The following is a 144,179-nucleotide window of genomic DNA, read 5'->3' as shown; positions in this document are numbered from 1 at the left end:
GGCATTGTGGTTGCGGCACAGTTTCTCGCACCGCGCTAGCACTACGGGAGGGGTGAAGAGGGGCGCGGGAAGGCGGTCTTGCCTTATGCTCACTTCGGCATGGCGCATATGAGCAGTGGAAGTATTGCCGGTCCGAAAAATACAGTCATACGGTATATTGAATTTTATTATCACCGAGTAGTGTTTCTCTTTTCTCCGTTTAAGCGCTCCATCTATTTTCGTTAGTAGACAATAGTTTTGAGTTACAAATATCTGTACAGTTCTTTTGTTTTGTTTCTTCTTTTGTCAAGAACAGTGCACAGTTCAGCAACTGGTGAGCCATTAGCCACTGGTATTATATCTTCTGCCTCTACAATGGTTTCAGATCGTAAGAAGGGGGCGACGATTCATCGTGAGGGTAGTGAATAAGGAACTAAGGAATATTAAAAAATCACGTTATTTAGAAGCTAGGCAGGAAGGTAAAACAAAGCTATCTACTTGCTGCCTGTTATGCTGACGTATCTCTACGATCTGTTGCAAAAAGTCGAAAAAAAAGTAACTTCCACAGATATGGCCCCTTTTTGCTTCTGGTAAAAAGCATCCAAGATGTGAAGTACATAAGTTTCACTATCGTTACTTGGATATGGATGTAAAAAGAGACATTATACTACGCTACTGGCCATTAAAATTGCTACACCACGAAGATGACGTGCTACAGACGCGAAATTTAACCGACAGGAAGAAAATGCTGTAATATGCAAATGATTAGCTTTTCAGAGCATTCGCACAAGGTTGGCGCCGGTGGCGACACCTACAACGTGCTGACATGAGGAAAGTTTCCAACTGATTTCTCATACACAAACAGCAGTTGACCGGCGCTGCCTGGTGAAACGTTGTTGTGGTGCCTCGTGTAAGGAGGAGAAATGCGTACCATCACGTTTCCGACTTTGATAAAGGTCAGATTGTAGCCATCGCGATTGCGGTTTATCGTATTGCGACATTGCTGCTCGCGTTGGTCGAGATCCAATGACTTTTAGCAGAATATGGAATCGGTGGATTCAGGAGGGTAATACGGAACACCATGCTGGATCCAAACGGTCTCATATCACTAGCAGTCGAGATGACAGGCATCTTATCCGCATGGCTCTAACGGATCGTGCAGCCACGTCTCGATCCCTGAGTCAACAGATGGGGTCGTTTGCAAGCCAACAACCATCTGCACGAACAGTTCGACGATGTTTGCAGCAGCATGGACTATCATCATGGAGACCATGGCTGCGGTTACCCTTGAAGCTGCATCACAGACACGAGTCCCTGCGATGGTGCACTCAATGACAAACCTGGGTGCACGAATGGCAAAACGTCATTATTTCGGATGAATCCAGGTTCTGTTTATAGCATCATGATGGTGGCATCCGTGTTTGGCAACATCGCGGTGAATGCACATTGGAAGCGTGTACTCGTCATCGCCAGACTGGGGTATCACCTGGCGTGGTGGTATGGGGTGCCATTGGTTACACGTCTCGGTCACCTCTTTTTCGCATTGACGGCACTTTGAATGGTGGACGCTACATTTCAGACGTGTTAAGACCCGTGGCACTACCCTTCATTCGATCATTGTGAAACCCTACATTTCAGCAGGATAATGCACGACCGCATGTTGCAGGTCCTGTACGGGCCTTTCTGGATACAGAAAATGTTCGACTGCTGCCCTGGCCAGCACATTCTCCAGATCTCTCACCAACTGAAAATGTCTAGTCCATGGTGGCCGAGCAACTGGCTCATCACAATACACCAAACACTACTCATGATGAATTGTGGTATTGTGTTGAAGCTGCATGGGCAGCTGTACCTGTACACACCATCCCAGCTCTGTTTGACTCAATGCCCAGGCATATCAAGGCTGTTATTATGGCCAGAGATGGTTGTTCTGGGTGGTGATTTCTCAGGATCTATGCACCCAAATTGCGTGAAAATGTAATCACATGTCAGTTCTAGTACAATATAATTGTCCAATGAATATCCGTTTATCAACCACATTTCTTCTTGGTGTCGCAATTTTAATGGCCAGTAGTGTATGTACATGTGGACATCACATTTCCACTTCAAGCTAGAAACAATCGAAAAGCAGTCACAAATAACAATGTTTTAATTGGATCGCATTGATGAGAATAAGCATTTCAATTGTTGCATTCACAAAAACAGCATTAACAAACTAATTAAACAACATGCTATGCAAATGAAGAAATGGTCGGCATTATTACGAAAGTAGGAATATCCTAAAAGTGTGTGCTGATTAGATATATTTAATTTGTTGAAATGTACTGCTGACAAAGGCAGATCTACCTTCATGACAATGTTTTTCGAACTCCAGGTCACAAGGCACACATGGCTAGCGTCTGCATTCTTGTCACGTGAATTATCCTCCGCTGCTGACAATACACTGACCATTGTGTTGCGTGACAGATCAATTGTTTATTTTTCTCAGTAACAACTATTTTATTCACGATCACACATTGTCAGTTTGGCAAGCCATAGGTGAGTAACCAGCATCTGGCATGTGCCTATCATACCAACTGAAGGAATGCTCGTCATTATTTTAACCCTTAACTATGCACTTCCAAAAATAAACTTGAAATGCTTTTATTTCATATCCAAGACAAGAGGTTAGTGATATAACATACTTTTTTTCTTTATTATCTAAGTGCATGGCGTCCTATGGGGTGGTAAGTATACTTACCAGAGAACATTTGTGATACTAGATTTCATACATTGTTCTCTGGTGAGTATTCCTACCACTTATTGTGTTTCAGAAATATTATGAAATAAATGAGAATTAATACCATATTTCTTATATTTTATTTCTTAAACACATCAATACATGTTACAATATTTGATTCACATATATATTTATGTGCAAAACTGTAAATACAGATATATCAAAATGAATGTAAGTAACTGAGAAATCTACATCATCTACATCATGAACAGCTATTATAAATAGCTGAAGGATGATATGGGAATAATTGATGTTGTTAAGAACAAAATCACAGACAAAACTAACTGAATGGAGTTTTACTCATAATTACGAATTGGGCATGTGGAAAGGTATGAAGCATGGCAAACATAGGGCTACATTGCATCGTATGCAAACTGTGATGGAGCGTTTTTGTTTCTTTGTAGTACTGCAATGGGCACATTTTCGAAAGGTAAAACCCTTTGCTGGTAGATGCTACCCTACATTTGTTACACGAATTGTGTCGGCTACAGTTGCTCGGCCATCAGGAGCATTTCCCTTCCTTCCTCTTCCAATCTTAATTACTGGGCCTTTTTTTATTCGTGCAGAGAAGGAACCAATCATTTCAGTTGCTAACTGTGACCTGTATTTCAAGTGACTCGAAGGTTTTATGTCAGACAGACATTTCCTGACTGTATCTTTGTAGAGGATGTAACTGTTTACAATGCTTGCATCAACATAATAATAAAATAATTTTAGCCACCATCATCAGGATTTCCATGATATGTTGTAGGTACAGAGAAGCTGATCAAAACGATCCACCACTCCCATATATAACCTGTAATCCCCGTTTGATTCTGGACAAGGTATGCTTTCCGTAACACCCTTGTTATTCATTCTCAGAACAAAACATTTGGATTCAGCATTATGCATCATGCTAATTACAGTAACACATTTCTTTCCCCTGTCTTTCTATTTTGATACTCCTATGCCTCCAGCCATCATATCAGATTCTCCCCTTTTTCAGTTTTGTCAGCAGCTAATGTACTTTTAGGAAAGAACTTTTGTGTTTGTCTGGTTGTGGCACAAGCAAACAAATTTTTTCTCAGCAGATTTTTCATCACAATATTTGAAAAAATTATCAAAGAACAAGCAGTATCCTAGATCTTCATAAGGAGCTGCAAGTTTTTCTATGACATGTTCACCTAAGGATTTGTTACTGTTGCCACCCTCTTCTTTGCCTTCATACACTAATAGTCCTAGACAGTACCCCACCAGCACATACAGTCACCCAGATTTTAAAACCTCTTTTAATTGGTTTGTTTGGCATATAGTGTTTCAAGGAACTTCTTCCTTTGAATCCTACCACAGATTCATTAACCGACAAATATCTGATAGGATGAAACAACTTCTTGAAACAACTGTTGAGGTGATCCAACATAGGTCTTATCTTGTATAATTGGTCAAAACCAATTTCACCCTTTTTGGCATTTTGGAATTATCATTTTGGTGCAAAAATCTCAGAATTTTCAAGAAACGTTTTACAGGCATCACTTGTGCAACTCTACTGTTATAAAAGTTTCTATCATTACTTCAGTACAGTCTAACACTAGGTAATGGATTGAATCCCATAAGAACAAGTATTCCTAAGAATGCTCTCAGTTCATCAACAGTTAAATTTAATTGGCTATTTTTCTGTGTAGCATACAAATTTAACTGAGCAGTGATCTGCTCCAAGAACTCGTCAGTCAGAATTAGGTTCAAAATTGTCACTGGGCTACTCACATTCACTTCAGCCATGTTCCATATGCCAAAAGGCATTGGGAAAACAGTGTTGCAGAACAGTTGGGGTACGTGCCCTGCTCTGCACCATGAGAAAGTTCCACTTACAGCATGGTCAGTTTTCATTTTCACTTTCTGTGTCGTCAACAACTGAAAAGTAAGTTTCATTGTTGTCAGATGACAACCGGGCATCATTGGTGGATGTTGTGGATGTGTGTGCTTGAACTAGTAGGCAATCATCTGCATCTTCATCCCCACCTTCTTCTGAATCGTCAGCCATGTCGTCCATCACTCTATTTAGCTCCTCTAAAATTTCCTCCTCTGTCACACATCTTCTGTTTAGAGCCATGATCAGGCCTACAACAAAATGGAACTGTTACCTAAGAAATAATCCCTTCAGTAAACACTAACACATTTTTGATGGTGTTCCAACTAGTAAATAAATAAAGGGAAACTTTCAAATTCGTTACTGAAATCGTGTGTAACCTATCTTTTGTCGACCCATATATGATTATAACACAGTAACATCTTAGCTGCTATTTTGAGAACGATATTGTACCCAACACCTAAGAAAATACTCTTCAATGAATTAACAAAACATAATTGTAATCGACAATTTCATTAGGACGAGAAATCTTAGTTTTCAAATGACCCATTTTCGGCTATTCTTTCCAGCTCGCGCAAAGCATAAGCTATGTGTCGTAATAATTATTTCAGCACATAACAAAAGTGAATAATTTATACTACAATATACGCAGAATTAAGCATAGAGTTGTTGCCTTACCTTGGAATGCACAAATCTGAAATGTTTCTGTCTTGCAGAACACGTAGGCCTACTTCCCTCGACAACATTACGACCAGAGACGCTCTTTGGCAAGAATGCGTACCACTTTAACTTCTTTTTACATGTTTAGAAGCTGGTGAGGCGGGAATTCAAAAAGTGGTGCATATTTCTACCAGAGATCGTTAAAGGAAGTGATTTGTTACAATAAAGGTCTATGTAAACAGATGCTTCTGTACAAAGAGGTGGGTGCGAGTATGCTTAACCAGTATCCTATAAAGGGTTAATACTGCTTAGATCAAGAGAAGAAATAAAATCCTTTGGTAAGTTTCCATTCCAGTCGCTCAGTGTTAAAAATATGACAGGTTATGGGGATTCAACCAAAATTCCAACAGAAATGGCAATTTATTTTTGTGTGGGTTGTTTACCTTTTCTCATTCGAAAAAGTATCACCGTTTATGAGTAACGGCCACATTTCTCTTGTTGACAGGTTTAATTGTACTTCCAGTTGGCAATCACAGAGCTCAATTGCTTACGGAAAACCTCATAGTGTCGGTTTGCAGTAACATAAGAGAAGAAATTTCATGTTTATTTTCATAATAGGAAACTCTTGTTTCGAAAGCTGTCGATAACTCTAAAAAATTACAGTCACTGGAGTGAAAAAAATAAAAAGGGAAGTACTGCTATATCGCCATAGATAAGAAATTTCCGTGTGTTTACGAAATGGCAAAATCCTCTCCTCCTTGTGTGCTATCATCTGCCAAACTTTCGTTTCGATGTCTTGAGCGGTTTAGGAGATATGAGAAATGTTCGAGTATTTCATTCTCGCGGACGTGAGATCGGAAGTAAGCACGCTACATAGAATCCATTTTCTCGCGATTGGAGGCAGATAGACCTCTCCTCCCAAGTCTAAACAAAAATTCAACATACGCAGCAACGTATGGTGTAATACGCACCAAACGCAAAATCATAGCGTCCCCTATTTGTCATTGCAAACTTCTCGAATGTTGCGTACTTACTAAAATGTGTATACCATAATAAGAATGGCCATTAGTGAGATGATGGGCACTTCGCCGCGAAGCTAACATACAACGCTACAAGCAAGGTAAAAATGAAATATTTTTTTTTGAGTACTTTCTGTAAAATCTTTTGAGAAAGATCACAGAGTGCGCGCTTCGTTTCTGTCAGTGCAGAGCGTCGTCAACCGGTGCGTGTATGCGTCTCAATATGCGTTGGACCCGCGCGACATGTGCGGAACGTGCGCGTCGCGCTGTAGTGTCGTGTCACGTCTCACGTGCTATACCCGTCTCAACTGGCGCCTAGCCTTAATGGCGCCAATCAGTGCAATACGTTCGGTTTGCTTTCAGAATAGAACCTGCATATAAAGTTTCACTTTTTACAAAACGAAATCGTATTGCTTTTAGGCTTAAATCATGTCCCAAAATTATACTCGCCAACAGACAATCCCGGTAGAGGATCCTAGCTCTATATTTATATATGATGGTGATATTTAAATTGCGATTTCAATATTTAAAAAATATTTTTACATGATTTTTCAAGTAAGTATTTTTTTATTTAATTGAAGATTCAATTTGCCAAATCCAGAATAATACAAAATTGAACAATAATTTCAAAACCCAATAAATAAAAATAAAAGAAAAAGCCACCATTAAAATCTGCCTCTATATCCTCTAGCCATCCCTCCTTAGCCATTTTTCAGACGTTTGTATTCCTTTTCGCCTGCTCTATTTTCATATTTTCCTCTTTCATCAATTAAATTCAATATCTCTTCTGTTACGCAAGGATTTCTACTAGCCCTCATCGTTTTACCTACTTGATCCTCTGCTGCTTTCAGTATTTCATCTCTCAAAGCTACCCATTCTTCTTCTACTATTTTTCCTTCCACTGTTCTTGTCAACCATTCCCTAATGCTCTCTCTGAAACTCTCTAAAACCTCTGGTTCTATCAGTTTATCTAGGTCCCATCTCCTTAAATTCCCATCTTTTTGCAGTTTCTCCAGTTTTTAATCTACAGTCCATAACCAAGAGATTGTGGTCAGAGTCCACATCTGCCTCTGGAGTTGTCTTACAATTTAAAATCTGGTTTCAAATCTCTGTCTTACCATTATATAATTTATCTGAAACCTTCCAGTGTATCTAGGCCTCTTCCACATATACAAGCTTCTTTCATGATTCTTCAACCAAATGTTTGCTATAATTAAGTTATGCTCTGTGCAAAACCCTACCAGGCAGCTTCCTCTTTCATTCCTTACCACCAGTTTTACAGTGTTGCAGAATAGTTGTGCCATTAAATTTGTATATATTGTTATTCATTATCAATGATGTAAAAATGTAATTAAATGGGTACAAAAATAAGTGATAATAAATGTTACTAATTTGACATGTCCTATATTACACGTACATTTGCTGTACACAATGTAATCTTACAGGATTAAATAAAATTCAATTCAATTCAATTCCACATTCATCTACTACTTTTCCTTCTCCTACTTTTCCTACTATTGAATTCCAGTCCCCCAGGACTGTAAAATTTTTGTCTCCCTTCACTATCTGAATAATTTCTTTTATCTCATCATACATTTCTTCAATCTCTTCATCATCTGCAGAGCTAGTTGGCATATAAACTTGTACTACTGTGATAGGCATGGGCTTCGTGTCTATCTTGGCTACAATAATGCGTTCACTATGCTGTTCATAGTAGTTTATCTTTGCTTTTGTTTTTTTATTCATTATTAAATCTACTCCTGCATTACCCCTATTTGATTTTGTATTTATAACCCTATATTCACCTAGTGGAAGTCTTGTTCCTTCCACCACCAAACTTCACTAATTCTCACTATATCTAACTTTAACCTATTCATTTCCCTTTTTAAATTTTCTAACCTGCCTGCCCAATTAAGGGATCGGGCACTCCTCCGAACCGTAGAACACCAGCTGAGTAGTCCCACTTGCTACTTTATATTCATGAAGATGAAAAGCTATTTCTTTTTGCTGATGATACAAGTACAGTAATCACACTCATCAACAAGAATTAACTGAGGCAATTGTAAACATTGTTTTTCAGAAAATTATTAATTGGTTCATTGCAAATGGACTCTCACTAAATATTGAGAAAACACAGCATACACAATTCTGTACAGTAATTGGCATAACACCATTTATAAATACAGGCTTTGAACAGAAGTCTGTTACTATGGAAGAACATTCAATATTTCTGGGTTGCGCATTGATGAGAAATCGAACTGGAGGAAACATACTGATGATCTGCTGAAACAGTTACGTTCAGTCATTTATGCTATTAGTGTTATTGCAAATTTTGGTGATAAACCTATCAGTAAATTGGCCTACTATGCCTATTTTCACTTATTGCTTTAACATGGCATCATATTTTGCAGAACTCATTGTTGAAAGAAGAAGTATTCGTTGCACAAAAACGTGTAATCATAATAACAGCTGGGGCCCACCCAAGATCACCATGCAGATATTTATTTAAGGAACTTGGGATATTCACAGTACCTTTGCAAAACATACATTCACTTACGAAATTTTTTATTTATAACCCATCTCAATTCAAAAATAATAGTGAAGTGCATTGCTACAACACTAGAAGAAAGAATGATCTCCACTACTTTGGGTTAAATATGAGTTTAGCAGAGAAGGGGGTGAATTCTGCTGCCACAAAAATCTTTGGTCATTTGCCAAATAGTATTAAAAGTCTGACAGATAGACAACCAACATTCAGAAATAAATCAAAAAAATTTCTGAATGACAACTCCTACTCAGTAGATGAATTTTTAGGTATGAAGTAGTAACTGGGGAAAAAATTATATTGTGTAATGAAAGCTTATGTTAAACTGACCCATTCCACATCATAACAAAATGTTATATTCATGGTCCATGGAAAAGTATTAATGTAATGTAATGAGTACTGCTGGTTGGTGGTATCTGAAGATGGGTGTTGCACTTATGTTTCAATGTTGCATTTTTATATGAGATGCTGACAAGGGAGAAAATTCTTTTCTAAATGTTAGGCTTCCCAACATTTAAGATGCAGGTGTGGTGCCGACTTATAATAAATATTGGGTCGAGGGGGGGGGGGGCATACTGGGAGTCCTCCCCCAGGAAATTTTCTAAATTTTAGATGAAAAATAGTGAGTTCTAAAGTTTTTTAAGCACCTTAGAGTCGTACGATCAACATTAGAACCCCAAAAACTGGACTCTCAATAACTCAACACTCTGGGAAACTCGTTGTTGAATCGCTTCTGTCCCTTTGTTGATCAGATATATGACTTCAGATGTCTAAGGGCGCTAAATGACCATTCTGCTGTTGTTGTCATGATTGGAACTACTTGGAGAAGCTTCACATAACATTTCTCCAACTGCAGGCTCTTGTGTAATGTACTTTCTGACATCACGCATGTTTTTTTAAGATCAGTTGTTTTTTATTAGCGATAGCAGCTAACATATTGAAGTGTAAGCGCAGTCTCTCAGTGTCTAGGTCAATTTGTTTCACCTCTGTTTACTAAAAGAAAGCACTCTTGTTCAACTCCAATTACCTGTGAGAGTCCAGTTGAAGCAAACCGCTCAGTAGGGCAAGATTGCACCATTTCACAAACTTCAATGTAAATAGCTTTGTAGTATCCCTTTGGGGTTTTGAAAGTGTGCAGTGAGCTGGCTTCTTTGTTTTCATACTTCTTTGGTATACTTCGATTCCGAGGAAGTGAAGGATCGTCAGCTTGTGAAGGTTTTTCTTTTAAACACAAATCCCAAAAGTGTTCAGAACTATCACACCTTCCATTCAATATATAAATCAAGTCATCATATATTTTTTCCAGATCAGCAACACTTAGATGAGGGTATTGAATTTTTTCATTTACATCCTCTACTGGGTTCATTGCATGGCAATAAAGATGTAAAAAGAAGTAAGTTTTGAATTGTAACATTGACTCATTGCACATTTGTAACCTGCCTCTATTTTGTCATCTGCAAAAAATGTTTCAAAAAACACTAGAAGTTCTTCAAAGTTTTTCAGTATTCTCAAGATATTAGAAGCTCACACAGTCCATCAAGTCGGGCAAAGGGGTCGTAGACCAGCTTGGTTGTTGGCGCTCTCACAGTGTATACTTCTGAAAAGTCCCATCCTTTTGTTGGATTCCCTTACAGTGTTTATAGTCCTTGGCTAAAGCCATAATATCCCTCATAGACATAAGATGATGGAGACTGTCTACAACTGCCAAGTCTAAAATGTGAGCAGTGCAGTGCACATAACACGCTTTTGGTTCTATATCCAGGACTAACATTTTTAGTCCTTTGAACTTACCTCTCATATTCGAGGCACCATAACAGCACAGTTCTCTTAAATTATCCAGTGACAAATCAAGAGGAGCAAAAACGTCTTTTAAAATACTAAACAGAGTTTGTGATTTAGTGTTGGGGGTCTCGTATAAGCCAACAAAGTCTTCATTGATGATTATGGAATCATTGACAGTACGAATACAATGATACTTGTTTGTGAATCGAAGAATCACTTGTTTCGTCAACCATAATAGAAAAATGTTCAGTCTTCTTGCTTGAAGCCAATACCTTTCTCAACACACTTTCCTAGTAGATCAATGATCTCATTTTGAATATTGTGGGATGTCCACTTACACCTTGAAAACTCAGGTATGTCATTCTTTCGGAGTTCCAACACTTGGAAAAAAATTGTTTACTTTTTCATGCCCTCTAATTGCTAGTCCTTATCGACATAGAAACTGCACGGTGGTAAAAATTGTCTCAAGAGCTAATGGCCTTTCTTCATACCACTATCTAACTGTTCATTCAATTGGGAGGCCATACTTCACTTAGTGGTAGAATCTAGTTTCAGAACACCCTCTTTATGTGTAAATGCATTTTCATGAAGACGGAATTTTTCCAAAGCTTTTTTTCAGTTAGAAAAACCTACAGAAGTAAATGCATCTTCTTTTTTTGAAGAAAATTGTATTAGATTTTTAGCATCTCCCTCTCAGGTTTTGCAAAAAACTTTTTCGGTAGATGCTTCATATTCTAGCCATGTATGAGGGCTGTCCAGAAAGCAAGTTATGATCGGTCGCAAAATGGGAACGACTATGAAAATCTGATAAAGCTTCGCAAATATGTGTTGGGCAGTGTCTCTAGTATGACTCTAGGTAGAATTATGTCGCTCTTTTCATTCCTGAGCTCTTAGTGAGCGCATAAAGATGTTATAGAAAATAGTGTCTCCCGCCAAGTACGAGAGCCTGGTGAGAATTTTCTCCTGAAGCTATGCAACCAAGATTACATAACTGTCGTGCGGTTTCTTCTTCAAGACAATTCTCAGCCCCATTCTGCAGGGGCAATGAAGATGTTCCTGCATCGTTTCAATTGGAAATGTTTGGTTACCCACAATACAGCCCGTAATTGTCTCCCACTGAGTTTCATCTCTGCTCAAACGAACCGCTGGCTATGAAGACAACATTTTGGCACAGACAATGAGCTTTAGGCCAGCGTAGAGAATTGGCGGAAAGCACTGGCGGCTGCCTTCTATGATGAGGGTTTTGGAAAGTTGGTACAACGCTACGACGATTGTCTGAGTCAGAACGGTGACTACATAGAGAGGTAGCTGAAAGGTGTAGCTAACTGTTACAAATGAAACATTTCTGATTTTCACTGTGATTTTCATTTCACGATCAATCGTAACTTACTTTCTGGACAGCCCTCGTATATTTGATCAACCAAGGCTTCTGAAATGATCTTTCATTACCGGATCGTCCAGGTTTCAGCTGTGAATGGTTCTCACCTGAAGACAACAAAGCAATTGACGACACATTAATTGTTGGAGGTTGACTTGCGGCACCATCAATTTCCAAGCGTACCTTTTTGGTAACAAATTTACCCATTGCAAACTTAATTCACAATACACAAAGAGACTAAAGTAAATGAATAAAATATAGTCATATAAAATAGTCCACTAGACACTAAAGTTGGAACACTAAACACGTCTGCAGCATGCACTGAACACAACTATCCACACTGAATGGCTGCGACAGCAGGGTGGGCTTTATATAGCCGCGGTGTCATAATGTCTCAAAGTGTCAAGGCGACGTGAGGCAGAGGGTACTTTTGATGTTGCCACAGCAGCAGTGCTGGCCCGCCAGTGCCAGACTTTACCCGAAGGTTGGTGCACCAGGACAAATTCTAAGTGTGCCCACGGCACCGTAACATTATCATGATTCACACCACTCGTTTTCAGTTAACCTGCTTACTACCATAGTAATGATTTGTTTTAACTTATTACTGAATGTATTTTAAAGGTAACTATCATCAAACAAGGAAAGTAAAAAATTCCAATATAATTTTGTGATTTTACAAAACATAACTAATAATTTTCTTAAATTATTGGGGGGCTTGGGCCCCCTCAGGCCCCATGGAGTCGGCGCCTGTGTTAAGATGTGAACATCAATAGCATTCTTGGTGTATGAAGCTCACAGAATTCAGTTTTTTAAATCCAATTTATGATCCTGTGAAGAGCTATAAATATGTCTAGGACAGAAAAATCTCTGTAGCAAATAGCATTGTTGACTGTTTCATACCTGTAATGAGATACATTCCCAGTAGAACTGAAATACATTCATCATTTAAGGATTGTAAATAAGAAACAAATTATATATTATAAATACACTTATTCTTACCTCACCTGTATTGAAAATTTGCCCTCCTGTTTCTCTATGATGCAAATTTGTCAGTTACCTCCTGACTGAAGTCTGTGATCAACATCACAAGATCTCTTTCAATGAAAAGCACTGTCAAGATAGCCAGTCTTTCTTGCCTCTTAAAGTTGCGAAAGAATGATTTTATTCTTTTCAGAGTTGAAAAGCACCTTTCTTATTAGACTATCATCAGGGGATTGCAAAAATTAGCTTTGACTGTTAGAGCACTCAATGAACATCTTCTCTAGGTTGCTGGTTATTATAACCTCTGCTAGACTAATAGCACCAGACAATGGTCTAAATTCTTGTGCTAGGTAGATAGAAGATAATTCCTGATGTAGTTTTGTCTTATAAAAAATGTATACACTGAACATACATCCTTTAAGATATTTTCAGGAAACTTAGAACAGTACAAGAGGAACTTTTCTCGAAGAAACAATGAAGAAGTTGTAAGTTGACTTGAGAAACTATAATGATCTTCAGCCTCAAGAATTATAACATTGCGCACTTCCTTTGCTTCTTTTTTCCATTCATTCTTGTCTAACGTCCTTTCTTTCATTGGGCAATCAGTAGATTCATTATCACTGGTGAAGTCAATTTCTTCTCACATCTTTATAATATTTTTTTTGAAATGCTGAAATGGCCTTTTAAGTAAAGCACACATTAGTGTCTCCATGCTGTAGCCAAGAAGAGAATTTTGACTAATGGCTTAATTTCACTGAAGAATTCCAAACAATAATTAAAATTGCTTTTTTATGACCAGGAGCTTGGCAAATCAACATTTCACTCATTATACAGTCACTTTCCAACATGAGATTCATACCCTCAGTAACGTTTTTCTTGCAATCATGCCAGATTGGCATCAAAAATTCTACCTAGTGGAACAAGATCAGAACAAATGCATTGTCACCACGTTGTCACCACCATGCCCACTGTGGACGTTTAGAAAAGAATCAACAAATTTCCCGCAAACTTAAAAAGATATTTTCACATTGCAGCTGATTGATGCCACCTTGTTCATTATACCATTAACTTGATGGGCATTGTAATCTCATATTCTGTTTTAGGACAGAGTTTATGCACTATAGCTTATACTCCACCACAGAAGCCAGCCATAATGGATGCCCCATCTTAGATTTCTGCAATCAAGTTTTGGGGAATGTTACTTACTTTTTGCTTGTCTAATTCTTCTAGAAAACTCGCTGATAGCATCTGAATGCCATGTTTGGAAGTAAACAGGAAACTACATAATCTTTCATTTGGTTTACCTCTTAAAATGTAATGATATATAACAGTTCATCTGAAATACATTTTCTATATCACTAGCTTAATTTGCTGCAACAACTAAAAATTCTGATTCCCCTGTTTGCTTTGAAATTTCTGCCTGGCATACTCCCAATGTAATTTGCAAAAGTTCATTTTGAATAGTTTGGGACAATCCTTTGAAAACAATTGCCTTATCCAAATGAACTTTTAGTGCTGCAGCCAGTTCAGTGCTCCTTTGAAAACACCAGGTTTGATTACTCAGTTTCTCATGGCTCCTTAAGGTCAATTCAAAGAAACCACAGAAACCAATATAAATTATTAAAATAGTTAATACATAGCCAGTACCCATTTGCCTAACTTCTTCGTTATACTCTGCAATTTTCTCCAATACACACTATACCATTGTTCAGCTAGGTTGACAGTTCGAAAATGTGCCAGTTTTAAACAATTTTGTATGCAACAAGCTGAAGATTCATGTTTCTTCACTTTGGTATTCAGATTATTTATGTCCGTAACTCTCACTTTCTTCCAATGGTTTCCACCAAAACGACATGCATAGGAAACAGAATAAGGCATTTTTAGCTTTACAATCCTATAACCAATCATTTTTTTTTATAAATATCTGTTTTAAAAGCTCTCTTAATCTGTTGATTTCCAGGATTAGTATTTTAGCAATATATAAAACTGATAACGGTCCTCTTAGGCTCCTTACAGAATGCTTCTCCTCAAGAGAATTGTGGGAAAAAATCTGTACCTTGTAAAGTATTTACGCTATTTATTTCCACTCACACTCCATAACCTACAAACTATGTGGTGACCTAGTTCTCACAGTCCAGAAAGTATCATGTACAGCAACACACAGAAAACTGCAGTATCAACAACTAAAACACTCAATCACCCTGAAACACAACAGAGCTTTAATCACAGTTCTTAGAAATAATATTCGTAAACGTGATACACATAAACAATACAGTTGCAGTAACGATAACAATCACAGTATTCTAGCCACTTCCCCAAATGAGCAAACATTCCGTCTAAACTGTATTTATGACTGACAGGAATATAAAATTTATTTATTTATTATTTGCCCCATGGATCAAATCAGTTCAGAAGTTTGTACAACTGATATGAAAGAAAAATACATATTATACAGGATAAATAAACACATAAATGTCCTGTCGCAGCACAGCCTGGTGCAAGTCTTTCAATCAGATGCCAGTTCGGCTATTTAGTCCTTAACCCTCACAATACCAGGGGGAAGGTTACTTTATGCCCACCTTTTGAAAATATTAAAATCTACTCAGGTAGTATAGTTTCTAAAATTTTGTGGAAAATATTTATTTTCCTTGTTGATTCTATGATTGTTTTACATCTTTCCTTTAAGCTTAGTCGGAAAATTTAAATTTAAGGGGGGTAGTAGAAGTGACTTCCCACAAAGGTCACCTTACTCCACAAATTACATGACCTTAGAACACATGGACATTATATTTCTCTGGATTGACAGCAACAATGGTCTCAACAATGGGTCATTTGCCTTTGGTTCTTTATTGTTTCCTGTTTAGTGACACTTAGTCCAGTGTTAGATACAACTGTAATTGAAAATGTATCAACAGTGACTTATGGACACAGAAATATCACAGATTTTGGAAAAATCTACAGATTCTCAAATTGAATTTGATGAAACTGACAACATAGTGAGTGAAAATGAAGAGGGATGTGTTGTTTGCAAGGATGTGTACAGTGATAAAGTACCTACAGATGCTGAAGGTGAACTCTGTGCAGCTGAAACTGATGATGACACAGCCTGCGAGATTTGTGACAAGTATATTACAAGCAGTGGAAAAATTTGTAGCTCCATACCACCTCACATCAGAAGACCAGTAGCACAAAACATAGGGACGTAAAGAGAAGGCATACGAGATGAAGGTAACATAGGAACAATAAGAGAATCATTTGAAAAGTTTTTGTCTCCAGAAATTGTCAACATCATAATAAAGCATACCACTGAAGGGGCATTGGGGCAGAAAATATCCAAGACAGACAGACCTGAATTCATGGCATATATAGGGCTACTTATTATTGGAAAACGACAGTAAGTCATCTGTTACACACTTATGGTCCTACACTTCAGGAAGGTTTGTTTATACTGCTACTATGAGCCAAACCAGATTCCAGCATCTTACTAAAATAGTAAGGTTTGATGAGAGAGAGTCACGAAATGATAGCAGGAAGCGTAACAAGGTTGCTGCAATATGAGAAGTTTTTGATAAAATGAATGAATTACTGCCAAAATATTATTCTGTTGGGATGCACACTGTTATTGATGAAATGTTGTCATTGTTCCATGGCATGTGTCCCTTCAAGTGCTTCATGAAGGGAAAACCTGGTAAATATGGTATAGTTATGCGCATGCTCACAAATGCTAAAACCAGATGTGTTATAAGCGTGGAGCCTTATGCTGGGAAAAAAAATGATGGTACACAACAATCAAATGCTGCTGCAGTCCTGGTCAAACACCTGGTGGTTCCTATACATAATTCAGGGGAAATGTCACCACAGACAGATATCACACTTCAACTGATTTGGCCAAAGATCTATGGATGAATCAAAAGCTAACTATCATGGGAACATTACAAACTAATAGAAAACATATACCTCAAGAAGTGAAACATATCTCAAGACGAGAATTATATTCTAGTAAATTTGCTTTCCGTGTTACTAGTACTGGAAATTTTACAATCACAATTGTTTCTTGTACCCCTCATGAAAAACTCAAAAGTAATCTGTTGCTTCTATCATCTCAACATTATGATGCTACAGTTGGTTCACCTACTAACACTAAGAAGAAAACAGTTATAAATTTATATTATAAAGACACTAAAGGTGGCATTGACACAATAGATCGAAGGGTAGGAAATACTGAACTGTTTTCTATACTCTTGTGGACATAGCAGTGGTAAATAATTATACACTCTTCTTGTTGAACTTCCCAGAGTGGAATAAGAAAAACCCTAATACATGATGACTTTTTCTTCAAGAACTGGGACTACAGCTCACGAAACCACACATTGAAGAAAGAGCTACAAATATTTCAGGACTGCCAAAGCCTGTAGTTTCAAGTATAGTGGGTATTCTCAGACAGAAAATCAAGCAGAACTTAGGTGCAAAGGAAGCTCATAGAGATAAAGGTAGATGTCATTTGTGTGTTGGTAAAAGCTGTTCAAAAGCAGAAAAATACAACAAAGTGAAGAAAACAACAATAATCTGCAACTATTGTAAGAGATACACATGTGGTACAGTATAAAAACTGTTGTATGCTCAAAGTGTGAAGTAGATTCCAAAGAAAGTTGTGAATAATTCTTCTCGCAAATCTATGTTTTGTACCTAAGCTATTCGTATATTACCTCAAATTTTTGTAATATTTTTTAATTATAGTAAAGTGTACTTCAATAGTACTATAACGATTTTTACTACTAATTTTTCTCCAGATAATTAGACTTAGTAAACTTAAATGATGAAATAACTGAAAGGTATAAAACGCATTTTTGAAAACAGTTTTAAAAGAAATATTCAGGCTCTGGATCCTGATTATGCTCAATAGATCTTTCAAAAGTATGTTGTTAATATAATTCAAGAACAATTAATGAATTTTATTTGTTTTTTAAATTTTTTATGGTGGGCACAAAGTACCCCCCTTGGGAAGACACATTACTGAAAATGGCTTGATATTGCGAGAGTTAATACCAATGGCACCCAGTGTTCCCCGGATGGTCACCCATCCAAGTACTAGGTGGGCCAAACATTGCTTAACTTTGGTGATCATATGAGAACTGGTGTTACCAACATGGCAATGCCACTGGCATTGCATAGGACAAGACAACACAAAAATAATGCATTCATGCTGATGAGAAAATGATTCCTCCAAATTCTACCTTCAAAACAAATGTTTGAATAAAAAAAAATTGTTATGGTTCCTAATGAAAAATTAATATTGTAATATTGTGGGTGGCAGAATGGCATAACCTAATGGCTTGGGTAACAAATAAACATTGCGGAAGAAGAGAAAGCTCAGGAAGACATCCATTGTACAGTGATGCTATCTAATGGGGCATTTGGAACTGTATGTAGTCAGAGAATATGCACACCAGCTACAGCACCCTGTGATATAACATGCGAGTATTCTATCTGTTGGTACAGACAAACCTCCACTCGTCCCTGCTCGAAGCACAATGAGCCATGCTGTCTGCTAGGTGAGTCGCCATAGGAGTGCAAATCCCCTGTGTTTGCTTCAAGCCCAGCAGCGTTTTTGTGTCCATTATGAGGCAATATGATATTGGATGCTTGAAGGTAGTTGGCTGTAGCACATTTCGTGATGTATAGGGTGTTTCAAAAAGAACGATCTGATTTCAAAACTCCATATTTATTGATAAAAATATACTACAAACATGGGATGAAATCCAAAATACTCACAAAATCTTAAAGTTTTAGCTATGGTATTACAAATGCTCTACATGTCCACTGGTAACAGCATGAAAAACATCTAGACAATAGCTAAATTTATTATAGGCTTTCCACAATGTATCTGCTTTTACAGACGTTATCATAGCTATTATTCTGTGCTTCACTACTTCTATTCACTCTCCTTCACATATCCTCATGAGAAAAAATTGCATACAGTAATGTTTGGCAGTCTTAGAGGACAATAATGCAGGACAGTGTCTCGGGGTCCCGTGCATCCTGTTCAACGTTGATACAGTGTGTCATTGAGAAACTGATATATGTTGTTGTGCCTTTGTGACGGAGTTGCCAATTCTCTGCTTGCATGTTGAGCAAACTTTTGTGGACTCTGCTTAAAAGCTTGCTGTATTCTTTCCACTATGTTATCAGAAGTGTGAGTTCGACTTGGACTTTTACTTTTGCACAAGCATCTTTTCTCTTCACATTGCTGATACCAATGATGAATGCTTTGGGTGCAGTCATATTGATACCAAAATGCTGACAAAAAGCATGCTCAATCGAAATCACTCTCTTTGCAAACTGCAGCATTACAAACGCCTTCTGTTGAGTGGACACCATCTTACTTCTGACTGATTGCGAACTGAGAAGAAGCATTGGCTGACATCTAAAAGGTGATATCCTGAAACCCTAGACCACGTCCATTCAAACAACACAAATTTTCTTGCCGGCACATCCCATGTTTTGTAATTATTACAATACAAAATCAGGTCATTCTTTTTGAAACACCCTGTACATTAGGCTTCCTGAACCAAAGGAAAAAGGGGATATATGAAGTGTAAAATTATTGGAAGTTGTACAACACTGCAACTATGCCATGCACTACCAGAGATACTGTTAATAAGGAAAACAGTAATTTCTCAATAAAAAGTTCCATAAATTTAAGAAAGAATTGCAATGTATACTACACATCTCCTCAGTGGCCTATGTATATAAAATGACTTCTTGTTTTTCCTGTGTACATGAGCGAGAAATGTGCGTCAAATAAAAATTCACGCCATAATTCTAAATCATAACGTTTACTTACAAACTAAATGTACTGTTCTTGCTGTTTCCCCATTATCTTCCACTTGTGTATCTATACTTATGTATATGTTGCAAAATCTATCTTTTTCTGTCTTTTGTCTGTCTCTACACATATAAACTGAAGTCCCTCACAGCAGCTTCTGTTTGTATGTTCTGGCTGTTCTCAGGAACTACTGTAGGGATTCTGATATAGTTATAGACTTATTCACAAAGAAGGTTTTTATGTATATTTCTAAACACCAGGTGCTTATTATAAAAATGCAGCTACATATGGAGGTCCATTGTGGACTGTTATTATTGTATGGCAGTGAAACTTGATAGATATGCAAATGCATTAATGTGGAAAATATATTAGTTCCAATTGTGGACACCAAGTGCAAATCCAGTGCTGAACTGTTTGGATGATGGTATGACGTCCATGATGTCATTTGATAAACTTAACGTGAGTGAACAGTATGGATATCGAGAAGAAAGGCCACGTGCTGTCAACAAACTGTTTATATGAACATCAGTAATTACAGTGCTCCATTAAGTGACACCAACTGAAATATCTGAGGACAAGCTTGATGTCATTAAACAGTTGAAAGATGATGACAATGAAAATCAAAAACACTGATGAGCTTGGTTGGCACCTGGATGAGGAAAGCGCCGTATCCCAGTGGAGGTTATTGACAAGGTTGCCGTTGCTGCAACTGACCATGCAGCACATGCTCCCCACAAAACTTTCCATGCTGTTGACCATGCTCCCAAGGAGTACTAGTGCTCATGCAGTGTCACTTGAACTGTCCATCCCGTGGTCAACAGCATGGAAAGTTTTGTGGTCTATTTGACATTGGTATCTGTACAAGATACAGTCAGTGCAGCAACTGAAACCTCATGATCTGCAGCAACATTCTGAATTTGCTCTTCAGTTTCTGGCATGGATCGACATTGATGGCTTGTGGCAGGGTAGCATTCTATGGAGTGATATGGTACATTTTACCCTACAGGATGTAGTGAACACACAGAACTCCCATATGTGCAATACTGTTAAACTGTATGTTGTGCATGAAGAGCCATTGCACTCAATTTATGTGGCTGTGTCATGTGGATTCACAAGAACATTTATTCTAGGTCCATTCTTTCTTGAAGAGAATACACCTAGAGGGCCAGTCACATGTACTGTAACTTCTGCACATTATTGAGACCTCGTTGTGCAGCATATGCTACCTGCCTTGGAAGAGTGCAACTGTGTAGAAACCACTGTTTTCATGCAAGATGGGGCTACACCTCATGTTGCTCAACCAGTGAAAGATCTGCTTAACATAATCTTCCATGAACATGTTATCTCCAGAGGTTTTCCAGATGCATGGCCTGCAAGATCACCTGATCTGAATCCAAGAAACTTCTGGCTCTGGGAATATCTAAAAGGACTCGTTTACCAAGGATACGTTCAGTCTCTACCTGAACTGAAGGCTAGTATACAGGAAAATGGTGCTCAGATTCCACTGGACCTACTGCAAGCAACTGTTGATCACGTCATTTTATGGATTCAGTATCTCTTCAATGTCTCCAGTGCTTGTATTGCACAAATTTTGTAAGTGACAGTGAATAAAATCGACATTATGACTTTCCCATTTGTCTGACCTTTTCTGCCCATGTCCCTTTTCTAATCCATTACATTTGGAAACATTTCTCTTCTTCTTTCTTGCATTCACAGCACAGGTTCGTACCTGGTGGCCAAAACGGGAATCAATTCTTTCCAGTGTGAACCTGTCCTGCATTAACACATTAGAACAGCTACCAAGTTTTGCTGCCATATGTTAATTATAGCCTACATTGGACCTTTCTGAGTAGCTGCACTTTAATTAGACCACCCGGTTTTTCATGCAAATTGTCCAATGCTGCTCTGAAAATGATGAATATTGTGTCTAGTTATGAATGGCACAACTCCTCGAAATCATTCACACACATTATTGTTGCATGTCACTGGGTGCATATACCAATGCTACATGCAAATGGGTGCTTCATACCAATGTTGTGTGACACTGGCTGCACTGTACCAGTGTTGTGTGGCACAAGCTGCACTGTCGCAACATTGTATGACATGTTGTTGTTGTTGTTGTTGTGGTCTTCAGCCCTGAGACTGGTTTGATGCAGCTCTTCATGCTACTCTATCCTGTGCAAGCTTCTTCATCTCCCAGTACCTACTGCAACCTACATCCTCCTGAATCTGTTTAGTGTATTCATCTCTCGGTCTCCCTCTACGATTTTTACCCTCCACGCTGCCCTCCAATACTAAATTGGTGATCCCTTGATGCCTCAGAACATGTCCTACCAACCGATCCCTTCTTCTAGTCAAGTTGTGCCACAAACTTCTCTTCTCCCCAATCCTATTCAATACCTCCTCATTAGTTACGTGATCTACCCACCTTATCTTCAGCATTCTTCTGTAGCACCACATATCGAAAGCTTCTATTCTCTTCTTGTCCAAACTAGTTATCGTCCATGTTACACTTCCATACATGGCTACACGCCATACAAATACTTTCAGAAACGACTTCCTGACACTTAAATCTATACTCGATGTTAACAAATTTCTCTTCTTCAGAAACGATTTCCTTTCCATTGTCAGTCTGCATTTTATATCCTCTCTACTTCGACCGTCATCAGTTATTTTACTCCCTAAATAGCAAAACTCCTTTACTACTTTAAGTGTCTCATTTCCTACTCTAATTCCCTCAGCATCACCCGATTTAATTTGACTACATTCCATTATCCTCGTTTTGCTTTTGTTGATGTTTATCTTATATCCTCCTTTCAAGACACTGTCCATTCCGTTCAACTGCTCTTCCAAGTCCTCTGCTGTCTCTGACAGAATTACAATGTCATCGGCGAACCTCAAAGTTTTTACTTCTTCTCCATGAATTTTAATACCTACTCCAAATTTTTCTTTTGCTTCCTTTACTGCTTGCTCAATATACAGATTGAATAACATCGGGGAGAGGCTACAACCCTGTCTCACTCCTTTCCCAACCACTGCTTCCCTTTCATGCCTCTCGACTCTTATAACTGCCATCTGATTTCTGTACAAATTGTAAATAGCCTTTCGCTCCCTGTATTTTATACCTGCCATCTTCAGAATTTGAAAGAGAGTATTCCAGTTAACATTGTCAAAAGCTTTCTCTAAGTCTACAAATGCTAGAAACGTAGGTTTGCCTTTTCTTAATCTTTCTTCTAAGATAAGTCGTAAGGTTAGTATTGCCTCAAGTGTTCCAACATTTATACGGAATCCAAACTGATCTTCCCCGAGGTCTGCTTCTACCAGTTTTTCCATTTGTCTGTAAAGAATTCGCGTTAGTATTTTGCAGCTGTGACTTATTAAACTGATAGTTTGGTAATTTTCACATCTGTCAACACCTGCTTTCTTTGGGATTGGAATTATTATATTCTTCTTGAAGTCTGAGGGTATTTCGCCTGTCTCATACATCTTGCTCACCAGATGGTATAGTTCTGTCATGACTGGCTCTCCCAAGGCCATCAGTAGTTCTAATGGAATGTTGTCTACTCCCAGTGCCTTGTTTCGACTCAGGTCTTTCAGTGCTCTGTCAAACTCTTCACGCAGTATCTTATCTCCCATTTCGTCTTCATCTACATCCTCTTCCATTTCCATAATATTGTCCTCAAGTACATCGCCCTTGTATAAACCCTCTATATACTCCTTCCACCTTTCTGCCTTCCCTTCTTCGCTTAGAACTGGGTTGCCATCTGAGCTCTTGATATTCATACAAGTGGTTCTCTTCTCTCCAAAGGTCTCTTTAATTTTCCTGTAGGCAGTATCTATCTTATCCCTAGTGAGACAAGCCTCTATATCCTTACATTTGTCCTCTAGCCATCCCTGCTTAGCCATTTTGCACTTCCTGTCGATCTCATTTTTGAGACGTTTGTATTCCTTTTTGCCTGCTTCATTTACTGCATTTTTATATTTTCTCCTTTCATCAATTAAATTCAATATTTCTTCTGTTACCCAAGGATTTCTATTAGCCCTCGCCTTTTTACCTACTTGATCGTCTGCTGCCTTCACTACTTCATCTCTCAGAGCTACCCATTCTTCTTCTACTGTATTTCTTTCCCCCATTCCTGTCAATTGTTCCCTTATGCTCTCCCTGAAACTCTCTACAACCTCTGGTTCTTTCAGTTTATCCAGGTCCCATCTCCTTAGATTCCCACCTTTTTGCAGTTTCTTCAGTTTCAATCTGCATTTCATAACCAATAGATTGTGGTCAGAATCCACATCTGCCCCTGGAAATGTCTTACAATTTAAAACCTGGTTCCTAAATCTCTGTCTTACCATTATATAATCTATCTGATACCTTTTAGTATCTCCAGGATTCTTCCAGGTATACAACCTTCTTTTATGATTCTTGAACCAACTGTTAGCTATGATTAAGTTATGCTCTGTGCAAAATTCTACAAGGCGGCTTCCTCTTTCATTTCTTCCCCCCAACCCATATTCACCTACTATGTTTCCTTCTCTCCCTTTTCCTACTGACGAATTCCAGTCACCCATGACTATTAAATTTTCGTCTCCCTTCACTACCTGAATAATTTCTTTTATCTCGTCATACATTTCATCTATTTCTTCATCATCTGCAGAGCTAGTTGGCATATAAACTTGTACTACTGTAGCAGGCATGGGCTTTGTGTCTATCTTGGCCACAATAATGTGTTCACTATGCTGTTTGTAGTAGCTAACCCGCACTCCTATTTTTTTATTCATTATTAAACCTACTCCTGCATTGCCCCTATTTGATTTTGTATTTATAACCCTGTAATCACCTGACCAAAAGTCTTGTTCCTCCTGCCACCGAACTTCACTAATTCCCACTATATCTAACTTTAACTTATCCATTTCCTTTTTTAAATTTTCTAACCTACCTGCCCGATTAAGGGATCTGACATTCCACGCTCCGATCCGTAGAACGCCAGTTTTCTTTCTCCTGATAACGACGTCCTCTTGAGTAGTCCCCGCCCGGAGATCCGAATGGGGGACTATTTTACCTCCGGAATATTTTACCCAAGAGGACGCCATCATCATTTAATCATACAGTAAAGCTGCATGTCCTCGGGAAAAATTACGGCTGTAGTTTCCCCTTGCTTTCAGCCGTTCGCAGTACCAGCACAGCAAGGCCGTTTTGGTTAATGTTACAAGGCCAGATCAGTCAATCATCCAGACTGTTGCCCCTGCGACTACTGAAAAGGCTGCTGCCCCTCTTCAGGAACCACATGTTTGTCTGGCCTCTCAACAGATACCCCTCCGTTGTGGTTGCACCTACGGTACGGCCATCTGTATCGCTGAGGCACGCAAGCCTCCCCACCAACGGCAAGGTCCATGGTTCATGGGGGGTGTATGACATAGGCGCCTTTTACCAATTTTACGTGGTCCAGGGTGCTTCATACTGATGGTAGGTGGCAGATGGTGTTTCGTATCAAAGTTGCATGGCAGAGGATGCGTTGTACAAATGTCACATGGCAGAGTGCATTTTGTACCAATATTGCATGTCAAGTGCATTTCATATTAATGTTTTGATCGAAGATGGTGCATACTATCGATGTTGTGTGGCACAAAGTGCTTCTTAGGGATGTTATGTTGGGAAATGTGGAAAAAGGTCTCATAGAAAATGTAGTTCTTGCCAGACTGGTGATAGGAGTCAGGTGACTGGGAAGTGGCTGTAGTTTATGCTATAAATTTAATCATAAATCTAAGCAGTGGCCCATAAACAAAATTACTGCTCTGCTGTACTATTTGTCGAGCCATAGATACTTATTGCTACGCACATGAAGCTGGAGCAGATCGTTCGAACTGTACATTTTTTGAACGTATGCTATGAAAACAAATGGTATGAAAATGTAATTCGTACTATACCATCAGCAGCAATACTCTCATTCATACACTTGTTCCATCTAATTTCAGGGTATATCAGTATAATTAAAAGCATATTTTTTAGAATTTTAGAAAGCTTAAGTGTGTCACACGTAAATCAAAGATTGCAAGCTGCAAATTGTGGCAATAATATCTGGTTTGGAAAATCATTTCTCCCCAATATCAGTGTAGATCTTTATGTAAATAGTGCAATATTTTCACCCTTTTCCACTCACTGACCATTATAAATGTAGCTCTTATAAAGTCGACTGCTGTGGAGTAATACTGTGTTCTCCACATAACTGTCGCATCATGTTCTATTTACTTCCCTTTCAACAACTGTGCATACTGTATTTTTTGCACCAGCATTGATTGCTGCTACTTTCATGTTTGTTGGTGGATGCAAACTAGGTGAAACAAAAGTTCACGAGAAAAAATTTCTAGTGTCTTGAGTGAAATAGCAAACTTCCTCCGGGATATTCTTCTGGTTATAGAGATAAGTTTTCATTTTGAGTGTTGGTACTCCAGTTGCTATGGGTTTACTTATTGATTGACACTGAAGTTAAAGTTGTGAAGTTTCAAGACTGCTTCTCCATTAAGTGTGGTGTTGTATGAAAAATAATCAGTTTATTGGGCCAGTTGTGTAAGCGCATCATCTTACAGGGCCCTGTTTCTAGACTTTCTTGAAAACTAGCTTCCAACATTATTTGAAGTAGTTCCATGATGGGGCTGCTGCACATTCTAGTAGTTAGGTGACTAATCACCTAAACCTTACACTCTGCAGATTTTTCCCTGTGAGGGTGGTTGAAAGTCGAAAACTACAAAGAAAGCCCACTCATGCTTGAGATAAATTACATCTAATGGCAACAGGCAACAAATAGACCCAACTTCTTTAAAGATTCCCACACTAAAACTAGTATCAGTGACTATGAAGCAGTTGTAGCAACAATGATTACGGGATTACAAAGGACAACTAAAACAAGTGGAAGGGTTTATATGCTGAGCAAATTAAATAAAGTGTCAGTAGTGTTGTATCTCAACAACAAGGTTGAAACATTTAGCTCTAGAGAGAAACATGTAGAAGAACTGTGGCTCAGGTTTAAAAGAATAAGGTGATCATGCAATTGATAGGTACGTGCCTAGTAGAATAGTTCATGATGGGAAGGATCCTTGATGGTATATAGTCAGAGTAAAGAAATTTTTAAAGAAACAGCAGGTGAAAAACAAAGTGTAGAGCTATAGATAGAGGGATGATGGCTGAAAGACATTTAGCCATCAACATATGAAGCCTTCAACAACTTCTGTAGCAGAATATTATCAAAAGATTTCTCACAAAACCTAAAGCAACTCGTTGTGAAGGACGTTTTTGGTGTCATAGTTCGTGTAAAGACACTCATGGGAGAGACAGGAACTGAAATTGAAGGCAGCAAAGCAAAAGCAGAAATGCTGAACCCTATTACAAACGTTCTTTTACAAAGGAAAATACCAATTTAATTCTTGCATCACTGCAAAGATGGGTGTTACAGATATTAGTGTCAGCAATGCTGAGAAAGATTTGTAATCATTAAAATTGAACAAGGTTCCAAGACCTGATGGAAAGCCTATCAGATTTTATACCAAATTTGCAGCTGAGTTAATACCTCTTTTAAACCTCCCATAAACAAAAACAGTGCCCTATAGTTAGAAAGAAGCACAGGTCACACCCATCTACATAAATGGTAGTAAGTGTGATCTGCAAAACTACAGCCCAGTTACTGTAGACAGCCATTTGTTGTAAAATCGTAGAACATATCCTGAGCTCAAAAGTAATGAGGTTTTTTTGAACAGAATAACATCCAATCTGAACAACCTATCAGCAGATTTTGGGCAATTTTTAAACCCATCTTACAAAACATAGTACCGATTGCTGATATCTGTCATAATCAAACATTTTGCAAACAAAGTAATTTGTTAATACGCTGCTTCATAAAATTTTGTATAACTTTGTGACATGAGAGGTTGCGGTCCACTGCACATTATTATTAGACATATAAGCACACCAAGAACCACACATCTACAGGTCATCATAGCAACCTCCACTGCTTACAAGCAATGCTGTATCACCAATGGTTACAAATATGCAAATTGTGGGGACTGTCCTAACAATATGAGTAAATGACTCCACTGCTCAGTGGTCAGTGTGTCTGGCTGCCATGCAGAGGACCAGGTTTGATACCCAGTACTGCCAGAGATGTTTATATGGTGGGATGACTAGAACGGGGTGCACTCATCCCCGTGATCCCAGTGGAGGAGCTACTTGAGTGAGAAGCAGCGTCTCTAAATTCAAGAAAGCTGACAATGACCCACTTTTTGATGTTCAGTATGTTTCTTCAGAGGGTTCCAGTGGTTTGTAATGGGCTTCAAATCTGAGAATTTTGCATTGTATCCAGATGTGAGAGTAGTGTTTCTGATTGTTCCTCACTTCATGTGGTATAACAGTTGGGCTGTTGGATGCAAGAATTGCCGTCTTTTAAGACAAGGTCCAGTCCTAAGCTAAGGCACCCACTCACTGCAATTAAGGCCATTCATGTCATAAAACTACTTCACTTTGCACCACTTATTAAATATAGTCATCCCAGAAGGCATCCTGAACTCTACAATGAAGACACCTAATCACATTACGTGCCTAATAAGTGGGTTAAGGACGGACAAAAACCACCGTGATTTGATCATGAAATCTGGGAAATGCCGAGGAAGCAAAGGCTGTTGCACTCTCAGTTCAAAAGAGGATGCACAAATTATGACAGGAGATAAGTACAGATTCGTGCATCTGTAAAAAGATCTAAGTGTGAAGCAATGGCTACCGCTGTCATACCTTGGCTAAAGATCTGGTGGAGAATCTGAAAAAATTCTGGTCCTACGTAACATCTCTAAGTGGGTCTAAGGCTTCCATCCAGTTACTCATTGACTAGTCTGGTTTGGCAGTAGAAGATAGCAAAAGGAAGGCTGAAATTTTAAATTCCACATTTAAGAAATCATCCACACAGGAAAATCATACATCACATTTGACTATCACACAGAGTCCCATATGGATGACATAGCAAAAAGCATCGCTGACACAGAAAAACAACTAAAATAGTTGAAGACAAATAAGTTGCCAGGTCCAGAAGGAATCCCAGTCCAGTTTTACAAAGGCTACTCTACATCATTGGCCCCTAACTTAGATTTAATTTATCATGAATCTCTTGACCAGTGCAAAGTGTGTCAAGTGACTGGAAAAAACTGCAGGTGACTCCTGTATACAAGAAGTGTAAAAGAACGAAAGTTATAGACCAATATGCTTAACATCAGTTTGTTGCAGAATTCTGGAGCATATTCTGAATCCGAATATAATAAATTTCCAAGACTATATTAAATTTCCTAGAGATCAGTAAAGCTCGTGTCCACGAATCAGCTTGGTTTTAGAAAGCATCACTCGTGCGAAACCCAATTTGCTCTTGTCTCACATGATATACTGTGAACTAAAAATGAAGGGCAACAGGCAGATTCCATATTTCTAGGTTGCTGAAAAGCATTTGACAAGGTACTCCACTGCAGACTGTTAACAAAGGTACATGCATACAGAATAGGCTCCCAGATATGTTACTGGATCGAAGACTTCTTAAGTAGTAGAACCCTGTATGATGTCCTTGATGGCAATTGTTAATCAGACAGGGGTAACATCAGGAGTGTCCCAAGCAAGTGTGTATTTCCTATACACATAAATGATCAGACAGACAGGGTGGGCAGCAATCTGTGGTTTTTTGCTCTTGATGCTGTGGTGTACAGGAAGATGTCAGAGATAAGTGACTGTACATTGATACAAGATAACATAGACAAAATATCTAGTTGGTGTGATGAGTGGTAGCTGGCTCTTTATGTAAAAAATGTAATTTAATGCAGATGAGTAGTGAAAACAAACCCCTAATGTTCGTCTACAGTGTTAGTAGTGTCCTACTTGACACAGTCAATATCTGGGCATAACGTTGGAAAGCGATATGAAATGTAACAAGCATGTGAGAATTGTGGTAAGGAAGGCAAATTGTTGACTTCAGTTTATGGTGAGAATTTTAGGAAAGCATGGTTCATCTATAAAGGTGGCTACACAGAGGATACTAGTGTGACCTATTCTTGAGTACTGATTAAGTGTTTGGGATCCGCACCAGGTCAGGTTGAAACAAGACTTCGAAGCAATCCAGAGGCAAGCTGATAGATTTGTTACTGGTAGGTCTGATCAGCAAGCAATTGTTGTGGATTTGTTTCAGGAATTCAAGTGGGAATCCCTGGAGGGAAGACGACACTCATTTTGAAGAACGCTTCTGGGAAAGTTCAGACAACTGGCTTTGAAGCTGACTGCAGAACGATCCTGTTGCTGCCAACGTACATTTCCCATAGGCACCACAAAGATAAGATATGAGAAATTAGGGCCCGTACAGAGATATATACACAGTCATTTTACCCTCGCTCTGTCTGTGAGTGGAACAGGTAAGGAAATGACTAGATGCAGTAAAGCGTGCCCTCCATCAGGCACCGTACTGTGGCTTGAGGAGTATGTTTGTAGATATACAAGTAAATTATTTGCAAGCAAACTGAATTATGGTGTTTCTGCACAAAGAGCAACTTTCCAATTCTCCACAGCTACTGATGGTGTCCTTTTCCCAGTGTGATTGGAGTCACTTTGTTAGTATGACTCACCTACAGTATTTTGCATGAAACATGCTCCAAACATCCATTTGATACAATTATCTCCTGAATTTTCATGTGAAAATGTGTCACAAAAGAGCAACACTGATGTCCTTCAGAAATTCTTGTTTCACAGAAAGATAACTTTTTAATTGAAATAATCAATCAAAGACAATTTTTTGACACCTGTAGAGACAACTGTTATATTTCCCAGTGTATCATGATCATCTTTCGGCTGCAATTCTCATGCAAACTCCTCGCAGAATGAACTATTTGTCTCTCCCAATAAACCCACCATAGCACTGTATGTGATGATACCCATGAGATATCTGTGTCAATATCATGGACATTTTGAGCATTATTCTACATTACTTAAGCTAGTCTCCCACTGCTCAACCACATTTCATATTATCTCCAGGTGCCCAAAGTTACTACCAGCTTTAACACATGAGACAATTGAACTCAAGTGGACTTGGATGAAAGTGCTCAGTCAGCTGATGGTACTGCTTCTCATTTCTGCAGACTGTTTGTTGGCTTCATGAAATCTGTTTCAAATAAAAATGTCTGTAAATAAAGGCTGTTGTCATGTTTTCATTGTGACAAATGGATGATCGATATACTACATTATACACACACTGCTCAGTTAGGAATTGTTTTATGCCAGGAATCCGGTACATATTGTGAAAGTCACTGACAGAGCAGCACAAATTAATATTTCACTGTTGATAACATGTTGGACAGGGAGCGAGTCAATAGCACATGCATTGTCCTCCTATAAAACAGGCTATAGAGTGCCATCCAAATATGACTTGCAGTTTGTGTGACAAGTACCAGGGACATAAAATAATCTTAGTTTCACTACTGGAAGGCTGTCAGCTGGAGATGCTTCAGTCGTGAGATGGATGGTGCAATAATGCAGGATTGAAAAACTGTCCTCCACTTTGAGGAACACAAATTTTTCAGCTTCAAGACAAGTGATGGTTGATTATTTTAGGACTGCATATACATTTTTTTAAAACACATTTTCCTCGCAACCATGAGCTGCATCAAAAAATATTTAGTTTCCAGACCATTATCGGGTACATAGCCCAACAGTTGCATATATTGCGTACATCTATATCAACTGACATGTGCGTCAAGTATAACATCTTTATTATGTTAAAAATGATGTGGATATCTGTGGGACACAGGCTGTCAGGTGTACATGTTATTTTTGTAAAACACTAATACGCCACACCTCTTGGTCATGCCTGATCACCAGTTCCATGTTTTCATCACTAAGACAGTAGTGTCTACTAAGACCAAGAAGTGTTGCCACTTGTCATTTGACAGCTATAATACATATGCAGCACAACTTTTGTACCACAAAGATCCACATCAATTTTAACATCACAAGGATTTCATACTTGACAAGTATGTTATTTGACATGAACATACCTAATATACCACTGGTAATGGGCTACATGTCCGGTAAACTGTCTGACAACTAATTATTTTTACATCCAGCTCACTGTGTACAGCATGATGTCTTTTAACAAATACTCATTAAGCTGTGGAGCACCAAGTACACAGTATTTATAACGTTATCTGTTATCTATTATATGAGGGTATTTGGTGCTATGCTTGAACACTATAAAGTGAACATATCCATTTAATACATGTAATATACATTCAGGTAAATGTTCTACAAAAATATTTTATAATGTATATGTGAGTTGTAGGATGACAATAAGAAATTATAGCTCTATGTCTGGTGGTAGAGCACCTTCCTGACGTGCTTTTTCAACATTTTTATAAAAATCAGAGAAGTCAACATATGGCTTTATACGTCGTCTCCTGTCTGGTGGATTTCGAGTTGGAGGAAATACATCAGATGATTCGGTGGTGGAGGTATCATTCTGCTGGTCATCTGTTGTCTCTGTTGCATCAGTTAGTGAATTTTCATTTGTTGTTGTTTCCTCACACACGCCAAATGAGGGCATCGGTACTGTAGTAACAACTGGATTGAAACGAACAACAGCATTTGTTGGTGAACTTAATGCATTTGGAAGAGGAAAATTAAAGTTTCTGACAAGTAGTGTGATATCATCTCTCTTGCCACCAACTCTTGACTGTCCATTTGAAGCTGTAGAGCCACTCATATAAACATCATGGTGAATTCTGACAATCTTGTCCACAACTGCCTGTGCTACACCAGTCAGTGTTGACTGAATACGGAACTGTGAAAAAAAAAAAATCATAAATGTTTTAGAAAACGATAACTAATTATTTACAATTAATATAAGGGGATAGCAATAAGCATTTTTCTCCAGTATGGTATTAGACTATCCTGAACAATGTTGACAGATGCAATTACATATTGTATTTACAATGAGTGGGAACATATGATATTGATACGGCTATATACAGCTTAAGTGACATGTTTCCTTAATGACAAAGCTTTTCCAAAAATGTACATAAAATGCTGAAAACCCCTCACTTTAATTAACATTAACATTTGTTTCTTTCATTCCCTTGAAGTATTTCCTGGAATTAAGTGCATGTGCATATGGGAATCTATGCAAACACACATGATATATCAGAGTAGTCTACATTTACATCTGGCAGTGGGTGGCAGAGTATATTTGTAGATGTAGATATTCAGTTAAATCAATACTGTTGGCACCGCTCTTTGTGCCTTCTCAGTTTTATTTAACATTAACTTTATTACACACATGATTTAATAATTTAAAGACTAACAAAAATAAGCAAAAAATAACTGAATTTGAATATGTACAAGATCACAGTAAATGTTGATAATATACCTGTTCAACAGCCATTTGAGCAATTTCTTTATTAACTTGATCCGTTCCTGTTGCTTCTTCAAGGGATTTATATAACCCATCTGACATCAACAGAAGAAACCTTGAACAGATAACACAATTATTTCAATTAAATGTAGAGCAAATAAAAATCTTTACACAAAGCCTCACAACTAAGAATAAACAAAAATAAAAGTGACATCTACTCTTATGTATTACTGAAAAGTATTACTCGAATTGCAATTAAGTGGTACTCTAATTGTAGGAAACAGAGAATCACAAAGGAAAAAATAAAGTCAAAATGATTAAAATAATAAAAATGCACAAAATTTAAATCCAATTAAGATATCAACCAAACCCTCCCAGTCATATTAAAAGTAAAATTGTTAATTTTATTCATACTAAAATGTGCTGATGAAAGTACAATAAATAACAGAGGCACTGTGTCATCAAAAACCACATAAACAAGACTGAAAACTTTGCTAGCTTCCCAAAGCATATGCATCGGTGGCTAGGTTACATCATGTCAGCACTGCAGCTCAACTCAGGGGACAGGTTATGTCGATTGGAGGGTTTGGGAAGAGTGGCTGACAACTGGGAAGGAGAGGCAAGAGTTGCAAGGACAGGACTGGCACCAGTGAGCTTGTGTTGGTAACAGGCAGGGGAAAGATGTATACAAACAGCGAAAAATGCATTCAAACACACTATGATGTTGAGAAGTGGATTTGGAGAGGGAGGTAGAACAGAGGAAGGGGAGATGGGGGAACAGGGTGTGGGTGTAGGATGAGTGAGGTTAGAGCCATGGAGCACAGGTGAAGGTGAGTGTGGGGCAGGGGCTAGCAGAGATCAAGACTAGAAGGATTACAGGACCGAAGGATGTGTTGCAACATAATGTTAACCTCATAACTACTACTACTCATTATTTTTATCTTTCTCTGGTTTCATCTTATTCAATATTCTATGTTCTTTAGAATGTTCATCCCAATTAACAGGTGCTGTAATTCTTCCTCATTTTTATGGAGGATAGCAATTTCACATGCAAGTGTTGTCACTGATACCCTTTCACCTTGAATTCTAACCCCACTCCTCAACCTTTAGTTTATTTCTGTCATTAATTCTTCAATGTATAGGTTGCACAGAAGGGGAGAAAGGCTACATTGCCACCTTCTGCCCTTTTTAATTCACACAATTCTCTCTTGGTCTTCCATTCTTATTGTTCCCTCTTGATTTCTATATATACTGTACATTACCCATCTTTCTCCACAGCTAATATCAAATTTTCTGAAAATTTCAAGCATCTTCCACAATTCTCCAATATCAAACACTAATACATTAATAAATCCTATGAAGACATCTTGATTTTTCTTAAGTCCTGTCTCCACTATTACCAAGTGCAATGTCTTTAAAGCTAAACCAATCATCATATAACAGATCCTTAATTTCTTTTTCATTCTTCTATATGTTATTTTTGTCAGCAAGTTGGGTTCATAAGGTGTTGACTGAGTGACAGTTTTTGTATTTATCTTCCTAGCTTTGTGACTCTTTGGATGAAGTTTTTTCTCAAAGTTTATAACACCAAAAGCAGTCAATATTTGCAATACAATGTAATTGGATGGATAAAAAATCCACTCACCATGTGGCAGCAGACACACACATAAAAGGAGATTATAATTATGCAAGCTTTCGCAGCCAGTGGCTCCTTCTTCTGGCAGAAAGGTTGAAGGGGAAGGAAGAGGTGTGAAGAGAAAGAAAGAGAAGTTCCCCCTTTTCCTTCCCCTTCAACCCTTCTGCTGGAAGAAGGAGCCACTGGCTCCAAACACTTGCGTAATTATAACCTTCTTTTATGAGTGTGTTCTCCCACCACTTGATGAGTATATTTTTTATCTATCCAATTACATTATATTTTCTCAAGTTTGGTGCTTTGTCCCTAGCATAATACATTCTTCACTCTAACTTGTGTAATCATTTGGCTGCCACTTCCCCCAATGATTTTAGAAATTCAGAAAGAGTATTATCTATACCTTCTGCCTTGTTTCATTGCAAGTCCTCCAACACTCAGTGAAACTCCACCTACACTACTGGGTCAAATATGTTCTCCGAACAAACTGATACCCATTTCTTCTTATATCACATCAGTAATAAAATATAAAACTCCTCCCCCCCCCCCCTCCCTTTTCCACCTATTTGCTCTCACCGCTGCTTTTGCATTCTTGAAGTTGACCTTTCCTTTAAATTTCACACTATTTAGACTTTTCTGTATGTTGAATCTGTCCTGTTGATGACCATTTCCTTTTCAACTTCCTCACATTTTTCCTACAGCCATTTTACATAAGCTCCTTAGAACTTCCCAATGGTTTAGTCCCTTGTTTTTGTAGTCTTCAGTCCAAAGACTTGTTTGATGCAGTTGTCCTTACTAGTCTATCCTGTGCAAGCCCCCTCTTTTCCATTGGTTCTGCACTTTCATGCCTTTAGCTTGCTGAGTCTTCTGCCTTAAGGGGCAACATTATCAGAAAAAACTGATATAAGTGAATCAAATTAAACCTACCTGCATGATTCATCCAGAACTATTCCTCCATGGATTTCTGGCACAGCTATCACTGGTTCTGCCACTGCACAGGCCAACTCTTCGAATTCCTTGTAGCCACCTTTCACTAGATAATTACCCAGGCATCGTGTATTTTCTTGGTTACCCAAACGGGATCCTAAATACAGTTTCACACTGCAGTAACTCTAATGTGTAACAAAATACCAGTAATAAACACACATTTTTGAAAATAGAAATTGACCGAAGGTTTATGACACACCGTCATAACACAGCAAACATTGAAGATATATTTAGGAAGAAGTCCCCAATTTAATTGTCCTTCTTGTCTACTAAAAGAGTCAACTACAAGGCAAAAATGTAGTGCTCTATGATGATATGACCCCATCACAGAAGAAATGTAATTTCCACCATTTTCACAAATGAGCAGAAAAACTGTAAGCTACCTTCTTAATAAAATACATTAAAAATGAAAACAGATGCTATACTAACAAAACCTTGTGTTATGCTAGCGGCATCTGTTCGCCAACTGCCAGACAAGGAGAAACTGCAAAAAACACACACACACACACACACACACACACACACACAGAGAGAGAGAGAGAGAGAGAGAGAGAGAGAGAGAGAGAGAGAGAGAGAGAGAGATGGACGGGGGGGGGGGGGGGGGGGGGAGATCAGAAAATACATACAGTACAGAAAACAACACCTGACATTTGAATTCCACATCACCACCGATAATGAGAGCTTGATAAGCAAGAAGATTAAGATAGGAGATAAATTAGTGGAAAAAAAGATGCAAATAGAAACAAAAGTTAAATAATGAAATCTGAGACTCCCGTCATCAAGAAAAACGAAAATTTTAAAGTAATTCTGAAGCATGATAGTGAAGTTGTCAGCCAGGTCAGTCTACGGAGTTCAGAAAAATCTGAGTAATCTTACATGAGGAATCTGTGAAACATCAATGAAATGCTTGTGAATAGATTAAAAGGGCCCTGTTGAGATATACTGTAAAATGGTTATATTCTTTTCATACATGTTTCAAATATGAAACAAGCTCTAGAGAAGAGGTGATACGCCATGTATGGGCTATATAAACAGTCATTATTTCCTCATTCAACAGTACAGAAGAACTCTCCTAAGCACAGTGCTGGAGATGGCATATTTTTATTTTGTCCGAGGTATCACTTTTATGTATTATGGCAGTATAAGAAGAAGGTTCAGTTTAAATTCAAACAAACCTTGTCTTATGCGGTCAACATCAAGTCCCAGCCTTTTAAGTCGCAACAATTCATCTTCATTCCGCAAATCGTGGTCAGCACTCAGTTGTACAACACGCAGCACACCATTGCCATCTGTTCGGCATAACAGAGCACGGCTATCTCCTACATTCGCCACATAAAGTTTGCCAGCGTGCACAAGTGCAATAAGTGCTGTTGTCCCAGATGATATTTCACAGTTGAGGGCATTTAACTTGTCTACCTATAAGATACAGTGAAGACAACAAAAATTACATTTATTTTGAGTCCAATAGGAATTAAGAATAAAGTTATATTACCCATCAAAATAATAATATTTATGCATTTACATCCATGTTGGATCCGTCACTCAAAGTCAATGTTATCTTTTTGCTAATTCTTGTGCATAATTATGGTCATCATCCTGAAAGTTCCTGCGGTCCAGCTATTCTGTACTACAGCCATATGTGAAAATGATTTCATTGGTCTTCATCTTCCTGCAGGATGGTGCTGAAAGAAATCTCTTCACTATTTAGCACTGCTGAAATAATCAGTTTACTTCTTTCTTCAATGATTCTTCTACATCTGAACAACTCAAGTCAAACAAACATCAGACCCATTTTTTAATAACATACTGACAATTACGAAACTCAATACATTTTGACACATTTCAGGCAAAGTCTACCATCAAAATAAGTCAGTTCAAAGACAGTCTTAATTTGTTCTGGCCCTTGACAATGTCAGTGACCCTCTTGCTCTGAGGAGTTCACCCCACTTTCACAGATACCAACAAAGCACCACTCATCATCCACAGCCAATGACAATTTTCATATTTTGTTGCAGATTTTGGCCACCATGTGTCCATATATTGTCTGCAGCATCTCCCTCCCCCCCCCCCCTCTTCCCCCACTCACTTATGTTACACCAAGTTAATACAGAACATGACCACCTTTGACCATCAGGTTACACTACAATGCTTGGATATGCAAATGATTAGCATTTCATCACAACCTTACAAAGTAGAGAGGAGTAATGCTATCTACATTCTTTATACAATGAAAGAATCTCATTGTCATTCTCATTCAGAAATCACATCTGAATGCTGGTTGTTTGGGACAAGATTGTGTTATATCTCACATAAGGAGGAAAAGTGCATACCAGCACAAATTAGAATTGGAGAGTAGCAGGATTGTGCTCTATTGAGATTGTGATTTATCATTCCATGATACTGTTGCTCACATTGGTCAGGACTCCATGACTGTCATAAGAATATGGAATCAGTGGGTTTAGGAGGGTCATACTCGACATTGTGCAGGATTTCAGTGGCCCTGCACAACTAGCACCAAGAACACAGCCATACTGTTTGCTCAGCCACAACACGTACCTTGACTTAGGAAATGGGCTGTTTTGCAGCTCGGCATGTATCCATATGGACAGTGCAACAATTTCTGAAGCACCACAGACTGTCAACACAGTGACCAGTCCTGCGGCTTTCCTTACATGGCAGCAGAGACAAGCACACTGACAGTAGTGAGCTCAATGAAACACTGCAAGCAGGAAGAGCCCCACATTGTCTTTTCAGACAAGTTCCAGTTCTGTGTACAACATCACAGTGACCAAATGCATCCATGTGTGGAGGCTACAAGAAGAACAAATGTTGTCAGATGGCATTTGTCATCATCATACAGGCCCAGCACTTGGCAGAATGGTATGGTGTGCCACTGGGTACACAACACAATCAATTCAGGTTTCTAAAGCAGGTAACTTGGATAGCAGATATTACCACAGCCACGTTTGGAAGCTGTAGACCCCTACTGTTACATCCATGAGTCAAGCCAAGTCTGAACTGCATTGCTAATAACAAAATGGGCAACTGTTAATAACAAAACAGGCAACAGTAATGTCTTTAGGCATGGCAAGAGGAGCCACAGACCTGGAAGCAGGCTGGCTGACCACAGTGACATGCTTGACAACAAGCTAAAACCTATACACTATAAATTCACAAATAGGGCTGTGTGTACTTCTGGCAACGCGGTCCTTGATTAGGATTGGAATTAAAGCTGATAGGCAAACAGCAATTCTGGTTAGAGAGAGAGAGAGTGAGGGACAAGAGGGAGGAAGAAAGATGGCCTTCTAGTGGTGACAGCACCACATCATGAGAAGCCAATCAACATTCCAGCATGGCAATAAGTGGTGGGGTCAAAGGGGAAAATTGAACAAAAATTGGCAGCAGGATGCTTCGAGGGAGAAGAGATCAGTAGGAGAGTGCTAGAGAGAAGTTGAGGGTGTATGACGTGAGGTGCTGCAGGCAGGCAGCTGGGTGAACCAGAATTCATTTTAGAGTTAGCATCAGGAGCTCATGGGCAAATAGGCAGTAGCCATGAGATTCTGAGTTGAGTCATGTGGGTCACATTTCTTAGAACATACAGAACAGTGTTTGTCATCCACCATCTCTATACCAGACTTGACCGCTTAGTGGAAGCATCTCGTCCAGAGGATTTACTCATTGTATTTCTGAATAAATCTCAGATTGTTAAACATTTCTGGAGAGTTACTTCAGTTACCTCCCAGCCTTTTACCTTTGACGCCAGAGACTGTAACATCTTAGCTAGGCCAAAAGTGTCCCTCTCAGCGCTAAGGCATTGTTACAAGCCATGTCACTCTGTGACATAAACAAATTTTGGCACAATGTGTGGGGTACCACACAGGCACTTAGGCATTTAGGAGGTAGGATCCACTGATGGAAAACAGTAGGCATTGCTACAGTGACTGTGGAAACCTGCACAAAGTTGTGGCAACTCGCAATTTTCAACAACAGCAGAGTCCAAGAAGAAGTCCGAGCATTGCAGGGCTACGACAGCATAGTGCAGATCCATAAGGCACAGGGGGCCTGAGCAGCCAGAGGTTTGTGGGTTTGAAACCAAGGGTCCAGGCTCTGTAGTGGCAGATGCAAGAGAAGCGGGCATAGTAGCAATGGCAGCCAAGACAAGCTATGGGATCGGTGCAACCATGCAGGACACCAGCCAACACATCGTAACATCGCAGGCACACGGACAACACATGAGCACCGAGCGACACAGCACTGTACAACACTATGCACTACAAAAAAAGCAGTACCTATCAAAACTTTTTATAATTATATTGTATCTTTAAAGTATTAGGACTGTTAAATTTGATAAACTGCCCCAAAGTAATGAAATTTCTTCATCCAGCAATAGTGGTAGAATGTCAGTTAAGGCGGCTTTGTGTATCATTTCAAAAATGTTCGAAGGAAACAAGAGAGACCTTAGGGAGTTTATCGAGAATGTGGATGTGGCATTCAATCTAGTTAAGACAGAGGATCATGAAACATTACTGAAATTTTTTAAAGCTAAAATAATCAGTGAGGCCAGGTCAAGACTGCAAGTGTGCGAAAGAACTGGTACATGCGAAGAAGTAAAGTGTGTCCTGGAAGAAAATTATGCAAGTAAACAAACTATAGACTACTATGTGTGTAAAATATTTCAAGCAAGGCAAAGATGAGGTGAACCAATCTCATTGTGGGTAAGCAGAATTGATGAAATGCAAAAAGATTTCCAGGAAGCCGAAAGTCGGGTCACAAGTCGGGATAATGTGAAAGGTGCCACAGAGTTGGTAGATTCATTGGGAGAGCTTGATTCATTCAGGGTCTAAGTAATAACAGAATTCAAACAATATTTTGAAGCCAAGGAGATGAAATCGGTTTGGCAGTGGCATTGGACTTAGCACTGTAAGAGGAAAGTTGATATTATCAATGAAAGAGAGTGGCCTGACACGAAGGCTAATGTTTAACTGTAGAAGGAGAATGGTAAAGGGCTCAAAAGAAATTAAGAACTTGGAATGTTTTACATGCAGTTGGAGAGGTCATATTGCAAGTAAATGTAGAAAGAATATGCCGGAGGGGAGAGTACAAATAATGACCAGTAAAGAGTTTACCAATTTTTGTTACAGGTGTGACCAGCAAGGTCACACTGACACTGAATGTCAGGCAAGACTGAGGAAAGTAACTCCTATAGATATCAGAGAATTTTGGGGAAATTGCAGAGAAACCAATGGAGGTTTACAGGAATGGAGGTGTCCACAATGCAACCTACCGCGTAATTGTGGCAACCTGTGCATGCGAGTACAAGATGTAGCATGTTTCAAGTGTAAGCAGCAAGGTCATTATGCTAAGGACTGTCACATAGTGCCCTGCCTGAAGAAAAGACAGGGTGCAAGTATCAAATAAAAGAGGCTTAGTGGTACAGGGAAATTAAAGGGCAGCAAGGTCGCACATTTGGGCACTATCGCAGTAAGCAAGCCCACAGTTAGGGTAATAGACTGTGCAACAGAGGATGATGGTCTCGTATTATATTGTGTACAGTTATTGAGAGATACAGAAGCACAGTTGTGTTTGTTAAAGAGAACAAGTATGCCAGTTAAGAGAGAAATTAGAGTCAATGAAGCAGAAAGGCTTTGGTTGAAAGGCGTAACAAGTGAAGCAGTAAGTACAATAGGTACAGTGAAAATACATTTAAGTCTTGAAAGTGCTTGAAAAGTTGGTCAGAAGTTTCATGTGTGTAGGTCAGGATTAGACATTCCATATGATGCATTGATATGCAGAGACTTCCTAACAGGGCATAAGGTCAAGTTAGACTATGCGGAACTAAACTATAGCACTACTGAAAAGGAATTGTTGGCTATAGCATATACAGTGAAATAGTTCTGCCTGTGATATATGTACAAAGGTTCACAGTGGTAACCGACCTTAAGACATTAACTTGGATATTCACTGTAATGGATCCGAGTTCGAGACTCCTGAAGTGGACACTGAAACTCGAAGAATACAACTGAAATCAAGAAGGTTAAACAGTAATGCAGATGCTCTGAGCAGAATAAGGCCAGAGGGGAAGGAAGATAAATACGAAACAGCATGTGGAGACAGAGGAGATGTCTGTAGTAAGAATGAGTGGGGAAGGTAATCCCGTGAATGTGAGACAAGCACAACTGTCGCCAGAAATAGAAAAGGAAACAGATAGCAAAGAGGAAATTAGTTTTGAGGAGAATGAACATATTGAAAGAAATCCCTTGGGAGTGCACCACAGAATGCATAGGACATTAGAAAGAATAAACACTTACAAGCAGTGGTGCGGGATGAAGCACGATATTTAAGATTATATTCGAAAGTGCCATCCTGCCAGAAAAATAGGCACACACAAGCAAAAACAAGAATGCCTTTAGAAATTACTGACACAGCTGAGACTGTGTTTGGGAAATGTACTATGGACATTGTAGGTACTCAGATAAGAGGTACATGTTACCATTTCAGGAAAAATTAAGCAAATTTACTCTAGCAGGGTCTACTCTAGAAATTGAAAGGTGAGATACCGAAACATTAGCTGAAGCATTTGTAGAACACATAATATTAAGATTTGGAATTCCATCAGTTCATTTAACAAACCAAGGGTCAAATATCTTAAGTGATGTTTTTAAAAGATTGTGTAAAGTGTTAAATATTAAGCTTACCACCCAGAATCTAAAAGTGCTTTAGAAAGAAGACATGGAACACACGCTGAATATCTAAGACACATTGTCACATACCTGTGACAAAGTTCATGGAACAAGTGGGTACCGTATGCAATTTTCATATTTAACAGTACACCACAAAGCAGCACAGGGCACACCCCATTTGAATTACTGTATGGGAGGAAAGTAAATATGCCAGGAGTATTGCAACAAAATCAACGCAGGTAAGTTATGATTATGAATCATATGTCACTAGTTTAAAGGTGAAAATTCAACAGCAACACAGAATAGCAAGAGAATCAATAGTAAAATGTAAGAAAACTAGCAAAAAACAGTATGATATGGAACAAAATATAAAAGAATTCAAGGTAGGAGACATACCTCACGATGAATCGGTAAGACAAGGTAATCTAGAAAGCTATATTCACAATGACAAGGGCCATGTGAAGTAATAAAGGTTGATACTCTGAATTTATCCATACAAATTAAAAGAAACAATGGTATGTGCAAACAGACTGAAACAGTTCTTTTAAATTTCAGGTACGGCACTCAGGTGGAGAATTGTCCAGCTCCTCATAGTGACAGCAACATACACCATATATGCATCAGAATATGTACTGAATGGCTTTCAAGTGACACAGTTTCCAACTTCTTCAGGGCTACACTATGATAAAGTAGGACAAGCAGAGATGTACAGCACTACTTGGAGAACTGTGACGTATGTAAATTTGGATTCCATAAAATAAAGGTTTCAGAAAGGAGAACAATATGGTAAGACAGCAGGCAAAGAAGCAGACACACATTACATCAATTAAATGTAGGTTTAATACAGTGTAGTTTATTAGATCAACACATAATACATCACGTAGAGAGAATCGCAGGTCTGCAACAACTAGTACAGCAACTGACAACGCATGAGACAAGAAGAAAAAGTGGAGTCTTTAACTTCATAGGCCAGCTAAGTAAAATGGTTTTTGGCATGTTAGATGAAGCAGATGCAACTATTACAAGAAAAGAATAGATGTTGTTGAAAGAAACTCAGGAGGGCTACTGAGGTTGACAAAAGAGAAAGTGGCAGTGGTAAAGGCTGCATTGGTAGGAGTGAACAGGACTGTTTATATGTTAGACTCAAATGAACGTGCCTTAAAGATCACTAGGGAAAGACTAGAGCGTTTCATGAAAGCATATGTGAAAGAAACCAACATGGGATTTAAAACGATAGCTTCCTTTGTGACAATAACAGAACAGATTTCCAGCAGTATTTGGCCAGATCAAGGAAGAATATAGGCAGATGATAAATGCCACTCTGAACGCACAAAAGAGCATACTACAGCCTCACGTAATCAATCCTGTCCAGATTGTAAAGTATTTAAGTTTAATATGCGATGAACTAAAAGATGTAAAGTTTCCTGTTCCTCTAGCTAAATCATCAGGTTATTTACTATTAAGGACAATTAACTTAGATGTTTTCATTTCCAGAAGTACATTAGGATATGTATTCAACATTCCACTTATAGATAACAATAATTTTAATTTGTATAAAATACTTGCACTACCGAGAGATTTCTGAAATGAAAGGAAAGTATGTGTACATACAGCCAGAAAACGAGTTCTTGCTGATAGATGAGTCCAAAAGGCAATACACAAAACTTTCATTGGAGTAGCTGAACTGCAAAGAATTAAGTAAGAAAACATGACTGTGCAGAAAGTCCTTTGCATTGTTATCCATTCTGCTCATGAGGAGTGCGAAGCAAGTTATTGTAACCAATGAGAGAAATTCCAGAAGATTGCATGCGAAGAATAGTTTCACTGAATCAAAGCATTTTGATACATCTAAACAGTAATGAAAGTTTATACGTAGCTCCAAAAGAAGAAGGATTACCAGTAACATAACAAAAAGGACATAATACCATAAACAAATTTAGAATTTGATTACTATATTGTAAATGAGCAAAAGAAAAACGTTTCAGCGTTGAACTTAGTTTTACCTTTAGAACATGTAGTAACACAACTGGACGATTTAAAAATCACAGGCAAATGACTAGACAATGTCCAGAGAATGGTCGAGATACAGGAGGAAGGTTTGAAATAATCCACATATCTTACACATTATTTAGGCAGTACATATGTCACCATGACATTAATCATACTAGTTATAGTAATATGTTGTTGTAGAGTTCAAATGTTATAAAGAATGTTTTTAGAGTATATGGAAATATTTTGAGGACACTGATTGTTGTGGAAAGATATGCATATGAAACACTATTGTGAATCAGTATCTCAAAATCAGTTTGGCTCAGAGATAGCTCAGTAGAGAGGCTGAAGATGTAGTTATGCAAAGGACCAAGATCAGTCAATATCATTTATAAACAGATGTTAAGATGAAAAGAAATTGTAAAACATGGAAGTAAAATGTAATTGTTAAAATAACAGTAACAGTACAAGTTGACGAAATAATTGAAGTAAATGTACCCATGCATTAATAAATGTAAATTATGAAATGAAATGAAATGTCGGTGTCAGTGTTAATGTTTAATATCAAGATGTTAGTGTCAAATATCAATGTTTTAATGTAAATTTGTTAATGTCAATGTGTCGATGTAAATGCATTTCAACCAAGATACGTAAAAGAAGCAAAACTAATGTAAAGTCTGTAGCCTTATTTATCAAAGGTAAATAAAAAAGACTCACAATTGACACTACTCTGAATATTAGCACCAATTCTGCTGGTGGCGAAGGTGTTATATCCATGAGTACAGCCAAATCTAAATCACATTGTTAATTACAAGATGGGCAACTATTAATAACAAAAGAGGCAACATTAATGTCTTTAGGTGTGGCAAGAGGAGCCACAGACTTGGAAGCAGGCTGGCCGATGCCAGGCTGATAGGCAGTTGTGCTTGATACTTAGCCAAAAGCTGTAAGCTATAAATGCAAAGAGAACTACAAGTACTTCTGACAACAGGTTCCTTGATAAGGACTGGAATTAAAGTTAATAAGCAAACAGCACTTCCAGCACTTCTGGTTAGAGAGAGAGCATAGGATGAGAAGGAGAAAGAAAAAGGGCCTTCTGGTGGGGACAGCACTACATCATGAGAAGCCAATGCAGGGCTTAGGATGCAGTGTGTGACCATATTAAAAGAGGCGTCTCTACCTCTTCACCCAGGCTCTGAAGAAGCACTGAAGAATAGTGCACATTTACAGCTAATAAGAAGGCAAGTGGCCCTCAGCATAATGTCATGGCAATAGATGGTGGGGTCAAAGGGGTAAAATGAACAAAACTCGGCAGTAGGATGTTCCGACGCAGATCAGTAAGATAGTGCTAGAGAGAAGTTGGGGTAGTCTGATGTGACGTGCTGCAGGCATGCAGCTGGGACAAAACAGAGTTCATTGCAGAGTTAGCAAGGGGAGCTGATGGGCAGACATGCAGTAGCCATGGGACTCTGAGTTTAGTCATGTGGGTCACATTTCTTAGAACAGATGGAACGGTGTTTGTCATTCATCGTCTCTCTATAAGACTTGGCCACTTAGTGGAAGCATATCCAGAGCAGTTGGGTTTTACTCATTTTATTTCTGACTAAATCTCAGATTGTTAAATGTTTCTGGAGAGCTACTTCGGTTACCTTCCAGCCTTTTACCTCTCACACCAGAGATTGTAACATCTTAGCTAGGTCAAAAGTCTCCCTCTCATTACAGCCAGCCATCGAAGCCATTGTTACGAACCATGTCATTCCACCTCAAACAAAACCCATGTTTGGGACGCAACACTATGTTGAATCTCCAGTTCCCTATGAGGGGAAACATAGCACCAAACAGAGCACCAAATGTTTATTATTTAACTAGCTTAGCACCCACTGCTTCACTTGCATAGCCTGTATAGTCTGCTGGTCTGCATGATTTTTTATTTTTTATTTAATCAAATTTTTACTTTCACAAATTGCAACACCTTCCAAACTTAATGTGATAATTAAGGCCATAGAAGCAGGTCTTTTCTGAAAGTGCTTCTGACCAAATACCGATTTTGGTAACTGGAGTCCAAGGCTTTTGTTAATTGTGCCCTTTGCATTCTTGTGGTGATATTTCCATAGAAACTTTCATCCTCTATTACATATTTCTTTATATCAAATTGAGAAGTGGAATATCAATTTTCGTAGATTTAGCTTTAAAAATTTTAATATTACAAAATACTTTCTTAAAAATTTTCATCCCCTTTTCGATTGAATTTCCAAAAGCAGCGAATCCTTTTTTTTTTTTTTTTTTTTTCCTAACAGAGAAGCCAAATACAATTTGTTATAAATTTAGCTTTGAAAGTTCTTTCATAATGAAATAATTTCATACAAATTTTCATCCCCAATTTCACTCCCTTACACTTCATCTAGATCTACACCTAATGGTGTGTGGCAGAGTGTACTTTTCATACCGCTAACTGAGCTCTCCAACCCTGTTCCACTCACAAATAGCGAGTGGGAAGAATGGTTGTCGGTAAGCCTCTGTATTGGCTCTAATTTCTCAAATTTTCCCCTCATGATCATTATACAAGACTTTCATGGGGAGGGGGGTGGGGGGGGGGGGGGGTGGGGGGGGGGGAAGTAATATGTTGCCCGACTCTTCCCAGATAGTTCTCTCTCAAAATTCCAATAGTATATCTCTATGTGATGTACATTGCCTCTCTTATAATGTCTGCCAATGGAGTTTGCTGAACATCTCCGTAACGCTCTTGTGCTGGCTAAATGATTCTATGATGAAACGCGCTGCTCTTAGTTGGATTTTTTCTATCTCTTCTATCAGTCCTATGTGGTAGGGATCCCAGATAGATGGACAATACTCAAGAATCGGTTGAACAAGTGCCTTATAAGACACTTCCTTCATTGATGAATTATGGGACTTAACATCTGAGGTCATCAGTCCCCTAGAACTTAGAACTACTTAAACCTAACTAACCTAAGGACATCACACACCTCCATGCCCAAAGCAGTATTCAAACTTGCGACCAGGACTGAAGCGCCTAGAACCGCTAGGCCACACTGGGTGGCTGTTCATTCCACTTAACATCACTCTGGATAGTTACTCCTAGATATTTTATGGTAGATACTGTTTCCGAGGTTTGTCATTAATAGTGTGGCTGTAGAATAATAATTTCTTTCCCTATGTATGTACGATTGTTATATTTATTTACATTCAGTGTCAACTGCCAAGCTTACACCATTCATCAATTCACTGGAGTTCATTCTGCGAATTGCTAGTATCTTCTGGCATTGCTACTTCGTTACAGACAACCGCGTCATCTGCAAAAAGCCTTAAAGAGCATCCAGTGCTTTTCACTAGATCATATATATATTGTAAACAGTAATAGGCCTATCACATTTCCTTGGGATAATCCAGAAATTACCTTTACATCTGTCAATTTTGTTCCATTAAGAGCGATGCACGGAGTTCTGTCTGCAAGGAAGTCTTGAATCCAGTCGCAAATCTGCTCTGATACTCGATAAACTCTTCTTCTTCTTCTTCTTCTTCTTCTTCTTCTTTTTTTTTACTGAGTGGCAGTGGGGAAAGTGCCAAATGCCTTCCTAAAGTCAAGAAACATGGCATCAACCCGAGTGCCATTGTCTGTGGTGCTGTGGATCTCATGGAGCAACACAGCAAGCTGAGTTTTGCAGCATCTCTGTTCGTGGAATCCATGCTGATTTTTATAGAGGAGATTTTCATTCTCCAAAAACGTCATAATTGCTAGAAGGGGTGCAAGGTCTTTCACATAACCTTTGTAAAATCTTATAGGTATCTCATCTGGCCCTGATGACTTTCCACTACTGACTGACTGTGGTTGTTTTTCTATTTCATGATCATTTATCTCAATTTCTGCCATTTCAAAGTTCATACAACGATTGAAAGAAGAGACTGTGTTACTATTCTCCATGGTGAAACAATTTCATAAGACTGAATTCAGTACATTGACATTCTCTGTGTTATCTTCCGTTTCGGTGCCAGTATGGTCACTGAGTGAATGAACAGATGATTTTGACCCACTTACTGATTTTACATATGACAAAAATCTCTTGGGAATTTTACTCTGGTCGGTTGACAAAGTTTTACTTTCAAAGTCACTCAATGCTTCTCTCATTGCCCTCCTTACACCTATTTCCACTTTGTTCAATTTTTGTTTGCATGGCTATTAAATCATGGTGGGTCTTTCCCATCCCTTACGACCTTACTTGGAGCATACCTGTCTTGGACTTATTGCATGATGACTTTGAATTTTTTCCATTTGTTCTCCACATCTTTGTCCCCATCACTGAATATCTGATGCAGACTGCTCAGATACTCTGAAATTTGTATCCTATCACTCTTGCTACCTTTCTTAACATTCTTTGTAAGACCCTGTGTCAGAGTTACTATCACAGCCTTATGATCACTGATACCTTCATCTACTTAACTGATTCAATGAGTTCAGGTCTGTTTGTTGCCAGGAGGTCTAAGACGTTACCCTTAGGAGTTGGTTCTCTAACTCCAGACAAACATCCTCTGAGGACACTGTGGCTAATTTATCAGGCAAATCATCTTTGATCCCAAGGAAGGGTTCTTCTAACCTATAAACACCTCAGATGCACGCCACACATTCTCCGCTACCCTAGTAGCTGCTTCCTGTGTGCAGTGCAGTGCACACCTGACCTATTAAGGTGATCGTAGAATTCTGCACCCGATAGTGGATTCACATTCAATACATCACAGAGTCATCTGAGCCACTGGTTTAGACATTCCACTCTGCTACAAACCAGAGGACTGTGATCAACACTGTGTACAATGCTACAAATAGACGGCTTAGCATGCACCCCACATGTGATGTTAGTTGACTTCACCAAATCAGCTATCTGCCAAAAGGAGCCAAGGATGCCCTGTGAACCCAAGCAGCAGGCACTATTTGTGCTAACATGTGCCACTATATGCAGCCAATTGCATCCAGTGCGTTCAACAGCCACTGGTAGGGCCTCCTCCATCTCACGGATGAGACCCCCCCGACAAACAAACCGAGTACCCAAGGGCATTCTTTCCTGCCATGTCTGCTAGTTCCGTGGGGGAGGGAGCTCCATCATCCATCTAACATTGGAGCTCCCAATGACAAGAATACCAACCCTCTGTACTTGTTCAGACTGGGCAGGAAAATCAGCCACTAGCCGAATAGGAGAGGCATCCCATACTGGCTCAGAGTTATCATCAACACTGGGCAGCACCTCATATATGTTAAAAGGTGTAGGGAGCCAGCCACATGACCTGCTCCCTCTTTCATCTTCCGCCCAGTGACACGCGGGCCCACCATTGTCTGCACCCATTCTCGAATGAGGACAGACCAATCAGAAGTTGCATATCAGAAGATGCAGTGACACTTGGGTCACTGGGGGATTTGAATGGCACCAAAGGTATCACAGGTCGCATCACCAGTGCCCCAATGTCACTGCAACTTTGAGCGTTAGCTAGAAGCATAACGATGGTAGCCAACACAGCTTCCAGCTGTATATGGACAGCAGACAATTCTCCTTGTGTCTCCTCACAACAAGCATAGACCCCAGCCGTATGGTAGAATGCACAAAATAGATATAAGCTCTCAAATGGTGCTACTGAGTTTGGAATGTACGCAAAATATAATGGAAAGCATGCCCTATGACATTTTCTTTCAACGAGATAACACAGAACTGCATGTTACCTGTACTTTCCTGTCCTACTTTGATACAGAGAGTATTCGACTGCTGTCCCGGCCAGTACACTCTCCATATCTCATCCACTGAGAACACCGGGTCGTGGGTCACTGAGAGACTGGCATACCACCACTTGCCAGCCCTGTGATTGATGAATTCTGCCGAGGGGAGCCATTGTTGCTGCCAGAGGTGTCACATTCATGTACTGAATTCTGAACCCCATACACCACAAATAAGTACAATTTCATTATTTTCCGTCCTTTCTAGAGTTGCAATTTTGTTGGTCAGTCTATATGCACATAAACAAGATTTAATGAAGTTCCTTCTCCCGTCCCTGAATTTGTAGGCATTATTATTATTATTATTATTATTTAGTAGTAGTAGTAGTAGTAGTAGTAGTAGTTGCAGTGGTGGTGGTGGTGGTGGTGGTAGTTAATGACGTTTTTTATGTGTTAGTTCTTATTTTCGAGTTGATTTTTTGGATATAACAGGTGTAAAAAAACAAAGGACTATAGGTAGAGAAATGCTGAATAAAACGAGTTGTCAATGATCTTTCACAAAACCCAAAGAAATTTTGGTAATATGTAAAGGCTGTTAGTGGCAAGAAAGTTAGTGTCCAGACCCTAGAAAATAAGACAGAAAATGAAATTGAGGATAACAACACAAAAACTGAAATGCTTAACTCCGACTTCAAACATTTTTTTGTATAGAAAAAAGCAGGAGAACTACCCTGATTTAATCCTCGCACCTCTGAAATGATGAATGAAATAAGTCATGTTGAGACAATGCTGAAATTATTAAAACTGAACGGAACTCCAGGGACCATTGGAATCCCTATCAGATTCTATAATGAATTTGCAGCAGAGTTAGCCCCTCTTCTAACTATAATCTATTGCAGATACCTCAAACAAAATACTGTGCCCAGTTGTGGGACGAAACTACAGGTCACACCCACCTAAAAGAACGGTAGTAAAAGTGATCCGTAAAACTACCATCCAATATCCTCGACATCAACTTGGAACATATTCTGATCTCAAACATAACGAGGTATCTCAAACAGAATGACCTCCTCCCTGCCAACCAGATCGAAAACACTGACTATGTGAAACTCAACTCATACTTTTCTCATGTGACATACGGAAAGCTTTGGATCAAGGCAGTCAAGTAGATGCAGTATTTCTTGGTTTCCAAAAAACATTTGAGTCACTACCACACCTATGCTTATTGTGACTGGACTGAGGACTTCTTGGTAGGGAGGACATGGCATGTTATCTTGTATGGACAGTCATCAGATGTCGATAACACTGGTTATGCCCCAGGGAAATGTGTTGAGACCCTTGCTGTTCATGTTGTATGTCAGTCATCTTGTGGACAAGGAGTTGTCTATAATGAAGTACTGTCTGAAAGAAGCTGCATAAATATTCACTAAGATCTTGATAAGATTTAAAACTGGTGCAAAGATTGGCAACTTGATTTAAATTCTTTGGAAATGTAAAACTGTGCACTTCACAAAATGAAAACATGTAGTATTCTATGACTATAATATAAATGAGTTACAGCTAGAATTGGCCAACTCATACAAATATCTGGGTATAACACTTTAATGGGGATATGAAATGGAATGGTCACGTAGGCTCTGTCGTCAATAAAGCAGATGGTGGACTTTGGTTTAGTGGTAGAGTACTGGGAAAGTGCAATCAGTCCACAAAGGAGACTGCTTACAAATCACTCACAGGACCTAGTCGAGAATACTGCTCAAGCGTGTGGGGCCTGTGCCAAACAGGACTAATAGGGGATATTGAACATATATAGTGAAGGATGCATGAATGGTTGCAGTTTTGTTTTGCCCATGGGAAAGTATCTCAGAGATGCTGAAGGCACTGAACTGGAAGACTCTTGAAGATAAACTATCCTGAGAAAGTCTACTAACAAAGTTTCAAGAACTGGCTTTAAATGATGACTCTAGGAATATACGACAACTCCCTACGTATCAATCACATAGGGATATTGAGTACAAGATTAGAATAATTGTAGCATGCTCAGAGGAATTCAAGTAATCATTCTTCCAGTGCTCCAAACAAGAATGCAATGGGAAGAAACCCCAATAACTGTTACAATGGGCCACAACCTCTGCCATGCACTTCACAGTGGTTTGGAGAGTATAGATGTTGATGTAGATATTCTGCATTAAATCCATAAAAATTATGCTCAATTATGACATTCTGGATCAATTCTGTGAATCAATTTTATTCTAATGTTATTCAGAAGAGGCAGTTAGCATATTATTCTTGAGCCTCCCTTCTAAGTGATTTATTGTTTCAGTTCCTATAATCACTGTCTTTTTCAATGCCCTTCTTGATAACTAACTTAATGGAGCAGTATCAAAAGATCAGCATTCTATCAGCCTTATCATCATATGCATAGATTAATGAGAATGAAGTAGGGCTCACAATGTACTCAAAAGCTAACGAAAATTTCAGGCAGTCATGAAACAAACAGCTCAAAGAAAACTGAAAACAAAACTTCAAAATAATCAGGATACTATGCAGCTTGCTCATAGTCGTTAGAAATATGACAAGTAATGGTATGGATATGGTACAACTAGGCCCAGATCTAGGGGGTGCAAACCGGGGTATCTGCCCCAGGTGGCAATTTCAGGGGGGTGCCAAATTCGTTTTCTTGAAGGAAATAACCTTGTTCCACAAAGCACCTAGCATCCAGGTCCATTGGTCTATTGATTATTCATATGATTTTGTAACACATTCCTGTTGGATTTTGAACATTTTTGAACACATTCTAAGTTGATTTCTGAACGAATCATAAGTTGATTTTTGAATGCATGCATAGCGTATGAGATGTCTTTGCTAAGTGAACCCCGCCACATCTAAGGGCCTGCAGACAAAAGGGGAAGGGCTATATGAGATGAGCCAAATAAACCCAAATGGGTGAATGCCAATCACTCTTTGTTTATGTAGTTGACTGGGTGTGAGAATTATCAGCATTGTTATAATTATTAGTGAAATCCATAGATTCAGACTACCAGACTGGAAATAAAAGACTTAACAGGAATAACAGGTAAGAAAGATTACATATCATCTTCTCGGTGTATTCAAGAAAATGAAATTTTGCCAGAAAATTTTTGCCAGAAGGCTACACTACTAAGTGCCAGTTGTCTAGTCAGACTGACTGGTTGACTGGGAGCGGGAAAGGCACCACAGGGCATTTTAATTTCCACTGTCCTGGATATAGCTTTTATGCCTTCCATTACAAAATATACTCATTTCAATTCTACAGAGCGAAATACATTGACATGCAGTAAAAGAATGCTGTGTGAAGAGGTGTGGCACTGTACTTTTTTTTTTTTTTTTAACTGATCTCAAAGACTCGAGGGGAGGAGAGGTGCCACTATCAAGTTTTTGCTCTCGTTCGGAAATATTGTAGATCTGGGACTGAGTACAACCTGCAAATATTAACAGTTCAGAAAAAGCTGGTTTGTGTAAACACAACAAACACTGGGGATAGAACCTTTTCAGTAAATTCCCAGCAACCATAACAGGTGTGTCTGCCAACAAAACACAATCTAAAAGGACCTATTAGTGGTCAATTCTTTCTGCTGCAGTGATAATCAACTGATGTCCAAATTATTAGTTGTTTCATACCGTGAAGGATGAAGCCATGCATCAAAGCTCTAGCTCTCACATGCTGCAACGGACAATGTCATTTTTAGAAATTGATTCTAACTCTTCAGCATCACCGTCGCCCTATGGTAACAGCAAGTTGACTGGCTTATAGCTGTTGAGAACACATCCAGCCTAAACTACATTTTCTGGAGTCTTTTCTTTAATTTTGAAAGTTTTCTTGAATACTAAAAAGTGATATGTCATCAATAAAAACATATTCAACCAGTTACCATGCTTGTGACAATCCCTAATTGAAGACTATGATACCTTACTCATGATCCAGGAATGGTAGAAACGTCACATTTGCTTCCAAGTAACAGAAATGCCTCATCCTCACTTGACTGTATGGCCTTATTACCCTTTGACCATTTATTTTATCTGGTAGCTAAGATATCACATTCCTTATTTTTGTCCCTTGAAAATTATTTGCAAATGTATCAACTCTAGTAAAACTATAGTTCACAATTACTATTGCCATACATACAATAGAAAAATTACTTTTTACAGTTATAGAACCGAGGATGCAGACTTTCAGTTCAATAATGGTTATATATTTGCCATTTATTGAATATCAGTGATGTGATAGTTCTGTTAAGTCTAGAAGCCTAACATTTTTTCTGAATATTTCTTCAGTCACACCAATGGGCTTTTGGCAGAATACCATCCACTCAGTCTTGAACACAGCAAGTGTAGATAAATGCAGGATCTATTGCACAGTCAGCTTGACAACTTCTCAGTTGCCTACCAAATTAATACAGAGACAATCAGGAGATGAGGTACATGCTCTGAGAAGTGACAGTACTAGTGATTCTGAACAAACAATTTCATATGAACATACAACAGTTTCCAAGGAAACAAATAAAAACAATGGGGAGCAGGACAAACATAGGTGATAGTAAATGAAACTGCATGTCTAACGTTTTGTTTAATTGGTTATAATAGAGGGAAACATTCCAAGTAGGAAAAATATATCTAAAAACAAAGATGACGTGACTTACCAAATGAAAGTGCTGGCAGGTCGACAGACACACAAACATACACACAAAATTCAAGCTTTCGCAACAAACTGTTGCCTCATCAGGAAAGAAGGAAGGAGAGAGAAAGACGAAAGGATGTGGGTTTTAAGGGAGAGAGTAAGGAGTCATTCCAATCCCGGGAGCGGAAAGACTTACCTTAGGGGGAAAAAAGGACGGGTATACACTCGCACACACACACATATCCATCCACACATATACAGACACAAGCAGACATATTTACAATATTTACAATATGTCTGCTTGTGTCTGTATATGTGTGGATGGATATGTGTGTGTGTGTGCGCGAGTGTATACCCGTCCTTTTTTCCCCCTAAGGTAAGTCTTTCCGCTCCCGGGATTGGAATGACTCCTTACTCTCTCCCTTAAAACCCACATCCTTTCGTCTTTCCCTCTCCTTCCTTCTTTCCTGATGAGGCAACAGTTTGTTGCGAAAGCTTGAATTTTGTGTGTATGTTTGTGTGTCTGTCGACCTGCCAGCACTTTCATTTGGTAAGTCACATCATCTTTGTTTTTAGATATGTTTCGTTTAATTGTGTATATTTCCTTGAAAAATATGTTTAAAAAGGCCACTGTCAACTGCAGAGCATTTTGCAGCTCTTGTAGACAGCTGCTGTATTGCTGATCTGAGCTCATTCATACAGTCCTGTATTGAAGCACACATATATAAAATACAAGCGAGAAGAATGCTGTGAAAAATTCAGTCTGCAAACATGAAATGGTCAGCAAAGACACAACTTGCAGCCTATGTCACTCTGGTTGTATTCACATGTGAGTTCTGGTGAAGAAGGACATGCAACTGGCACTCGGATACAGTTAAAAAAAAGGACTTATAATCCTTTCAGTTTTTTGTTAAGAATCACCAATACTACCACCCATCAAAGCACATACCTCTTTGAAGGAAAATTGAGGAGCTGTTGAATAACAATCAGTTTGGCTTTCTGAATGGTAAAGGCACCAAGACAGGTAGTTTTGCTAACATGACTGATAATGGAAGCAAGACTTAAGAAAAATCAAGACAATGTCATATGATTTTTGACACAGAGAAGTGTTTTACACTGCACAGCATAGCAATATGTTTGTAGTCCTTACCAAATTGGTATAAACTATATGGGAAAATAGGTAATGTATGACATGTACAAAAATGAACAGGGAATAATAAAAATGTTAGACCAAGAAATATATGCTCAAATTATAGAGAGCACAAGGCAGGAAGGCAATCTTTCTCCTCTGCTACTTCACCTGCATACAGTGTGAGGCATGTGAGAGAGGCTACCACAAATAAATCCAGGATAAGATAAGAATAAGAAGATAACAGTTCTGCAGCCCACTGCCCCATTGTCAGGAGAATAGGATCCACAAACATCTGCTTTACTGTGTCAAATGTAAGCTACCACACAGCTCAGGTACAGTTCATGTATTTATTTAGCTGTGCCCATCAGCTTGTCCTCTCCTGTCATGGTGATCACACAAAATGCCCCTGAAGCTAGTCAGTCTTTCAAAATATATGATATAGTCAGAAAAGTGGATATGTGTTCTGTTTATGGAAGAATGTCACATAACTGTTAGAACATTCATGAGGTTGTATAGTGAAAGGCATACTGAAAACACGAAGTCCTCATGATCTGTCTTTGCAAACTTTTTCTTTTATTCTTTTTAAAAAAAAAAAAAAAAAAAAGGGGGGGGGGAGGGGGGGGGGGAAGGAAAAGAGCAAGGGACTGGAAGCACAAAGAATAAAATAACACCAATGAAAAAGAACAGTAACTGATGAAAGAAATGCACTAACATTTTAGAAGTGATAACACACAATCCACATAACTATGAGGCAGCTTCAATGTGCAAGTAGAATTAGCCAGGAGAGTGTTCTGTGCATTCCATGACATTTCGTCCTTTCCATAATTCACTCCATCAGCTTGATGGAAATTACTTTAAAAACTGAGCACAGCTCCCTGAATGATATCAATAAATAGTGCAAAGTGATGCAGTGCTTTCGCGCAACAGTTTATTGCATGAAGCACTGTTTACAAACCCCAGGACACAAAAGGGCAACTGAAACACCATGCTATATGTGAGATGTGAATAAACAATCATCTTGACCAGTCAGCATGTTGTGCAGGCTTTTCAAGAATCACATAATTTGTTCCCGTTTTATCGATGGAACTTAAGTACCTACAGTTCCTAAGATGGATGTTGCTGTAGTTGTTGGAAGATTCCTCATTGGACGTAAGGCAATCCATGTGGTGCCAACATCATGGATGTCTCACCCTTTCTGCACAGATATTTAGACTTTCTTAACAAAACATTTAGAGATCACTGGAACAGTCTTTTGGGAAACACAAAATCTGCACCTTCATCAGGCTTCACACATCAGGACTTTTATGTGAGAGTAGAATTAAAACAAGGAAATGCCAATGACTCACAAAGATGCAAAATTCCAATACAATGGGCTTACACTACAGTCTAGATGAAATTAGTGTGCAGGTGCCAGAGTCTTTTTATAGCATGTATCACTACTACAGGTAAACATGTTGAGCATTTGATATAATAACCATAATAATAAATAGACAAATAATAACTGACGTAAGTGTTTTCTTACTTTTTATGCAGTAGGAGAGACATCTGTGTAACTACTTCTCCTGGCAGCAAGACAGTGGTTTATGGTACTGTTATTTTGTTACTACCTAATCACGTTCCACACGTTTTATGTCAATGAAGGCTCTGTTCAGGGCCACAGAAAAATTCACACAGTTTCATTTTTTAAAAAGTTGGTGGCATAATTTAACATCTATAAACATTAAAAATTACTTGTGAACATCAGATCTGTCACAATGCCCATGAAAACTTAGCAAAGATAGCACATCGATTTATTTATGTGTTCTGAATATACGTAGGTTAGAACTTAAATACATGCAACACTGCTGTGGAGACACTATGCAATGGAATCTACTATTGTTACTGACAGCACACATTGTTTACATACCTACCTTACCTCCGAGAAAATGGACTCACCCATCCCATGTCACTGGCATGCGCACAATCGAGGGAAACACAGTCACTTGTGAGCAAGAGGTCTAACATAATGGTGTCACTATGTTTTCGGAACAGGAACAATGCAGTTGGATGAAGATTGAATGCCGGTCGGGGTGGCTGAGCAGTTCTAGGCGCTTCAGTCCGGAACCGTGAGACCGCTACAGTCGCAGGTTCGAATCCTGCCTCGGGCATGGATGTGCGTGATGTCCTTAGGCTAGTTAGGTTTAAGTAGTTCTAAGTTCTAGGGGACAGATGACCTCAGATGTTAAGTCCCATAGTGCTCAGAGCCATTTGGACCATTTTGAAGACTGAATGTGTAAAGAGGTCATACAGCATGACAGTGTCATCAAGGTCTTCAAGAGGCATGCAGAGAATCGGCATTGCTGTACAGAAGAGTGGCACATTGGGTAAAAGGCTTCAATGAAGGTCAGCAAACTGTGGCAGACATGCATCGGACAGGTTGTCTGAGCATCTCTGAAGAAGTGCGTGCTGTTGCCACATTAGATGACAATGATTGACGCCATATGATTCGCTCGCCCACGAGACCAGATTAGCATATATGGCTGTGCTTCGCATCCTGAAGAAACACCTGGGCATGCGAAAAATTGCATCATGATGGGTTCTGCATGAGTTGATGGAAATGCAGAAATGGATGCATTACAATGCTACTCAGATGCACTTGGAGCACTATGAGTGCGAAGAAGAGGCTTTCTTACGCCATATCGTAACACTGGATGAGACATGGGCCACATCGTACAAGCCAAAACTGAGATGCCAATCCAATGAATGGCGTCATTATGGGTTGCGTCAGAGCCCCAGAATGGTGATTCTGGTGTACGACTGTGATGGTGTTATCCTAATGCATTGCATTCCTCCACAGCAGACCATCAATGCACAGTATTACTGTTCATTTTTATAGCATCACCTGCGACCAGCTTTGCGAAAGAAGCGGCGACACTTTCTGTGCAACCCACCCATCATTTTGCAATGACAATGCGCGGGCACATATGGCACAAGCTATGGCTGCTCTGTTTGGTCGGTGGGACTGGGAAGTACTGTACCATCCACCATACTCCCCGGACTTAAGTCCTTGTGACTTTGATTTGATTCCATTTGCTTCAGAACTGTTCCAGAAATTTGACAGGCAGTAGACTGCTCCATTCGCATCATCCACAGAACAGGCTCTGCTAATGGTATACTACACCTTCCACATCACTGGCAATGGGTTCTACACAATTCTGGTGACTACTTTGAAGGACAGTAACAGTTGCAAACATGTAACTCTTTTGTATCGATTGTGAATAAATAGTTGCCACTATTTAAGTTCCAACCCTCATATTTAAGGTGAGCTGTCCTAGTTGCCTCACTGTGTATACATAGAAGAAGCAATGAAGGAATTAAAACCAAGTTCTAGAAGTGGCATTAACATTCAGGGTGAAAAGATATCAATGATAAGATTCGTTGATGACATTATTATTCTCAGTTAGAGTTAAGAAAATTTACAGAACACGTTGAATGGAAAGGACAGTCTAGTGAGTACAAAATATAGATAGTACACAAAAGACAGATTAAAATATTGAGGACAGGTAGAAATGGAATTAGTGATAAATTTACCATCACGGGTTGGGGACCACTTAGCAGAAACAGTGAAGGAGTGCTGCTACCTTGGAAGCAAACTAATGCATGGTGGACAAAGTGGGGAGGACATATGAAGCAGATTAGTGCAGGCAAAGAGAGCATTCTTCATCAAAAGCAATATGCTAGTGTCAAAATTAAAGAATAATTCAAGAAATAAATTTACGAAGTTGTACTTCTGGTGCTCAGCATAGTTTCAAAGTAACTCATGGGCATAGTTTCAAAGTAGCTCACAGGCTGTGGAAAAACCCTAACAGAAGGCAACTAATATGTTTGAGTTGCAGTTTTGCAGTGGGGTGCTGAAAATTACATGGACTAATAACTAATAGAAAAGAAAAGGTTCTCCGCAGAACTGTCAAGGAAAGTAATATGTGGAAAATACTACCTAGAAAAAGGGACAGGACACAACATGTGTTATGACATCAGAAAGTAGCTTCCATGTACCAGAGAGAGCAACAGGGGGCAAACACTCTAGTGGAAGACAGAGACTGAAATTTACTGGGCGGGCCAAAAGTGATTATTCACTGTAACCCATTGAAGACATTAAGATAATAGATAATATTGTTTGTTTGTGATAATTATAGATATAAACACCGGAGCTGGACAGCTACATTTTCTTTCAGATAATTATTGACACAAAGACCAAAGTGCACAGCTATTAAATCAAACATAAGTGACATTGTTAACTGTCGATTCTGACCTGTTGTGAAGGTGTTTTCTAATGAAGACAGAGTTTTGCTTTAAAACTGTGGTACAATGCTACAAACGAGTGGAACAATAATTTCAACATGTTCCATCTACAAGGAAGGCTGCCTACAATTTACAGAAATGTTCTGAGAAAAGTGGATGTGTAGCAGATTGCTACAGGTCAGGTAGACCATCATCAATAAGTGATGAAACTAAGATTAAAGTTTTACAAGTGGTTATTCAGAGTCCTAAGGAATCTACCTGTGGGATATCTCTCAGATAGGATATTTCCAGAACTTCTGAGCGGAGAATTTTACTTAACAGCAAATTCAAACATTATATATTTTCGTCTCATACAAGGACTACTGGAAGACAATCCTGATTGGAGGCTTCAATTTAGGGAGTCAATGTTAAACAAATTAAGAGAAAAATTGTTATAAATAATCCTGTAGCTTCAGTATAGTGTTTAGTTATATCTGAATTCGAACTGATCTCTTGTATTCAGTTAGGTTACGATGAGCAGTGACTTTTGGCCCACCCTGTATACAGCAGATAAATAAGGATATTAAGTGTAAGTAATATCATGAGATGAAGACAAAGGTATAGGAGAAAATTATGGGCATGCTGCAACCAACCAGTCAGAAGACTGATGATCCAAGTATGCTATCATTCACAATTCTCTGAACAGTTTGGTCATTCATTCCGTAACTGTAACCAATACTTTTGTATGAATAACTGGATGCTGTGCGCCCTTAAAAACATTCATATCTAACATGTGCATTAGAAAAAGTTGGATGAAACTGTGAAGTTGTCTCAGAAATGAACACAGAAGTAAAAATAGAAAAACTGTTCTGCAATTTGTGGAGATATGAAAACCACATGTGATTTTTCTTTAGCTTCATTATGAACAGGTTAATGGTCACAACGGTCACTCAAATTTCTCCAAGCTCACCAAAAGGGTTGGGTTAAAATTGGAGATGGTAGAATAACCTATATTAAAATGGAGTGAAAGTTCAAATCTGCAATAGCTGTTTATTGTGTTTTCACTGTATGATGAGCTGTTTCATGCCCTGGAGATATATCTTCAGGTCATACAAAACTAATACTTCATGTGCTATGAATTACAAGGTACAGGTGTGTGTGTGAAAACATGTCACTCCTTGGTAAAACCTTGGATGAAACTGCAGATGGCCATCCCATCTGAACAATGCACGATCATTAATACATCTCCAGAACACAGTCAACAGGTGAGCCCAGACACCACATGACAGTCCACGTATGACAAAATAAAACCATCACTGTGTTTTGGAGATGTACTGGTGATCATGCATGGTTCAGATCAGATCTCCAGCTGCTGTTTCATCCAAGGTTTTACCGAGGAATGCATTTGGACTTGGAATTCATGGCACATGAAGTATTAGTTTTATATGACCTGAAAATATACCTCCATGGTATGAAACCAGACGTCATACACTGAAAACACAATAAACAGCTATTGCAGATTTGGACTTTCACTTAATTTTATTATAGACTATTTTACCATCTCTGATTTTAAATTGTTTGGTTGTCCTTCACATTATGCTATCTGAAATTTTAAATGTTCAGAAATGTTAACAAACTTCAAAATGGAATAAAAAACTGTTAATTGCGGAATAATGCAAGTTTATCTTCAGTTCTAATAGCTTCCCTGTAGTTATACTTTACTTCATAATCACTTCACACTATGAACTTGCTCATAATGTTTACTGGAGTTGTTTTTAAATTGGACATCAAAACATTCACATGTTAACACAAACGGAGGATGAGAACTGTGGTGTGTTTTTTTTTTTTTTTTTTTTTTTCCAAGATACCCACTTTTTCCAGATACTGTCCTCTTGCAGAGTGATGTGAAATGGAACATGCACGTAAGTTCTGTTGCAGGGAAAGGTCAACTTCGGTTTATTGGAAAAATTCCAGAAAAGTGTAGCTCATCTATAAAGGAGTTCTCCAGTGAGAAAATCAAACCATATTCTGAACAAAAAGACATTTTACTTCAACTAGAGTCTTAAATGTTTCTGATTGTCCATTACCAAGAAGCACAATCCTACAATGTGAAGGGATTAGATTTCCCAAGTTCTAGCATATACTTTTTACCTGTGATGGCTAATATGCTTGTCCTTTGCTGAGCTACCCTACATTACAAGTTGCACCCAGCCTTGCAGTTTCTGGCACACTGTACGTATTGCCAAAACTTTCATAGAGCTGACGAAGTCTTCAGCCGAGACCTCCCACTCGGTTCCAAACCAAAGGACCCCCAATCAACTCTGGGAACAATGCTGCAAATTTCAAGCTCATTTGCACCCTGCACACGACGCCAGCAGGCTTCAGCAATTCTGTCAGTTGAACACATGAACTGAAGATGGTCTCAGAACCCAAGCAACAGGTATTATTAGTGTTGACATGAACCACAACTTGCAGACAATTGCACCCCGCCAGCTTGACACCCATAGGCAAGGCCTGCTCCACATCTCTGACAAGGCCCCCAAGCAGACGTACTGAGTGCACACTGACTTTCTTTCCAGCCTTGAATGCTATTTCCCTAAGAGGCCCCATAAAGCACCTAGCACTGGATCTCCCAATAACTACCCAACCCCTTCCCCAGTGTGCCTGCTCAGACTCTGCTGGAGGAGTGGCAACCTGTCTACTCACTGTGTGAATGGGTGAGGCCAGACAGCTGGCCTCCACACTGACCCTCCACCTCTAGGGATGCAAATGCATTACCACCCACCACTCAGCCTGTGGTGAGGGCGGACCATCCACATCAAGCCTGCTGGGAGGTGCCTCAGCAGCAGAGCCCATGGGCAAAACAAGTGACACCAGAGGTATCCCATGTGACATGCCAGACGCTCCACCACAGCTACACCCTGCAGCAATAGCCTAAGAAAGGTGGCCATAGCTGAAAGTGCCCTCAGCTGTTCACAAACTAGACCAGCTCCTCCACAACACGCATCATCGGGTTTTGGAACATATATTGTGTTTAAACATTATGAATTACCTTGAAGAAAACTGTCTATTGACAGACAGTCAACATGGGTTGAGAAAACATCGTTCTTGTGAAGCACAACTAGCTCTTTATTCACATGAAGTGTTGAGTGCTATTGACAAGGGATTTCAGATCGATTCCATATTTCTGGATTTCTGGAAGGCTTCTGACATTGTACCACACAAGCGGCTTGTAGTGATATTGCATGCTTATGGAATATCATCTCAGTTATGTTACTGGATTTGTGATTTCCTATCAGAGAGGTCACAGTTCGTAGTAACTGAGGGAAAGTCATCGAGTAAAACAGAAGTGATTTCTGGCGTTCTCCAAGGTAGTGTTATAGCCCCTGGCACATGTAACAGTTGCATTGTATTGTATTCATTCAGGTGTAGTGGTGTATGTATTTTCGTCATGAGTAAATGGAAACATACAACGTTAACTCTCAAACAAAAACTAAATGCTCTGAAACAGATAGACAATGGTGAGAATGTATCTAAACTGGCAACAGAACTGGGTGTTGGTACAGCAACAATTTGTGATTGGAAGAACAACTGAGTGAAGCTTGAACAGTCCTGTGCAACGTCTTCAGGAAAAACACTCGAAATTCGGCAGGCAGGAAAGAGATAGGGGAACTCCTCTCAGTGGAGCAGTGGTTCAGGAGAAGGCTGTTTACCTGAACAAGTTAATGATTGGTGATGATCCTTTTAGTGTGAGTACAGGTTGGTTGGACAGATTCAAAAAACATCATGGAATCCGTCAGCTAACAATTACTGGAGAGAAGCTCTCTTTTGACCATGAAGCAGCAAAGGAATACCTGGGTGAGTTTGAAAAAATGATAAGAGAGGGAAATTTATAATGCTGATGAGACTGGCCTTGATTTTAGGGTGTTGCCAACAAAAAGCCTGGCATCAAAAGCAGAAGACCATGCTACTGGTTTTAAAATGTGCAAAGATCGTGTGACTTCATTACCGTGCAGCAACACTGCTGGTAATCACAAGCTCCCTTTAATGCTGATTGGTAATTCTGCTAGGCCCAGAGCAACATGAAGACCCTGCCCGTATATTATCGCAACCAGAAAAAAGTATGGCTGGATGGTAAGCTGTTCAAAAAATGATTACACACCCAGTTTGTTCCCTCTGTTTGACCGTTTTGTAAGGAAAGTCATTTGTCTCCCCGTGCAATCCTTTTGACTGATAACGCGCCATCTCACCCCAGCACTAAGGAATTATGTGATGGAGAAATTGTGGTGAAGTTATTGCCTCCAAATGTTACATCACTTCTACAGCCAATGGCCCAGAGCATACTGCAAACATTAAAACTGATTTAAAGAAAACAATTTTTAAGAATGCTGATCCATGATGATAGTATTCCTTTGGTGGACAAAATAAAAAAGACCAATGTGAGGGATGTTGTTTATTGGGCCACTGAGGCATGGCAGAATATTTCAGAAAATACTTTGCAAAAATCTGGAGAACACTGTGGACATCTCTTGAATTTCAGGACAACCTAGTTGAAAATGAAGAGGAAAATCTACTACAAATGATACATCCCTGGATGTGAAGAAGCTAGTGAAGCATTAGAAGCATTAGAAAATTGTAGCGAAATGCAGGAAGATCTGCAGCGGATAGGCACTTGGTGCAGGGAGTGGCAACTGACCCTTAACATAGACAAATGTAATGTATTGCGAATACATAGAAAGAAGGATCCCTTATTGTATGATTATATGATAGCGGAACAAACACTGGTAGCAGTTACTTCTGTAAAATATCTGGGAGTATGCGTGCGGAACGATTTGAAGTGGAATGATCATATAAAATTAATTGTTGGTAAGGCGGGTACCAGGTTGAGATTCATTGGGAGAGTGCTTAGAAAATGTAGTCTATCAACAAAGGAGGTGGCTTACAAAACACTCGTTCGACCTATACTTGAGTATTGCTCATCAGTGTGGGATCCGTACCAGATCGGTCTGACGGAGGAGATAGAGAAGATCCAAAGAAGAGCGGCGCGTTTCGTCACAGGGTTATTTGGTAACCGTGATAGCGTTACGGAGATGTTCAATATACTCAAGTGGCAGACTCTGCAAGAGAGGCACTCTGCATCGCGGTGTAGCTTGCTCGCCAGGTTTCGAGAGGGTGCGTTTTTGGATGAGGTATCGAATATATTGCTTCCCCCTACTTATACCTCCCGAGGAGATCACGAATGTAAAATTAGAGAGATTAGAGCGCGCACGGAGGCTTTCAGACAGTCGTTCTTCCCGCGAACCATACGCGACTGGAACAGGAAAGGGAGGTAATGACAGTGGCACGTGAAGTGCCCTCCGCCACACACCGTTGGGTGGCTTGCGGAGTATAAATGTAGATGTAGATGTAGATGTAGATGAAGGAGACGTAGATGAGTAGGTGGCAGCAGATGGGGCTTCTTATGTGGAGAACCTTACTGACGGTGATTTAGTTGCTGCTGTGAGTCAAGACCAGGAAGAAGTGCACTGCTGTGATGGAAGTGACAATGAGCCTGAAAACAACAAAGGAGAGCTGGTGCCACACAGTGCCACAGCAGAAACCCTTGACCTTGGGCCACATTATTTGGAGCAACAGCCCAAGGCTACCCCTGTTATTTTGATGTTTATGAGATGATGGTGCAACTATGCATCATATAACAGACTGTCTTCATTACGCCAAAAAACAATCACTGAGGTTAGGGATAAAATGTGCACCGTATTTTAGTAAATTTGACAGCTTTTCTTTCATTGTTATGCATTGTTTAAACCTAATGTTTTCTTGCCAATTTTTCTAATACATGTTTACTGCACTGTGTAAATTAAAACAGTGTGTATGTACAGCAGTTTAACGCACAGTTTTATATAGTTAGACTAACATTTTTCATGTTTGGATTAACCAAACGTTCGGATTACCGGGACTCTGCTGTACACACAACATGCATACATCCTATCAATTCCAGCACTACTAGAAAACATAGAAAAAGCTAAGTATGTAACTTCCTGTTATTGCAGGTGGTACACGTGACACTTGGGATGTGACTGACTGACTGGGCTGAAACAAACAGTTGCTAGCCCTTCAAAACTAACAAATGAATAACAACTGTGCTACAAACTGCCTGAATTTGCTCTTTAAAGTTACAAAAAGCAAGATTACACATCTTAAATAGAAAAGCATACATGGAATTTAAGAAGTATACTACTAATAAGACATTCAGCATACTGGGTAAGGGAGTTCTCCTCGCTGCAGATACGTTGCCCTCAGGTGAACAGGCTGCATGTGAGCGATTTCTTGCTGTGGAGGGTGTGACAGCTGTTTAAATACAGATAACGTTGGTGGTTAGTAGGTTTTATATAGACAGAGGTGTGTATGAAGCCATCAGAGAGGTGGAGGTCAATGTGCTGGAAGGTGGCATTTTGGGTTGAGGAGGACCACGTGAAGCGGATGGGACAGAAGGTGTTCGTGGTGGAGAAATGAGGTGGGATGAGCACAGCACTACATTGAGACATGCAGATGGCTAGCAAATGCATCTGCCCAAAATCAAATCAGGTATCAAGCCTTTCCCTTGGTTTCGACACAAAACGCTAAAATTCCCTGAGTTTTCCAGAACATAAAATAATTCCCTAACTTTTCCCTGAATGCTCTGATTAAATCGATGTAAAGTTACAATATTTTCAGCAACATCCCTCTTACAATATTCATCACAAGGCAGTTTGAACACCATATCCTAACACTGCTAACATCAAAACCTTCAGGGCCCCTAGCAGGGAAATGGTGCATGTTACATTCTTGTCACATACTGACGTGTTTCTTTGTATCACCTCTAAACACTAAAATTTTGTATAAGTAGTTTATTTTGACATTCTGTGTGCAGATGTAAAAGTTCGTTGTGACTTGTCTGCTTAGCACTTGACTGTGCAAACCTTCCTCATGCTCTTTGTAATTGATTTTCAAAATACATATATAAATAAAGTAACTTCTACATCTACATCTACATCTACATCTACATCCATACTCCGCAAGCCACCCGACGGTGTGTGGCAGAGGGCATTTTGAGTACCTCTATCTGTTATCCTTTCTATACCAGTCTCGTATTGTTCGTGGAAAGAAAGATTGTTCCTCATAAACTTACATATTAGGATGCTTCATTTAACTTATATATGCTGCATATCCAAACATGGTGACCATTTTTGTTACTATAACCATTATCTACATCTACATCTACATCCATACTCCGCAAGCCACCTGACGGTGTGTGGCGGAGGGTACCTTGAGTACCTCTATCAGTTCTCCCTTCTATTCCAGTCTCGTATAGTTCGTCGAAAGAAGGACTGTCGGTATGCCTCTGTGTGGGCTCTGATCTCTCTGATTTTATCCTCATGGTCTCTTCGCGAGATATACGTAGGAGGGAGCAATATACTGCTTGACTCCTCGGTGAAGATATGTTCTCGAAACTTCAACAAAAGCCCGTACCGAGCTACTGAGCGTCTCTCCTGCAGAGTTTTCCACTGGAGTTTATCTATCATCTCCGTAACGCTTTCGCGATTACTAAATGATCCTGTAACAAAGCGCACTGCCCTCCTTTGGATCTTCTCTATCTCTTCTATCAACCCTATCTGGTACGGATCCCACACTGCTGAGCAGTATTCAAGTAATGGGCGAACAAGTGTACTGTAACCTACTTCCTTTGTTTTCGGATTGCATTTCCTTAGGATTCTTCCAATGAATCTCAATCTAGCATCTGCTTTACCGACAATCAACTTTATATGATCATTCCATTTTAAATCACTCCTAATGCCTACTTCCAGATAATTTATGGAATTAACTGCTTCCAGTTGCTGACCTGCTATATTGTAGATAAATGATAAAGGATCTTCCTTTCTATGTATTCACAGCACATTACACTTATCTACATTGAGATTCAATTGCCATTCCCTGCACCATGCGTCAATTCGTAGCAGATCCTCCTGCATTTCGGTACAATTTTCCATTGTTACAACCTCTCGATATACCACAGCATCATCCGCAAAAAGCCTCAGTGAACTTCCGATGTTATCCACAAGGTCATTTATGTATAGTAATCAATGAGCTAATATTAAGTACAAACCACATGTGGAAATTTCTGGTAGGCCTCATAAGATGACATTCCTTCTGGAATTTCATACTGCAAACTTGTTCGGACAGCTAAACGTTCATCTATGGAGTCAAAGTAACCCTTTTCAACTGCAAAAAATGCTTGCCTGTAACAAATGGTACAAAACAGTGGATGTTACATATTTACTGTTATTCATTCTAGCATTTACAACATCTAATGCAAACACTTTTAAAATTACGTGCTTTACTCTTGGATAAAAATTATTTTAAAAAAGATGGAGCAAATTAAATGCAAATTGTTCACTAAAAAGCTTTCATTATTCACAGGAAATCAACCAAAATTTGTGGAAGAACAGCACTCATAAAATTTTGTGTTTACTTTGTTTCTCTCTCTTTAATCCATAACTACCACACAGTCATTACATTTCTCTGAGCACAAATAGCACACCGATATGTTCCTTATATTTCGAAAGGTGCAGTCCACATGGCACACAATACATTCACTGCACTGAAAACGCAATCATCACTAAGTTACAACACAAAATACAAATGGCTCATTTGTTTGCAATCAGTTTCGATTATGTAAGTTCCATAATACTTCTCTGAGGTAGCTGCATAACATTTTCAGATCACACACTGACAGGCTGCATTGATTTTTAGTCCGTTTTAGAATGCAAAGAAACTTATAATTGATATGGAATTACATTTTCCTGGAGACATATTAGTCTCAACTTTATCTTCGATCAGGACAGAAGCTGAAGCAATGAATTTGTGCCATGGCTGGGACTTGAACCCAGGTCTCCTGCTAACTAAGCACATCTGCCCAGAAAGCTGGAGATGCAGGTTCAGGTTTGGCTGTGGCACAAATTTTAATTCACTGCTTCAGCTTCTATCCTTATCAAAAACATACAATTGTTCTCGTGTGTCTGAGCTCCCTCTTGGAGAACAGACTATATATGCATCTGGTTGTCAGTGTGTCTTCAGTGTATAATTGCAGCCAGAACCCAAACTAAGTGTAATGGATATCCTACATTATACTGTGATAAGGCTGAAATAAAATATTGACCGTGCCAAAATTGGCACATTCTCTGCTGTAGAGACAGAAAACACTATTGATTAAGAAATGTCAACTCTGTGATCTATATTGCTACAGCAGAGTTTCAAATGGAGCATTTGGCAACTACTTACTGAAACAGGGGAAAGGAACACAATAGAAGACAAATGGATAGCTCTCAGAGATGATACAGTAAAGGTATAAGAGGTTCCAATACGCAAAAAGACATGGTCCAGTAGAATTCCATGGATAACATTCAACAACTTTGACAAAACACAGTATATACAGTTCCACAGAGTAAATGGAATGACACCATTAATAAATATAGATTTTGATCAGAAATCGGTAGCTAAGGTAGAATATTCAAAATTTCTAGGTGTATGCATTGATGAGGGGTTGAACTGGAAAAAATACACTGAAGATCTGCTGAAACGTTTGAGTTCAGCTACTAAATTTTGGTGATATACATCTCAGTAAATTAGCTTACCATGCCTATTTTCATTGTCTGCTTTCATATGGCATCATATTCTGGGGTAACTCATCACTGAGTAAAAGAGGGTTCACTGCACAAAAGCGTGTAATCAGAATAATTGCTGGAGCTCTTCCAAGATCATCCTGCAGACACTTATTTAAAGAGCTAGGGATCTTCACTGTAGCCTCACAATATATATATTCACTTACGAAATTTGTTATTAACAATCCGAACAAATTCAAAAGTAATAGCAGTGTACATAGCAACAACATTACGAGAAAGGATGATCTTCACTACTCAAGGTTAAATCTAACTTTGGCTCAGAAAGGGGTAAATTATGCTGCCACAAAAACTTTGGTCACTTACCTAATAGCATCAAAAGTCTGACAGATAGTCATATAGCATTAAAAAGGAAATTAAAAGAATTTCTGAATGGCAACTCCTTCCACTCATTAGATGAATTTTTGGATATAGTAAGTGGGTAATTCCCCCCCCCCCTCCCCTCTACCAAAAAAAAAAAAAAAAAAAAAAAAAAAAAAAAAAAAAAAAAAAAAAAAATTAAAAAAAAAAAAATATTAAGTGTCATGTAATCTTTTGTGTAATGTTATATCTTGTATAGACACCTTTTATTAACCCGACACGTTCCACATCATTACGAAGTGTCGTATTCATGATCTATGGAACAAGTACTAATATAATCTAATCATATTGAACTTAGCTAATGAAACAAGAAAATGTAAATGTTCAACGAATGAAGCAAGCAAAAGGGATTACAGACATCTACCAAATGTGACAGAAAGTGCAAAATGGTAAATCATAAATGGTTTGAACAGAAATCCAACAATAGATGCCACCTGCATGAGAATTAATGACATCCTTGAGAAAAGAAAATCAGCTGTAAGAAAACATAGAGCTTAGATGGCAATTCAATACTATCCAAAGAAGGAGAGACAGAAGGTAACACCAAGCGAGGTGGCGCAGTGGTTAGACACTGGACTCGCATTCGGGAGGACGGCAGTTCAATCCCGCGTCTGGGCATCCTGATTTAGGTTTTACATGATTTCCCTAAATCGCTCCAGGCAAATGCCGGAATGGTTCCTTTCAAAGGGCACGGCCGACTTCCTTCCCCATCCTTCCCTAATCCGATGAGACCGATGACCTCGCTGTCTGGTCTCCTTCCCCAAAACAACCCAACAGAAGGTAACAGGAACATACAGGGTGCTTCACAATTCATGTTACACACTTCCAGAGGTTGTAGAGGGGACTTAGTAGTTCAAGTTTTATATAGGACCCCATGTCATCCAATGACACCACTGTGAGTTGTGTGAACATGAAGTTGAGCAGGCTGCTGCTGACTGAAATGAAACCTCATAAGACTGCAGTGCCAGTTGCTACACCTGGGAGATGGGAATATACTAGACATGGCCTACACCCCATGTCATCCAATGACACCACTGTGAGTTGTGTGAACACGAAGTTGAGCAGGCTGCTGCTGACTGAAATGAAACCTCGTAAGACTGCAGTGCCAGTTGCTACACCTGGGAGATGGGAATATACTAGACATGGCCTACACCCCATGTCATCCAATGACACCACTGTGAGTTGTGTGAACACGAAGTTGAGCAGGCTGCTGCTGACTGAAATGAAACCTCATAAGACTGCAGTGCCAGTTGTTACACCTGGGAGATGGGAATATACTAGACATGGCCCACACCTGAAAAGGAAATGGAAAGATGGGTTGGCTGGGGCCACCATCACACATAGCAAGATCCCTGTGGTTACTGGTGTCAGAGGGGCACCTTTTTTAGGTTAGAATAAGGATTCAGGTACCCTGTTTTGAAAGAAGTGAAAATAACAGAAGAGCTCTGCAAAATGCTCAATAATGCACAGAAAAGTAGTGTTAGCTTATTTCATCAAAATACTAGAGGATTGAGTCATCAGACAAAAGAGCTTCTTGTCTGGAAAATTTAGAGATCTCTGAAACGATAGATAACCTGTACCTGTCTGAGCACCATATAATAACAGGGTTGGATAAGTTACATGTAAAAGATTATACTATTGCAGATTATGCATGCAGAAATAACACAGGAAAAGGAGGAGTTGTTACATATGTGAAGATAAAACACAAGTTCAAAAACACTGAGACAATATTTTGTCAAGATCAGCACATAGAAGTGTGTGCTTGTGAACTAATGCTGCAAAATAGTTCACTTTTGATTGTAACTGTATACAGTTCCCCACTGGGAAATTTTAAACTATTTATGAGGGATCTGGGTTCCTTACTGTGCTATCTGTCAGACAGCAGCAAGCAGTCTGTGGTGACTTCAGTGTAGATTTTCTGAAGGATTCTGATAGGAAAAATGGTCTCGAAACCTTATTTGGATCTACAATTTGGGCTCAGTAATTAACTTTATAACACAGGTGGTGAAAGACAGTATGACCCTAATTTATAATGTTGTCTTTGATGAAGCTCATACTAAGAAAATAACTGTTCACCCAGTAACAAATGCTCTCCCTGATCATGATGCACAGCCTTACAGTATGAATACCACTCAGTGGAAATCAGTTAGAATAATTAATGAGTCTGGGACAAATGTTTCTAAGAATGGTTTACAGGAGATTATAAGGGATGTAATTGGTAATGAACTAAATGCTAACATAATCTACTCCATGATAAATTATATCATTATTTGTAACAGATTTCAGCAAAAGCAAATCAGAAAGGACACTAAACAGCCATGTAAAAAACCTGGGTCACTAGATGGATTAAAGTCTCTTGTGAATGGAAAAGGGAAGTGCATCTTTTGGGAAGAACAAGTAGGGATCCTGTAGTAGTTGAACACTACAAAAACTACTCAAAATTACTAAGAAAAGTTATTAAAAGCAAAAGAACATGCATATAATTTCAGAAATCAGTATTTCCAACAACAGACTTAAAACTATATGGAATGTAGTGAAATGAGTGGCAGGACAATTGAATTGAACAGCTATGAATGATGCATCACAGGTACCAAATGCATTCAACAATCATTTCTTAAATATAGCAGAACGCATAGGGACAAACAGTTCAATAGAAAAACCACAGCAATATCTTGAAAATGTAACTTTCATAAAATTCAATCATACACTCCTGGAAATTGAAATAAGAACACCGTGAATTCATTGTCCCAGGAAGGGGAAACTTTATTGACACATTCCTGGGGTCAGATACATCACATGATCACACTGACAGAACCACAGGCACATAGACACAGGCAACAGAGCATGCACAATGTCAGCACTAGTACAGTGTATATCCACCTTTCGCAGCAATGCAGGCTGCTATTCTCCCATGGAGACGATCGTAGAGATGCTGGATGTAGTCCTGTGGAACGGCTTGCCATGCCATTTCCACCTGGCGCCTCAGTTGGACCAGCGTTCGTGCTGGACGTGCAGACCGCGTGAGACGACGCTTCATCCAGTCCCAAACATGCTCAACGGGGGACAGATCCGGAGATCTTGCTGGCCAGGGTAGTTGACTTACATCTTCTAGAGCACGTTGGGTGGCACGGGATACATGCGGACGTGCATTGTCCTGTTGGAACAGCAAGTTCCCTTGCCGGTCTAGGAATTGTAGAACGATGGGTTCGATGACGGTTTGGATGTACCGTGCACTATTCAGTGTCCCCTCGACGATCACCAGTGGTGTACGGCCAGTGTAGGAGATCGCTCCCCACACCATGATGCCGGGTGTTGGCCCTGTGTGCCTCGGTCGTATGCAGTCCTGATTGTGGCGCTCACCTGCACGGCGCCAATCACGCATACGACCATCATTGACACCAAGGCAGAAGCGACTCTCATCGCTGAAGACGACACGTCTCCATTCGTCCCTCCATTCACGCCTGTCGCGACACCACTGGAGGCGGGCTGCACGATGTTGGGGCGTGAGCGGAAGACGGCCTAACGGTGTGCGGGACCGTAGCCCAGCTTCATGGAGATGGTTGCGAATGGTCCTCGCCGATACCCCAGGAGCAACAGCGTCCCTAATTTGCTGGGAAGTGGCGGTGCAGTCCCCTACGGCACTGCGTAGGATCCTACGGTCTTGGCGTGCATCCGTGCGTCGCTGCGGTCCGGTCCCAGGTCGACGGGCACGTGCACCTTCCGCCGACCACTGGCGACAACATCGATGTACTGTGGAGACCTCACGTCCCACGTGTTGAGCAATTCGGCGGTACGTCCACCCGGCCTCCCGCATGCCCACTATACGCCCTCGCTCAAAGTCCGTCAACTGCACATACGGTTCACGTCCACGCTGTCGCAGCATGCTACCAGTGTTAAAGACTGCGATGGAGCATCGTATGCCACGGCAAACTGGCTGACACTGACGGCGGCGGTGCACAAATGCTGCGCAGCTAGCACCATTCGACGGCCAACACCGCGGTTCCTGGTGTGTCCGCTGTGCCGTGCGTGTGATCATTGCTTGTACAGCCCTCTCGCAGTGTCCGGAGCAAGTATGGTGGGTCTGACACACCGGTGTCAATGTGTTCTGTTTTCCATTTCCAGGAGTGTATGAATGTATCACCAATTTCTCCTTCTGTAATTAAGAAAATTATACATTCTCTCAGAAATAAAGGTTCATCTGGTTTTGATGGTATTTCCAATAGAGTACTAAAAATTTGTTCCCATGCAATAAGCCCAGTCTTATCTGAAATATGTAATGCATCATTTACTAAAGGCATTTCTCCAGAGAGACCGAAATATGCCATTGTTAAATCCCTACTTAAGGTGATAAGAGAGATGCCAATAACTACTGACCTGTTTCACTGCTGAGATCATTCTCCAAAATTTTTTAGAAGATCGTGTATTCTAGAATAGTATCTCAACTTCGCTACAATAGTATTCTTAGCAAACCACAGTTTGTGTTTCAGGAGGGTTACTCTACTGAGAATGCCTTTTACACATTCACTCACCAGATTTTACAAGCATTAAATAATAAAATAGCACCTGGTGGTATTTTCTGCAAGGCATTTGACTGTGAATCATGGTATTCACCTAGATAAACTAACGTTTAATGGGATTGATAGTATAGCCAACCAATGGATAATGTCATATCTAACCAAAAGAATGCAGAAGGTTGTACTTAGTTACTCAAGCAAAATAGTCCAGGGACATAATTCTGACTGGGGAAAAATCATATACAAGGTTCCCCCTAAGTTCAATCTTGGGTCCATTACCGTTCCTTATATATAGTAAACGATCTTCTGTCTTCCATCTAGTATACAACAAGTAGAATTATTTCTTTTTGCAGATGACATTAGTTTTGTAATTAATCCAAGCACACATACAGAAACAGAAGAAATAGTACACAGAGTTCTTTAAAGTAACACTGACTGGTTTTCTCTGAATGGTCTCACCATCAATTTTAAAAAGACATGACATAGTCAGTTCTGCATATATAGTGCCACTACACCAATGATAAGTGTAACATATGGTGAAAAAATAATAAATATGGTGGAAACTTCAAAATTCTTAGGGATTCATATTGATGAAATTCAAATTGGAAAAAAAAACCACTTTTCGTAACTTCTAAAACAACTTAGTTCAACAACGTTTGCAGTTAGAATAATTGAAAATCTTGGGGAGAGACAAATCAGTAAGTTAGCACGTTTTGCATATTTTGATTCAATAATGTCATATGGAATAATATTCTGGGGCAACTCATTCTTCTCAGTCTTCACTGTGCAGAAACATGCTGTGAGAATAAAATGTCGTGCTCACCCACAATCATCTGTAGACACCTGCTTAAGAGATTGGGCATTCTGACTACTGGTTCACAGTATATTTATTCCCTCATGAAGTTTGTTGTAAATAATCCACTATAAACAACGAAGTACATAATTACAACACCAAAAGGAAAAATGACAGTCATTACTCCAAATTAACATTGTCTTTAGTACAAGAACAAGCGCACAATGCTGCAACAAAAATTTTGACAACTCCTTCTATTTGATAAAAGAATTTCTGTTACTGTAATGTGTAAAAGGAGGCGAATAGGAATTACTAACTCTCATTTGTATAGCTTTCTTCTTTTTGTTAAAGAAAAAAAAAAAAAAAAAAAAAGTGTTCAGAATGCAACCTACCGTACGTGCAAATTAATTTATTATGTGAATGTAAGATGACTCATTCCACATCATTACAATCTATCATGCAAAATGATCCCATGGAACATCTAATTGACTAACCAACAACTAACTAATTACAGAAGATCAAAGTTATATGTGCCAATGCCTGTAAATGTATGTATAAACAGGGTGATTCTGTGATGATCTTGCAAACATTCTAGTATGATGGAGAATAATAAATGTCAAAAGTTATAAGCAAAAACTGTTCTGAGAGCTCTGATAGTGGAATACATGTACTGATACAGTTGTTGCTAAGGCTGTAGGACAGGCAACTTGCAAAGGTGGTAAGGAGAAAAAGGAGAATATGTCCAGCAAACATGGGCTCTAAAAAGCATACCTGAGGAGCTATGACCACTTGTTCATCTTTGCTACTGTGAAACACATCTCCTCTACCAAACAAGTGCTCAAAACCTTTAAGGTTGGCATTCTAGAGCCCATGTTTAGTGACTTTTTTTCTTGTTTTGTTCCATACTACTACCTCTAATAGTCCTAACAGTCTTAGCAGCAACAGTACCAGTACATGTATTCCATGTCAGAGGTATCAGAACTGTTTTCACTTATAATTTTTGACTTACTCATTTCTTGTACAGGGACCCTTACGTCAGACTGATAAATTTATCCTTCTTCTTCATCATAGAAAGTTTGTATCATCTCATGGAATCGCCCTGTATATACATGCATTTACAGGTAACAGCACCTGTGATTTTGATGCTTTGTGGTGCTGTTGGGTGACATTCTTAGACATGGCTTTCTATATAAAACTTGACCTACTACATCCCCTCTACAACTTCTACAAGCATGTAAAATGAACTGTGAAACACCCTGTACAAAAATGGCTTTACAAAGGAAACACACTTGAAGATAGTATTATCAAGGGGAAGGACAAGTAGATGAAGATGAGATGGGAGATATCAAATTGTGAGGCGAATTTGATGTAGCCCTGAAAGACCTAAGTCAAAACAATGCCCATAGATAGGCAACATTCCCTCTGAATTATTGAGATCTTTGGGACAGAAAGTCAGATATATAAAATATATGAGACTGGTGATGTACCCTTAGATGTCTAGAAGAATGTAATAATCTCAATTATAAAGAAGGGAGGCACTGAGAGGTGTGAATGTTACAGAAACGTAAGTTTAATAAGTCACTGGAAACACTGGTAAAATCTGATCTCAGGAAAGATTAGTTTGGAACACAAAAGACAACACTGACTCTGGGTTATCATAGGAAGTAGACTGAAGAAACGCAAACCTATGTTTATAGCATAATTTGTAGATTTAGAGAAAGTTTTTGACAATGTTCACTGGACTACAATGTTTGGAATTTGGAAGATAGCAAGAGTAAAATATATGGAGTGAGATTAGAAAACAGGACAACCAAGAGCACAGAAAGACTGTATTTCTATCAAACACAACAAAAAGTTTGTTAACAAGAAGTCAGAAGTAGAAAACATTTTTAATAATCATGTTTTAAGTGTTGTAGAGAAAATAAGATCCAGCTATTCATTAGAAAATGCAAGGCATTATATTGAACAAGCAGTACCTATGCAATCTGATAAAACTGAAATCCAACCCACTTCTCCTACTGAAATTAAGAAAATAATAAATTCACTCAAAAGTAAAAGCTCACATGGAATTGATGGCATTTTCAACAGAGTACTAAAAGCTTGTTCCCAACAAATAAGTAGGATTCTCAACCAGATATGTAGTAACTCACTGAAACAGGGCATTTTTCCAGACAGACTGAAATACACTATTGTTAAACCATTGCATAAAAAAAGGGGATAGATCTGATGCTAACAACTACCGCCCAATCTCACTTCTGACATCTTTATCCAAAATTCTTGAAAAACTAATGTATTCAAGAGTAGCATCACATATTTGTAAAAATGAAGTAGAGGAACCCTGGGTAGAAGGGGGTACCAGGGTAGAATGAAGATGCACGTATTTTCATGTCAAGGAGGTGCTGCCAATGATCTGCAGTAAGTAGAACTAGTTCAGACAGTTACTGCTCATTCTTGGCAGCCATGTCTGTTTGGTTTCCATAAGTGCTGGATTGTGAAGTTTTCATTGTGCTAATTTTTGCTCCCTGCCTTGTAACTTCTGGAGAACTGGAAGCAAGAAAAGGTATACCTACTTATTTACAATATGACTATTGTTAGTAGATGCTTAAAATATGTTTATAATATTTAGTTTCATGCCATTAAATGTTTTTTTTCCTATCTTTGTTGAGTGGCCTTACCTCCATAACCTAAACCATGTAACTGGAGCGGAATGGGGAAGTACCCCATTCTGTCCCGCTTTTATTAGGCTCCCAATCTATTTTGGTTTGAGTATATAAGAGAAAAACAAATAAGTAGTCATGGTCTACTGAGGCCATGAACAATGCTGTGGAGGCAGTTAATTCTAGCCATTGTGGGTATCTGAAGGCTTCGAACCAATTTGACATTCCCCAGACTACTCTGGAAAGATACGTTAAAAAAAGAACGGAAAACCCTGACTACAAAATTGATAAAATGGCTGGAAAGTTTAAAAACGTATTTACAGAAGAACAGGAACTTGAGTACTTAAAAAGTATGGAGGCTAGGTCATTCGGCTTAACAATCAATGATTTGTGTAAACTAGCTTATCTTTTGGCTATAAGAAATGGCATTGTTCATAGATTTAAAAATGAAATTGCAGGCAAAGATTGGGTCAACAGGTTCCTTAAAAGACATCCTACTTTACCTGTTCGCAAGCCTGAAGCAACATCTGGTGCACGAGCAAGGGTTTTAATAAAGTAGCTGGTGATAGTTTTTTTTTTTTTTTTTTTTTTTCCGTTACTAAGAAATGTAATTGACAAACACAGACTAATGGCTTCTCAAATATTTAATTGTGATGAAACAGGTGTTTGGGTTAACCCTAAAAACCAATCAAAGATCATAGCTTGCAAGGGGAAACGTCAAGTAGGATCGTTAACATCTGCAGAAAGAGGCGAAACTGTAATCCCGGGATTGGAATGACTCCTTACCCTCTCCCTTAAAACCCACATCCTTTCGTCTTTCCCTCTCCTTCCCTCTTTCCTGTTGCCTCATCAGGAAAGTTTGTTGCCTCATCAGGAAAGAGGGAAGGAGAGGGAAAGACGAAAGGATGTGGGTTTTAAGGGAGAGGGTAAGGAGTCATTCCAATCCCGGGAGCGGAAAGACTTACCTTAGGGGGAAAAAAGGACAGGTATACACTCGCACACACACTCATATCCATCCGCACATACACAGACACAAGCAGACATTTGTAAAGGCAAAGAGTTTGGGCAGAGATGTCAGTCGAGGTGGAAGTGCAGAGGCAAAGATGTTGTTGAATGACAGGTGAGGTATGAGTGGCGGCAACTTGAAATTAGCGGAGATTGAGGCCTGGTGGATAACGGGAAGAGAGGATATATTGAAGAGCAAGTTCCCATCTCCGGAGTTCGGATAGGTTGGTGTTAGTGGGAAGTATCCAGATAACACGGACGGTGTAACACTGTGCCAAGATGTGCTCGCCGTGCACCAAGACATGTTTAGCCACAGGGTGATCCTCATTACCAACAAACACTGTCTGCCTGTGTCCATTCATGCGAATGGACAGTTTGTTGCTGGTCATTCCCACATAGAATGCATCACAGTGTAGGCAGGTCAGTTGGTAAATCACGTGGGTGCTTTCACACGTGGCTCTGCCTTTGATCGTGTACACCTTCCGGGTTACAGGACTGGAGTAGGTGGTGGTGGGAGGGTGCATGGGACAGGTTTTACACCGGGGGCGGTTACAAGGGTAGGAGCCAGAGGGTAGGGAAGGTGGTTTGGGGATTTCATAGGGATGAACTAAGAGGTTACGAAGGTTAGGTGGATGGTGGAAAGACACTCCTGGTGGAGTGGGGAGGATTTCATGAAGGATGGATCTCATTTCAGGGCAGGATTTGAGGAAGTCGTATCCCTGCTGGAGAGCCACATTCAGAGTCTGATCCAGTCCCGGAAAGTATCCTGTCACAAGTGGGGCACTTTTGTGTTTCTTCTGTGGGAGGTTCTGGGTTTGAGAGGATGAGGAAGTGGCTCTGGTTATTTGCTTCTGTACCAGGTCGGGAGGGTAGTTGCGGGATGCGAAAGCTGTTGTCAGGTTGTTGGTGTAATGGTTCAGGGATTCCGGACTGGAGCAGATTCGTTTGCCACAAAGACCTAGGCTGTAGGGAAGGGACCGTTTGATGTGGAATGGGTGGCAGCTGTCATAATGGAGGTACTGTTGCTTGTTGGTGGGTTTGATGTGGACGGATGTGTGAAGCTGGCCATTGGACAGGTGGAGGTCAACATCAAGGAAAGTGGCATGGGATTTGGAGTAGGACCAGGTGAATCTGATGGAACCAAAGGAGTTGAGGTTGGAGAGGAAAAGCTGGAGTTCTTCTTCACTGTGAGTCCAGATCATGAAGATGTCATCAATAAATCTGTACCAAACTTTGGGTTGGCCGGCTTGGGTAACCAAGAAGGCATCCTCTAAGTGACCCATGAATAGGTTGGCGTACGAGGGGGCCATCCTGGTACCCATGGCTGTTCCCTTTAATTGTTGGTATGTCTGGCCTTCAAAAGTGAAGAAGTTGTGGGTCAGGATGAAGCTGGCTAAGGTAATGAGGAAAGAGGTTTTAAGTAGGGTGGCAGGTGATCGGCGTGAAAGGAAGTGCTCCATCGCAGCGAGGCCCTGGACGTGCGGGATATTTGTGTATAAGGAAGTGGCATCAATGGTTACAAGGATGGTTTCCGGGGGTAACGGATTGGGTAAGGATTCCAGGCGTTCGAGAAAGTGGTTGGTGTCTTTGATGAAGGATGGGAGACTGCATGTAATGGGTTGAAGATGTTGATCTACGTAGGCAGAGATACGTTCTGTGGGGGCTTGGTAACCAGCTACAATGGGGCGGCCGGGATGATTGGGTTTGTGAATTTTAGGAAGAAGGTAGAAGGTAGGGGTGCGGGGTGTCGGTGGGGTCAGGAGGTTGATGGAGTCAGGTGAAAGGTTTTGTAGGGGGCCTAAGGTTCTGAGGATTCCTTGAAGCTCCGCCTGGACATCAGGAATGGGATTACCTTGGCAAACTTTATATGTGGTGTTGTCTGAAAGCTGACGCAGTCCCTCAGCCACATACTCCTGACGATCAAGTACCACGGTCGTGGAACCCTTGTCCGCCGGAAGGATGACGATGGACCGGTCAGCCTTCAGGTCACGGATAGCCTGGGCTTCAGCAGTGGTGATGTTGGGAGTAGGATTAAGGTTTTTTAAGAAGGACTGAGAGGCAAGACTGGAAGTCAGAAATTCCTGGAAGGTTTGGAGAGGGTGATTTTGAGGAAGAGGAGGTGGGTCCCGCTGTGACGGAGGACGGAACTGTTCTAAGGCAGGGTTCAATTTGGATAGTGTCTTGGGGAGTTGGATCATTAGGAGTAGGATTAGGAAGTAATACCATACAAAATATAATACACCACAATTTGGTACTTCAGTGAGCAAGTGCAACCATCATATCTGGAACATGCAGGATATTTTAATTAGAGTTGGACTACAAAAACAACCAACAAGACAAGATTGTGGTTCCCTTAAGAATGACTTCCTTCCAATACTTTATCAGTGCTTTTCTGAAATTAGAAGAATTCTTAAAATTATTACTGTTAACGTCTTTTATGTGCTCCTGTGAGATTAACAAATTCGCTTTACCATGTAGAGATAACCTTAGCATTAGAAATCACAATGCTACAAGATTTCATGTCAATCAATTTAGTAACCCTGCTGGACACGATATTGGAAGACAGCTGTGTAGATGCCCGGAGAGAGCACTGGTGGCTGGAGCACTCCCGATGTTGCCGACCAGTGATGTAAATTTCTGTGGCAGGCAAATATAAGGCTGTCCAGTGAGAGATCTCTTTCTCATTTACTGTCTTTAACCTCACCTCTTCCAGCGAGCTCCGACAGCCATGATAATCTAAGTATGCAGTACTTGCATTTATGAACGTCTTATTTTCACAACCACCAGGCTTAATGCAACTCTGTTTGTACATTTACTAAACACACACACGCAATGAATAAATAGTGCTTGGGCATTATTCAAACTTAATCAGGAACTATCACACATTAATTTCTATTTTGGCTCATATAAGCTCCTGCCAAGAACAACAACAACAACTACTACTACTACTACCACTACTATCACTGTTTGATTGTGTGAACAGACAGACAATTATAAGTTGTTGTTAGAGAAGTTTAACTGTGCTCAATAAACATTTTTAGCCCTAAGTGATGGTTACAATAATAAGAGTAATCATATATTGAAGTTATGCATCCTACAAGGCTGCTGTGAACACACAGAAATATGCAGCAGCCTAACACTGCTTCAGTAAAAGACATAAAATGGCGCTAGACAACAGAACAAAAGTCATCTCCACTGCCTCCTACTTCTGGGATTATATTGTCAAAGAAGAGGTACAGGTCAACATGGCAGAAGCTCTTATTAATAAATAGTCTGTGATTCAGTCCAGAGCAGCCTGCAGTCCTGTATTACCTACAACAAACTGATTTTCTCATCACAATGGCAGCACTGCAGTGCTTACATCTCATAAAAAGAGAGACAAGAGATATAAATGAGATACTCAAATGATCAATGAAGTGATTTCCAAATTGCTGCATCAAAACAAATGGAGCTTACATTTCTTTTTGCTGCTCACAAATTTTTGTTGGCATTATCCAACCAACTATTTTCTTCGGCAAGCCCCTCTTCCACATTTGACACATGTACCGCCGTTTCAATATGGTATCATTTGATACGATACCTCTTTCATTAACAATCTGTGTTCTCAGGCCATACCGTTTTATTTTTACCTTCACCACATGCCACATAAAAATATTGGCACTAATACGAGTATTATAATATAATTTCATTTCTGTTTTAGTCTTCCCATTATTCTTTTTAACCACTTTGAAGACAGCAGGAGTTTATCATCAGTAATACACATATTTCATATCATATATTAAAGTATTTGGTTTCTGTATATTCTGACTGTATAGGTTAGCACTCTTTCACAACATGTGTAAGACTTGGCTAGTGAATTCTAACCAAATCTTTAAGTTAATGCACTGTAAGCACACTACAGGATCCACCACTGCAGTTTATGTACTATACAGATCTCTCTCTCTCTCTCTCTCTCTCTCTCTCTCTCTCTCTGTGTGTGTGTGTGTGTGTGTGTGTGTGTGTGTGTGTGTGTGTGTGTTGGGGTTGGGATGGGGGAGAGGGGGGGAGGGAACGGCAAGGCATAGTAATGCTATTTGTCTTCTGCCAAACTACTATAAAATTTGCTCGTTCAATTGTTAGGAGGAATTTGCAGAATCTGCTGAAGTAGATATCAGTTTTAAATGTGGAAAAAACCTGAAATCAATCAAGTGTTAGCTAAGAAACAATACATAAATCTTTTTTAATGGAATCCAAAGTGGTTCTTTTATGGGTGTTACTGGCATATCTCATAAAAAGCTTTGTTGTTTTTTTGTTTTGAAGAATCAGATTTTTAAAATGAGTGACAGAACTGACAGAAGCGGACCCTACAGTTGACTACTCCCACTAAGGCTGTGGTTCCCAACCTGGGGGTAATTACTCCCTGAGCGGTAAAATTAAATTTTCAGAGGGGTAAAAACTAAACAATTCGATTCTGTTTCAGTCACAAAACTAAATTATTTTCAAAAGATCAGTACTACTATCACAATTTTGTAAGACTATTACTGACTATAAGTCATCAATTATTACTTTTTCTCAAATAATAGCATTAATGCAGTGAAGGTTACAGGTTCCTTATATAGTCCACCCACTACACACACATGTTGTGCTATGTCCCATACATCGCTAATGATATAAGTGAGACATATACTTAACAAATGCTAAATATCTCAAGAAAATGTCTTCACCAAGTTGTAGTTAGTGCCTGCAGTAGTCCAGAAATTGATTCATTACTCGCTTTGAAACAGATAAATGAATTAATTGACAGCACAACACAGCAGTAACTACATAAGAGCTACTACAGTGCTGCACACAGTTTTACTATTGTCGTTATTATTATTATTATTATTATTATTATTATTATTATTATTAGAGTGGTTAGACACAAAGCATTAACAGCCTGAAGTTGTCCAATTTCTGCCAGTTCAGAATTAAGGAGTGCAGCAATGAAGTGGTTTACGAACAGTAAGTATAGTGGGAACTTGTTTTATTTTAAATGGCGTTGCAGTGTGCACATCAAGCAAGTGGCACAATGGAGAGGAGTAATGCATGTTTTGTAACAGGTGTGTACCCTCACTGTGGATAGTTAGCTTTCTTTTCTAAGAAGGAGTTGTGGGTAGCACTTGTTCCAAGAAAAGTTAGTTAGGTACTAAAGCTGGTGATAATGCGGGGGAGGGCAACAGATACATTTCACTTACTGTAATTACTGTAGTGTTTTAAAGTAAATGTGGTAGTCTTACAAACCTCAGAAACTCTTTCACTTCTTCATCTGTGGTTTTTCCTGGTAACTCTCCAAATAATATTTCAGCAGCCATTCTCTGAAGAGCGAATGTTGCAGCCTGCACACCTTCATGTCCGTCAAATACTCCATATAATGAGGTTGAATCATCCACACGCCAGCGGAAACTACGGTCTTCAAATGGATGTTCTTCTTGACGGTAGCCATCTTCTCTGTATATCTGGTTTGTTGAAAATCCAACACCTGAAATCATAAATATTTCTCAACTGTGAACCGGTTCCATTTTAAAGACATAGACGGAACAGCTGTACATTTTGTCATGAACACCAGACACATTATTTAACAAAAGATTTTGTTAAAGACAGAAACAAAAATTAAATATTGTTTGCAAGATTAGAGTACTACTTATGATACAGAAAAGTCAGATTTATTATCATCTCAGTAATAACTAGTAGTGTTCAATTGTTTTATGTCCAACACACACTGCAGCATTTCTTTTTTTTATATTTATATATACACCACTATTTGATTGTATATTTACTGTGTACAGTCTAGATTTCAGATTTCATGCCATTATCGAGTACAATGTTCTTAGATTACAAACGACATTTTGCTGTGTACTGTGTAGGATGACAGATACTCAATAATAGCATGAAATAATATGTCATCCTGCATGTTGCACAACAAAATACGTTAATGATCTAAGATCTAATGATCTAAGATCAGTGTGAAGGCCAAAATCTAGATTGTACACAGGAAATATACAGCCAAATGGCAGTGTATTCCTTCAAAAATATTTTTTAACTGTGGTTCAGCACTACTGAAAACTTTCTGACTGCAGAAGCGTTAAATTGACATTCTTGGAGCCCACTGTGAATCAGGAGTATGCAGTCTGGTGTATGGCATGGTGTGGAAATGGACCAACTACAGGCAGAAGTCAAAGATTTGAATGTAAGATGAGGACCCACAGTCCAATATATTTTTATCCTGCCGTTTTTTATGAACTCCACAACTGTGTTGGTATACTTTTAGTGTTTTAACTTCACGAGCTGAGTTTGATAACCTGGTGATCAGAGTATTGTCTTCCAAAACGGGTTGTTGAGTTGAGTGTAGGACATAAAAACAGTTCAATGCTGAATAAAATGTTCTCGGGTTTCCAACCGCGTCAATTGCTTAAAACTACACGAGCTTTCAGCCAAACACTCCTTGGCCATTGTAAAGTGGTATGACTGCCAGTGGGCTGTTGGTGCGCCCTTACATATGCTAGCTGCCAGCTGTGACGTCACTGGTGCCCGTGACATTGCCATATTGGGCATGTTTTCAGTCAGCATTCGATGTGCCCTCTTCAACCGTGCGATAGTTTGATCCCACGCAGTGCTGAGCTGCAAGCCACTGTCTATATTCAGGGTGTTTGCGGTAATTTTTATTTCAATAGCTTCCCTTATTAAACTGTCCAAGAAGCTGTTAGTGCAAGCCATGACAGAGGTCTTGTCAAATTTTATGTGGTGACCGTTTTATAACGCATGCTCAGCTAATGCAGATTTCTCTGGATAGTGTAGGCAATAATTCCTCTCATGTTCTTTCCTACGTTGTTCCACAGTGCGCACTGTTTGTCTGATATACTTCTGGCCACACTCACAAGGTATTTCATAGACTGGTGTTCTGAGACCTACTGCGTCTTTAACTGGTCTCAGTAATTGACGGATTTTCGTTGGAGGCCTGAAGACTGATTTGATCTTGTGTCTTTTCAACAGGTGGCTTATCTTGCCCAACACAGAGCCACAGAATGGCAACAAAGCAAGTTTCTTTTCCTGCTCTTCAACAGTGGTCATACTCTGATATTTCCCGGAAATCACTTCTTTCACTTGATGGGCGCTCTAGCCGTTATTCCTGAAAACCCTGCGTAGGTGGCACGGTTCATGGGGCAGGTTATCATCGTCTGATATTACTCTTGCACGTTGCACCAATGTTTGTAATACTGTGTGCTTCTGTGCTGGATGATGATGGCTGGTGGCGTGCAGGTACAGGTCTGTGTGGGTGGGTTTTTTGTAGATGCTGTGGCCAAAGCACCCATATCATTTACAGTGGACAAGGATGTCGAGGAAATGCAGTGCATTATCTTTTTCCACCTCCATGGTGAACTGGATATTACTGTTGATGCCATTGAGGTGTTCCAAAAACTCGTCTAGTTTCTCTTGTCCATGTGGCCAAATGACGAATGTGTCTTCAACATATTGAAAGAAACACTTCGGCTTCAATCCGCAGTATCTATGGCAATATCCTCAAAATTCTCCATGAAGAGGTTTGCAACAGCTGGAGCCAACGGGCTACCCATTGCTACGCCATCTGTCTGATCATAATACTGGCCGTTGTACACAAAATAGGAGGACGTAAGAGTGTGCTTAAATAGCTCGACCACGTCACTTACAAAGTACTGGGAAATTAGGTCCAAAGCGTCTTTGATAGGCACATTCGTAAACAGCGCCACTAACTCAAAACTGACCACAATATCATCCTCACTAAGGTGTAGACGGTTGATTCTGCTGATAAATTCTGCTGAGTTTTTTATATGATGTTCGCAGTGTCCCACATGTGGAGCGAGGAGCTTGGCCAAGTACTTCACCAGCTTGTATGCCGGAGAACGTATTGTGGACACAATTAGGCGAAGTGGCATCCCATCCTTGTGTATCTTCAGTAAACCATAAGCAGTAGGTGGTCTAGGCACCTGTGGGAGAAGATTCTTAACCACACTGTCTTCCACTGAAGATCGTTTAAGAAGTTCTGATGTTTTTCTTACTATTCTTGATGTCGGGTCGCGTGGGAGCTTCCGATAAGGAGCTTCCGATAAGTATCTTCGTTCAGTGGCGCACAGAGGTGCACAAAGGTGAAGTTACCAGCATCCAACATGACCAGGGCTGAGCGCAACAGCCTTCGAGCATTACATAATGATGAAAGCATCAGAATAAGACCACTGATGAAGAGCAGGAAAAGAAACTTGCTTTGTTGCCATTCTGTGGCTCTGTGTTGGGCAAGATAAGCCATCTGTTGAAAAGACACAAGATCAAATCAATCTTCAGGCCTCCAATGAAAATCCGTCAATTACCGAGACCAGTTAAAGATGCAGCAGGTCTCAGAACATCTGGAGTCTACGAAATACCTTGTGAGTGTGGCCAGAAGTAGATCGGACAAACAGTGCGCACTGTGGATCAACACAGGAAAGAATGTGAGAGGTATTATTGCCTAAGCTTTCCAGAGAAATCTGCATTAGCTGAGCAAGCGTTAGAAAACAGCCACCACATAAAATTTGACGATACCTCTGTCGTGGCTCGCACTAATGGCTTCTGAGACAGTTAAATAAAGGAAGCTATTGAAATAAAAATTACCGCAAACACCCTGAATAGAGAAGGTGGGATCCAGCAATCGCGCGGTTGAAGAGGGCACATCAAACGCTGACTCAAAACATGCCCATATATGGCAATGTCACGGGCACCAGTGACGTCATAGCTGGCAGTTAGCGTATATAAGGGTGCACCAACAGCCCACTGGCAGTCATACCACTTGACAATGGCCAAGGAGTGCTTGGCCGAAAGCTCGTGTAGTTTTAAGCAATTGACGCAGTTGGAAACCCGAGAACAATTTATTCAATGTTATCACTGTGAGACTCTGCATTTATACAGTTCAATGCTATCAGTTATTACTGTTAAAATATAAGAACTGCCATCTCAACTCTCTAAAATGGATAACATTAAATATATTAATATCTTGTACAGCAAGGAATAAGAGTTAATAGTCAATAATTATTGTAACTCTTAATAGTGGTCTTCTTACATGTAACACACTCAATGCCACTGCTAAATCTAACAGACCAATTTTTGCTTGACTGACTGACTGACTTACTTCAGCAATTCCATACGGATGTAATATTTCTAGACAGTTGTAAAGTATCTTACATGACAACAATAGCCATAGCCCAAGAAAGGTTGCTAAAGAGATACATAACCTTTTTTAGCTTGTTCCTCATAAACTTACATATTAGGATGCTTCATTTAACTTATATATGCTGCATATCCAAACATGGTGACCATTTTTGTTACTATAACCATTATCTACATCTACATCTACATCCATACTCCGCAAGCCACCTGACGGTGTGTGGCGGAGGGTACCTTGAGTACCTCTATCAGTTCTCCCTTCTATTCCAGTCTCGTATAGTTCGTCGAAAGAAGGACTGTCGGTATGCCTCTGTGTGGGCTCTAATCTCTCTGATTTTATCCTCATGGTCTCTTTGCGAGATATATGTAGGAGGGAGCAATATACTGCTTGACTCCTCGGTGAAGGTATGTTCTCAAAACTTCAACAAAAGCCCGTACCAAGCTACTGAGCGTCTCTCCTGGAGTTTATCTATCATCTCCGTAACGCTTTTGCGATTACTAAATGATCCTGTACTGAAGCGTGTTGCTCTCCGTTGGATCTTCTCTATCTCTTCTATCAACCCTATCTGGTACGGATCCCACACTGGTGAGCAGTATTCAGGCAGTGGGTGGACAAGTGTACTGTAACCTACTTCCCTTGTTTTCGGATTGCATTTCCTTAGGATTCTTCCAACGAATCTCAGTCTGGCATCTGCTTTAATTTATGGAATTAACTGCTTCCAGTTGCTGACCTGTTATATTGTAGATAAATGATAAAGGATCTTCCTTTCTATGTATTCGCAGCACATTACACTTGTCTACATTGAGATTCAATTGCCATTCCCTGCACCATGCGTCAATTCACTGCAGATCCTCCTGCATTTCAGTACAATTTTCCATTGTTACAACCTTTCGATATACCACAGCATCATCTGGAAAAAGCTTCAGTGAACTTCCAATGTTATCCACAAGGTCATTTATGTATATTGTGAATAGCAACGGTCCTACGACACTCCCCTGCGGCACACCTGAAATCACTCTTTCATTTGTCCAGAGACCTGTTATACTACCACATACTATGTCTACTTGTAAGAGTACAAGTTGACAGCATGGATGCGATGCAGTTATTTGGTGTTATTCTCAAGACAAAGTCTGCTGGACTTTAAAAATCACTCTAGATTATGCTAGAGATACATTATTATTATTATGAGTTAAGCCTTCATTGGAATGCTAGCATTCCAAATCACAGCACAAATAACAGAGGGAAGAGTATTTTGCTCACAGGTTATCCACTATAATGGTTACTACAGAAAAACCAATACATCTTTTAACTAATAAGTATAATTTTTGCACAATACACCGCAAATTCAGTATTTTACCTGAAAGTCGGCACACTGGTAAATCATCAGTCCAGCTACGAAAAGGCTCTGATCTTGGCAGTTCTTCTCTTGTTGGCATAATGGTTTTACTTAAGCAACACAGAATTCTGTAACACAAAGAAACCACATACTTCATTTTTTAATATTTTTAACCTCAAATAAAAATGATGAATACACAGAGCATGTCCACTGAACTCTGAAACAGCTAACCATCAGACAAAAAGAGCACCACAATGATATCAACATGTTTCAGATGACTGTTCTATTGCCTGGTTATCTTCTTAATGAACAAGACCCTGATGTGTAAATGAAGGTTTCCACACAAGTCTATCTTCATGGGTTTCTTACCACTTCATTTCACGGTGTGTTTACAATGTTTCAGAAACAGATACCCTCCTTCCATCTTCTGATGAAGTGCCAATGTCTTACAGTCTGACTCCTTAGTTAGTAATTGATGGTAGTTGATTTTTAAATCCCTCAAATGGCCACTCACAACAATTTAGCCATCACTTGGCCATGTGCTTACACAGCTGGCAGCTCATGGTCCACTGCTGCTCCAGAAAGGCAGCATGTTGCACCCATCTCATTGTTTACAATGTAGGTTGTGAAGATGCACTGACGGAAAAACTCCTCTCATAATTCATGAGATCTGTTGTCTCACATATTTCATTGCCATCTCAATAACACTGTCCCAGTATCCACATGCTGGACAGGTAACAGACATCTTTTCAAACTACAACCACTTGCTGGACAGTTGAAAAGACATCTTTTCAAAATTTAATATGTGCTACTCCATTACGCTGTGCTCAATCAGGGCAAACTTACCTCCCTGGGTAAGTCTTACAGTATGCATATGTTCAGTGCAACATAAGGAGGTACAGCACTATATCTGTCCAATGTCCAAACTCTACCAGTTTCCTAAACCTCACCAGTCCTTTTCCTTCGCACCTCTTCCTCCCCCTTCAACCCTTCTGCCAGAAGAAGGAGCCAATGGCTTCAACAGCTTGCACTCGTAATACCTTTCATGTGTTTGTTCTCCTGTCACTGCTTGGTGAATAAATTTTTTATCTATCCAGTTACATTATATTTTCAGTGTAAGAATTGTTGCATTCAAAGGGAATGTGATAGACCCTAGGTGTGCAAAGCCCAAAGTTGTCTTCCACACAGCCCAAAAGATTTCTTATATTGGCATGTCAAAAGAGAGGTTGAGTCCTTTCTTGTTTAAACCTTTGCCAGTTCTTTGTCGAGGCTGTGCCAGTCTTTTTCTTCACTCTTGTCTCCACATCTCCGTGCCCTCAACAACATCGTGATATCATCCCTTCCTATACCTAATGGAAGTAGAGGTTTTAATCAGGTGTACTGGCTCCATCACATTGGCCCCCTGCACCACCACTGCCAAGACTGTGCTTAACCAACACATACTTCTTTCATGATAGGAACAGCTATGACCAAGTTGATGGAATCCCAACAGGTTCATTTTTATAACAACTTCTGTATGGAGCTATTTGAAGAAATCACTTTAAATACACTGAAACATCTATCACAGTATGTCTACAGATATAACAATGACACACTCGTGGTGCAGCAGCATCGGAGGTCTTTCTCGAGAAATTCCTCAACCACTTTAATAATATCCATAAATACATCAGATTCATCATGAAGGTTGATGAGAACAGTTGTCTCGTGTTTGTGAAGATCCATGTGCAGAAGAAACCCCATGGCCTTCTGGGCAATGGATATGTACAAAACCCATTCACACAGATCTGTAACAAGCTACCATCATACACTACAGTGAGTTTTGTGTCTGTTGATGCTGATGCACAGGTCGAAAGAAGACTATATATGACGATGAAAACCTACTTACTGAGCTTGAACATGTGGAAAAGACCTTTCCTTCCGGCAGTTACAGTAAGGAAGATATTAGAAGACATAGAGACAAGAACTAAGGAACACACCAGAGAATTACCTTCCTATCATTTGCTGGTGAAGCCTCCAAAAGAAACGGTAAAACTCTAAACAAAACATGAATCAGGCCCATCTTCTAAACAAGTGCAAAAATAAGAAATTCTTTGAGGAGCATACAAGATAATCTTGGGCATTGTATATCTGGGGCCTACCACAGTCCATGGTCTGTGGCAAGTCTTATTTTGGTCAGACACAATGCTGGGTCTCCGTATGTCGCACTGAACATATACACAATGTAAAACTCAGTCTGAAAAGGAAATAAGCGTGATAACAAATCTTGTGATTGGTGATAAGGGTTTCACCATCAGTAATAACTGACAACTAGCATTGGAAGCATTAATACAGGGGCAACATGTTGCCTTTCATGGGGCAGTAATGGGCACAGAGCTGCCAGCAATGTAAACAAATTGCCACTTGATGGTTTAATTGTTGTGGAGCAACCACAGTGGAGATTTAAAGGTCAACCATTGCCAGTTACTACATAATGAGACAGATTGTGAGACACTGGTACTTCATCCAAAGATGGAAGGAGAGTACATACATGCCTTCCAAAACATCATGGACTCACTGCAAACTGACCTGGGAAGACACTTCAGAAGATTTTATTGCAACACGAGCATGTCATCTCACATTTAGCTTATGGCACATATTATGATCATTAAATGTGATTGAAAACTAGTTATCAAGTGTCACCAATTGCAACAGAGGCTGTTACAATAAATATTTTAAAAACCATATCATTTGTTCTTGCTAAAGAGGATCAATTACTCCAAAGGGTCACAGATTTTTTTCTCAGAACCAAGAAAAAACAATTTAATGGATACAAAGGGTTTGTCAATTGTGTTACAGAATGTTTTACAGTGATGGAGAACCTCAGTGTGACAATGATTAAGATAAAGTATTTACTGAAATATAACATAAAATACTGAATATAGGTCCTCTCCAGTTGCATACCATATTTATCTCTCAAAGCATTTTCTGTCAGTCTTTAGAATTTCTGCTTCAAAGTTAACTGCAGAATTACTAAAGAGTTAAGTATCATAGGTGCAAATGAAAAGGCTAAATAGATGTTCTAGCTAGGAACATAAGAAAACACACAGCCATGAAAGAGAAATAATTTATTGAGTGCACAGTGACATCAACAATGAAAGTAAATTACACGTCTCAAACACATTTAACAATTGAGGGCCCAGAGGTCCTTACATGCTCTTATAAAGACACTATCCACATCAAGAGTCACGAGTGTAATGCTGTGCGCACATGGCAGACCTGGTGATGGTGGTCAGTGACCTGGCTGCCCCTAGCAGCTGCCTCAGGTAGTTGTGGATGCACTGCTTGAATGTCAACACGCACTAAACTTGCCTTAGTGGTCCAACCTATGTACAGTGTGGGTGGTAGGTATGGACAAAATTGAGAAGGATGAGGGCAACACCTTTGTCTGCAAACACCAGGATGGCCAGTGGACAGGATCAGACACAAAGGGGCCGGAGCCATCCAGACGTCAGAGCCCACAACAAGGGGGCACCAACAGGGCAGTAATGACGGCAGACTCAAGAGGAGAGGCTCTGGTGATGGAGATCCAGCTTCCACACCCTCTGACAGTAGCACTTGCTCAGTGCAATGGAAGGCACTGACACTGCCACAGGAAGCAAACTCACTGTCAGTGCCAATAAAGCCCTGACTGCTGGGGTAGGCAGGCACAACCAGGCATGCTTGATCCCCGGAGCAGCCAAGGTTGACGAAGAATGAGGTGTCAGGCTCACAGCCCAAGAAGGGGACCTTCACCCATCCTGGGACAGAACTGGTTCTGATGGCATGCCAAGAGTCATTACAGTGCAAGAACACACAAATGTCAACAAAACCAGCACCCTTTGCGGACACCTGCCTGATGGCAAGAGGCTGAGCAGCATATGCAGCTGACAGCGTGTGAAGGAGCTCAGTGGGACTCTTGGTCCCAGTTGGCATCATTCTGTATGAGCTTAAAAAAATGTGAGAGCCTCCTTGGCTGGAAAATCCTCTATGTACTTGTGCATCTGCATCTTAAATGTTCAGACAAGGAATACCACCATGCCATTTGACTATGGATGGAAGGGAGGTGCTGCAACATGGTGAATGCCATTGTGCATACAAAAGTTCTCGAAAGGCTGCACTACACACTGAGGAGCACTGTCCAAGCAGTTCCTCCTGATCAAACGAGGTGTCAGAGTCCATGGGGACCCGGAACAGAGCATTTGTGTTCGCACGTTGGGACATGAGACAAAAAAATGATCTCATAATTGTACTGGGACGAGAACAGGGCATGATGCTGAAGATGACGAGTGGCTTTTTCCAGTAAGGGCACTGACAGGCTAAACAGAGAAACTAAGGGCTGATCGTAGGTAATTAAATGAAACAGCAAGAGCTTCCTTTTTCATTTGAGAATAATTTTGCTGAGCTGTGTTGAGTGTTTTCAATGCAAAAGTAATAGGCTTTGCAGAGCCATCTGAAGGATGAAGGGCCAAGACCACTCCCATTCCGTACTGGGACATGTCTGTGGCCAGGACCAGATGCTTGCCAGGTTGAAATGTTGCAAGACACAGAGCGGAATGAAGACTGTCCTTAAGCTGCATGAAAGTATGCTCACAGGTTGCAGACCAAAGGGTGGGCAATAGCAGCCGCTCTGGGGACAGACTTGTGATACTGTGCCACTTTGCCAAAGAGTGCCTGAAGCTCTCAGAGATGTGACAGACAGGGCAAAGCCACAATGGCAGCGACATGTTGTTGCATGGAGTACATGCACTTATGGGAAATTTCATCACCCTAATAAACTATGGAAGGGTGGAGAAAGTGAGACTTAGTGTGATTACATTTGAGGCCCACGGCCTGTAGAACAGTAAACAAAAAATAGAAGTTACATAGGTGATCCTCCATGGACCACATATTTTTATGATACCATCAAGATAGTTAATTCAATGAAGGACAACCATTGTAACCTCTTCTACAAAACATTGAAACATAGCAGGCACACTAGTGACCACAAACATTAGCCACTGATACTGATATTGACCAATACGTGTATTAGCCACAAGCAGCTGTTTTGATGCCTCGTCCACTACAATCTGAAGGTAGGCTTCAGCCAAATTGATTTTCAAAAGAGAGTTCACCACAGCCAGCTTCACGTGCAACTCCTCCAAGTGAGGCAGGGGGTAAGTGTCTATGATTTCCTGTCCATTAATAGTAACCTTAAAGTCCACACAGAGCTAAAGTTTATCAGGCAGCTTATTTACGATAATCATGGACATAGCCCATTCACCTGACGAAATCAGTCTAATCATTCCCAGTGACTTTAAGCAATCCAGTTCTGCCTTAACCTGGCCATACAAAGCTACTGGCACTGACTGTGACCGAAAAAAGCGAGGGTGGATGGAGGGTTAGAGGGTGATGCATGCCGTGAAACTGTTTGCACAACCTAACCCTGGGGCAAATAGAACCAAGAACTCAGAATACAAGGAATCCAATTTACGAAAATGCACTTGGTCTGACACCAGATGAACCACACCTGCAGTAGAAAAAACCAAAAGTAACAATGGCATCTAACACAAACAAATCTACATCTACATGATTACTCTGCTATTCACAATAAAGTGCCTGGCAGAGGGTTCAATGAACCACCTTCAACCTGTTTCTCTACTGTTCCATTCTCGAATGGTGCACAGGAAAAACAAGCACTTTAATTTCTCTTATTTTATTGTGATGATCATTTCTCCCTATGTAGGTGGGTGCCAACAGAATGTTTTCACAATCGGAGGAGAAAACTGGTGATTGAAATTTCATGAGAAGATCCCGTCACACTGAAAAATGCCTTTGTTTTAATGACTGCCACTCCAATTCACATATCATGCCTGTGGCACTATCTCCCCTATTTCGTGATATTACAAAACCGAGCCACCCGTCTTTGAACTTTTTCTATGTCATCCATCAGTCCCAAATGATGCAGATCCCACACCGCACAGCAATACTCCAGAATAGGGCAGACAAGTGTGATGCACGCAGTCTCTATAGTAGACCTGTTGCTTCTTCTAAGTGTTCTGCCAATGAATTCTTTGGTTTGCTCCACCCACAACATTATCTATGTGATTGTTAAAATTTAGGTTATTTGTAGTTGTAATCCCTAAGTATTTAGCTGAATTTACAGCCTTAAGATTTGTGTGACTTATCGCATAATCGAAATTTAGCAGATTTTTTTTAGTACTCATGTGAATAACTTCACACTTTTCTTTATTCAGGGTCAATTTCCACTTTTTGCACCATACAGATATCTTATCTAAATCATTTTGCAATTCATTTTGGTCCTCTGATAACTTTACAAGACAGTAAATAACAGCATCATCTGCAAACAGTCTAATAGGGCTATACAGATTGTCTCCTATGTCGTTCGGTATTTACACCATTGACCCCCAAATACATAACACACATACAACTGACTTGTCACCTATGTCAGTTGTGAACTGGCCGAGAATAAGAGTCTTCTGTTGATTATAGTTTACCAACTGACACTTGCCAATGGTGGGGACCCTAGTCTCTGGCACCCGTATGTGAGTTGAGTAGGCGCATGATGGCCCCCACATCCTACACAACAATGGAACAGTAGGAATATCAACATCCATTGATTCCTGCTATGACTCCTGAGAGGGGGGTTATGGAGATCGATATATTGCTGCTATGTGACCCTTCCGTTACATTTACGGTAAGAGGCCCACACTTGGGGCAGGCCGTCTGTCCATGCTGTACAAAACAAGAGGGGCATGAAGAAAATGGCATAAACTGTTCTTGCTGCCGATGACGTGTTTGTCTACATTGGTCCAATTGGCTTGTTTATACTGCGGCTACCTCCTCTGCCCCCACAGTGTACTATGCTCCGTGCGCCAGGGCTACATGCTGTCGACAATGGTGACATCACTCCAAGACTCTAAATGATGGCCTGCAGCACAGAAGCTTTTGAACGACTGTGCAGAATTCAAAATCTCTTCTAACACAGGGTCCTAAAACTGAAGGGCACATTGACACACCTCCTTACATGGGGCTGAACAAATGATTTTATCTCTGACCATGGTGTTTGCATAAGATCCTGGGACTTAGACATGATGAACCAACACTTATGACTGAGGCCAAAGAGCTCATGCACCAAAGCTCGATGTGACTGCTGTGGTTGTTTGTGACAGCATGTGCAACGATCAGATGCATATGCTTCAGGTGATAGGAGGACAGCAAACTACAGATATCATTACAAAAATAAAGTGACGATGGTTCATACAGAGGAGCCAATTGGCACAGTCAGTGGCACATATGAAAGGGTATCCATTATGAGAAAAGAGCCTTACAGACCACCTTGTCAACAACCCAGAACACCACAAAATGTTAGAGAAGATGTTCTCGTAAGCATCCCAATCTTCCGTGGATTCATCATATGGTGGGAATGGTGGCAAGTGAACAACCAGTGGCTGAGCCTGGGTCAATGTAGCCAACAACCATGGTTGTATGCACCTGTTGTTGCAGAAGTTGCTTTCCTTGAAACATTACATAAAATACTGACTGTGGGTATTCTACAGCTGCATACCACATTTATTTCTCAAAGCATTTTCTGACAGCTTTTAGTATCTCTGCTTCAAAGTTAACTGCAGAATTACTAAATACTTAAATATTATAGGTGCAAATGTAAGGAGTAAGTAGATGTTTTAGGTAGGAACAAAAGGAAACAAATGGTCATGAAAGAGACACAGTTTATTGGGACACAGAGTGACATAAACGATGAAAGTAATTTACACGTCTCAAACACATTTACCAACTGAGGACCATGAGACCCATGCATGCCCTTACAAAAACACCATCCACATCAAGGGTCATTGGTGTAGTGTTGTATGTGCATGGCAGACGTGGTGATGGAGGTTTTTGTGTGTGTGTGTGTGTGTGTGTGTGTGTGTGTGTGTGTGTGTGTGTGTGTGTGTGTGTGTGGAGGGGGGGGGGAGGTGGGAGGAAGGAGGAGGGGATAAGGCTTGGCCATGGCCTTGTTGAAAGAATTGCCCTAGCATTCATCTCAACTGATTTGGGAAACCTAAAAACAGATGTGTATTTGAACACTACCCCTCCAAATATGAGTTTTAACTACTGTATCACCTCATTCACTGGAGTGCAAAAGTCTGTTGGCTTCTAGCACAATGGAAAGGCTTCAGTGCTCACTACCTTTATCATGACTGGCCTCAGATGAGAGAACCATTTTAATTCATTAAACAGCTGTGTAGTGTGGCTTCCTGTCAATAAAAGCTTTCATGTGAACATTATTTTTCCTCCTTGTAATTGCTACTGTTAAGAAGAGATGTAATATGAAACTAGAATTTAATGTATACCATGTCTACTTTTTCAACAAAAATGTATCCCATGATTATGCCACTGTCACTCCCTCAGTAGCACCAAAGCAAAGGAAAAAAGATAAAAATGTTGTTCCTCATTCTGAATTTTGAGCAACAGTAGAGACTTCATCAACAAGAAGTTAGGCAGCTAGATTACTGTTCCTAGATATTGAAAACTTGATGCTCAGTACAATTCTCTCCTCCCCCCCCCCCCCCCCCCCCCAGCACCCTTTTAAAATTAAGTAGCTACGATTTCAATTGAGGCTTACAGACATAATTTAAGTGCGAAAAACAATACCACAGACATATGTGGCTGGCTGTTTACTGGTAAAAGTATAGCCAGCTACTGAGTAGTGTATCACAATCTCTTCTCTCACACTGGCAGAAAGTATTACACCATGAACGTCTTGATAGAATGCTATTAAGCTAATACTCCAGTCTTTTCATGTCTGTTGGACATGTTGATTAAGATTTCACCCTACTGTGAGTTTATTTTCAGTACAGAAAAGAAGTCATCCCTACAGTTGCTCAATGGTATGAATACTTCATGGGTACTGGATGCGCTTAACATTATTGAAAATTATAAGGTAGAGTTCACAACACAGCAGGCCCAGAGAACATGCATGTGCAGCTAATCGCCACCTTCCAAACTTTGAGAAAGGTCAAATCACTGTATGAGGTACATGGGGTCGTCATATCGACTGACCACACAAACAGTTCATTGCAGTACAATGACTACTGAACAAATGGTGGTGATATAGCTCATGACAAGAGAGTGATAATAAGAATAGGCAAAGGTTCTTCCAGAAGGAGTACACCATGAGAAGAAGGTAGAATCATTTGACTGGCTCTCATGAACAGGTGGATGCAAACAGCTAAAACCCAAGAAAAAGTTACAGGCACATCACCACACACCCTTGAGAACAAATACTTGAAAGTTGGGCTGAGATCTCAAGTTCCCATGAATCGTCGACCATTTGTACAATATCACAGGCAACAGAAATTTGCATGGTGTAGAGCTGGAGACAACAGGATCATTGTGTGAGATTCTGTAGTACTTAGCAACAAGTCTCACTTCTGTTTGTGGTGGTCAGATTGCTACTAATGTGACCATGGCGATGTGGCTAAAAGGTCACAGGAAGTGGCATTTCTTGGGACCCATACCTCTCCAAATCTGGGAACCACGGTCTAGGGAGCATTTCCAGGTGTTACGATGTCTTCCTCTACTTCTGTATCCATCCATTGGTTTCCACAACAGTGCTGACTTGGGTACTCTTCCGTCCTTTATGCAGAGATGATGTCCAACAAGCTTCATTCTTCTTTCAGCAATGTTTTTATATAGGCTGTGTAGATCACTTCTTTCAACACTTCATCATCTGAAACATGGTCATGATAGTTGATCTTCAAAATTATCACCATGCATCATTGGTGACAAACATTGAGCTCATGTGCTGATTTTGCCAACATTTTCCAGGTACACATGCGTATATAGCTGTCTGTAGGATGATAAAGGAGTACAGCCAAAGCTTTGTGTACACTACATAATTACTATATGAGTCACTCTCGTTGGAATACTGCTGAAACTTTTCCAATTTTCTGGTGATGTCTATACCCAAGGCTGCTGAGATGTAGAAATCGTTCAACATCTTGTAACACCTTCTGTTGCACTATAATCTGAGTCGACACTTTTCGGTCCTACTTCTGCATGCTGTAGTAAATGATGATTTTTCACATTGAAGTAAGGGCACCATTTTCCATAGCACAAGTTCACAAGCAAGTTAGTTCTAGGAACATCTGAAAGATTGTTTATGATCATTTGAGAATAACAGAAACAAAGTTGACTGGCGAGATACTGGATCTGCAGGAAGCCTCACCCTGAATGTCTGCAAGCCGGCATCCATGGGGTTTGCACCAATGGCGTTAGTGGGGTTGTACAGAGACAGAGAGGAGCAAACCGGAGCTTCCTGGCTGGTCTCGGCGAGTTCCAATTTATGAACTGCAAGTGTAGCCAGATCCTGGCCCAGAACTGAATGAGCATCTGACTGCCCGCTGGAGGCTGTGCTTAACCTTAAGTAACCAGAAGACGGAAGTACATCCATAACCATGTGATATGTGCTTCCTCAACAGCAGTGCTGCCGGTTTCCTGACACATATGCTGCTCAGAAGTGTGGCTGGCGCCATTTAGTGGCACCTGTAATGGGCTGTTTCCACATAATACAGAGCTCATAACATGTGAAGCAGGTAGGAAAGGCTGCAGGGCGAAGACATCGGACTGGCAGTGTACATAGTCAGGCTATGGTCACTATACAACAGATACATTTTCACTATTTATGCACATTGTTTTTGCTTGTTCACTAATTACTTTTAGCCCTACAGAACTGGCCATTCCATTCAGCGTGGTGCTCATTAGTTATAAACTTTGGGGTGTCTCTGTCAGAAGAACAATGTCATCAGCAAAAGCCAAGTCCATAAGCTCAGACGCTAATGTGAGCATATGTCCATGTTGGAGTTGACCACGTTTTTCTCATTATGAAGTTTATGATTAGTATGAAAAGGAATGGTGGCAAAATGTATCCCTGTCTGACACCTGTCAGAATACTAGAGAAAGGGGTATTCCCATCTTTTGTTCCCATACGGCAGCTCAAATGTAGATATGGGTTTCGGGAAACATCAATGGGGTGGTCCATAGAGGTTTACAATATTCCACAATGATTCTCAGTGTGTACGGTCAAATGCTTTTTTGAAATCGACAAAGTATAGGTGTAGTGAATACTTGAATTCTATTATGTTACACAGAACAAATATTTGTTCAGAGCAGGATCTCCTACTTTGAAAGCCACCCTTGACTGTACTGCATTTTGCATCACACTCACTCTCCATCACTTAAAATAGAAGGCAGGTCTTCTTTCAAACCTACAATCTTGTCTCACTTATATCTAAAATCATCTGGCTAAATGTAACACACACAGACTAGCGCATCAGAAGTGCCCCAGAGTAGTTGGCCCTTGGCCCCATCACTGAAGAAGGTAGCAGTGGCACAGTGCTCTATCGACAGTCTTCTTATGGTAACTGCTTTCCATCTGGTTGGTTGGTAGGATGTTCAGCAGAATCTTATTTTGTACCTCTGGTTATTCATTTTCAGACTGATGTACCATCTTTCTCCTCAAAAGTGGTGATGCAGGTGTATGGCCTATCTCAGTGATCAGTTCACTTGTCTCTTTGGCCACCAACATGTGCAAGTACACCTTCCCTTGCTGACTGTAAATGGAGAACTGTATCATGAATGTCCTGAACAATTTTCTATCATTTTACATTGACCTGATAGCCCGTGTGTCACATTGACAATGTAATGTAATTGGAGAGAGAAAAGAATCTACTCACTAAGCGATGGCAGGAGAACACACACAGAAAAATGTTTAACTTAACAAGCTTAGGGAGCCAGTGGCTCCTCCTTTCAGCAGAAGAGTTGAGAGGGAAGAAACAGTGGTGAAGGAAAAGGACTGGAGAGGATTAGAAAAAGAGGTAAAGTTCAGAAAAGTTGCCCAGAACCCTGGGTCAGGGAAAACTTACCAGACTGGGTGACCTTTCTGAAATGTAATCATTTTCCTAAACCTCTCCAGCCCTTTCCCTTCACCCCTCTTTGTTCCCCTTCAATTCTTCTTCTGGAAGAAGGAGCCACTGGCTCCCAAGGTTTGCTAAGTTAAACCTTTCTGTGTGTGTGTGTGTGTGTGTGTGTGTGTGTGTGTGTGTGTGTGCGCTTGTGTTCTCCTGCCACCACTTGGTGAGTAGATTTTTTTATCTCTCCAATAAAATTATATTGTCAAAAATTGATTATTTTTGTACTTATATTAAGTCAGGAAATTTTGGTAGCTGAGATATCTAATCCTTTAATCAGTCCTCATGCCCACAAATATGAACACAGTTCAGCTTAAAAGCAGTAGATTGGCTGAAGGGCAATCTCTCAAGACATCACATCCATGAGAATGACGCCATCACAATCCCAGAAGACTGTCACCATGACTTTTCTGGCAGAAGGGGTTGTCTTGAATTTCTTCTTTTGTGGTGAATGAGGCTGATGCCACTCCATGGACTGCTTTTCTGTTTCCAGCGCAAAGTGGTGCACCCAACTTTCGTCCCTCGTAACAATCCATGACAGCAAGGCCTCTCTGTCAGTCTCAAAACACTGCATCAAATCAGATGAAGTGGTCTTTCTTTTAATCTTATGGTCCGCTGTGAGCATTCACGGAACCCACCATGAGCACTTCTTTGAATATCCAAGAGTTTCAATCATTGAAGATACACTTCCAATGCTGACAGAACTGTAGAGTCAATTGTCGATCTGTGATGCACCGGTGGGCATGAATAATGGCATCTGCACGATTCAGCATGTCTGGAGCAGTGGCTGTGACAGGATGTCCCAAGTGTGGCTGATCATGGAGCTCTGTTTCTGCATTTCCTGAGGCTGTAACTTTCTTTACCTATCTTCCAACTGTACACCTATCAACTGCAGCATCGCCATGCACTTCACACAAACATTTATGGATGTTCACTACAGTTTCTATTTCTGCACACAAGAATTCAATAACTGCACATAGCTTATAACGTGAGTCATATGTAGTCGTCATTTCAACAATGTAATATGGGTCTGCCATCCGCCAGAATGGTTTGAAACTTCACTGGCACAAAGAACAAACATCAAATGTGAAGCATTTAAAAAAATGTGGGGCATTACTTATTGAAAAACCATTGCAGAACTAAATTGCCTACTTCCACCTCAAGATCCTACCACTGGGGTACTTAAATTGACATTTTAAGCCTCTGTATGTCCTCACTTTCAGAAATTTCAAATTTAATAACCAAGTATTTCATCAGAGGCACAGTAACCTCATTGGCATTTTAAAATGAAAAGTGTCTCTAAAGTGCAACTGCAGTAAGTTGTCAACTTGACGTGAATGGTTAAAATTACCAATACCAGCTTTACTGGAACTGAGGCCTGAGTGTCCCTTCTCAACATTTCCTGCATGGTATCAGAATGTGAAGCACTGGGCCACTTAACTGGGAGAGTTTTAAAGTCATCCCCCATTCAGTGTGACAGTAACAAACATCAATCCATCATAGGCATGAAACCAATCCAATGGACTCATACTGAGATGGCTGATGAACTAAACAGGAAAGAAGTTTATGGGTCAGCACCAGATTAGCACAAAAGTTGTAGAGATGGGACACAAGGACAGGGCACAACACTGGGGTCTTTTTGAAGGAAACAGAAACTACTAAATGCTAAATACTTATATCCAAGGACATGAACTCCATTCTTCCTCATGTTTTCCAGTGTCTTAACCCTGTTATTGACTGCCTCGGTGAAACAAAATCCTTGGTTAAATTCAGAAAATCGTGTCATGACTTCAGTCTACTTTTTTAATTAATTCATTCTTGTAACTTGAAATGCTGTTAGCTTTTCTGCTGTCAGTCTACATCTGAATTTTTATAGTAACACCATCCTACCCATCATACAAGAGCAGAATTCTTTACTCCACCATGAGAGTGGATGTCTTCTTAGCAAAATTGACAAAGACATATAAGCACACTAATGTGACTTTTAACATGTCCAACTGGCTAAAAGCACCCAGTTCCCCCTGCTGAGCATCTGTTAATGAGGCTTCTTTACAACACTGGTCATTCGCATTGAAAAATTCATTGAAAAATTCATGGACATAGTAGCTATCAAAAGTCAAATCAGTACCAACTTACAATAGTATAAAGTCCACAGAAACAGAGTGGAGAAGGTAAGGTCAACAGCCAAGAACAACAGCGTTCCAACACCGAAGTGCATTCCTATCCATCTGCACAAAACACACACATTCTATGTAACAATAAAGCTCACTGTAGTTCTGCTCTGCAGGACGTGGTATTCACAGAATCCAACAGCATATTATGTTCAATACAATCTCCCAGGAGGAGTGGGTGGGAAAACTGAAGAAACAAGTCCTAGTTATCTTGACAAACGACACTGTAATGTTTGCAATGAATTATCACCAAACCACTCACAAACTGTTAAGAATACTAAATGGTCCCTATTTTGGCACTGAAAATGTATCACCTCTTTCCTTGCTTTTCACTGGAACTAAAACTATCCTTTCACACACATATTGCCAACCTGTGTATGGTAGAGGAACAGTGACCATTGCTTAAATTTACATCTACATCTACACACCACAACCCACCTTATGGTGTGTGCCACTCTCACTGTCCCCTTTTATAGTTAACAGAAAGAATGATTGTTGGTAAGCTTCCACGCAAGCTCAAACTCTCTAATTTTATCCTCATGGTATTTTCACGTTGGAGGAAGCAATATCTTAGTTGACTCCTCAGAACTTTAACAGTAAACCATATCATAATGCATAATGCCTGTCTTGCAGTTCTGCTACTGCAGTTGGCTGTAGATATAGGGAACATGCAGCAGTCCTCAACAGTTAGGAGGCCTAGGTCAGTTGCAAAGTCTAACACAAAGAAGAAGGTTCTGCTGTTAGGTAGTTCGCACGGTAGAGGTGTGGGCCAGCAATTGCAGGAAGTGTTGGACAGTGAGTAGCAGGTCACCAGTATTGTGAAGCCTAGTGCAGGGTTGGCTCAGGTGACTGACAGCATAGGGGAGTTATGTAGGAATTTTATGAAGGAGGATCAGGTAGTGATAGTGGGTGGAGCAGGACAGGGACGGGGAATATGATGTAGGTGGTGACCTGGTAAAGAGAGCTACTCAAACTAGTGGCACTAATGTGAATTTCATGCAACTTTTTTAGCACCATGACCAGCCTCATCTTAATGTGGTTATTAGGTGTGTTAACATGGTGCTGGAGAGGGCACTAATGTCAGAGGGCACGTGTCACATTTCAGTGGTGCCAGCTGAGTCTATCAGTAGATTGGGTTTCACTAGGCATGGCCTGCACCTAAATAGGTGTTGGAAGGGGAGGCTGGCAAAGCTTGTAGGTGACTGTGTAGTGGGTGGTGGTGGACCACACATGGAAAAATTCCAGTAGTAGCTGGTGTTAGAGCTGCACCTTTTTTAGATTGAAGTCAGCTGATAGGTATACCTGCTTAAAGGAAGTCCCTCTAACTAAGGTCTCACCTTCAGAGGACGTCATGGTTCCAAGTCGAGAAGGAATTAGCATATCTCATCAAAATATAAGAGATATAAGAGATAAAGTTAGTGAACTGCTTATAGGTGTTGACTCTGAAATTATTGGTATATCGGAGCACCACTTAAATAATTTGACAATTCAGAGGCTTCCTTTACCAGGATACAGATTAGCTGGCTATTTTTAAAGGAGTTCCTCGTGGGGTGGGGAAGTGGCCATGTATGTAAAAAACAGTATTCCATTTTAGACATATTACGGCACTGCACTGAACAGTGCAGTTAAATTTAGTGAAACTAAACTTCTAATTGTTGTTCTTCATAGGTCCACTAAGTCTGACTTCAGAGCATTTCTCCTCAAGCTAGAGAGGGTTCTTGATTCGCTTTGTAGGAGGTACCAGAAATTAATTATATGTGGTGACTGACATCAGTATGCATTTTGTATATGATGGTGCAAGCAAAAGGATGTTGGTAGATCTCATAAATTCATATGAACTGATGCAGACTGTGATTTTTTCAACTAGGGTGCAGGGGAACAGTAGCACAGCTATAGGCAATACTTTATTCATTCTTCAGTACTAGATGGGCAGTATGTTAGTAAAAGGATGAATGGCCTTTCAGTCCATGATGCACAAATTTTAACACTAAAAGGCTTTTGTACTGAAACAAATGTCACATATAATTACAAACTATGTAGGAAAGTTAATCCAACAGTAATAGAGAGTTTTTTAAACCTCATCAAGGAACAAGAGTGGCAGGATGTTTATAGCGCCGATAACATAGATGAAAAATGTAATGCTTTCCTCAACTATTTTCTGCTTTCCTCAACTCTTTTCTCATGCTCTTTGAGAGTTGCTTTCCATTAGAATGATCTAAATGGGGTACTAGCAGTAAAAGACAGCCCGGGTGGCTGATTAGTGGGATAAGGATGTCATGTAGAACAAAGCAGGAATTGTATCATAGTGTTAGAAGTAGTCACAATCAAGCTACAGCAGCCCATTGCAAACAGTAATGTAAGGTGCTTAAAATGTTATTAGGAAGGCAAAGAGCATGTGGTATGCAAGTAGAATAGCTAAATCACAGGATAAAATTAAAACCATATGGTCAATTGTGAAGGAAGTGTCTGGTCAGCAGCACAAGGTCGACGATATAAAGTCAATTCGTAGTAAAAATATTTCTGTCACTGATAATCAGATATATGTACAGCGTTTGACAATCATTTTCTGAGCATTCCTGGTGAATTAAATAAAAATTTAGTTTCTACAGGGAATCATATAACTCTCTTGGCAATTGCTTTTCCAAGATTGATGCCTGAAATTCTGCTCTGTGATACAGACAAAGGGGAAGCTGAGTCAATAACTACATCACTGAAGACTAAGGACTCTCATGCATACAACGGAGTGCCTAGCAGCATATTAAAGTACTGTGCTGCACGTGTTGGCCCTGTATTTAGCCATATTTGTAATTTTTCCTTTAGGAATGGTCAGTTTCCTGAATGATAAAAGTACTCAGTAGTAAAGCCGCTTTATAAAAAAGGAGAAAGGGGCAATGTAGACAATTTTAGACCTATTTCTATGCCATCAGTGTTTGCTAAAGTTATTGAAAAGGCTGTGTATGTAAGGATAATTGATCATTTTATATCACGATTTGCTATCAAATGTGCAGTTCTCTCTGTGAGGTACTGGATGGGTTAAACAAAAAGTTTCGAATGTTAGGCATATTTTTTGATTAAACTATGATGTTTGATTGTGTTGATCACAAAATATTGCTCCAGAAGCTGGACCATTATGGAGTACAGGGAGTAGCTCACAATTGGTTCACCTTTTACTTTAGCAAAAGACAGCAAAGGGTCATTATTCGCAGTCTTGAGAATGGCTGTGATGTGGGGTCCGAGTGGTGTAGGGTGAGGGGGGGGGGGGGGGGGGGGGGGGGGTTGCCCCTGTGATCAGTGTTGGGGCCACTCCTGTTCCTTATTTATATAAATGATATGCCCTCTAGTATTACAGGTAACTTCAAAATATTTCTGCTTGCTGATGACACTAGCTTGGTAGTACAGGATGTTGCGTGCAACACTGGCTCGCTTTCAAACAGTGCAGTTCATGACATAAGTTCATGGCTTGTAGAAAATAAACTAATACTAGATCACAATAAGACTCAGTTTTTACAGTTTCTAACACACAATTCAACAAAACCTGACGTTTTAATATCACAGACTGGGCATATGATTAGTGAAACTGTATGGTTCAAATTTCTAGGTGTTCGGATAGATAGTAAACTGTCATGGAAAGCCCACATTCAGGATCTTGTTCAAAGACTTAATGCTGCCATTCTTACAATACAAACGGTATCTAAAGTGAGTGATCATTCAACATGAAAATTGGTCTACTTTGCTTATTTTCATTGTCTTATGTTGTATGGTATTATATTTTGGGGTAGCTCCTCCCATTCTAAAAGGATATTTTTGGCTCAGAAATGGGCAGTTCGGGCAATAAATGGTGTAAGTTCACAAACCTCTTGTTGACCCCTGTTCACAAGTCTGGGTATTTTGACATTGGTTGCTCAATATATATATTCCTTACTCTTGTTTCTTATTAACAATATTAGCTTATTCCCAAGAATAAGCAGCTTTTACCCAGTTAATACTCGGCAGGAATCAAACCTGCATTTGGATCGGACTTCCTTAACTCTTGTGCAGAGTTCCTTGAAAAATTAAACTGATTTTTGTTGTATTCTTGATTGTGTTTTCTTAAACTTATGGCTTGACTTTTTTCAGGTCCATAAACATTTTATTTTTATCTGTTATTACTTTTATGTCATAATTTCATGTACTGACACATTCCATGACCTTGGAAGTTTGCTCGTCGATTTGGTCTTACAGAATTTGATGTGTAAATAAATAAATAAATCTCCATGATGCTTTTGCAGTTACTAAATGAACCTGTAAAGAAATGGGCTGCTCTGCTTTGGATCTTCTCTAATTCCTCTATTAAAACGATCTTCTACAGATCTCAGACTGATGAGCAATATTCAAGTAGTGGTTGAATGAGGGTTTCGTAAACTGCCTCCTTTGTGGGTGGACTACACTTCCTCAGGATCCTTCAATGACTCTCAATTTGTTATCTGCTTTGCCAGCAATTAGTTTTATGCGGTCATCCCACTTTAAATCACTCTGTCTACATACTCCTATATATTTTATGGACGTGACTGTGTCCAATCCATACAGCCCAGATTTGGTGCCAAGTGATTTTCCTTTCTTTGCTCACACAAAGAAGTGGCTTGTGTCACAGCACCTCAGTGATGACCTTCAAAATGCTGTGAAAGATTGACTATGTTCCCAGACAGCAGAATTTTCCATAAGTTTAATAAACACAACATATACATATAACAAAGACTTTCATCATCAATAATATATTCTCCTTCACTATTTACAACAGTTTGCCAATGTTGCAGTAACTTTTCAATTGTGCAACTGTAGAAATCACATGGTTTTGAGCCGAAGAATTCTTCGAGCCATGTCCAGGGCACATTTTCATCTAGAAAACTTCCTTGAAGGTTGTTTGAGAGAGAGTGGAAAAAGTACAAATCTGAGGGCATAAGATCAGATGAATAAGTTGGGTGCAGAATGACTTCCCAACCCAACTCCTGTATAGTATTTTTCATCAGTCTAGCGGAATGCGGGAGGGCATTATCCTGGATTAGCATCACTTTAGACAGTCTCCCTGGTTAATGTTCTTGGACTGCATCTGCAAGACATCTCAGTTGTTGACAATAAATGTCAGCAGTGACGGTTACACCTCGGGGAACAATACGTATGTGATTGATCATTCTATGCTCCAGAGGAAGCTTGAACGGTATGGTGTAAGAGGTGCACCAAATCAATGGATTAAATCATATTTGGAATATCGCTCTCAGGTGACTGAAATTAAGTACATGGAACGAAATGAACTCCAGGTACACCTTGCAGAACCATGTGGAATAAGTCATGGTGTTCCACAGGGCTCCCCCCCCCCCTTTTTTTATTTTATTGTGTACATTAATGATTTCCCATCATACGTTAGGGATCCCGAACCAGTACTGTTTGCAGATGACACCAGTCTATTGACTGAAGGGAATAAAGAAGAAAATCTTACTGCATCTGCAAAAGATATTACAAAAGGAGTGTCTGAATAGTTTACCAGAAACAGGCTAATAGTTAACCACCAAAAAACGGTACTCATGAATTTCCATACCAATCAAAATAAAAATGTGGCACAACCCATAATATGTATAGATAACCAAATACTAGTGCTCTCAATGAAACTAAATTTCTTTGGATTCGTAGCCAGGAAAATCTTAAATGGAGCACTCATATCACATCCCTAAGGAATTCTTTGCAACAATACTAGTGCAGAAACAGTTAGGGCTGTATACTGTGCTTGTGTACATTCAGTACTGAAGTATGTTATCATTTTCTGGGGAAATATACACCAGGCAATAACAGTTTTCAGGTAACAAAAGGCAATTATAATAATAATGAAACAAGTGAGCAGCAGAAAACCATGCAAATCTTTAAGAAAGTTCCTACCCACTCCCTGCATTTACATACTGGAGGTAGTCATGCCTATCAAAAAAAGTATACCGAGAAAAGAAAACCTTTTTCCTCAAAACAAAAGTGTCCTTGATTACAGTACCAGGTCAGACAGTGGCATATATATTAATTAGTGTAACACCACATTGTGCCAAGGTGGTGGTGGTGGTTAGTGTTTAACGTCCCGTCGACAACGAGGTCATTAGAGACGGAGCGCAAGCTCAGGTTAGGGAAGGATTGGGAAGGAAATCGGCCGTGCCCTTTCAAAGGAACCATCCCGGCATTTGCCTGAAACGATTTAGGGAAATCACGGAAAACCTAAATCAGGATGGCTGGAGACGGGATTGAACCGTCGTCCTCCCGAATGCGAGTCCAGTGTGCTAACCACTGCGCCACCTCGCTCGGTCACATTGTGCCAAAAAGGTGTATATCATGCAGGAACAAGACTATACAACAGATTATCGAGACATATAAAATCTCTTCCTGAACTACAGAGCTTTAAAATGTCTGTGACAGCCTACCTTCGGAAAAACTGCTTCTATTCAATCTCTTAGTATCTTATGCAAGAAAAAATGTAATTTGTTTCTTTAATTGTAGAAATAAGTTATAAACACACAGCATTTTAAAAAAATTGTAATTATTAACTGTACAGATCCAATCTGTTATAAAAATTTAAATAATATATGTTTGACATTTGAAAAATCAATAGATAAAAAGGTCCAATATCCTGTGTACAATATATGTACTGAAAAAGAGATTTATATGGACAAATAAACAAATACACCACCACTGCTCTACCAGATGCATGATGTTATCTCTTGTGAATGTGTGCAGGTCTTGTACAGGGAGTTGCTGCTATGTTTGGGCTCAACAATTCCTTTCTTTTCCTTATTTTAACATAAAGACATGATTTCTACTCACCAGTATTGATGGTTAGTGTTGTTCACAAGTCAATTGGAGATGAGCAAGCAGAGATGCACATTTGGCCACCTGCTGATTTTTGTGATTTTGGCTTAGAGCTTGTGGTACCCATACATGCAATTTTTGAACCTTTCCCATTGCAAGCAAATTGCGCACAATGGTGGAAAGATCTCAGTTCACCATATTTGCCAATTCTTGAGCACACTGATGTGAATTAACGTGCTTAAACAATCTTCATCAAACCTCGAAGGTCTCCCCGAACATAGTGTCACTAATGTCAAAATTATCCGCCTTAGAACAAGAAAACCATTTTCTGCCCAATGATATTATCCCCATACACAGCACAAATGTTTGTGGCTGCCTCCACTGCAGTCACCCCTCTACTGAACTCAAACGAAGAATACATCAGAAACGTTTTGATTTCTGCACTTGGCACTCCATTTTCTAGTGTCCACTGCACCAGTCACTACCTCCAAATGACAAAATGACAATATGTAAACTTAAATAGCAACAGTGAACTGCAAATAAAAACTGACTATCGATAAATAAACTCATAGCAAATGGAATACCAATGTGGGAACAAAAATGCTACAAACTTATGCACCAAACTTAATAAATTAGTGAAATTCTGTAACAAATGCTTAAATTTAAATGGTATGTCGAAAAATAGTAAAAACCTGTAGTTTTAAGATGCATAAAATAATTTTTTTCTCTGCAACTTTTTTATTTACAGCCAAATCAGGGTCAATGTTCAAATCAACCATGACAAATTGTGAAAATTAATGTTCCTTTAACACTTCCTTGGGGTACATCCAACATTACTTTTATGCCTGAAGATTTCTCTTTATGTAGGATGAAATGCTGTGTTTTGTTTGCAAGAAATTCTTCACTCCAGTCACTCATATTTTGTTCAATAGGTGGCAGTGCAAAACTGTATCAAACACCTGGAAGTCAGAACACTGCATCAACCTTGGTAATGATAGCTACTGCCTTCTGGGTCTTGCGGACAAACATAGTGAGCTGGGTTTCACATGAATGATGTTTTCATAACCCGTGTTGATTCCTACAAAGGAGATATTCAGTCTCCAGACGTACCATAATACATGGACATAAAACATGTTCCAAAATTCTACAACAGACTGACATCAGAGATGTAAACTTATAGTCTTGTGCATCTGTTCGTCATCCAATCTTGCAAGTGAAAATGACCTATGCTTTTTCCAATCACTAGGAAGTATGGCACACTGCTTCTAGAAGAGGAGCCAGTTTCTTCTCACACCCTATGTAGAATTATAGTGGCTTCAGGTCCAGTGGCCTTTCATCTGTTGAGTGACTTCATTTGCTTTCCTAACCTAAGATCATTTATTTCAATAATTGTCGTTTTGACTTTAGTGCAATGATTTAAAGCAGGAACTACACTGCAATCTTACTAAGTGGAACAGTTTTGGAGAAAGACGTTTATTATTTTGGCCTCTGTGTTGGTGCCATTATGATCACAGAGCATCTGGATATGTGGCTTCAATCATTTTACTGAATTAACATAAGACTAAAACTTCTTAGGATCTTCTGTTAAATTGGTACATAGAATTTTACTTTCAAATTCATTGAATGCTTCACACAGGTTTCTCTTGTCACCCATGCTAAGCACAAATATCTTCATTTAGTTTTTGTTTGTCTATGACGCTTTGTGTATATTTAGATTTGCAGTAAAGTACTCTTTGCTTTCGTAGCAGCTTTTTGAAATGGCTGTCAAACATGGTGGATCTTTCCCATCCCTCAAAACTTTGCTCAGCACATGCCTAACTAAGGCATATTGTACAATACTCTTGAACTTGGTCCACTGATGCTCAGTATTGTCAGTACTGAGATGAAATTTTCATGTTGACCACTCCAGTAATTTGAAATCTGTTTCTTGTCACTCACGCTAAGCACAAATATCTTTTAACTTTTCTTTATATTCTGCCTCTCTATTACTAAGTTTTCAAAGGATCATTGTTTCTTAGAGAATTTCCTGTGATCACTTGTTTACTCAATTGCACCAGCCTGCTCATTTATATACCGTGAAAGCAGCACTAATGGAGCAGTTATCTCGACACAAATGTTTTCTACAGGTGCATAGGGAAATACAAAAACCACTTCTGTAGCTTGTATGAGGCATTTACCCACTTTATTGGTCATTATCTATGGTCTTTGTACTGTACTTCTGCAATACAAGTCGCAATCTGTTCAACTTACGAAAAAACAGTGGGCTGGTCCTCTCCATCTTTAAGTACCTAGATCTGTCACTTTGCTTAAACTTACATCAACATTTCTGAACACTTGGGTCAACATTTCTGATACCTTCTGTAGAATAATATGTTGTGAAATATCAGTTTCATCCTGCACATGTTATTATGATGCTGATCAAGCATATTCTTTAGCATTTATGATGCTCTGGTAATTTGTGATGTAAGTCCGTGTGAGTCCATAATCTGTCCTGTGGTTCCTTAAATGTAAAAGTATAATATAACTATAATCAGCATCTAACTGTCAGTATTGAATCATTAGACAAAGTCACAGTCACACACATTTCCATTAAAGATAAAATGATAATGTTACGGATTATGAGGTATCCCCTGTTTGTAATTGTAGTTGGTGGGTGAAGTGAATACAGTACATTTATTATTTCTTTTGAGTGGCATTTTGCAATATTCCACCCAGAACTAAGTGAGGTCCTCCAGCTTGGATCCTAGTGGAATTTCTCAAATAGAAACAATATCACTTCTGTTACGATCTTGGCAGGGCTGAGAGCAGAATTCTCTTGTTGCCAGATCAAAGATGCACTACTCACAGACAGCAACTACTTAGAAGAAACTCTCATCATACAAGGCTGGTTGTTCCATTAAGCAATTCTGATTAATGTCATACCAGATACCTCTCCAGAAAGCAACTGCCTCTTCTATGGAAACAGCAAAATAAAATACACCTCACCTTTCTATATTAGAAATCACTGAGAAAAACCTTAACCTTGTTTAAGAATATCCCAAGCCATATGTGGAGAATTTTCTTCTTTTCTCTACATACATAAATTGAACACCCCTGCTCACCGCTAGCTGTATATTCAGGCTAATATCGGGAACTACTGTAGCGATTTTGACAAGGTTTTTACTGATCAGTAAACTGAGATACAGGAAAGGTTTCTACATATAATTTATAAATATTTATGAGCAATGATGATTTAAAGTCAACCACTGCTATGAGAACAACGCCACTGCCATCTAGTAGTGAATGACATATCTCACAGTAGAGGCTGTTGCTGCACAATCAAGAGCATTAATTTCATTTTCACTGCTCCCAACAGTGGCGACGGTTCTATGCTCGTTGTTGTGTGGCCTATTGCCATTTTCCATTCTGACCTCTGTACGTTTATACTGCCCATGTATCTCCATTGATCAAATCAATGTTTCCCATGAAGTGGCATCTAATTGAAAGACTTGCACTAGGCCACTGCACCACACTAAACCGTTATTACCAGAATCTGCACATCTATACGTTTCTTCTTCTATTCATTTTATACAGCCCCAATCCCATTTTTCTGCGTATATGTGGAGGCTTATATCAGGAACTACTACAAGGATTTTGATATGATTTTCACTAATAATAGATAGGCTCTGGATGAGCCGGACAGCACTGCAGTTTACAGCTCCAATCGGCATCATGAGATGTCACTCCGAACACCAATTAAATATTGAACACAAAACATCCATGTCACCTGACAAATTTCCTAGGGTGTGCTGCTTACATAGTTAAGTTAGATGAAAGTGATACTGAACTACAATCATAACACTATGCAGTAGCCCTGAGTAAAATTACCACTATTCCATACAAGTTGTTCAGTGCAGGAGCAGCCATTTTGGTGAAAACAGATTTTATGGCTGGAGCCCCTGACATCACAGTGAGGATGTGGAGAGCAGTGCTGCAGTTTGGTTACATGGCAAATGTGACACACCATAGATATACACTCCTGGAAATTGAAATAAGAACACCGTGAATTCATTGTCCCAGGAAGGGGAAACTTTATTGACACATTCCTGGGGTCAGATACATCACATGATCACACTGACATAACCACAGGCACATAGACACAGGCAACAGAGCATGCACAATGTCGGCACTAGTACAGTGTATATCCACCTTTCGCAGCAATGCAGGCTGCTATTCTCCCATGGAGACGATCGTAGAGATGCTGGATGTAGTCCTGTGGAACGGCTTGCCATGCCATTTCCACCTGGCGCCTCAGTTGGACCAGCGTTCGTGCTGGACGTGCAGACCGCGTGAGACGACGCTTCATCCAGTCCCAAACATGCTCAATGGGGGACAGATCCGGAGATCTTGCTGGCCAGGGTAGTTGACTTACACCTTCTAGAGCACGTTGGGTGGCACGGGATACATGCGGACGTGCATTGTCCTGTTGGAACAGCAAGTTCCCTTGCCGGTCTAGGAATGGTAGAATGATGGGTTCGATGACGGTTTGGATGTACCGTGCACTATTCAGTGTCCCCTCGACGATCACCAGTGGTGTACGGCCAGTGTAGGAGATCGCTCCCCACACCATGATGCCGGGTGTTGGCCCTGTGTGCCTCGGTCGTATGCAGTCCTGATTGTGGCGCTCACCTGCACGGCGCCAAACACGCATATGACCATCATTGGCACCAAGGCAGAAGTGACTCTCATCGCTGAAGACGACACGTCTCCATTCGTCCCTCCATTCACGCCTGTCGCGACACCACTGGAGGCGGGCTGCACGATGTTGGAGCGTGAGCGGAAGACGGCCTAACGGTGTGCGGGACCGTAGCCCAGCTTCATGGAGACGGTTGCGAATGGTCCTCGCCGATTCCCCAGGAGCAACAGTGCCCCTAATTTGCTGGGAAGTGGTGGTGCGGTCCCCTACGGCACTGTGTAGGATCCTACGGTCTTGGCGTGCATCCGTGCGTCGCTGCGGTCCGGTCCCAGGTCGACGGGCACGTGCACCTTCCGCCGACCACTGGCGACAACATCGATGTACTGTGGAGACCTCACGCCCCACGTGTTGATCAATTCGGCGGTACGTCCACCCGGCCTCCCGCATGCCCACTATACGCCCTCGCTCAAAGTCCGTCAACTGCACATACGGTTCACGTCCACTCTGTCGCGGCATGCTACCAGTGTTAAAGACTGCGATGGAGCTCCGTATGCCACGGCAAACTGGCTGACACTGACGGCGGCGGTGCACAAATGCTGCGCAGCTAGCGCCATTCGACGGCCAACACCGCGGTTCCTGGTGTGTCCGCTGTGCCGTGCGTGTGATCATTGCTTGTACAGCCCTCTCGCAGTGTCCGGAGCAAGTATGGTGGGTCTGACACACCGGTGTCAGTGTGTTCTTTTTTCCATTTCCAGGAGTGTAGATGCTGTGGCATATTACTTGTTCATTTTCCACCAGTAGTTAGGCGCAGTTCAAAGTTAAAAAAGTCAAATCAAGTAGCATGACAGATTATTATGCCTTAGGATTAAATAAATGATAGTTAAAATGTAAATAATTCACTGCTTCGACGAAGAAACAGATGTTAATGTACTCCATTCCAGAATGCTACTGCCATTCATACACCAGACGAAAATGTAATCCATAGCTGCTTCCCATTGTGACACATTTCTTCAAGGCTTCCAACATAGCTTCTTGATTCAGATTCCTAATTTATATAGATGACCTCAGTTGCATGTAAAGAGCAAAACTACCTGTGACATCAACCTCAGGAAACTTTTGTTTCAAAACAGTGCACAGATATTTTACATTTTGTTTTTGTTTGTTCGTTTGCACACTCCGTTTCCACGAAAAGCAGCAAATTCTGTTTCGAAGTACAACACACTGTTTTTACATGCTGTTAGCAGGTGGTGAAGAAATCCATGAGATATAACTGATATTCAGTCTGTATTAGACACACCTACTTCACTTTTCCCTGCTGGAAAACCCAACGATTTATCAATGTTTTGGGATTTAAATTCAATATAGCCTGCAACGCATTTCAGCAAATCTGAAAGAATCTTCTTCTTCTCCTTCTTTATTGTCACCTTGTCCCACGTCACATAGAGTTGGCGTTGCTCTTCTGGATCCTTCTCCTCCATAGTGCTCTATCCATTGCCTCTTCCTTCTTCCATCCTTTCTCCCTTAGGTCCCCGGATATCTTATCCTTCCACCTTGTCTTCAGTCTTCCTCTCCTTCTCACTCCTTCAATCTTTATATCTTCAACTCTGTTTCTGATATACTCTCCCCCTTTTCTCTGTAAGTGTCCGTACCACCTTAGTCTGCTCTCTTGTATCTTTTCCCCCATGGGTCCCACTTTCACAGCTCCTCTAACAAATTCATTTCTAATCCTGTCCTTCCTTGTTACCCCACACATCCACCTCAGCATCCTCATTTCCGCCACTTCCATCTTCCTTTCCTGGGCTACTGTGATTGGGCATGTCTCTGCCCCGCACATCATAGCAGGCCTTACCACCAACTTGTACACTTTTCCTTTCAACCCAGTGCTCACACAACACTCCACTCATTTTCCTCCAGTTGTTCCAACCGCAATTTATTCAGTGTTGTATTTCGCTTTCCAGTCCTCCGTCCCTCTGTATGTACGACCCCAAGTATTTAAATTTGCAGACTGATTTCAGCTCATCATCTGAAAGAATATCCAAGATTAAAGAGTCATTGCACACCATTCTCACATCTGTTAATAAATTTTCTTTAACTTTCACAGCTTATGGCATTCCTCACACTTATATTTAACCAACACCATTTACACGTAATGTTGGTATAGTATTTTATTAAGATGCGTCATTGACATAATGAACATTGTTGGTTCGAAGCTTCTCACGTGTTTTTTCAATTTTATTTTTATATATTTATTAAAATAACTACCATTATTATTATTATTATTATTATTATTATTATTATTATTATTGAATTAATTAGTTGGAATGTAATTTTTTATTTTTAATAATTTGCCACAACATTTTAATCATCATATTAAATTTTTTATTTGCTCTTTTTCATTTGGAATCTATATCTATGTGGTTTTAATTATTTTTTATATATTAACTTTGTTTTAATTTCCATTTTATCATTTCATATTTTCATCCATGTTATTGCATTCTATTCCTCATGTTGCTTGTATTTTGTTTTATTCATAATCCCTTCTTTCATTTAAATCTTTGCGTGTGTTGTTTTGTCCACAGCGCAATACAAGTTTCTGTTTTAAGTGTCTGCAAGATGATGACCATCCAAAGAGATGAACTTCTTGTAACAAAAAACACATCTTTGACACCACTGCACAGCCAGTATAAAGGGATTATTTTGTCTTTTATTTTGCAGCCAACAGATCTGCATTTCCTTATATTTAAATACTGTGATAGATAACTAAAAATAATCAAAATTATATCTACAAAGATTACAAACAAACGGCAAATGATATGAAGACAAAATGAGAGCAAATAAAATAGTATGATGATTAAAGTGATGTACCAGAAATAAAAAAAAAGTTAAACCAATTAACTGAATAAAAATAATAATCAAAGTTATTTTGATAAACATTTAAAAATAAAAATGGATGAATACCTGTCAAGATTTGAACCAACAATCTTTAGCATAACCAGAATAAGTCTTAGCCATTATGCTATGCCACCACTTTGAGAAATAACATTATTTTATGCGTCTAGCCCACCACATAAAATTGTCCATGTATTTGCAAGCAACAGAATAAGATAAGGGTGACAATTAGTAATGATACCGTGCAGGTTAGATCATTCTTTATTTAAAATTTGATGTGAATACAAAAGCACGTTATGTTGCTTTGCAGTGATAGAGTGGACTGAGACCACCTTACAAAGATACGCTTGGCAAGGACACAGTTGATGGTCAAAGAGGTTCCTCTCTCGTGGCGTACCCGCACTTTCATTCATATTGCAAGTGCTCACTTTTGGTTAAACCAAGGTAAGTAATGTTTGTCATCTCTCAAACAACATTAATGAATTGTGCCAAGGCTGCAGTTACAATAATCCTTGCTCATATTGACACAAAATGAGTTGTTTTCCTTGTATGTACCATGATTTCCATGTTTTGCTACATGCACAGGTTTTGTGCATGCTGCGCCGGCACGCAAGGACATCTGGGAATTTTTTGTTCACCAAGGACTGGAATGGCCTACCTCCTTTTTTATATACCTTGACCTGGCCATAGATACACTTAGTGCTACCCATGCGATGTAGTGCCAGGTCTCTACATTACAATAATTTTCAGTTATCAACTACAGGAAATTGCATATATGCAGTGTGTTTTACACAAGCATTGAGAACTAAAGCACAATCCACAAATGAAAGCACATTTCCTGAGTAGGAATTCGGGAAAGTTACAGAACAGGGTAGGGCTTAATCACATGACATTTGCATTCACGGTCATGGTACATTCTGTGGACAGAAAACGTCCATTTTCGTCTTGAAGGACATATTTAAGCACAGAATTTCAGAGTATGGGCAACAGAAAATCCACATGCACATCAACTGGTACCACTTCAGTCTGCAATAGTGACTGTGTGGTGCAGGTTGACAGCATTGTTTATCTTAGGACCGCATTTTTTTGAGAAGATGAGTTCTGTGGGTCCTCTCACCTGTATCATCACTGGTAAACACATTCCAATCCTTGAACAGCATGGTTGTTTGAGCAGGATCATTTATTTGCAGGATGGCACTCCTCCACAGATTGCACAGCCAGTGGAGTGGACAATGCAGAGGCATTTCAGAAATGCTAAAATTATCAGCTGCCATTTCCCTACAGCCTAGCTGTCCAGATCACCTGGTCTTAATCTGTGTGACTTCTGGCTGTGGGGTTATCTGAAAGATGTGTTTTGTTCTGCATCAATAATATGATGCACAAATTGAAATCATTCTGGGCAGTGGTGCTCTTTCTACACTATTTTGGAACTGGAACTTGAATTATGGACACCCTGCACGTGTCCCAAAATCCTACTGTAAATTGACATCAGTGACATGGGACTGTAACTCAGTAGATTACTCCCATTCCCTTTCCAGAGTATTGGTGTGGCCTGTGCAACTTTCCAGTTTTCAGGTGCAGTCCTTTCATCAAGCCAGTGGTTGTATATGATTGCTAAGTGTGGAACTATTATTCGGCACACTGTGAAAGGAACCTAAGTGGTATACAATCTGGCCTGGAAGACATACCTTTATTAAGTGATTTAAGTTGCTTCACTAGCCGAGGGTACTGACTTCTAAGTTTCTCAGCCGTTCTTAATTCAAAATCTGGAATATTTACCTAGTCTTCTTGGGTAAAAGTAACTTCAGAAAACCACGTTCAGTAACTCCACGTTAGTGGCATGTCATCGGTAACATTACCATTGCTATTGTGTAGTGAAGGCAGTGATCGTGCCTTGCCATTGGTGTACTTTACATACAACCAGGCTCTCTGGATTTTCTGCCAGATTTCGAGACAAAGATTCAGTATGGAAACAGTTAAAAATATCTCACTTTGAAGTTCGCGTAGAACTTTGACCTTCTGCAAAACATTGTCAGTCTTGGCGATTTTGCATTCTTTTACATTTTGCACACTTTTTTCATTGCTTCTATTTAACCTGTTTAACGTATCATACATTGGGGAATACAAGTTCAAAAATATTAAGACAAGTAGATTTTGTAGTGAATAACACATTAAAGTGTATGTTTGTGAATTAACACTGGAAAACATTTCACTTTTAATTATAATTTTTGTTGTGCCTGTCTGCAACACATGTCATCTTTATAGTGAGTAGCAATCTATACTTTTCCTGATTTTGTTCATCTTTAAGGAAGAATGACTTCATTGCTCAAAAATGTGCTGTAGGAATAATATGTGGTGTTCACACACAATCGTGTTGTAGACAACAGTTTAAGGAGGCAGGCATTTTGACAACTGCTTCACAGTATATTTATTCCACCATGGAGTCTGTTGTAAATAATCCACTGCAGTTCAAAAGGAACAATGATGTACATAATTACAGCATCAGAAGAAAAAATGTCATTCATTACTCCACACCAAAGTTTTCTCCAGCATAAAAAAGAGGTGCACAATGCTGCACTAAATTTTTCAATGACTTACCCAGTGGTATAAAATGTCTGACAGAAAGCATACAGTAAAATATGAAAACAAACTGACAACGTTTCTCTTTGATAACTCCTACTATCCCACAGAAGAATTTCTGTTATTGTAATGTGTAAAATATGGTGGATAGGAATCACTATTTCACATCTGTATATCTTACTTATAAAAGACATAACTTCTGCATTTAGCCATATTTATATTTTACTTTTTGATGTGAATGTGAAATGACTGACCCCACATCATTACAATTTATCATTCAAATGATAAGTAACTACTCAACCAACCTTGGGGGATCAGTTCCACCTTTAATTAGTTTATTTGGTATAAATCTCCCAATTGCCATCCACACCATTTTGCCAATGACACTATTTCTTAGCATTTAAGCCACATGTGGTCTACGCTTACATAGTTTGTTTCGAAGGAATGGAGTCTGTCTCTTAGGAAAACATCAAGTGAAGTTGTATCTGCTTTTTAAAGTAGATATACTCTGGTTTTTATGGTATTCAGTCTCACTACAATGACCTTGTTGTCACTAATCTCTGTGTCTGTCATGATGCTTCCTATCTGCCTAGGATTATTTGTTGCTAAGATACAAAGTATGTTCTCACAACCATTTACAGTTGGAGTAGGCATGTGAACTAGCTGTTGAAAATAATTTTCAGAGAAAGCATTTTTAACACAATTTTGGATGATGTTTTATGTCCATTACTAACTTTAAACGTGTTTTTTTATACCAACTTATCAATGGTATACAGACTCTCAAGTTTTCTTTGAACCTATTAATAAGTGTATGCTCTCTATAAGGTGGCCCCAAGAAATCTATTGGCACATAGTACCGTACAAAAGTGAGAAATAGATCTGGAGGTCTGGAACAGTCCCGGCTGGTGGGTCACAGTTTTTCTACCATATGCATTCCAGATATGCTTTATAGAATTCAGATACTGAGACCCAGTTTGCCAGTACTGTAGTGGATAGCAGCACCTGCAAGAAATTGATCCATCCCATCATCTCAATGTGGATGGACATTATCACCCAGCAAAATGTATTCTGGATCACTTGCAGCTTTGAAGTCACATATTTGGTTGCAGTAGCACACATCTCGAAACTTTTCTTCACCAGGGACCCATCACCAACAAACCAGACAATTTCCACTGTGTTCATGTGTCTGATGATTCCAACTTTGGTTGCCATGGTTCTGATGCTACAATGCTGTTCCAAATCTAAACTGCTGTAAAATCAGAATAAAGAGCCTCCTGCACACTTTAAGCAACAATGTTATGTCCAAAGCATATCATATTGGTGAGTTACAGTTGTCAGTTGTCTTGAGTAACTATAGTTTGTCCTTACACTGTGAATTCAGTGATGCATTTCTGTTTCAGGCAAATCTGAATGAGTTTGGGAACACATAAACTTAGAACTATGAGTTTTAAGTGTAGGGCAATGTTAACATGCTCCAGATTGGTGTGACACAAAGTTCTAATGTTTTCAGCATGGCATACAGAGACCATCAAGCAAAAATTTCATTTGTCTCCTTAGAATTCTGACATGTAAGAACAGAGAATCACAAACAATGTATACGGGGCATTCAAAAAGAAATGAGCCAGAGGCATAATTACAGAAACGAGTACCTATATGTTAGAAGTATTGACCCTGGCTCTTGAGACACTTTTCCCACTGGGACACAAGGCAGTGAAAAGAAAACAGGAGAAAAAATTGAAAAATACATCCAACTGGTTGAGGAAGTCAAGGACATGTGGCATCAGGATAAAGTTGACATTATACCAATTATACTATCAACCACAGGAGTGATACCACACAATATCCACCAGTACATCAATGCAATACAGCTACATCCAAACTTATATATACAACTACAGAAATCCGTAATTATTGATACATGTTCAATCACGCGGAAGTTCCTAAATGCAATATAACATATACCGTACAGTTAAAAGGAAATCACGCTTGATCAAGGTCCGCGTCACTTTCCATTTTTGACCAGACATAACGTCTGATAAAAGAAAGAAAGAATAATAATAATAACAATAATAAACAAATAAATAAATCTTTATTACTGGGGGCATTTCTCATTTGATGAAGACTGATGTACAGAAATTGTTGCAAGTACAACAGTCTCAAAAGTGTGTAGTTTTCTTCCTTTTAAAAAAGTGAAAATGTTACATAGCAGCAGGAATGTATGTTAATTTTCCCTGTGAACAGCTCATTTATGAAATAAAGGACTAGTAGAAAACAAAGAGTCAAACTTAATAGACTGGAATATTGTATGTTCTGTTATTCTCAGTTTGTGCAGAAGGTTCAGCAGGTCCTTTTTTGCTTTATATTGTGGAGCTATGATCCCACCATGTAAGGAAGTGGAACTAACGCTATAATATTTTCATTCTTCCTATATAATTCAAAATCACACAATACCAACAGAATAATTTTCATGTTAGCTTCTATTAGGACAACACTTTACAGGTCCTATTTGGCTTTCTCTGTAGAAAATCATTAAAAGGTAACAGGATATTAACACTATCCAGCATATACCTATACAAACTCCTATGATGGACAAACTTCAAGTATGCTACCTATAAATCAAGATAAGAAGAAACACAACCATGACACAAAGAAATGGAACCTCTTCCTTGTGCCCATACACAACACCATGGAATACAAATCAAAGCCACCATATGCAGGACCAAAAGCCCTGGAAAAACTCTCATCATATTTGAGAGAGAGACAATAAAAATATTTTCAAAAACTATCCCAAAATCTTTTTGATAGTAAATTGTTACAATAGTATAAACAATTTTATGTACCTACAGTTTAAGACAAATTGCAACACAATTACTGAATCAAAAAGAAATTGAAGACTCCAAGTAAAAACCGGGGCAAGTCCATTTAATTAGGAAATGAATTATGAATTATAACACATTCTGACAGCCAGCTGTTGGTACTACAAGGCAATTAATAAGACTGTCAAATGATGTGGCAAGTCACTTTTAGTGGCAACAGAAAAAAGTTCTGTGTTGGTCTTCTCCTGGAAAGAATGGGACAAGTCCAATGTTGCTTCCACTGTTTACATTACACCTATTGGGTTGCAACTGTTGATGTGATTGGTCAAGTTTCTTACTCAGTGTTGTTTCTTACATTAATAGTGCTTAGTCTGCAGTGTAATAGTATTGTGACTCATTACTGCAAGATGAAGGTGAGAAGCCATTTTTTAATCAATTAGCTGAAAAGAGAAAAAGCTATAATAGAATGTGTAATGTTTGAAGAGACCTTATGTCTTCTGAGTTTGGCAGTCACTGCAAATGTTCACTGTTGGAATGTTTCAAACAACTCAAGTGCCAGAAACAAGAAGAGCTTATCAAGAACTTTAATTTTTTGGGTAACTGAAATGAACAATCTTCTTATTTAACCAGCTTCATTTCTGTGACACTATTTGCTCACAGAAGGTCAAGGCATGACAATTTCAGTGTCAGAGCTTGAACTTTTCTGCACCATAAGAATCAAATGAAATGATACCATGAGTGAAATTCCTGCTTGCCAAAAGGCCGGCATTGCTTTCATGGGATAGCAAAGTTCAGACTGTACAATCGAGTATGAAGATACTGGAATATCTCTCAAGGACAAAAGAGGCATGCATGCTAATCAGCCTTGGAAACTATCCATAGAAAAAGAGGCAAGCATTATAAACTTCATAGGTGCTTTAAGGGAAGAAAGGACCACTACGACAAGGGAAAGAGAGGCAGAATTTACCTTCCAGAATAATTATCAATTAAAAGACACCATGAGCTATATAAATAAAAGTACCCTGAACTTCCTGTTGCATGTGGGATACACCGTAAAATATTTAGCAGCAAATTCAACTCATCATTTGGGTAACCAAATACTGATACCTCCTCAACATATGACAAATTTCAAGTAGTATTAAAAGGTTTTAATGTAAATATTTAACAAAATATCTCTGAAAAAGAAAAGAAATTACAAATAAAATTAAAATAATTAGTATGGAAGGCCAGGTCCACAAACTAAAAGCCTTTACGTTTTATCCAAGACAGCAAAAAAGTAGGTAAGAAAGTAAAAAGATAGTAGAAAATGAAGCAGTATGGATAAATTATCAGAAAACCCTACCCCTGTCAAATACCAGCACTAATGATATTTATTACAAGTGTCAATTATCATTTTACAGTTTCAAAATTCATCAAACATCCACACTCCCTCCAAATTGCTGCTTGCATTCCATGTGATGTTGCATTCCGGCCCGAGATGCTGGAGTTGGCAGTTGTGCATGTGTGTGTGTGTGTGTGTGTGTGTGTGTGTGTGTGTGTTTTTTTTTTTTTTTTTTTTTTTTTTTTTTTTTTTTTTTTTTTTTTTTACTGACGAAGGCTGTGGCTGAAAGCTATATGCGAGTCTCTTTTTAATCATGCCTGTCTGCGACTTGACATGTCTTTTTTACGATACGTAGTTATCTATCTTTTCCTACATTGTTATATTCAGCAGTGGTGTAATATTTTTACACTTGCACTGGAAGGGAAGAAAGGAATGAATGGATCTTCATTCCTTTATTTCTTTTTTAAATCTGTGACTCAAGCTCAGAACAGCATAAGAACTATGCAGTGTTCTTATACTTCCACTATGTCATTCACATCATTAAGAGATCAGATAGCATCAAAATTGTATTTCTAATATGAGGACACCCTTACTTGTAAAGTGGTAAACACTTTGGTTTGATAAAAAGAAGACTACTGCAGAGTTACCAAAAGACTAAGTAAATGCTTTTCTAACCACAGGATAGAATCCAAGGCCTTACCAAATCGTTGCTGTTCAACAGGGAATTATACAAAATTGAATGACCTTTTTAAAAACAGCCAAAGTGTTCTTTCAGGACACAATGATTCAGAGAAGCTCTGGTTGTGAAGACAAATACAGGACTACTTACAATGGATCCTGGACGCAAGTAGATTTGGAAAGTTTTGGTGGTTTACAACTAGACATCAAGTCTGAGAGTCAACTGCAACAACATGATGAATTCTTATCGCCTCATTGAGCATATACTGGTAGCCACCAACAGTACCCGCATTTCAACAGCTGCCATCCCATGCACATCACAAAATCCCTCCAATACAGCCTAGCGAGCAGTGTACGGTATATATGCAGTGATGAGAACTCCCTTGCCCAGGCCTTCACATACAGGCAATACCCCCAAACCTAGTCCTGTGCCATAGCCTCACACACCCCCAACCTTCCCACCACTGCCAAGAATCAGCAACAAAGGAGTGGTCCCTTGTCACCCAGTATCACCCTGGACTGGTAAAACTGTAACATATCCTTCGCCAGAGCTTTGATTGCTTCTCATCCTGCCCTGAAATGACGGACGTTCTACTCAAGATCCTTCTCAACCCTTCTAAAGTGGTGTTCTGCTGCCCACCCAACCTACACAACATCCTAATCCATCCCTATGCCACATCCACTCCCAAACTCTTGCCACATGGGTGTGAGGTGTAAGATCTGCCCAATCCACCCACTCAGGACCTTCTACACCAGACCTGTTGCAGGTTTATCTTATTCCATCAGAAGCTGGGCCAGTCCTGTCACAGGCTTATCCCACTCCATAGAGGAAAGGCCACTTGTTAAAGCAGCTGCTGAGAACACTGCAAAGTATGACAACCAACCAGCTGTCCAGCAGGATGACCGGCCATTTCCAAATTGTTGCCAAGAACAAAACTGATGACCTGGTAATACAAGATGCAGCTGAGCACAACATGCTCAGTTTCAATGGCTGCTTTACAACCAGACCATCTGGATCTTTCACTCCACCACCAGTTTCTCTGAACTGTGTAGATGGAAGTTATTTTTACAACACATCCTCCACTTTTGTAATTGTCCTGGCCTAATCTCATGTAATCTATTGTTCCTGCACCCCCCACCCAACAGTTTCCCCTTCCTCCATCCTGTTAGACCCTCCCAATTCATGCCCCCACACCCCCTTCAGTGTGCATCGCTCCCCACCGGCCACTACAATCATGCACTACATGCCAGACCCATATAGCTGCTACAACTCCCTCCCACACTCCTAGCTTGCAAACTGGCTGCCTCCCTCTTAGCCACTCATCTCCAGTCCCTCTCCCTGCCTCCCTCTACTCACCCCATCCAACACAACTGCCACCACAGCCAGTCCACCTGCCGAAATACAGCATTGGTCCAGTCAGTTCCATGTCCTTTAATCCAAATAAATTTATTTTCCATCAGATTATGCATTTTAGCTAGCTGTTGATAGACATCAGACAGGCAATTTAAAATCCTCAGATATTTAGGAACAAAGTAAAAGAAGTGCCTTATTAACCAACTTATCTATAATTCATCAGAATACTCGGACTTGTAGATGTAACTTTCAGTTAATGCTAATTCTCATATTGAACAGGTTAAAACTGATAGTCATCTGGGTAAAGTTGCATACATGCTTAGTTTAAAATACAGGGTGTTTCAAAAATGACCGGTATATTTGAAACGGCAATAAAAACTAAACGAGCAGCGATAGAAATACACCGTTTGTTGCAATACGCTTGGGACAACAGTACATTTTCAGGCGGACAAACTTTCGAAATTACAGTAGTTACAATTTTCAACAACAGATGGCGCTGCAAGTGATGCGAAAGATATAGAAGACAACGCAGTCTGTGGGTGCGCCATTCTGTATGTTGTCTTTCTGCTGTAAGCGTGTGCTGTTCACAACGTGCAAGTGTGCTGTGGACAACATGGTTTATTCCTTAGAACAGAGGATTTTTCTGGTGTTGGAATTCCACCGCCTAGAACACAGTGTTGTTGCAACAAGACGAAGTTTTCAACGGAGGTTTAATGTAACCAAAGGACCGAAAAGCGATACAATAAAGGATCTGTTTGAAAAATTTCAACGGACTGGGAACGTGACGGATGAACGTGCTGGAAAGGTAGGGCGACCGCGTACGGCAACCACAGAGGGCAACGCGCAGCTAGTGCAGCAGGTGATCCAACAGTGGCCTCGGGTTTCCGTTCGCCGTGTTGCAGCTGCGGTCCAAATGACGCCAACGTCCACGTATCGTCTCATGCGCCAGAGTTTACACCTCTATCCATACAAAATTTAAACGCGGCAACCCCTCAGCGCCGCTACCATTGCTGCACGAGAGACATTCGCTAACGATATAGTGCACAGGACTGATGACGGCGATATGCATGTGGGCAGCATTTGGTTTACTGACGAAGCTTATTTTTACCTGGACGGCTTCGTCAATAAACAGAACTGGCGCATATGGGGAACCGAAAAGCCCCATGTTGCAGTCCCATCGTCCCTGCATCCTCAAAAAGTACTGGTCTGGGCCGCCATTTCTTCCAAAGGAATCATTGGCCCATTTTTCGGATCCGAAACGATTACTGCATCATGCTATCTGGACATTCTTCATGAATTTGTGGCGGTACAAACTGCCTTAGACGACACTGCGAACACCTCGTGGTTTATGCAAGATGGTGCCCGGCCACATCGCACGGCCAACGTCTTTAATTTCCTGAATGAATATTTCGATGATCGTGTGATTGCTTTGGGCTATCCGAAACATGCAGGAGGCGGCGTGGATTGGCCTCCCTATTCGCCAGACATGAACCCCTGTGACTTCTTTCTGTGGGGACACTTGAAAGACCAGGTGTACCGCCAGAATCCAGAAACAATTGAACAGCTGAAGCAGTACATCTCATCTGCATGTGAAGCCATTCCGCCAGACACGTTGTCAAAGGTTTCGGGTAATTTCATTCAGAGACTACGCCATATTATTGCTACGCATGGTGGATATGTGGAAAATATCGTACTATAGAGTTTCCCGGACCGCAGCGCCATCTGTTGTTGAAAATTGTAACTACTGTAATTTCGAAAGTTTGTGTGCCTGAAAATTTACTGTTGTCCCAAGCATATTGCAACAAACGGTGTATTTCTATCGCTGCTCGTTTAGTTTCTATTGCCGTTTCAAATATACCGGTCATTTTTGAAACACCCTGTATAAGATGATAATAGCAGTTGAGTAGTTCAAGAGGATGTGCAGATGACTTTTTTTCTTCCTGTTCTTCTTCTTTGTCTTCTAACTGCTGATGATACAAACATCATTATTAATTCAGTCAATGAAACTCCAATAGAAAATGACACAAATAATGACTTTGGAAAAATTATTGATTAGTTTTCTGTGAATGAGCTTGCTCTGGACTTTGAAAAAACATGGTACATCCAATTTTCTACTACAAGGAGTACAGTTCCTTCAATAAATATAACACATCAACAGAAGTCGATAGCCAGGGTAGAGCATACTAAGTTCTTGTATGAACATATAGATGAGAATCTTAATTGGAAAATTCATATCTTGAATCTCCCAAAGCAACTAGGTTCAGCAACTTTTACAATCAGAATAATTGCCAATTTTGAGGATATAGAAATTAGCAAGCTAACATACTTTGCATATTTTCACTCTCTGATGTCATATCTCAACACTTAGGCAAAAAGTGTTCACTCATCAAAAGAGAATGGTTAGAATAACGTGCGAGGCTCATAATCACACATCTTGTAGGCATCTGTTTAAAAGGAAATTTGTTCTCAACAACATGGACCAGTTTTAAAAACAACATGACATTCATGATTGTAATACCATAGGAAAGAAAGACTTACACTATCTTCTACTTAAACTATCTTTGACACAGAAAGGGGTAAAATATGCCGCTGTACAACTTTTTGATAAATTACCATATGAAATAAAATGTTTGACAGACAGCAGTAATAGTTTTACAAATAAATTGAAATCATATCTCCTTCACAGCTCCTTCTATACTGTAGAGGAATTTTTGAATAGGAATAAATAAATCTATATGTATAATATACGAATTTTGCCATTTAAGGGAATTGGATAAGTAACAAAAAAATTAAAAGACCTTGATCCATGTGTGCATTTCTTATACTCTTGCCACATTACACATCATAACAGTTACTGTGAGCTTGATCAATGGAACACATAACTAACTAACTAAATAGTAGCTTTTCTACCACCAAATGTATACAAAAAAGGAGGAGGAGAACGTTGTGCCACCTGCATATCAATAAGTGATAGGGGTTTCACTTCAAGGCAGGCTGGAAATGAAAGAAAAAGCTTTAGGAAACTAAAAATAAATAAATATTTTTTTTTATGTGATATAAAAATGAAAGAACAAGAAAATGTGAAAGCAGTCCAAACAAGAAAATATGAAAGCAGTCCATTCAATAGCATACATCTGTGAAATCAGAATCAGCTGTTGTTAAGTAAATTCAATAACATGTTGCTAGGTATGCTTTCCATAAGTACTAAACAAGATTCCAGAATGAGAAAATTTTTTACTAAACATGATGTTGCTGCTCAAGGAGAACATCAGCCTCACTGAAGGCATCCAGCATGTGACGAGGGTTCATGCAATTTCACAATGCCAGTTTCAGCTGGTCCAAATCAAGTTCAGTTGGATTCATATCAGCACAGGCTTTTCCATGCAGCTGACATTTGCCTTCTGAAGAAAGATGTTCAGAATTTGATGGCAACTGGAAGATGGCAATTCTTGAAGCACTTTTATGCACTGCTGATAAGAACTTGGAAACATAATTCAATTTCATTAAGCAGTTAAAATTAGATTTTGTACTAGTTGTGGAATGTAAATTTTTGGTCAGTCCTGTATTGGCCTACAACAAACATTTACTGTGTCTCAGAATTGTGAACAAAATCTTGAAACGGTATTACGTCACATTCAATATTGCTGAGACAAGGAAGTCCAAAACTTCTACCTGTAATATGCGGTAAACATTTTGTTTCTATTGCATTACATTGTAAGTTTCATTGGGAGAGTAAACTGCGCTTACAATGAATGATGAGTTACAATGGCTCTAATGCAGTGCTTTATATATCTATGGCTCTCATGCTTGTTTCAATGAGGGAGTACCTACTCCTTTCATATACATACAGCGTCATTCTATTCTATGGTGACGTCTTTGAATTTAGAATCACTGCTTACATTTTTCCCTTTCTGCTGATGAACTTTCAGTTTAGGAAGCTATTATAATTTTAGACACAATAAGACACGTAAAGCAAGGTAGAGAACGGAATGCTGAATGTAAAATATAGACCTCCAAAGAAAGAAATTTCATACCACATGACAAGATAATAACATATTGGATAAACTACCCACTACCAAACCACCTGTCTGCAGCACAGTTACAAAGAGCATTGGATTAGTCAACAGCAAATTGTCATTAGGCAGACTGTTAATGGGGCTCAAAAGTCTGTTGGGCAATAAAATGTTTTCGTTTTAAAAGTCTGATCAAATGACAAACAAGTCTAGTAACAGCATTAGAAAGCCTTTACAGTGTCAATATGTACAGCTGAAGATACGGAAAAGTTAAATAAAACACAGCATTCAAAACATATCCGAGTAAAATTATACATACAAGCTATCAAAGTTTTGGGAATATTAAATATAATTAATGATTTTGCACTGTCAATTCTAAATATTCTTTGCTATTCATCTGTTAAATCAAGCGCTTTATATTTTCGCTGGTGTTGACGAACGCCTACTGTATTGGAACAGATCCGTCTAATGAACGATAGCAAAATAACTGTTTATTTTGCACATATAATTAGCAAATTAAGTTTTCGTATGGTCTATGCCAATCCCTTCACTACAATCCAAGTATTTCAATTGATTTATTTATATATCTATTTCGGTCAAGAGTCTTGATCGGCCAGACATAGTAAAATTATTGTTTCAGATACACTGTGAAACCAGTTTTCAATGAAATATCGCAATTGTAAAACTAGGCAGAAAAGCGTCGGCTCAAACTGGAAATTCATATTTGCTAGGCTCTCATATCGGGGTAAAGCGTGCAACTACTATATTTTGTTCTCGGTAAACTATCTATCGTTTATGCCTGTCATGCTACCAAGAACTTTCACCAGTCAAGCAATGAAAAAAAATATAATTAACATTTAAAACAGAAAGGATTAACAGAATCTTTTATAGATCTTGTGAGGCCTTTTCTTCTCATTTTCCATATGAATATACTGCAATTGTGACTTCGCAATTGCACCCTACATAAAAGTTTTTTTAAATAACGGCAAGCATGAAAATGACTTACCATCAGCAACGAATTACACGGAAGGGGCAAAAATTTGCAGACAACATACTCTGTCACATTATACTTTTATTTACAAACACATTACACAATGTAAACATGTGAAAACAATTGCAGGCAATAGCAGCCACCCATCAAGATTGCCAACACAATTTTGTTACAGATTCCTATATTAACACAGACAAGTATTTTCTAGGTTGCGCAAAAAATTCAGTTTACATGCATCGTCAGCAATCTGACGTCCAATGTTGGTTATACGACAGCCTTAAACTTTCTCATGCATTAATTTCTTCACCTATAGGAGTAACATTATGTTGCTAATGTACATTTTTCAAAAATGCATATTGCCAATCTTCTACTATCTCGTCGGCTCGTTTTTCTCGTTTCTCTTTGGATCAAATGAAGTACAATCCACAGTCTAACAAACAGTCGCAACCTGTCTCGTTTTTGTTACCCAAGCGATAGCAGCGCTCCAAGTGGCCAGCAAGCAACGCTTCAGAATACGAGATCGAATGAGGGCGAACCTAATGTTTAGATTGATTTGTAACATCATTTTTTTTATGATAGGGAATGTAGGTAGTGCCATAAAATCGACAGTAACTAAAAAATTACAACGCATTTGTGAGTATTTAGTTTCCTAAGGACATTAGGAGATACGAAACGGTGCACGACAGGACAGTTTACTTACGATTCTCTTGTAACGTAGACATTTACTGAATAATGTCGTTTTCCTTTAAGAACAATAAATTGCTAGTAAACACCAGGTGTGCCGACCTTTTACAGAAATACGTCGTATATCAAACCAACAAAGCAGAGTTTGGTTCGCTACACTTTCAGCCTATTCCGTGAATGTGGAAATCTATATGGAATATAATACTGGTACCAACATTATTTAACGTATCGAATCAGCCACGACAACTTTAGCTTAAGGGAAAATCACACAAACGTAATAATAAACCTTCAAACGCAATAAAACTGTTTCCCAGCATCGGTTCACCTCTTACTTTAATAACAGACAGCAAAAGAACATTCTCCAGAATGTCGAGAATGGCTATGATGTAGGGTCTAGGAGGGGCACAGTTAAATGGGGGTGCCCCAGGGATCAGTGCTGCGGCCACACTTGTTCCTTATTTATATACATTATATGCTCTCTAGTATTACAAGTGACTAAAGCTAAATCACAGTAAGACTCAGTTTTTACAGTTTCTAACACAATTTAACAAAACCTGATATTTTAATTTCACAGAATGGGTGTATGGTTACTGAAACTGAACAGTTCAAATTTCTAGGTGTTCAGATAGATAGTAAACTGTCGTGGAAACCCCATGTTTGGAAACCCCATGTTCAGGCTCTTGTTCAAAGACTTCATGCTGCCATTTTTACTATTCGAACAGTATCTGATGTAAGTGATAGTTCGACATGGAAAGTAATCTAGTCTGCTTATTTTCATATGCTCGTGATGTTAGGTATTACATTTTGGAGTAACTCTTCCCATTCTCAAAGGATATTTTTGGCTCAGAAACAGGCAGTTCGGGCAATAAGTGGTGTAAGTTTCCAAATCTCTTATCGGCGCCTGTTCATTAGTTTCTTTATACTGGCGTTGCCCTATCGATATATATATATATATATATATATATATATATATATATATATATATATATATATGTGTGTGTGTGTGTGTGTGTGTGTGTGTGTGTGTGTGTGTGTGTGTGTGTGTGTATTCTTCACTTTCATTTCTTGTTAACAATATCGGCTTATGCCCAAGAATTAGCAGCTTTCACTCAGTTAATATTAGGCAGAAATCTAATCTGCATTTGGATCGCTCTTCTTTGACTCTTCTACAAAAAGGCGTGCAGTATACTGCTGCATCCATTTTTAATACGCTACTACAAGATTTCAAAAATCGTAGCAGTAATTCACGCGCTTTCAAATCGAAACTGAAAGTTCTCTTCATGGCTCACTCTGAGAGGTTGCAGGGCACTCTCACATCTGATTCAGTGTTATGCCACTTCATGTTCTTAGGAAATACGATCTTTACTGTGATTTGACTTCATACATAATGATGAAATGATGAGCAGTAGTTTATGGTCTTGTTTGCGTGCTCTATGGAAGGAAATACGGTAGATTTACGTGTGTTCAAAGGAACAGGGTGCCAACTTAAACGACTGCCGTAAAAGCACGGCGTTGGTGAGCCGACAAAGCTCGTTTTTCTTGGGAACGGTGAGGAGACATTTCCAGACGGCTGCGTGCCGCGGTCGCATTGTGCAAAACACATTAACTTGGCGCTGGACGGGAGGCTGACGTCCAGGTATACGACATAGCCCCGAAAAGTAGCCGACAGCGCACTGTAGGTCGGGAATAAAGCAGAGGATGGGCCCTTGTTAGGGAGCAAGCTGCCAAAAGAAATGTAAACGTTCTGCAAATGTCCATGGAACAGGGGAACTGGCGTCCAGACGTCCAGACTCTGTCTCAAAAGATGTTTGTGAGACCACAAAGCTTTTTACGAGTTTATGGCCGTTCCTTGGAAACTATGAAATGGATGCAACATGGGAGATAACTAGCTGTTTATGGAGGGCTGTTCTTCCACCCAGGAAAGAGGCCATGGAGCTGGATCTTTTTTCCGTTTTCTGCCAATTTACTTTAAAGTCTCTGATTGGTCAAATCGGTTTGCAGTACAAAGACCATTCTCCCAACTTAGAATGCTGGGCTCCAGCTCATATTTGTTTGTGTGAAAGTGGGTGAAGTCAAAAAAGAGAAATGTGCTTTAGGAACTGAGCTGAGGAGGAAGTGGTGAGAAAGGAAGAATGGTCACTCTTGTACAAGTCTCTTGTACTGGCACTTCGCTAGTAAAGAACTTCAGGTCTCTGCCTAAACGGTGAGACTTGTGTCCTTTGCTAGAGTGCGACTTAGAGCCTGTGCCAGTCACCTTCTGAACCATCAGAGGTACTGCTTATATCATCATGGTCACAACGAGTGACGTGTGCATGTACTTATTTGTCTTGAGTCGACCGTCTAAACATTTAACGTATTCTGACACACACAGTCGTGCCACGGAGTCAAATGGATTTGGCAGACCAGCAAACGGGTCCAAATGCACACTGGAATCCATCAGGGTTTCAGAGGCTCATGGGGAAGTACCTGCGTTCTGAATTAACTAAACGCGAGACCGTGTACTTGCATTTTTCGGGAACGCGTATTTAATAACAGATTGCCGCTGTCCAGGACTGCAGTCGCTGTTGCGACGTAGGTCAATAATATATATTTTTCATCACCCTGTTCTTTCGAACCATATTTTTTTTGTAAGGTAGAATATAGATGCTTGGTGGTGGCGTAGCTTGATACCATAACCTGGCTTCATGTGTATGAAGTCACATAGAGCGAATAGTGTTCTAGTTAGTGTTATGTATCGATCCCCAGCAAACCACTTTGTCCACCATAGATCCCTTGTTAGTAAGGCGTTTGTTAAATAAAAATGTTTGTGTGATGCTTATTTAATAATTTTGTTGTCTTGTCACGTTTAAGATCAATAAATCGATTGTGAATTAGACTACAACTTCTCCCTGAGTTCTAATTAACAGTTCCTTCCCATTTTATTATGGCAGTCTAGCTCTGAAACATAAGGAGTAGCGTCTTCACTTAGAGTCCACTGCGTGGATCTTTTACTTCATTAACGATAATCTTTCTTTCAACTCCTTCTAGTCTGTCGAGGAGTTCCTTGAAAAATTAAGATGGTTCCTGTATTATTTTGTTGATTGCGCCTACATAAACTTATGGCTTGTCTTTTTTGGTTTCATAAGCATTTCATTTTATCTGTTATTGCTTTTATGTTGCAATTTCAAGTACTGACACGTTCCATGACCCTAGAGATTTCCTCCTCAATTTGGTTCTACAGAACTAGATATGTAAAATAAAAATAAAAAAAGGCGAAACTAATCCCACAATTGTTGCTAAACCTGAACCAAAACGCTAAAAATCTTCATCACATTCACTTTTGAAGCAAAAGTAATTACATTCACAGAAATATTCGTGTATTAAAAAGTTTGAGTGAAGTGTAAAAAACAGGGATTCACTGTACTCCATGAAATAAATTTTAAATGAAATGGAAAGGGCCTATGATACTAACAACCGACAATAACAGAAATATATGCTTCTCATGCTTGAAATGTGTTTATATGCTTTCACTTTCAGAGGAACAAGCTACAAATATAGATACGTCATAAAGTATTTCTTCACGAATGAGTGGTAGCATATTTCAATGAATCATTGTTATTCGACTGTTTTTAGATGTATTTCACGATCACTTATATCTCTTGGTAACTTACTAACGCTTGGAACCCAAAAATATAACAACTATTGAGCTAATTAAGCAGAAAATAATTAAAAACAAACATTATACTTACAACAAGGGCGATTATCTAATTTCTTACTGCTTGGAGCACTAGTGTCGCTCCAGCTGTCAAACTGTACCAACTTTCCCACCCGAGAGTGTCGTGACTGTATTTATTAGAATGTGGTACTTCGTTGGTCCTGACTTGTATTCATCTGGCCATGCAATGTGTTCATCTTCATTTCTACATCTACATCTATACTCTGCAAGCAACTACGAGATGTGTGGCAGAGAGTACGTCCCATAGTAGATTGTACCAGTCTACATAGGGTAAAATAATAACTTTATTTAATTTTCATTACAGTCATATATGAAGAGAACACGCGAATAATGATAAAAGTCCTTCCCAGATCGAATTTTAGCTTTCCCTGAAAACTTGTAGTAGAAATGAGGAACTTCCTGACTGTAAAACTGTAGCTTTGCAGAAATGACCGATGCCCACTTAATTCAGGCTCATAGTTGTGTACTTTGGAAGAATGATCAAAGTCACATTCTTCCTTTGAAAGGGTGATCAGAGTCCACACTTTCAGACATTAATTGTTCATTACTGTTTTTCATTGTAGGAAACACAGACTTAGAATAACATTGTCAGTGCACTGTTAGTTGTGCTGTAATTGTATGCTGAGACGTGTTCGAAAATTTACTCAATTTCAAGCAGGTATTTGTGGTGAAAATTCTACTGCAAAACTTGTAACCAGTTCGAAGAAGAGGAATGTTCATGGGCGAGTTTCAAGTGCTACAAAACGTATTCAGTATATGCGCCACAGTACTGCCGATGATTTGAGTGTTCATGCTTGAAATGTTTTGTAAATAGAACTAGCATAGAAATAATTGCATTGATTAAAAGAGTTTGATTGGGAATGCTTGACTTTGTTAGGCATGTATCTTTCAAGCCTGCTACAGTGTGTAAATTAGCCACTTTCTGAATTATGTAGAACAGTAACTTTATTTATCGAACAGGTGTACAGTTGCATTCAACTCACCAAGAACAGTTGGGAGACTTTTACATGAATGTATAATGCTCTTTTAAAAGGCTGAAACTGTTAACAATGAATCAGTAGTCAAACTGTATGTATCTATGTACCGTCTCTCTGAGAGTAAGCGAAAAGTAGGGCTGAGCAAACGATATTTGTGTTTGAATGGCCTCGAGATTTACCGATACACCACATCGTTCGATACAATATCGAGCTTGTTCGATCTATCACATGACATTTAACTCATACAGCGCGAATATAACGGATACACAAGAAACTACAAACTAGAGCAACACTGTGCTATAGCTCTGTTTAAAATTTAGCTATTTCGTGAACCACTGGACGAAATCGCATTATATTCTACTACAGCACAACTCCTGTTGGGTCTGAACAAATTTAAGGGGTCTTACATCATCGGTAGGTACTGATATGTAGGCTAAACATTCATACTGATATTTGTATGAAGGTAAAATACAAAGATGAAAAAGTTGTCCACCAAAATTTTAACTTGACTGAACCCAGGACAATATTTTATTTGTTTATGAGAGACTGTAATGATTTACAAAGCAGGTTACCATTAAGCAATTAAGTTACTCTTCGCATACTAAAATAACAGTTAGGGACATTATCATATTTTAATTGGCTTGAAAACAAGATGGCAGCATCTAGTTGAAAGAATCCGGAAAACTGAACAAGAATCGAATGCTAACTGAACGAAATATATAGTAGTAAAGTACTGCAATTTTTATCATGAGAATTAATTACAGCAGCAAGATCCGACTTGGAAATAGCAATGTCATAAGTCACTAGACCGCAGGACGAGCGGAAGTTAGAGAATTGGACAGAGTGTTGCTGGCTATCTTTTATTTATTTATTAGTTGCTGTTATTATACAGGATCTGCACCCTAGAAGATATTTCAGTCCATCTTTCTCAGTTATTATTGTCATTGAAATCCATAGTGCATTAAAAGCGCTAAGACAGGTCGTTGATAGTACTAACAAAAGTCATTAGATTGCATGACAATCAAAAGATCGAACAGAACCTAAGATTTCTCCACATACATACATTAATAGACTGCCAATACTGCATATTGTATCATAGGTGTTCCTGTACAGCAATATGGCGGTGGGCTTAAAGGACGCATAAAAATCCTCTTATTTACTGATAAAATAGTTGTAAGAAATGGGGATAAACTGATATAACTACGTTACCTTGAGAGTTTTGACAAAGTGGTTATTACGTGTGTTGTGTTTGGTTGTAATTTCTCATACAGCAGATGGAAGATACAAGTAAAGGAACATGTCACAATGTAAGAATAACTAGAAACATCTTCCCTATTTTGCTTTTTTGCTGTGTGTGATCCTAAATAATTACATTACAGTTTGTCTTATCTGAAATATTGGTGATTATTAAACAGTTTATGTCCATTTTAGGGGGTTACATAAATCTAGTATTAACAGACATAGCTTAATGATATGCTTTTAACAAGTTCCTAAATAATTACATTACAGTTTGTCTTATCTGAAATATTGGTGATTATTAAATAGTTTATGTCCATTTTAGGGGGTTACATAAACCTAGTATTAACAGACATAGCTTAATGATATGCTTTTAACAAGTTTTCATCAACTTTGACTTTTCTTTGAATAGTATGCTCCTTATAAAAGTGCTCCTATAAGTAGAACATGTTATTTGTCTTTGAGAACAAGTGTCTTTATTCATTTGACTGTTCTTTTCAAAGGTACCATCTGCTCTAAATGCATGTATATGCAACTTGATGTTCTTCTCATAACACAATTCTACAATGTATTATTTAACTAGTACACAAATATTAACTCAGCTGCAGAACTTTATTAGATCACCCCATAAAGGCCACAAAATCATTTGGTTTCAGAAAATCTTGGTTGCTGACGCTGCCATCTTACCTCACCAAACACCAGGCTTCAGTAAGAGATGCATCTTTGCCAGTCCAGTAATGTATGTCTGTGGATTTCCCAAACTGTGAAGTAAACTGTCGAACAGTTCGAGTCATGTTCAAGTACAGTCCTAGCGAAAAGCAAGGAATAAAAGAGCACTGCCCCTGCAAGATGATCTGTGGCGATGCGCACAATTCCAAGTGAGATACGCGACAATACACAGTAGACGATGGCAGATGATGGTGTCCCGTTGCTGTCTCAGCCCTCGTCGTGGAAGTGGAGCATCATGCCAGAAATGTGCAGGAAAATTCACATGCCATCCAGAGCTTGTGATGCGGAACTGAGTCAGATGGTTGTTGTGCTTGCAGTTTCAACTGAGTTCGAGGCCATGTTTGCGGTGACGGTGCTGGAATGGAGAGATAATGTCGTCTTCTTGAAGCATCGGCCGTACATTCACCGTGAAAGATGTACGCAGTTTGAGCGGTCAGTGGAGACAGTCATCATCTTGTCATTAACGGAAATATCTAATGTCCAAGTATGTCTTTGTAAAAGATGGTGTGAGCCTGTGTACAGAGCCTGCAGATAAGATTTCACACTATCCTTTTGTGGCATTATTTGTGAGCAGCTGGCCAAATCATGATACATGTAACAGGTGTGCCACATTTCGAACCTTGATGTAGACAAAATCAAGCGAGCGCCTATGCAAGTGACATAGAAAGTCTGGCTGATTTTGCTTAGCCGACTGCAGAGAATCGGTTTTGACGAATTTGTCCAGAAGACGTATCACTTCGCCGAAAACCAGTTCTGCCAATGAAAGGCCTATATCTGGTTTCTAAGTATTTCACAGACCAAGTAACTCGATCAGCAGAGCAGTCGTCCAAATCGTTTCGTGGCACATGAGAGTAGCTTTGAGTGAATGGCGCCATCACTCTGTCAGACTCTTGCTTGGTGGATTGTAACTTGTGTTTTTGTGATGGACATACCCACAGAAAATTGCAAGCTTAGCGAATAACTCTGATTCAAACTGCCTACCACAAACTGTTTTAATGTGCAGTGGGTAACCAAATCTTGACAACCATATGGACATGAAGATAGAGGCTAACGTTTCTGTGGAGATGTCCAGTGGTATTGCGCCACCCGTAGTCAGCAGGTACTGTTGACCATCCGACAGCAGTAACAGTCCCATGAAATAGAAACATAAATCCGCAAAACGTGAGATGATGTTGGGGAATATGCCCACTGCTGCATGTATGTGGTGAGACACTTCACTGAGTTGGCACGGCATACATGTGCCTTTCCACTCACAGCAGTCCTCTATTCTGGACAGAAAAAAAAACATTATGACATCACACAGAACGTCGGATGACTCTGAGATAGGAAGAGCTGGGTAAATTGTTGAAGGCTTGCTTGAAAAACTGAGTGGGCAGGAATCGTCAGGATTTTTCTTACTAGATGTCGCAATATATTTCAGCACCTGCGCCAGGGCCACTAATGAGTTGCAGATGTAATGCCGAGTTGTCATCGTTCAGAATAGCTTGAAGTTCTTGGTTAGTCTGTTGTGCTTGGCTGAGCACACTGAAGTCAGTGTAGCTCGAAACGCTGTTGACTCGTGAAAGGCAGTCAGCTACCATGTTGTCCATACCAGGCATGTTCCTGATGGTGGTAAATAGGGCAATAAACTGCAGATGTTTATATTGCTATGGTGAACAGTTGTTGCTATTTCTCCAATATGCATAGATAGTGAAGTCTCTCACTTCTATCCTTGGGCGGAAATTTTTGATGGCTTAATACACAGTTAGTTCTCAGCCGTAAGTACTTCACTTTTGTTGCGACTGTGACAGTTTATGTGGATAAAAGCCTAGCTGTTACCATGAGCAGTCTGTCAACTGTTGTAGTACAGCACCTACATCAACAATGATCGCTAAGGGTCCATCAAGCTTAGGAGGCGCCAGAAGAGCAGCATTCGCCATGCATTGTTTATCGGTGTCAAAGATGAAGTGTATTGCCTCAGTCGTTTTCGCCAGAGATTTTCCGTTAATCTTAGGGCCATAAAGTGCTGCAGTTAACAGTTCTTGTTATGCTGCCTGAAGTAGATGTCGGCGATAAAAATTTATCATCCTGACGTACGGACATAAATCCTTCCTCATGCTTGGCTTCTGTATTCGCAGAATAGCTTAACATTATCCTATAGGGGAAGGGGACTTGGAGGAGATACATGATGATGGAGAAAATAGACTTCAGGTTGTCCGAATACACACTGGACTGTGTTAAAAATGGCACCATACTGTTCCAACCATTTGAGCACATCTCTGAGGTGATGTTGATGTTCTTCTTTTATAGTCGAAAAGATAAAGATATCATAAGGGTAGGCAAAGCATAAGGGTTGGCCTTGTAGTATAAAATCAATAAATCTTTGCTGGGTTTGGGCAACATTGCTAAACCATAGGTCATAAACAGGATCTTTAACAATCCAAATGGAGCAATAAACACTGTCATCGGTATATCTCCTTCTGCCACTGGGAACTGAGTATAAGCCTTGGCACAATCCAACACACTAAAGATTGTTGCATCATGAAAAAAATGACTGTAATCTCATAACAATGGAACTGAGCAATGGTTTCGTATGGCTCTTGCATTAAGCACACTATAATCACCACATGTACAACGTGCTCCACTCTTCTTAGCAAACAGATGCTGGCAGTCAGCATGGACCATTTGCTGATTGGATAATGTCTTCTTTTAATATGGTGGCAATCTTGGACTTAGCTACTGCCATGCAGTCCAGCGCCAAATTTCTAAGCCTACATGGTACCATTGGGCTTGTAACATTAAGAGTATGTAGTTGAGCTATTCATACAGCAAGGGCTAATATTAGAGGAGGTGAATTTTGCTTGTGCAGCTAAGGACTAGCTGTGTGGTCCTAGGACTGTGGTTGTGTTGCATCTGGTACTGGCCAGCCATGTGCAGAGAGGAGTAGCATCGCCAGAAATGGATAAAACTCGAAGCAGGGCTACTGGGTGGCTATACCTTACACGGCATTTGTGAAGGAGACAATGCTCTAAGAAATGACAGAGTGTCAGACAAACTGAAAGATGACTTCTTATAGCTCTTTGAGATTCGACAATAACTTCAGTCAAGTATTAATGGGAATCTGAATACATCTGCGGTCTCAAAACCAAAAGAGGTGCTTCTGATGACACTACTGTATTTTCAATTTCTTTAAAACTACAGAAGTTAATGTTTAACAGTGAATAAACATTTTCACTATGAACCTCTGAATCAACAACTTTTAAACGCTACATACCATTTAAACATATGGTATCACAGATGATGATTTGCACTATAGCTACCATCCCTGAAAGCTACACACACATATTTATTTTATTTATTGATTTACGTCGTCTTTCATATCTTTTTCACTATGCAAATGTTTGTCAGAACATCATATATCCCACAATTACACAGTAAATGGGTACAGCATGAATACCTCACATTTTGTCATACTCATGTACTTATTTAATGAGCAGTTTACTATTTTGCCAGTAACTTTATTCAGATACCGACTGCATGTGCTATTAAATAACTGTGCTAATTTGAAAGTGGTCAGTCACAAGTGTCAGTATACACAACAACTGAAAAGAGAATTACAATATGCTTATGTCGAAAAAGGCATAAATAATTTTTAAACAAAAGATAACGACAAGTCCTTCTCATTTAACATAAGCACATGGTGTGAAAATACTAGTTTATTTATTTATGAACAGACCACTGTTTGCAATTATTGTGAATGATCATAGTGTGACTGAATATTTATAACATTTCTTTATTTAAATATTGTTGTAATCTAATAGTTTAATCTGGGAAGTGGTCACATTGAATAAAATCATGTCTTTTGAGCTTAACAACAACGTAGTTTTGGTAGGGTTAGCGTTCAGCCAGTGGAAAACAGATAATATCAGAACACAACAGGAGTAAAGTGGAGACTGGGACTTTTTGTGTGAAGACCTCAGGGGAGCAATTTGGGTACTCTGTGTGAAGAACTGGAAGAAGACAGACCTGCCTATCATAACATGCATGATTCAGTTGTATAGGTGATTGATTGTGGGAGGTGAATGGCTGCTGCAATATTCTAACTTTTGAACAGCTTCAAACTCATGAGCAATCTGAATGTGCCACAGAGCAGGGCTCTAATTTTTTCCTCTTGTGTTATAGAACTGAGAACAGACAGAATATGAGTTACTATTCTTTGTATCACATGTAATAATTTGTAAATCATATGATGAACTGTTGAGCTGGTGAATATTTAGTGTATTACAGTTATGAAATAGACTTCTTCAATGACTATTTAGTTTGAGGATTTTGCTACCATTCTTGTAATGTTCTGGGTGTAACTTTATTACATTTAATAAGTGTATTTTCTGTCTGCATTTTAACTGAATATTCTGGGACTACCGTTTATTTGAGAGGTCCTTTCTTGAATAAATATTAGACAACATAATTTTCTGTCATCTACACCAGTTATAAACATTAGAATAGAACCCTTGTTCACAAAAATTATTCACTTAACTTTTATTTTGTATCTCTAGATATGTTATTAACTCGCAATTCTACTCAATGCATAGACTATTTGACTGCAGGGTCACAGCCACAGGTTATCATTTGCAGCGAATTAGCCATGGGGTATGAGAGCAAACATGTACAGCTCTACCTTCTGACTATATCAAGCTATTCTTTTCAAACAGATCCATGCATAGCCCAAACCCTAACTGTGAGTAAAA

The 144,179-nt window shown here is 39.6% G+C and overlaps 1 protein-coding gene and 1 pseudogene across 2 annotated transcripts; both read right to left on the bottom strand.

Moving 5' to 3' along the window:
- Window positions 1-18,012: 18,012 nt before the first annotated feature.
- On the bottom strand, window positions 18,013-18,132 carry LOC126475809 (5S ribosomal RNA; annotated as a pseudogene).
- A 13,918-nt stretch (window positions 18,133-32,050) lies between these two features.
- Window positions 32,051-132,278, bottom strand: LOC126473863 (TGF-beta-activated kinase 1 and MAP3K7-binding protein 1-like). Of its 2 annotated transcripts, none has more exons than XM_050101192.1 (8): window positions 132,127-132,278; window positions 89,842-89,948; window positions 84,557-84,794; window positions 68,396-68,528; window positions 36,997-37,237; window positions 35,762-35,918; window positions 33,220-33,319; window positions 32,051-32,634 (listed from the first exon to the last, which is right to left on the bottom strand). In XM_050101192.1, the coding sequence occupies exons 2-8, from the start codon at window positions 89,918-89,920 to the stop codon at window positions 32,152-32,154; spliced, it is 1,431 nt and encodes a 476-aa protein (XP_049957149.1). In that variant the 5' UTR covers window positions 89,921-89,948; window positions 132,127-132,278; the 3' UTR covers window positions 32,051-32,151. The 2 variants fall into 2 exon arrangements, with proteins under 2 accessions (XP_049957149.1, XP_049957148.1); XM_050101191.1 differs by lacking the exon at window positions 132,127-132,278 and adding an exon at window positions 99,357-99,406.
- Between the last annotated feature and the right edge of the window lie 11,901 nt (window positions 132,279-144,179).

The sequence above is a fragment of the Schistocerca serialis genome, chromosome 4 (assembly GCF_023864345.2).
Source record: "Schistocerca serialis cubense isolate TAMUIC-IGC-003099 chromosome 4, iqSchSeri2.2, whole genome shotgun sequence".
In the NCBI taxonomy this organism is placed as follows: Eukaryota; Metazoa; Arthropoda; class Insecta; order Orthoptera; family Acrididae; genus Schistocerca; species Schistocerca serialis.
Note: the sequence above shows the minus strand (reverse complement) of the source record. Positions and strands in the feature narration are given on the sequence as shown.

What these genes read in the sequence shown, in the direction of transcription:
- LOC126473863 (XM_050101191.1), bottom strand. Translation starts at nt 99,391, where the DNA reads ATGCTCCCTAGACCGTGGTTCCCAGATTTGGAGAG. An exon ending in GAAGTGAAAGAGTTTCTGAG is followed by an intron (nt 68,529 to 84,556) that starts GTTTGTAAGACT and finishes CATTTGTTACAG; the next exon opens with GCAAGCATTTTTTGCAGTTG. An exon ending in CTCAAATGGCTGTTGAACAG is followed by an intron (nt 32,635 to 33,219) that starts GTATATTATCAA and finishes TTTTTTTCACAG; the next exon opens with TTCCGTATTCAGTCAACACT.